The sequence below is a fragment of the Triturus cristatus genome, chromosome 12 (genome assembly GCF_964204655.1).
Source record: "Triturus cristatus chromosome 12, aTriCri1.1, whole genome shotgun sequence".
In the NCBI taxonomy this organism is placed as follows: domain Eukaryota; kingdom Metazoa; phylum Chordata; class Amphibia; order Caudata; family Salamandridae; genus Triturus; species Triturus cristatus.
Window position 1 is genome coordinate 90,123,552 of NC_140595.1, and position 128,080 is coordinate 90,251,631.

A 128,080-nucleotide genomic window follows, 5' to 3' on the forward strand; every position below is an offset into this window, starting at 1 on the left:
TAAGCACTATCACCTCCAGTCACCTGAAGTAAACTTTATTTAAAAAGTGTTATGCAGATTTTCTAACACTTTGCGCTGGGTTTGCATCATGGGACAGTGATGTAAACCAGGTGCCGAGTGTTATGGTAGGATTCACTTTCCAACACAAATCAAAGTTGCCTAAAGTAACACAAGTTAGCGCTATCCACTAATTTAATTAGAGTGTGGTACCATGGGTGGTACATTGGTATTCACTTGCAACCACTCCTGGATTTTGACACAAATTCGCATCTACTAGGAGGAGGTGTAACTTTGACGCACATCCCTGCCTAGTAGATAGGCAGAGATTTGCACCAAAAAGTGACACCTTCTTGAGGAAAGTGTAAAAGAACAGAAGCTTTATAAGTCTCCAAATTTTTCCAAGTAAGCATGTGCACTGTATGGCATACATTCAAAGTATTATAGTTTTTGAATAAAGCCTTGGTTGACAGAACGCCCACAGACTTCCACTATGGTGCAAGAGAGTGCATTGGCGCATGGCACTGTGTGGTGAACCAGAACTGCACCATATCTTGATACAGCTTTGTTTTTCTCTCACTCTTTGGCACAAGACAGTGCAGCAGTGATGGGGAGTTTCCGGTGGAAGTGACGGTGCGAGCTGCGGCGGGCCGCAACGACTGGAGGCAGGACTTAGGCAGACAGGTGGGAAGACTACCGCAACCCCAGGACATGTCAGCGGGCAGAGAGGTGGCCAAGGCAAGAGAGTTGCGGGACAGGCAGACGAGGCTAGTGCCACGACTCCTCCCGTCCACGCAGAAGCAGCAGGCATTAGGCCAGTGTGGCTTGCAGGAACAGCGAGGGCTGCTCCCGTCACGCGACCCCCTGTGCCCTTGCCTCACTTCACATCCTCCCGACTTTCTGCTGCCCAGGGGGAGCCACCCATCCACCCCTTTCACCTACCGCCAGGAAAAGAAAAACAAGCATTGGCATAGCCAATAGGTCTCGCCTTTGGGACCTTATAAGTGTTTAACCATGCAACAGTTGCATAACTAAATACTTATAAGGTACCAAAAGCGAGACCTAATGGCTATGCTGTGCGGCCGCGAAAGTGAAAGTAAATCGCGGTAAAGCACGGCACGCGCGCCCGCGCACATGCACTGTAGCTCTAGGCTGGCCTGGTAGCACTTTTTGGAGCCCTCTCAATAAGTCTCGCCAGACCAGCGCATGCGCTGGGTCAGGCGAGACCTAAAAAGAGGGTTCAGTGCAGAGCAGAATGGACTGGCAGCATTTTTCATGCATAACCTTCAGCCTCTCCAAGTTATCTGGGCAGCTGAGCGCAACTGGAGAGCAGTGGGATCAGCCCGGTGGTGTAGCGAGCGCCTGGGGTGCAGCTCGGGTGTACAGTGCAGCAAGACCTGCGGCCTGAAGACCGTCAAAGCCGCAAGCCTGAGAGGCACCGCAATCGTGTGCAGGTGGTAGCAGAAAGGTGGTGAGGCAGAGGCAGCCGGCACAACACTGATGTGGCCTGCTTCCAGCTACTAGTGGATAGCTCCTTCCGCTGACCTCAGTTCAATTGCTGCCCCCATTCACCCACCCCCCCCCACATAGTTACCAGACCCAGCACACTGCTGCACAGGACAGAGGCAGGAGGGACCTGGAGGGAGAAGAGAGAACACAAGGTACAGGAAGTCACGGGAGTCAAGGAGGTCACTCAGGGGGATTATCAAGAAGATGTAGCGCCCTATGATAGTCCATCACAACCATCATAAAATAGACAGGGGTAGAAATGGCACAGACAGTCGCACATCAGAAGAACAAGGAAGTGTAAAGATGGGCAGCGTGTTGGCAAATTCCAAATATGAAAAATAATTAGTTTAGGTGAATATCAGGTTAGCAGAAACACCCCCACTACCTTGGGTGTTGATGGAAGGTCCTCCGGAAAGATTGCTGTGCTAAACTTTAGACAGATGTACCCCAGCACTCAACAATATTACTAAAAAATTGATTTTTTAATTTGAAACACAAGATCTATGTATTCTATTGATCGCTCAAATCACAGGATATGACAATATTTGTATTTGTACTGGGGTTCTCTCAAATTTAATAATCCGTGTGACATTTAGTCAATACATACTGTACATGTATTCATACATGAGTTTTTCAAAAACATTTCATGTCTATACAGTTATTTTTTCAAAGTCCAGTTCTTGTTGTTGGAAGAACAGAATAGCACGGTGAAATAGAGACATGACAGCCGACTTGTTTCGTTACATTCGTAACTTCGTCAAGGCTGCAATAATGATACAACGGCCCATCCATGGATATGTCCACATCTCACTAATGCTACGGCTTTTTTTGTACTCCGATTTTCTTCACTTGGGTCTTCGCCTTTAATTTTTTAATAAAACGGTACTGGGTTGATTCATATGTATTTACTAAATGCCCCTTAAATCAATTATTCATGAATGCTATTACTGCAATGGTGTTAAGTAACTGCGCTGTACCAAAGCATAGTAAATCTCCCCATCAATTTTGTGGTAGTGGACAGATTAAAGAAGAACAATGCCTTAATGGCATAATCAATGAATTGTTAATGGACCCACATATTGATAGTCATTAATAGCATCTTGTTTTGATTATTAATGGAGGGGGGACATTTTTAGCCACCCCACCCCCTTGTTCAAAGGTACCAAAAAGTTCTCACAGCTCTCCCACCTTACCCAAGGATGGAGGAAACTGTACCGTCCGCCTTAGGTAAGGGTATAGGTGAGACTTATCAGCCTCTGTTATGCCCAAGGGCAATTCTTTTTTGCCCGCCCCACTTTCCCAAGGGCAGGAGTTATTTGATGCTCCCCTGAGCCTTGCTAAAATGAGGTGGATAATTGGGAGCAGTGGTAGCTCCTCTGCTATGGCAGAGGTGTGTCGCCCCACTGCTTCTAAGCAGCGCGTAAAGCATAAATGATAATAACTTGGCGTTATCATTTTTGGCTTTGTGATGCTGGGTGGGCATGCTCAGCACTTTGAACAGGGCAGGGGAGGACTCGTTTGCCCACTCCTGAGTGCGCAATGACCGTTTGGTCAGCCCTCTTGGGCGCACTTTCCCCATTCTCCATGCAGGCTACATTACGGCCTGCATGGCGAAAATGCCTCTGCCCCCATTCCCTGGTTGAGCGTCGACCCAGGACGCTGAAAACCAATCACAATGCCGCCCTGCAGCATTGGGATTGGTCAGTGGAGGCTGCTGTGCTTCCCATTTCTCGAGTTCCACAAGGAGAGTAGGAAAGCAGGACCGGGCAGCAAGGTAAGTTTGTGAAAAATTTATTTTTTTACCATACCATTGCACTTCAAAACGCATAATTTCTTTATTATGCGACTGCACTGAACATGGATTTTGCAATTTCTAAAAGTGCAAACCCAACTAAAAACGTGAACCGAAGTTGAGCAATTTGCTCAGTAAGAATGTCGCCATGTTCCAGAATTTCCTACTCTAAAACAGAAATACAGCTATAAATATATTTCAGTAAGGTGCATAAAGATGGGGGGGCGTGGTTTGGCCGTGCTGCGGAATGGCCGCTTGCTGAGCGCGCTCCGCCGGCCGGTACAAAATCCTGCATTATATCCTGCTACGTGAGGGGAGACCTGTGGACCCTGGTGTCAGCGGCGAGGAGTGGGACACCCACGGACCCCCGGCGGGTGGCCTGAGACTCGGCGACTGCCCCTAGGCGGTGAGGCGAGAGCGGAGGTGCGGACACGGGAGCTGGCTGCTGAGGCTGGGACGCGGATTGCTGGGAGCCGCGAAAATCTACACCGCGGCTTTGGCCTAGCGCGGAGTGGTGGCGCGATCTCGGCGGCGGTGCTCTGCTAAATACTGGAGCTGGTGATTGGCGGTGAGAGCAGACTGCGGAAGCCGGCTGGTGCCCTGCGAAGCTGCGCTGGGGCAGCTGGCTGACTGCAGCGGACGGAGATTACGAGGGCACCGCCATTTTGAGCTGCATACGAGCGCCACTGCCCTGTAGCTGAGGACACCAACGTGTGAGTGGGCCTAATGGGGAAGCGTCAGCGGCTGCTTGAGTAGGATCCCTGCGGGGCGCTAGCAGTGGACTGATCGGCACCCGGGCCTGGAGCCCTGTCGCATTGAAAGCAGCTTTGCGGAGCTCTGCCTGTCTAGAGGGTGAATTTGTGGCTGCTGATCGGCCGTGACTGCTTGGGGCCCGGAGGCGCAGCTGAGGGGAAGCGGTCGGGAGACTCATGAGCAGTGGCACGTTTGAGGTGGCACAGGTAGGATCCGTTTGAACCGGTCGGTCGGTTGCTGGGGCGCGGCTGCCCTGTGGAGGTGTGTGCGGTGGTGGGCCCCGGGCTCCCGCTTTGGGACTGGACTGAAGGCAGGCACCGGCCCTATAGCAGCTGCTGGACCTGTACGCCTGCCACTGGTGCTTGCCCCCTTGCATGTGGGGTGGTAGAGTGCGCCCACTTGTCATCCTCTGTGCCCGCAGGAAACCCGACGTGGAGCCGAGTGGGCCGCGGCTTCAACCGGAATCGGCAGAGCCCACCATAGACTGTGCGACGACGGATTCTGGTGCGGTCTTTCACTGAAGACACGTTGGTGGTGGCATTCACTCTGTGGTTTACTTGCCCGCTGTGACGACGTTTGCTGCTCTGCTGCTACGAACTCCGTGCTCACTTCAAAATGGGCAAACCAGACGCAAAGCAGCCCAAGATACAGTTTGATAATAAACGCACCACGAGAACTGCAGAGCCGGACCGAGAGGCACAGGGGGTGGCCCAGCAAGGAGCACATGCGGCGACTCAGGGGGAAGATATGCGATCCATCATGCTCGAGATGAGATCCAGCCTACGCAACAGACACAAAACTAGACACGCTGACATCGCAGCTTGACTCAGTCAAGTCTCAGGTGTCGACGCACGAGACCCACATTGATGCACTGGATAGCCGTCAGACGGATTTCCACGAGTTCCAGGTGGAAACCAAAGAACAACTGCTTCACAAGGACAAGTTATTAGAGGTTATCAGGGCAAAGAATGACGATTTAGAGGCGAGGTCACGGCGCAATAACCTCCGCATTACTGGGATTCCTGAGACGACCGCCATTTCTAAGATGGAAACGTACGTCACTGACCTACTCCATGAGTTTTGACCCGGCACTATGCTCTGTTTGTGGTGGAACGGGCACATCGCTCGCTCGGACAGAGGCCTCCGGTTGGCGCTCCGCCAAGGCCGATCATAGCAAAACTTCTTAACTATCAAGATCGGGATCTAATTCTTAGATTGGCCAGAGACCAGGGGCAGATACAACAAGGTGGTAATATCTCGTTTTATCCTGACTTTACCCCAGCGGTGCAAGCAGCTAGGCGAGAATTCCTTCCGGCGAAGCGCACACTACTGCAGGCGCAGGTTCCATACTCCTTGCTATACCCAGCCAAGCTGAAAGTATCCTATGATGGAACTGTCCACTTTTTCACCGACTCGAAAGCTGCTTTGAAATTTGCCAAGCACGTAGGGGGGGGGGGGGGGGGGGGAAGAAGCATAAAGGAACTAGAGGAGATGGTCAAGCTTCAAGTGACCGCCTTAGCGACAATGACTAATGTGGGTGCTGTTCGACCGATCAGGTTTTCACCCTGGGAGGGGGTCAACTTGACATTGTGTTATGTGGGCTGGTGGGTTGTCGCACGCTATGTCGCTTTAAGATATGTTGATATTTGTTCTTTGGTGCAATAAGCCGGGGCACAAGGCCTCTCCCGAAGTACTACTGGCCGCCTTGTGCAAACGAGGTAGTGCGCCGGTTCCGCTGCGCCCCCATAGGAGACTTCCCTGTTATGACATGACCAAGTTTTGGGTATGTTGGTTGGGGGGCGGGGGGGGCCGGGGGGAGTAGGGAGGAAGTATTTGGTTTTTTTTCCAGCCTATATGTCGTTCCTTTGTTGGCTCATGCATTTGTTTACTAGATTTGTGCCCGTCAGCACTATGTGCCTTGAGATAGAGACTGTGCGGAAAGTATGCCCTCACTAATGTGCTAAATTGTATTACTTGGAACATTCGGGGCCTAAATGACGGACGGAAGGCGAGACTGGTGAATGCATATTTGTCCAGGCATAACAGATATGTTTGTTGCAGGAGACCCACTTGCATGACGTGCGCTCCACGCACCTGCGCCACAAGCGGTGGGGTGGTGTCTACTCATCAGTATACTCTAATTTTGCGCGAGGTGTGGCTGTGCTTATTAAAAAAGGGCTGGATTGGCGGGAGGGTGAGGTTAGAACTGACCCTGAAGGACGTTATATTATTTTACCAGGTTCGTTATGTGGGATCTCTATAGTCATTGTGGCTGTTTATGGTCCGAATGTAGACTCCCCTGACTTCTTTGCGGATGTATGGATGAGAGAACGAGCCACGGCTTGCAGTACGATTTTGTGGGGTGGGGACTTTAATGCGGTGATGAGTGGGATAGGAAGGGAGCCTCGAGCTTTACATCCCGCAGCTAGCGCTGCTCTGCAAGCTATAGTATCTGAAGGGGAATTGGTGGATATCTGGCGCGTTAGGAACCCGGCGCTCAGGGAGGGCACTTGCGTATCAGCTCATCGTAGTGCCTGGTCCAGATTGGACTTCTGGTTGGTGTCCCGAGATGTGGCCTCCTGGTCACTAGATGTATTGCACATGCCGCGCACACCGTCAGACCATGCCCCATGCTTGCTGAAATTGCGGTTGCCTGTCTCTCTGCCACGAGCCTTCACCTGGCGCCTCCCCCCCCCATGCTTTGTTAGACGAAGCGTTTCGAGAAGAGATCAGATCGGATATCAAGGACTATTTTGAGTTAAACTCGGGATCTGTGCAGACGGTGGCCTCTCTCTGGGAAGCATTTAAGGTGGTGATCATGTATCGCGCGACAGGCGGGGCGGGGGTGCTGAAAGCGCTCAGGGGCACGCTGGCCTCCTTGGAGACCCAAATCAGAGCTTGAGGAGAAATTTTACCACACTGCGGACTCTGCGGCAGCTGGGCTCCTGAAAACCAAGCTAATTGAATTTTCAGAGGCAGCACAAAGGGAGGTCAGTTTCCTTGGGAAATATGCCGAGGCTAGGCGATATGGGGAGGGAGATAGGCCGGGACGCACACTGGCGGGTATGATTAGACCGAGGTCCACTACCTTTATTCATGAAATACACACTGCGCCGGACACAGTCATTAGAGGGCAGGAGGATATCTTAAAAGTGTTTTTGGAGTTTTATGCTGGGTTCTACACTGCCACCCAGGACACCTGCCCCGAGGGGAGGCAGTCCTTCATGGACTCGATTGCCCTCGTCTGGTTTCACAATGACCATAGGAAGTATATGGATCTCCCATTCCCAGTGGAGGATGTTGCTGCGGTGATAAAAAGTATGCCGCTTGACAAGGCCCCTGGGCCTGATGGCCTGACTACTTCATTCTACAAGGCATACGTTGAAGAACTGGCACCTAAGCTACTGGAGGTATATGAGGAAGCATTAGAGGTGGGGGTCTTACCTGAGTCAATGAGGGAGGCCATAATCACGTTCTTGAAACCTGGGAAGTCCGACACGGAGCTGCACTCTTATCGACCTTTGTCGCTCATAAATGTTGATGCCAAAATATTGGCTAAATTCCTCGCAAACCGCATCCAACCATTGATCCCCATGGTGGCGCTGCCGGATCAATCTGGGTTTATCCCAGGGAGGTCCACCTCACAACTTGCGTACAATTTTTTCCATCCTGCATTACCTGCACCCTGACGTGCGTGCTGCTGTGGTTTTCCTGGACGCAACCAAAGCTTTTGATACCCTTGAATGGCCGTATTTGTTTGCCATACTGGGGCGCATGGGTTTCAGCCCCCTCCTTATTAATTGGGTGCGGCTCCTGTATACCTCACCTAGAGCCCGAATTAGAGTGAATGGACTGCTATCTGATCCCTTCCCCATTTTGTGCGGCACACGGCAGGGTTGTCCTCTTTACCCGCTATTATTTGCAATCGCGATGGAGCCATTGGCGGCTCGTGTCTGGCAGCACCACACGGCGAGAGGCATAGGGCTCAGTTCTAGAAGCCTATTAATATCGCTATATGCCGATGACGTGACTCTATACCTGATCAATCCGGAGGTAAACCTTGACCCGATTGAGGGAGTTCATCCGTTTCGGGGGGCTATCCGGGATTTCTATTAACTGGGAAAAGTCAGTGATCTTTCCGTTAACAGACAACACGCCACAGGTGCGCTCTGAATACCCCTTAAAATGGGAGGCGGATGAGGTCAAATATTTGGGCATTTGGATAAGTAGCAACATGCAAGCCCTATGGAACTTAAATTACGGACGGGCAGTGACATGGTTGGAGGAGAAGGTTCAAATCTGGTCGAAACTCCCACTTTCGGTAGCGGGGAGGATAGCACTGGCCAAGATGGTCATTTTACCAAAATTTCTGTATCTCTTCGTGAATATCCCGATCCCCTTGACAGCCCGCTTCTTCAATGTTCTTAAATCGCATTTAGTTGCGCTGACCTGGACAGGCCGGCAGGTGAGGGTATCCTGGAACATGCTTACGCTTCCGTTACGACAGGGCGGACTGGGAGCTCCGGACATGCATCTTTATGCGTTATATGCTCAAGCCCAGTTCCTCCACTTCTGGGTACACCCCAGACCATTTCAACCCCATGTTGCGGTGGAGATGGACGCGGTTGCGCCGGTCCCCCTGCGAGTTGCACTCTACACAGGTTTGCGACTCCCACATGGTGACATAGATTCCGCGGGCATGGTACGATGGGCATGGGAGGAGTTGCGTAGGCGGGCGGGGATCCCGTTGCTATATGCCCCCTCCATTCCATTAGCACAGAACCCCATGCTACCGTGTCTTGACGATTGCAGTGGTGCACGCCTAGTGCGGACGTTGATGATCTATTTCCTGATGATGAGTTCAGGCCGCCACCGTCTGCGGAAGAGGGCCAGGCAGTGCCCTTTGCGGAGCTGTTGATCTACCATCAATTGCGCACAGCATGCCGGGCGGTGTCTAGGGATTTCCCGGCGCCCCCCCACAGCTCCAAGCTTTGGAAAACATATTGAAATTCCCCTCCCAGCGCAAACTGATCACTCGTTTATATACGCATATGCAGGACGCAGCCCCAGTGGTACAGTCCAAATCATTTCAGTATTGGAACGGAGATCTTCCCACCCCTGTTACCGAGGCGCAGTGGGATTTCTGCTGCAGACAGCTGTCTGAACTTTCCCGTAACTACAGACTCCGTTTGATCCACTTTAAATATTTAAAATCGATTTTATAGAACACCCATAAGTTTGCATCGCATGGGATTGAGAGAAGATGACAGTTGCTGGCGCTGTAGGCACTCCCCCGCTACCTTTTTGCACATGGCCTGGGATTGCCCGAGGCTTGGGGAAGATTGGTCGGGGGTGTTCACATCAATTGGTCAGATTGTTGGCGAGCCTGCGGACCCGTCGCCTCTGTTGGGTCTGTTGGGATATGTTAAAGACACCCTGCCCAAGCAGCGCAAATTACATGCCCTACTGTTACTTTACGCGAAGAGACAGGTGGCAGTACACTGGGGGAGGAGGAGGGCGCCATCACTTAAGGGGTGGATCGCAGATGTGACATATGGCAATGTGCAGCTGAGTACATTTTGGGAACTGATGCCACCTACCTCACGGCCCGAGACATCTGGGACCCTTTTCTGACGTGGTTGAGGGAACATAGTGAAGCAGCTGATGTGGCTCGGGGTGGGACCGTCGGTCCTAACCACTAGCTAGACCTGACTTGGGGCGGCGCACTGCTGGAAGGGACCACTACACTCCTGCAGCACAGACTGTGTACACTGTGGGGACCATAGGCCCTGGGAGAGATGGCAGCACTGCTACATGGTGCATCAGATGAACTGATCAGTTTGTTATGCAGATATAAGTCGAGAAGGCCGCACATGTGAGGAAGCGGGGCACTGCTGACGGCTCGGGGCATGTGCTTGACGGGGATGGGTTTGAAACTGCATTCCAATGTATACATTGTCATTGAGCTATTACTCATTATGTCGTATGTAAGGCTGGCCTGTTCAAATGTGTTGCACTTTTTGTATTTTGTAAAATCTCAATTAAAAAAAAAGGTGCATAAAGATTGTGCTAAGACACATTTTTGCTACATGAAAATGAGAGAACTGTCTTTCTTCAGTAACACTGGCATCATGAAGCAAGTTACTAACCTGCAACACTAATTGTGCAGCTGGACCACTGAGGAACATATGGCATGCATCTTACCAACATCTATTAACTTTACTTCGAATGCCACAGTGAGTAACTTAAATGTCTGTACTGTATACAAAGACATTAAGTTGAGTTGTGAAGGTCACCTTGAAGCTCACGCGCCAATCTTGGAGACTATTCTCTGGCATTATTTTATTCCCAGCAAATCAACCCCTTATGAACTGGTCCAGAATTTCGTTGGATGTTTTCATAAAATCTGAAAATAATCGAACTTAATTATTCCCCTGGAAAGCTCTGTAATGGAACCTACTTTTGAACAGACTCATGACTAGGCTTGGGCAAATTTTAAATTTTGCTGGCATAATGAGGTAATTTTGCGTTAAGGTAAATTCATGAAACTATGCATTAAGCCACTTTATAGAATTTTGTGTCCTTTGCAGTAAAATGGTACCGCAAATCGTGCCATTACTTACCGCGAACAATTGAACACGAGCGGCTGTTTGCGGTGGTTTGTTGCACAATTGTGTCAAAAAACAAATGCAAGGACGCATTTCGAGCTAAAATATAGCACAAAATGACAGATTTGCACTTTGCATACTCCCACGCCATTTTGCTAAAAAGTCACATAATTACAAGAAAGTAAGTTATGCGAATACCGCACAATCATGACCACAGACACCAGGACTCAAACCCTTAACCTTTGAACTTCGTGTTAGACCTCAACCATTAGGTCGCCAGTGACTATTGATATGGATAGAATCATAACTACAACATCCAATCCAAAGTACAAGTCACTGAAGTTTTTATAAGTGACTGTACATTGAATATTCTGTAATTCAGACAATGAAAACTAGTGATAGAGACAAATCAGGCCAAGAAGTGGCGCGCGGGTGGGGAGAGTGTTCCCCCCCCCCCCCCCGGTGCATGGTATATTGCAACAAAATAATTCTTGAGAATGCCAAAAAACTTTAGGCTTATGATTTAAAAATAATTTGGATACACCGTTACAATGAATGAACATCAAAAATTACCAAGTATTGATGGTGTTCAAGTATGGGTTTGCATTTTTCGCTAGATAAGTATTGTAATTACTGGTCTTGATAAAATCTGAAGGACTATTGAAACAAATTGTGGGTAAACCATCTTTTCACCAATGGTGAAGTCACAGCCATTACTCACCGACAAGGATCAACTAAGAGCCGTGTAAAGCTGCCTCCTACCTTCCCAGAAAGGCCATGTATGATTATTTGCTTTCCACATGAGCCCAGTGCCTCCATTGCACTCAACCCTCCCCAGGCTCTATGGTAGGAGAGGTTCAGACACGGTAGAGGGTAGTCCCCCGAGACCGCAGAGACTAAACATCTGACATTGACAGGAAGACTTTGATGATCACCTTACACCGTCTTGAAAAAGCCCACGGCCAATGGGCCACTAGGGCGAAACACGTATCGGCTTTTGGCTTTTCTCTTCATAATTTATTTGCCCTCTGTTAACAAAAATAGAAATTAAACCCAAAAAGTGATTATTTGAGAAATGTTTTGATGTTGATTATCCATTGACGTGGATCAAGTAAGAAGGCACTACCCTCTACCGTTTCTGAACCTTAACTTTATAATGGCTCTTGGGTGTAGCCATTTACGAGGACTGTGCCACATATAAAATTGGGCCCTAACAATTGTAGCGCCGAAAGTCCAGAATTTTCCACCCTAACAGCAACTCATACTCTATGGTAGGAGAGGACTATCCAATGTCAAAGGTGACCAACAGGTCCAGTAAAAGGATAACTGGCTTCAGCCCAGAGTATTCCTCCTAATGTCCAGAAGAGGAGGCTCTGTCCAGTGACAGACCCCGCCAGGTTACTTTCAAGCAGAACAGTAACTTTCTTTATGGTTCTGAGCTGCAGGAATGCAATGGCTTTCATTACTTCGCGCTTTAAGGCAAGTCACAAAAAGACAAATCGGGATCTCTACAGTCAGATAAATGGTCAACCTGAGGTCCAGGGGCATCCCTCTGGATAGGCAAGTGCAGTCGCTGTGGTCAGGATAGCCAAAGATCTTCACAATGCAGAGGTGGGAGGCCTGGGTAAAGGAGCAGGGCAACTCTGCTAGTAGATGGACAACTTGTGCAACTGTAATCCCGAAGGCGCAAATTATATAGAAAATAATTTTTAATTAAAAGCTGGGTAGGTCCTTCACCAACAATGTAGTCAATGGCATAGAGCATGCATACAACAAGACCACCGAGTAGCCCAAAGAAAACAGACATCGTCTGCTTCTTGCATCAAGCTTTAAGTTACAACACAAGTTTTCATAGGGGCAAATGTAATGGTATTAACTACCCCTCACCCCAAAAACAGAGAAAGATCCATTTTATATGGAATGTGTTTATTTTTCAAAGTGACACCAAGCTTAGGCGCATGTGGCAGAAGTGAAAAAAGTCTAAGTCAGGCATTACAGCATAAGGGCTTCCAGAGACCTCCTGGAACCGCCCATTGGCAAATGAAGTATCGGAGCATCAGGCATGCGTGCACTACAGGCGTGTTGCTGTAGGCCCAATTCCTAGGCAGGGGGTGACGCAAAGTAGGGGGGTCAGCAAATGCAGCTGTGAAAGGAATCCACGGTAAGCTCCAGCAACTCCTAGGGCACCTTTACCACTTGCATGATGTTGGTGAATCCAGCTCCCGGCCTCCAGCCAGTCACAATGATGACAATGTCCTCTGTGTGCAGGAATCCTCGCACCTTACCTGTGGAAGAGGAGAGTATTAGCGCTGCAAATAAAGGATGCTGGGCGCGGTTTAATTTGTGGCAGCTCCCATTCCCCGAACAGTCATGAATGGTCACAGGTCAACATGTCAGGAAATATGTTGCTACGTTCCAGTGAAATGACTCTTTAGCATCTCCCGTTACAGGAGGATGCCAACCCACTTAGAGCCACCCACCCCCGACCAATTTTAGGAGCCATTACTCACCGATCTCAATACCGAACTGAGTTCTGCGGTCCACATCATCAGCCCACACCTCCAGCTGGGGATCTCGGTAGAGGACAGGGAACACACCCCTACTCAGGTGTGCAATGCGGGCTACCTGGGCGTTGCGGGTAACAGCAATGATGGGCGCCCGTGGTCGGTAACGGGAAAGCAGCTGTGCTGATCTGTAGGTAGAGCAAATAGGGAATGTGTGGCTTTGGGTTGGATTAGCGTAAACAGGGGCACAACATGGCTTCTTTACTATAGGACCACCCCCTCTGCCTAGACGGGGCAGCGCTCACTCATCCAGCGACCAGTTTCAGAAATGCCCTCTAATGCATTTGGGAGCCACACATTCAATCTAATGTTTAAGGACACTGTTTAGCCTGAAACACCACTGCTCAATGAAACTACTTATCATAAGCGTTGCAACGTTTACACCAGTGGTACGACATTAACATAAACAAACACTGACCATCTTGGCTTGGCATCATGCCCTTGGCTGCCAGCACGGACTGAATCTTAGATCCAGATAAAGATTTATGATCAAGAGGTTTGGTGCAGTTTAGTGAAAAACCTGAATACATTTGAGATCAGCCAAATATTTAGCAGATGGATATCTTTTGGAAAAGTCTGCCAAGAAAGAAAAAAAAAAAAAAACAATAAAAAAAAAAAACAGGGGTTTTCACTGTCCACAAAGTGCACATAGTACAAACAATGGAGTAATTTGTAGAATGGGTAAGAGATTTTTTTTGTTAAAGGATGAACTCTCCTCAATATGGAAACAATGAAGCCATGTGGTTTGATGACATGCTTTGCCTTCTAACTGATTTGTGATCCCAATCTCATGCTTCTGGGAACAGATAAAGCCTAGAAAAATGGAGAAAAACTCAAGATTTGACGCCCCTTCTCTTTTTGCCTAAAGATGGGCTTACTGTAAAACAGTTATGTAGAAGAGGCAGAAGCAGACATTTAAATAGATGAGATTTGTCATTTGCCACATGCCAAGTATTAAACTATCTAGAGCCATGAAAGATAATCAAAGACAATGATTCAACCCTTCACTTTGATGGGGCCATGCAAATTAACAAAATAAGTCAAGTTCGGGTATGCCCAATACAGACCCTGAAGGGCCAAAGCCATTCCAGATTTTTTAGTTATCTGCAGAGATGCACTCAAGTACATGTGATCTCACTGTAAATAAGTTGCACCATTGGTGGTGAACCCAGGAGCTTGGTATATAGCTAGGCATATGGATCAACAGGGGGCAGCCCTGGACTGAAAGTTGGTTAAAACACAAGCGATTTTCCCCTCTCAGGCGGTTGTGGGTGGAGATTTGCGATGACAGGTACACATTCACAAATGTCTCCATTGCACCAAATGGTAGCAATTTTAACAAAACTAGTGAAGACCACTGCTTGAAATAATGTCAAAACAAAAATCACCTCCAACCGTCTGGTAATGTTTTGGGACGGCTTATGCTAAATTGACTGTTCTAGGACTCTGTAACAGCTCCAAGTCAAACTTCTTCCTAGAAAAAAAGTCTTGGCATCTAATGTGGCCAACTAAAATCTGAAATGTTATGACATTCAAACAACTATAATTCTGTTTCCGTGGAACTGTACCTATGTCTGGTCATCTTTTATTCAGTACACAGCGACCGGCAATATACAACCCTGCTGCCATCCAATTTTAAGGACTTTTTGATCTTTTTTCTAATCTTATATCATATTAACAGATCTGGTTGGACTATGGTGACTATCATGTGACCATCCACATGGTTTCTAGTCCTGTGCTTTTCACAGGAATCATTGCCCTCATGTGTGTTAGTCTAATTAGCTCAATGGAAGCAACCAAGGCAACACTCCGCACCCAGAATGCCTTGGGTTAGGAAATGAAAACTCCAAGAAACAGCGTAGGTGGCCACGCAGTGGTTAGGTGGTCACTCTAGTTCTGAGAAAGGAATATAACAGTTGAAACCGCTTTCCAAAATCCTTGTGGCGTCATGGTAGGAGAACTATGTACCAAAAAAATATATATCGGAACTACAGGAGGTGGCATAGTAAAAATTACTAAAATGGAATAAGCTTTGTGCCCTATTTAACTCCGACTTTATAAAGCAATGACTTTTAATTTATTGCAAATATGTTCCTCCATGAGAAAATCTGAGTGATAAATATTACCTTATAATGTGGATTAATCAAAGGTTTAACCAAGACTAATTCAATTAAATAATAAAAAGAGCACTAAAACTTGAAAATAGCCAGTTGCTCTCACTAGCTAGAGACCTGCAGTTTATATGCCATAACATGAAAAAGTACAAAACCGTATTTTATAGTGTAATACAGAGTAGGCAACAAAAATCACCAACGGACCAACCAGAGAAAAAACGCTCAAACTATCGATCATATATGTACAGAGTAGGAATAAAAGATTCAAGTTCTCAGGTGTTTGGTGAAAAAAAAAATTGATGTTCCAGAAGTGTAGATAGTTATAGTTAGGACTGTGTTTCCATAGGAAATCTCAAAATTCTATTTTGAATAACTTTGGCGCCGGTTGACGAATCTTTGCGAAAATTTCAAAACTAATGGGGCGCTCCGCTCAGCTCCTACCCTGAAAGTCTCGGGGGGATTCGTCAAGCGGGGGCCGAGAAAAAAAGGGGGGTCCCAAAACGAGTTTTCCCCATGCATTTTCCCATAGGACCTTTAGTCGAAGGTACAGCCCGAACGGCTGAACAGAATTGCTTGAAACTTGGCAGAGAGGTAGTCCTCAGGTCAGGGATGTGCCTTTTGCATATATGGAGTCAATCTGTTCAGTAGTTCCTGAGAAAACTGCAGTTAAAGCACATAAATATCTATAGCGCGCACCGTAATTCTGATTGGTGGTTACAGGTCAGTCAACGTTCGAAATCAGGAAGTGTCGGCCGCCATTTTGTTTGTTTTCAGTGCGAGAGTGAAAAAGGAAGGTGGCGAACGTGAAAAGGGGGCAGGGTAGGGAGTTCCTGAACCCCTAGCCTTTGTCAGGGGGTCCCTGAAGGACCCCGAAGGCAGAAAAAACATTTCAATTAAAAAAAAAAAAATAATAAACAAATAAAAAATAAAAATCGCAGGGTTGCGCGCACCGTGAAAAACCATAAAAAAACAAAAAGTTTTATACGTAGTTTATTGTAAAATATATATAAAAAAATATACATGACTTAGCATTTAAAAAAACCTACAAATTCACTGAAAAAACCATAGGTTTCACACACGTTATAGTTCGGAATTAGCATTTAAAAAACCTTGCAAATTCACTTAAAAAACCATAGGTTTCACACTTTTTTTTGTTGAAACATTTTTTATTGTTTTCCAACTCAACAAGGCAACAATCATCGCACCATCCCCACCCGTCCAGGAAGTACCACACATGTAGCAGCAACCCCGACTCTCCTGAAGACGGCTCAACCTTCCCACCCGGTCCCCTCTCCCCTCCCCCTGTCAGTGTGCCCCCGTCCCCTACCCCTCTTTCGACGTGCCCCCCCTCCCTAGACAATAAGATACAGGAGCCCAGCCTCTCCCTAAACAAACAGAACCTTCCAGCTTGCCCAGCCAAAGGTGCAGGCGGACAGAGCCCACCGCCTCGCCTCTTCTACTCCCCGCTCCCCACTACCTCCTGCCCGTCAGACCCGCTCTCCTCAGCCCCAGCCTCGGACATCAACCCCTGAAGTTCTACCACCAACGCTTCCCATGCCCGGGCCGTCGCCAGCGCCTTTTCGTCATCTCTCCGGAGGGCCAGTTGCACCCGGAGCGTGCCGTCAGCCCCCGCCCAACGCGCCAACGCTGATCTCCAGCGCAGGAAGTTAGGTCCCCCCCGGGATTTCCAGTGCAGAGTCAGTTCCCTCTTGGCCATTATCAACCCCAGATCATAAAATTTGCTAGTAACCTTCGTGCGGCGAGTGTGGGGGAACCAAAGCAACAAACAGGTCCCCATATCCGGGGCAATGGAGCGATCAGTTACCTGGTTCAAACAATCCACCACTGCTTCCCAGTAGTCGCCCAACTGCGTACAGGACCAAAACATGTGCCGAAAGTCCGCCCCGTCTACCCCGCACACAGAGTGCGCTCCCCCGAAATATCGCAGTATCTTGGCCGGCGTCAGGTATGCCCTGTGTAACGTAAAAAACTGGACTAACTGAAACCGGGCATTCCTCGTTCCCTTCCAGGCCCTCCGCACCAGCGTGGACCACGTGGACTCGGGGATCTCTTTTCCAAGGTCCGCTTCCCACTTTTCCCTCAGAGCGCCCAGGGGGAGGAGTCTCTCCGTCGACAGCCGGCGATAGAGGCAAGTGATGGCCTTAGTCGTCCCCGCCGCCATCACTACATATTGGCAACCCGCGGCAGTCGGCGGTTCCGAAAGCCCCATGTTCCAATGCCTCTGGAGGCTCGCCACCAGGGCCGCATGAAGCAGGAAGTCTCCCCGCGGGAGCCCATAAGAGTCCTGCAAGTCCTGGAAAGGCAACAGTACTCCTTCTCTAAATAAGTCCCCCACCATCTGTACCCCCAGTTCCTCCCAGACCGCTAACCCCGACCAATCTCCCCCATGCGGGAACGCCGTATACATCCCCAGGGGGATCTCCGGGGCATAGGGGTGGACTATGGCGGCCCTCCTCTGGCATCTGTTCCAGCATAACCGGAGGGTACGTTCCTCCAAGGTGAGCTGGGCGAGGTCTAATCTCTGGTGGAGGACTATAAAGGCCAGCACATGTCGCGGTATTAGTCTGCCCTGAGGGCCCTCCGGGCCCCTGTACTCCCTGGCCACCGCCTGTGTAAGCCATTGGAGCTGGGCCGCCAAGTAGTACCACTCAAAATCCGGTGCCGCCAAGCCCCCCTCTGCCCTTGGCCGCCGCAAGGTGGTCAGCGCCACTAGACGCCTTCCCGAGCCCCAAATGAAGCCCGTGGATAATACCCGCAGCCTCGCGAAAAACGACGCCGGGATCCATATAGGACGGGTGCGAAAATAGTAAAGAAGCCGTGGCAGCGCCACCATTTTCAGCAGCGCCACCCTCTCAGCACACGAGAGTGGGAGCGTACTCCAAAACCCCATGCTACCCCGTAGGCCACGAAGTGCCCTGCCAACATTCCCCTCCAGCAAATCAGTCTGGGTATGATAAATGTTAACCCCCAGATAACGGAGGCAGCTGCTTTCCCATCGGATATGTCCCAACGCCCGGGGGGGCCGTCCCCCCTGCGACAACGGGAACAAGCACGTCTTACCCCAGTTGACCTTAAGCCCAGACAGCCGACCAAACTCCTCCAAGAGGGTAACCGCTCCGTCCAGCGCACTCTCCGCATCCGCCAAGAACATCAGCAGATCATCTGCATATAGGGAGATATAGTGTGTATCCTCCCGCAGGGAAACTCCCACATAAGCACCCCCTCGTCGGGCATGAGCCGCCAGCGGTTCGACGGCCAGGGCAAACAGGGGGGAGAGGGAACACCCCTGCCTCGTCCCCCTCCGTACACGTTAGGAGGCCGATATGGTAGCCCCCCCCGTCTTCACTCGGGCCGTAGCATCGCTATAAAGCAACGTGGTCCAGCGTACGAAGTCCTCCCCCAAGCCGAACTCCCGCAGCACTCGGTATAAGTAAGGCCATTCCACACTATCGAAGGCCTTTTCTATGTCGACCGACAGCGTGCAGGCCTCCGGGAAAACTTCCTGGTCCATTTCCATCACTCGCACAGAAGTGGCCGTGCTGCGCCGAGGAATAAAGCCCGCCTGATCCGGGTGGATTAAGGCGGTCATATGACTCAAAAGGCGCGACGCCAGTATCTTACTCAATATTTTATAGTCCGTCAGCATAGAGAGCGGCCGATACACCGTATGCGCGTCGGCCTCCCCTCCAGGCTTTAATAAGGGTATCACAATCGCCTCCCGAGCAGAGGCGGGCAAGCACCCACGCTGCCAGGACCTGCAGCTGCGGCGCTAACAGATCCGGGAACGCCGCAAAGAACTAGACAGGCAACCCATCCGCCCCCGGGGTTTTCCGACGGGCCATGTGCCTAATCGCCGCACGAATCTCGCCCAGCGATATGGCACCCCCGAGATCTTTCCCAATCTCCGGGTCCAGTCGAGGAAGGCGGGCCTCCAGTAAGAAGCCCGCTAGGCCTTCAGGCTCCCCCTCCATAGTGCTATCGTACAGCCCAGCATAATATCTGGCAAACCGCTGATTTATCCCCATCTGGGAATAAAGCGGGGCACCCCCCGCTTCAACCAGGGAAAGTATCGGTTCCCCCCGGGCCGTCGGGTTCGCCAACCACGCCAGAAGGGATCCCACCTTATCCCGTTCCGCGTGCGCTCGCATTAAGTAGCTTTTATGGTCAAAACAGCGGAGCTTCTCCACCTGCACCGCCACACCCTCACGTGCCTCGGCAACAGCAGCCAACTCACCGTTTCCCGCCTGATGCGCCCGTTCAGCCGCCCGCAGCAGGGCCTCCGCCCCATCAACCTCCTTCAATAAAGTCTTCCGCACTCCGGCTGTGGACGATATACAAACCCCCCGAACAACCGCCTTAAACGCGTCCCATTCCGTCGCCCGGCTTGCCGTCGTACCCGAGTTCCGCTCAAAATATTGTTTTATGCAGTCACTAACCTCATCCCGGAAGACCGGGTCCTCCAGAAGCAGGGGGTTAAGACGCCACGTGGGAATAACTTGCCGCTGCCTGGACCACTGCAGCACCCCCATACAGGGGTTATGGTCCGAGAGAGTTTTAGCTAGATATTCGCTATGCCGCATCAGCGATTGGACGTCCGGGGAACACAGTATACCATCCAATCGGACATACAGCTCATGAGGGGCAGAATAGAAGGAGTAATCCCTGTCCAGCGGGTGAGGAGTACGCCAAGTGTCTACCAGACCCCAAGTAGCCTGCCAGCTACGTCGGCTATTGGCCACCCGACGCACCACCGACTGCGCCAGGGGCGGGTGGGACCTATCCAGCTCCACATCAGTCACTGAGTTAAAATCCCCCCCCCCACCACCACCGGCCCCGTCAGATACGCCGCCAACTGCCCCGACAGCTTGGAGCAGAACGCGGCCTGGTCCATATTAACCATAGGTTTCACACATGTTATAGTTAGGTGGATATTTTACTCGTAAAAAACCAATGAAATTCCCCCGTTCTAGTTAGTTCAGATAACTATAACTCGCGCGACCGCCACTCTATCACAAGGATGATGTCATGAGTGATGTAATATGTGACGTCATGAGCAGGATTCCGGGCGCGCGAGTTCTAGTTAGTTCAGATAACTAGAACGGGGGGGAATTTCATTGGTTTTTTTACGAGTGAAATATCCACCTAACTATAACATGTGTGAAACCTATGGCTTTTTTTAAGTGAATATATATATATATATATATATATATATATATATATATTCACTGAAAAAACCATAGGTTTCACACATGTTATAGTTAGCGGAAATTTTACTGATAAAAAACCAGTGAAATTCCCCCGTTATAGTTAGTGCAGGCAACTATAACTCACGCGACCGCAATCCTCTGCTGATGCTAATACTGTATTTAGACACTTATTTGCCCATGTCTTCTTCCATACATTTTTAGCTATACATATATTTCAAATATTTTTCTTTCATAAAGACACATATGTCATCAGCAGAAGATTGCGGTCGCGTGAGTTATAGTTGCCTGCACTAACTATAACGGGGGAATTTCACTGGTTTTTTATCAGTAAAATTTCCACTAACTATAACATGTGTGAAACCTATGGTTTTTTCAGTGAATTTGCAAGGTTTTTTAAATGCTAATTCCTAACTATAACGTGTGTGAAACCTATGGTTTTTTCAGTGAATTTGTACGGTTTTTTAAATGCTAAGTTACTTTACGCCATTCGTGGCGTGCGCGCCCACCTAACGCCACCAAAAGCACAGGGGGTGGGGTCAATGTGGATAGTGGTTTTTTATTTTGATTTTATATTTTTATTATAATTTAATGCAATTTTTTTTTATTTCATTTTTTGTAAGCCTTTAATAATTTATGTACTATATCCTGCATTATCGAACGGTTTTTTTTTATGCATTTTTTTCCGTGCGCGTACGGTAAGCTGACGCTACGCGCTTGTAAAATACGCGTACGGTAAGCTGACGCTACGCGCTCTGGACGTAATTAGTGCAGCGCGCCTACGTGATACGTGCGTTCCGTACGCGTATACCCGGAAGCAACGTCGCGGTTACGCAGGGGCGTGTAATGCGCATGCGCGATACGTGATACGTGCGTGCCGTGCGCGTACACCCGGAAGCAACGTCGCGGTTACGCAGGGGCGTGTAATGCGCATGCGCGAAAGTGACGTAAGCGCTGCGTAAGCGCACCGTAAGCGTCACGTGCGCACACGGTAGGCCATGTGACTTACAAAGAACACTTTTTATTGGTTGAAATTACTTTCACTTCCAGAAACTTCCCACACCACACCCATTCCCCTCTTTACTGCTTGAAAGAACACTTTTCATTGGTTGATACTACTTTCAGTTCCAGATTCTTCCCACACCACACCCATTCCCCTCATTTCTGCTTGTGATTCTCTAGGAGCAGGAGCTGGATTGACATTGGGATACAATGGCAGAACAGCAGAGCTCTTCTGAGAGTGAGGCCAGCAGCACCACCATGATCCAGAGAAGGAGGAAACAAAAGACTTCTTTTGTATGGGAGTATTTCACTTTTCCAGAGGGGGAGAAAAAGGTCAATGCTCCAAAGGTCACTTGCACACTTTGTGATCGTGTTTTATCAAGAGGAAATCCAAGTAGGAAATATTCCTTTGGAAATCACTCTATGATGAGACACCTTCAGGACAAACACCCAAGGACCTTTGCTCGACATACTGGAGAAAACTCTTCAGTAAGTCACCAGAGCCCAGCCTCAGATGCTCAGCCGAGTACATCATCGGCAGCTCAGCTGAGCCCTTCCTCTGTTGTTGGAGCATCACCTTCTTCTTTTCCTTTGGACATCAACCCTCGATTTGCGAGTGTTGAAATGAGGTGTACAAAATGTGGTGGGCTTATTGTTTTTGGGGAGGTCAGTCTTCCCCTTATTAACAATAAGATAGACCAGCATGTTTGTAGACGCTCATAATACTCCCATTCTTTCTTTCCTCCATCCCTGTATGAACCCAACGGCTCTTATAAGAGCCAACCTTACAATTTTTTTTATTTTTTTTTAAGCTTCCCTTTTTGCAAAATTTTTTTTTCCGTGCGCGCACGGTACGCGTAATTCCGCAGGTCGCCGTGCGCGTACGCTACGCGCATACAGCGATTTTTCGAAAAATAATTTTTTTTTATTTTTGCCCTTGAGGGTCCTTCTGGGACCCCCTGACCAAGGCTAGGGGGTCAGGAACTGTCGAGCCTGCCCCCTTTTCACATTATCCACCTTTTTTATTCACCCCCCTGACAGTTCGAGAGAGAAAATGGCGGCCGCCACTTCCTGGTTTCGACCGATTCGAATGTTTACTAAGATCTAACAGCCAATCAGAATCGCGCTCGCGCACGCCACCGTACGCGTACGGTAAGCTTACCGTAAGCGCACGGTAAGCTTCCACAGATATATATATTGATTTAAAGGCTATTTTCTCAGGATCTACTGAACAGATTTACACCAAGCCTACAAAAGGCACTTCCTTGACCTGAGGACTACCTCTCTGCCAAATTTCTAGTAATTCTGTTCAGCCGTTCGGGCTGTAGCTCGTTCTAAAGGTCCTATGGAAAAATGCATGGGAAAAACGCGTTTTGGGACCCCCCTTTTATCTCAGCCCCCGCTTGACGAATCCCCCCGAGACTTTCAGGGTAGGAGCGGAGCGGAGCGCCCCACCTATTTTGAAAAATTTGCGAGGATTCGTCGACCGGCGCCAAAGTTATTCAAAATAGAATGTTGAGGTTTTCCTATGGAAACGTGGTCCTAACTATAACTATAACTACCTACTGGCGACCGCCAGTAGGTAATATATATATATATATATATATATATATATATATAGTTTCGCTACTCAAACTGGTTATTCCATCACTTTCACGCTAGAGCATCTTCGGCTAGACTGCAACATTATAGTTCTCTCAAGGTAGTCGAAAGCACCCAACTGGTAAACAATTGTTTAACCATAAACTACTGCGGACCTTTAAACAATTTTAAAGTGTATTTGTAAATCTATTTTTACATGAGCGAGTGACAATTCAAAGGAACCGCATCTCCACAGAGAACTGGAGTACCCTTTCTCAATAAGCACACTCACTTCAGCATCATCATGGGTTCCCAGTCTCTTCTGAGAGAGTAAGCAGACTCAAGAGACACAAAACAAATAACACATTGTCAAAGGGAATAGGTCTGGGCAAGCATGCCACATTTCAAAATATTTTCAGCAAAACACACAGTATGCAAACAAATGACGAGAATATAAAAAAATAATGGCGTGGCTCAGCCACTTAGGCACATTGGCGAGAAGTAGCATCCTTTTTAGGTGGATGTGCACATATAACCTGGAAAATACAGTGATTCTGTGCAGAACAGCAAACTAATGAAGTGGCCTGACCCACTGCCTCAAGCTGTATGCTGCAAGAGGGTTAAAGCAAAAGGCGGGTGGCAAGCCAACAGACCAATGGATGAAAAGGGCTAAGTGAAAGTCCTACATGTATGTATGCAGGAATTTTTATTAGGAATGTTTGGAAAACACGAAGCATAAGATAAGGTATCACCAGGCCAGATCAAAAAATGTGGATGCCACCATTCTAATGTCAGGGTCATATGGTCAATGTGCTAAGCTACAAAATGGTGGAGGGCACAGTCTTTTCAGGGAACAGAGAGGAGACCTACTCCCCAAACATGCTATTTACTAACATGTCATCACTTACTTGCAAAGCATTTAAATACAGTAAACTATTTCTAAAAGAAAGATGAATACTATGGGGAGTAAGAAACCTTTATGGTTAACTTCACTGGGTCAATTTATATGGATTAGTGACCTCCGAACAACCCAAGTGGCCATGGACTAGGAAACAAAGGATGCCTGTGAACCTGGAATACTGCAGGGTCACCAGCCAATGAGACTTCGCTCATCCCAAAGGTCACTTCCAATTGGATACCTCACTGGCACATTCTGTGCAACACAAAGCTCCCCATTTACCTGCCAGAGGTGGTCAGCACAATGATGGCACCAGCACAACACTTGAAGGAAGCCTCCACGGCTCCAATGGCCGCAACTTCAGTTGGGTCCTGGGTGAGCGGGGTGACGCGGCGTAGCTCCTCAAACAGCTGCTGGTTATAAATGGCTGCCTCTGCCTCTCTGGCGATCTGTGAAGGAGGGAAAGATATGTTGAGGGAATGCAACATAATACAGAGGCCGTTCCGGGTCATCCCTGGATGCAAGCTGCAATAAGGAAACTGAATTCTATCAACTGGCTTTCCAGTGGGGTTAAGTCAAGAGACTGGTTAGTCCCCACCTCTGACATTTCAGGTTCTAAACATCCATACTGGTCTTTCAGTGGCAATATTCATTATCCCTACTCAAATGACATGCGCCTGCTGCATCACACGCAGGACCTGTTCGCATACGTTATTGTTCTATATTTAATGCATGTGACAGAGTGGTGGCGATTGCACAGCACTTGCCGTCACTCTGCTGCAAATAAAACAGGAATTAGTCACATCAGAGTGCTCCTATACCATCTACCAAGGCACAAAAGCTCAGCCATTCAGAATTGCCGCTTATTGCTGCCAAAACAGCCTGGTGCGAGGTACAATAAGATTTAACATCTTTCCACTGCTTCCTTTTAAAATAAATTAAAAAAGTGTAATGTCCCAAATTATATCTTACGAGCCCACAACTGGTGGTGATAAATGCTGCAGTAACCAAATACCAAGGCACTCTAGACTTTTATTAAGCTTTTGATGAGCAAGATAAGGCTCCCCAGTCATGACTGCACCTCATGCCTCTTTCTTCCACCACCCTGCAATTCCAATGTCATTTAGTTTACCTCCCTGCTTTCTTGCCGTCAGTCTACCATTTTTTTTCCTTCCTCATTTTCTCAATTTATCAGCTTTGGACCAAACATCTGGTGATGGAAAATGTGCCCCACGCTTGCAAAATTGCTGCTGCCTCCAAGTCTCTACAAGGACTTCAGAAATGGCCTTCAATGTCTGAAGTCCCTCCTCTTCAGCCAAGCAAACCGCGTCAATCCAGTTTAAATCCACGGCCTTCATTTGCTTTCACTGCTCCTACAAGGCTCTGAAGAGGCTGTGCTACCTGCATTCACATCAAGAATAATAAGATGGCACATTTGTAGCAGTGTTAACCCTCTACTCGATCTAGTTATCCCATTTCCATATGAACCTTCCTTCAACTTTGCTTACCCTGCTGCTTCATCCTGTTAAACCTGTTGCACATGACAGAATATCTTTGAAGTAACTGTAGGTAGCACCTACCGCGTGTTGCATGCGGACAGCCTCCACTGGATACAATCCCTTGGCGGTCTCTCCAGAGAGCATGATACAGTCGGCACCATCCAGAACCGCGTTGGCCACATCACTGCTCTCAGCACGTGTCGGGCGAGGTTTCTTGATCATACTTTCCAACATCTGAAAGAGAGTTTGAAATGTGTACTTAAGGGGCGATTGCAGATCAACCAACTTCTAGACTACTTCAGCCCAAGCAATAAACTTTCATGCTTTAATATTCCCCTCTGTATATATGTTTTACTCATCTGCATTTATTTTTTGTTCACTGGTACTTTGACATTCATTTGGTTTACTATGACAATATGAATTTGCAACTTCCACAATTACAGGCTGATCACGTGGTTCTGGTAAGGCCATCAATAAGACGTGGAACAATCGTTTGATAAAGTCTTGTATTGTTTGTTGTGAGCAACTCAGAGTTTATAAAGTATTAAGATTCAAAAGGTTTGGCAATGTTATTTTAAAAGTAGAGCGTGCTCAATCTAGGAATATACCTTTATTTCGTTTTGAGCAGAGTACTTTTACTCTATACAAGGGTGTGGGGGAATCAGTCCTTTTATTGGTAAGAGCATAGTGCATTTTATACAAACATTTCAACCCATCTTGCAATGTTGGGAGCATGAGGAGATTTGATTTTTAAGCTAATTTTATCCCTGTTTTTCTATGGTATTTGTTTGTAGTGCCAGTGATAATGCAGTTTTGGCAGCGCTTTGCCAACTAGATGGCTTGGTGCCAGATTCTGCCCTATTAGAGGGATTCTGCTTTGAGTGTGTTGTCCAATGGTGTTATCATTTGTGGTTGAAGTTGGTTTGATGGTGTCTGGTGTTCCTGTGGGTTATAGAAGGTTGCTGTTCAAACAAGGATTAACAAAGATGTATTGGGTGCCTGTGGCGAAGGTGGTCTATAATGTACAGAGTGTGTTGGTTTTGACCAGGTTTGAACTGCATAAAGCAGTGTCTATATACTTCATCCCACCAACTTAAGTAACGGACAGGTAGCAGGGGTTGCCTAAAACCCATTATTTCTCCAGTAAGTTATGGGTGCATGCTGACAGAGAACCACAAGCGGTTCCAAATATAGGATACCTGTAGAGTTCATGGACAGCATTTTTCAATCAGTATCTTCAATGGTAGTCAAGGATGAGCAAAATCGGTCATAAAATTCTGAGATTAGGAGCTATACAAATGACAAGCAACACAGTAAATCCACACTGGTAGGCAAATGTTTCAAATAGCTGGCTTTAGGAATATTTAACCATCAAGGACCTCAAAGTAAAAGAATCTCAATTTCTATGTCCACAAACATAAGACCAACCAGCATGCCCTACACACAAACCATCTACTTTCAGGCATGATCTATATACACAAAAACCTTCAGTCAACTTATTACATCAAGCTTCTAGCTCCTTGCCACAAGTGATTTTAATCAAGGACCAAAAACAAATTATTTAACCTTGAAGAGCAGATAAATTCAAACAAGAAGTGGTTAAGAAACAGATATGAAAACAGACATATCTACAAGCTATAAAAAAAATAGTGGAGAATGCTCAAAGACCTCCGCTTTAAAAATACAAGTTCTGGAAAATTATCCTTACAGTCTCAGCAGGAGTGGGTATTAGCCCGATACTGTTCAAATCAAAGTACACTAGCTTCACCAACTCTGCAGGAAGATCCCTTGATAGTTACTTTAAAAAAAAAACATAAGGAGAAGACGACAACTACCAAGATTAAGGAAATTTCTTATCCAAAGACGGAAGCCATGCTAGCTATTTTTGAGAATTGACAAAAAGTGGGACGAGGGCATCAGTCCACAAATTTCAGTCTGCAACAGAGTAACTACAACAGGCAAGCGTTGCATTCAAAATTTTACAAAAACGTTCATATGTTGGCTGTAATAACCTACATCCAGAAACGTCACACCCAATTTCTGTGGGCGAGATATCAGCAAACCAGTTCTAATCTTACATTCCCAAGGGTATATTCCTAAATAAACCTAGGATGAGTTGGAGTCCGTAGGCAGGTTCCACCTTCTGAACTAGGTCCATTGAAACATTGAACTCAGGAGAATCTTGCGGCACTAGAAAATAGTAATTGTACTTCCTGCACCCAAAAGCCACTACTGGATGAGTTCCGAGACCAAGGTCAGACAACCACATAACCTCAGCCTTTAGCCACAGAAGCAAAACTCTGTGGACCATTACAAGGAACCCGCCAAACTAGACTCCTTGGAACAAACCTGGGTGGCACAGATGACTGGCTTCCCAGCCCGATTGCATCGGCCAATCATCATCTTTTGAGCCAAGAAGACCTTTTCGGCTGGGATTTCAATGCCTAGATCGCCACGGGCCACCATGATACCATCACTGGCTTCCAGAATCTCATCAAACCTGAGGGAGACAGGAAAGAAAATAAGGTAATTTAAGGATAGAGAGGTCTAGAAAACTAAATCTACAAGAAGGATGCGTATTGAGAGAGTGCATTTAGATCTATGGAGGATTCACCTATAGCAAAGGCACACCCCTCCACACAGAGTTAAATAACTTCACAAATCAGTGTTGAGGTACCTGTAGAGGGGTATATGGACAGAGATTCAAGTAAAGAGGTATCAATGGAAACATTTTTTGACAGGTACACACTTCTCTTTATTAAGATCCAGCACGAGATACAGAGGGCATGTGGCATGAAGGAGAGCCTGATCTTTAAAGAAAATTTCATCTACAGAGGCTTTGAGAACTAGGAGTCAATGCAACTCATTACATAACAGTGTCTAATGATATCTATGAAGAGGGATACATTTACAAAACTGAGGGAATGTAACATTTACACTGCTTTAGGAGAAATAAACTTCAGCAGACAGATTAGAAAGTTACATAAATAAAGGTCATGGGGACATTTTTACAAACAAGGGTCTGGAGAGAGAAATAAGTAAATAGAACGGGAGACAACGTTTACATTGCAGATTTTACACTGCATGCAAACAACGCGGCCTTTACGACTGCGTTGTTACAACGCAGTGCCATTACTACGCAAGTCATTACAACGACTTGCGCTAGATGGCGCTCTAGGATAAGGAACAGTATGATTTACTATTCCAACACTTTCCCTAGCGTTGCACACACTGGAGTTGGAATAGTATACTATTCCAAAGTACAGCGCGGCATCTAGCGCAAGTCGTACTTGCGATGTAATGGCAGTGCATGGACTGCATCGCGGAGTAAAATCCGCAATGTAAAGAGACATATTCAAATAGAACAGATCTATAAAAAGAGACCTCTGTAGAGTGGAGAAGTCTAAAGCATTTTATGCGGAGACAATTACAGAAAAGCCTACGTGGAGAAGTACATGATTGGCAAGACATATGTGAAGAGAGATTTCTTTATAAAAAAATTAATTGATGGGATGGGTATAAAGTGGTCTACGGTGATTTAAGATTTATAGTGGCTTTATAGAGATGCTGTTTTAAGGCATCTGCAATGAAATAAGCCTCTATTGTGAAAAAGCAAGGTGTAAGGTGATAAAGAATTAAACACACAACTTTAGACTACTTTTAATGAAATACAATGATGCACAGCTCCATCAATTAGCAGCAAATACAGAACTTATAGTAGAAGGTAAAGAAAATTCCATGTTTGTGCTGCAAAATGTGCTAATCAATGCCGCAATATCAGGGGGGGGGGCTGCATAAAGCGCAATAGTAGAACTGAGCAGGTTAAGAAAAACCAGTATGAAAACAAAACCTAACAAGTCGCGACTCCACACCATCAGGAAACTGGTAGAGTATCACATCCAGGGTGAAGACGTAAAAAGTTTTTATTTGGTGGGGTTAAAGCCCGCCACCCTCTAATGTGCAGTGCGAGGGAAACTCCACTTTCTGGTGGTGGGATAGGGGAATGAGAGGGGGGGGGTGGGGGGGGGGAGAAGAGGACAGAAAGCCACCCTGGTAAGGAAAACAGACTAAGCACTTTGGGGGTGAAATCTGGCATAACTTTGGGAGGCATGTAAGATGAATGGCAGTAGTTCCATTGCAGGATATTACACAGGACATTTTTTGGTTAGTACAATTTGAAGTAACTTTACATTGGGAGTACCTTTAATGTACATCTTTAAAAGAGTGTCTATGAACACACACATTTTCTGTTTCCCTGAATCAAACCTCCACGCTAAGGAACAAGGCGAGGCGGCACAATAGATCGATTGAGCCACAGGTCAGCAATTAATTTTTTCGTCCATGAGGAAGTACTGTTTGCAAGAATGATGGCCGACGCATGTGGAAATTTCTTTCCTTACATACACCCAAGAAACATTTTTATACTCCTAAATATATTTATGTAATTTACTTCTACTTAAAATGAAATTTCCATTTAAATTAATTTTTGCAATTTTAATTCATGACTAGGTTTATTTCCTTAAAATACAATAGTGTGTGTGTGTATATATATAGGTCTGTTTCTCATGTGAAGGCAAACCCTCTCATTCCCAGTTTATAACAATCAATTTGTTTTCTTTGAGGGTCCTCCAACAGTGCCACTTAAAAAAAAAAAAAAAAAACTCACCTGTTGTGTTGAACCCGCCAACCTCCCTTTTTAGGTCTCGCAAGAGACATTTTATATGTGGGATTTTCAAGGTGCTACCCACTGTTTTGGCTGGCCTAAACCTTGAGTGCACGATCACATGCACGTGCACAGCTGCTTCCACTCCCCCCTCCCTTCTCTATAGCTTTGGCTCCTTTGAAGCACTTCAAAGGGTCCGCTCCCCCGCCCCAAGCGCTCGCGCCCACGCTCCGCCGGGCTTGTTGACATTGTTGTGCACTCGTGCTTTCAGTTTTCCCTTTCTCCTCCCACCCTGCAAGTCTCTGTCTTGCTGCCCCCGCCCGACACCCCTCCCCACCGTCACCGCTGGTTTAAAAGGTAGGCTCCTTTCAGAGTTTTATTTTATTTATTGACATTGTTGTGCTTGTACGTTTGAAACCCAAGTATGGAGTTTCCCCAATCCATCTTGCCAGAACGCATGCCTTCATTTCACCGACCACCTCCCGCCCGTCGCTCTATTTGTTATTCATATGTTCACAGTGTGATTTACGATTTTTTTAATTTACTTGAAATGTTTTGTTTGTGGCGCTGCCTTTCTGCCCTCTGTGCCACTCGTTTTCCATCTTTTTTTGTTCCTTTCTGCCCTCTGCTCCTCTCGTTTTTGTGCCCGTCTGCCCTCTGTTCCACTCTCGTTTTTGTGCCCTTCTGCCCTCTGTTCCACTCGTTTCCCTCTTTTTTGTTCCTTTCTGCCCTCTGCAACTCTCGTTTTTGTGCCCTTCTGCCCTCTGTCCCACTCTCGTTTTTGTGCCCTTCTGCCCTCTGTTCCACTCGTTTTTTTGGGCCTTTCTGCCCTCTGCTCTTCTCGTCTTTTGTGCCCTTCTGCCCTCTCTGCCACTCGTTTTTGTGCCTTTCTGCCCTCTGTGCCTCTCGTTTTCCACTCTTTTTTTGTGACTTTCTGTCCTCTGTTCCACTCGTTTCCCTCTTTTTTTGTGCCTTTCTGCCCCTCTCGTTGTTTGTGCCCTCTGTTCTACTCGTTTTTTTGTGCCCTTCTGCCCTCTGTTCCACTCGTTTCCCTCTTTTTTGTTCCTTTCTGCCCTCTGCAACTCTCGTTTTTGTGCCCTTCTGCCCTCTGTTCCACTCGTTTTTGTGCCCTTCTGCCCTCTGTTCCACTCGTTTTCCCTCTTTTTGTGCCTTTCTGTCCTCTGTTCCACTCGTTTCCCTCTTTTTTTTTGTGACTTTCTGCCCTCTGGTCCTCTCGTTGTTTGTGCCCTCTGTTCCACTCGTTTTTTTGTGCCCTTCTGCCCTCTGTGCCACTCGTTTTTTGTGCCTTTCTGCCGTCTGTTCCTTTCGTTTTTCTGTGCCCTTCTGCGCCACTCGTTTTTTTCCCTTTTGTGCCCCTTTTGCCCTCTGTCCCACTCGTTTCCCCACCGCTGTGCCCCCTGTGGACCCCTTCCAACACTACATATTCACCAAAGGATTGTGTGTGTGGGGCTCGGTGTGTGTGCGTGTGTGTGTGTGTGTGTGTGTGTGTGTGTGTGTGTGCGTGCGTGTGCATAGATGCAATAGGTCTCGCCTTTGCTAAAGCTATTGGCATTGTAAATGACTATGCCATTTATTTATCTGTTTTAAAAACCAACCCATAAATAAAAGAGTTTGTCGTTTACAATACCAATAGCTCCAATTTATGCAAAAGGCGAGACCATTGCATTGTAAATGCTTTTTTTGATAATTCAGTAACTTATCAATGGTTTGCAACACCAACTGGTGTTACAAATCAAGCCATTGATACATCGTGTTTCACAATTGCGAGGGAAGCCCCTTTGATGCCCATTGCTATCGGCAATTCAGAAAGAGTCAGTAAAACCATTTTACAGTCTGGAAATGCTTTAATGAATTGTTGGCATAAACTCTGCGATTCTGAAAAAAATGCAAAATGGCTTTGTACCTCAGACCCTTAGTTCTCTTCTAATGAGACTCTGAAAGACCGTTGAAATAAAGCCTCTCAGAAGCCTCTTTGATATCAAGCCGACACCCTTATAATATGTTCTGTCTATGCTAAACCCAGACCACACCCAGAAACTACTGGATTCATCATAACACACCTGGACTGAGGCTCTTCTTTCTAATCTAAAGCGGGGCGCAAATTGAACTCTTATTTAGATTCTGGCATGCAGTACAACATGAATGCAATAGATTGCAAAATCTCATCTTTCACCACAAAAATGGTTTGCATGTGCAGACGTCAGACACGGTCTACTTGAAGACTAGCTTTAGAAAAAAGCTGGTGTGCTGTACCATTCTCTCAGGGCAGCAGGGACATTAATCCACCCTGGGTAATACCTTAGTAGTGGGAATCCAAGCCAGCCTGCTGCTTCTAAAGTGTTAACAGAGGCAGATGCTCCTCTCGCCCACATGAAAGTACAACATGAGTACTCCTGCCAAATTCACAGCACTGTCTCCTTTTCAATTTTTAATAAATGGCAGTAGGTACAGATTGACATTAACAAAGATAAATACTGAATGGGCCTAATCTGTTTATTTACATAAACCCGAAATATCACAGGTACAAACCCACCACTCAAAGATTTTCTAGTTAACGACCGATGCACGTGATTGTCAAGAGTACTTATACATCAAGAAGTGCAAAAATGCTCTTAGTCAGAGGAGGAAAGAGAAAGCAGCATTCTGGTACTTTACGTTTCTAGCCTTATTTTACAAATGCCAACACCGAAGAGTCTTTATGTATCAAGGTCCAAAGGTGGTGAAAGCATTGTGCTTTGCCAACCAACAGGGAAAGGACAATCAGAATATCATTGATGCTAGAATGGTAAGCAGCATCTGTCAAAGTGATTGAAGAGCTGTAGCTGAAGAAAAGTAGGGTTTGACCCCCCTTATCATTTGGTTTCTGCACATTTTACACTCAGATTCCATGAGTAGATGGAAAGCTGCAGACAAATTTATCACCACCATCGGGACCGTGCCCAAATAACAGTGACCTGTAATAATGCCTACACATATACGCTATCATATGAATGTTCCAGGGAAGCTAAAAGCAGTAGCGGTTGCTTGGATATATTTAGGACAACCAGGGTATTTGAAACAGATGATGCAACCTGGGTCTGTTAAGATAGCACACCTTTTTTAACCACACCTTTAAACTACATCAGAAGGTAAAACAGGTCCACCAAGGCCACCTTGACAACTACAATTCCTGGTGGCATCTAAGCTATCTGTGAACCTGGAGACCCTGTGTACAAGTCTAAGCCACGATACAGCGTAGAGGAAGTTAAATCAAGAAGGAAAGGCAGATGTAAACCAGCATTTGCAATGCAATAGGTCTCGCATTATAAAAGTGTGAGCATCTGGCATTGCTAAGAATAATGCAACACTAGCTATTGGCTTTTTAAATGATAAATAAATGCCATTATGTGTTTGTTTTATAAAATAGATTTAAAAAGGCATTGTCATGAACAATGCCAATAGCTTAAACTTTTGCAAATGCGAGACCTATTGCATTGCAAATGCTTGTTTTTTTTTAGATCTCGCCTAGGCAGAGCATGCACTGTCTTTTCTAGACATACTGTATGTACTCTGTTGGCTTACAGCCTGCCCATTGCTTTTCATTGGTTTCCGCAAGTATCCATCCCAAAAGCTTTCTTCTGTGTGAGTAATGTGTCTTTTTGTTCCTCGATTATGGTCTTTTGCTCCCTTTCACAGCACAGGGGCCTATTACTTGTATCCATTCACTTGGCTGTAGGTTTGAGCACTTTTTTGGTTGGTTTCTGAAGTGGGTCAGGGAAGTACCGTTTTCTTTCTCTCATGTTACATAGCGAAAACTCGCATCGTATCGGAATGCTTTACACGAGCACGAGTTGCATTACAAACAGCCACGTTGACAGGCACGCAGAAACGAAGTGATTTACCCGGAATCACAGGATGTTGAGCCTTCTGCTGAGGCTCTAACCAGATTCCCCAGCTTAAAGGTCGGCCGCCTTAGCCCTTACACCAAATCCTCTTCCCTCGAGATAGAAGATGGTTGGCACTCCTTCAGAACGCACAATTAAAATGCATTCCCATTATGCGTTCCAAAATAGCACCAGCCATCTGTGAAGCTAGAATTACACATCTGCGCATCTAGCTCTACGCATGAGCAAGGATTCTGCCAGAGTTGGAGCCATTTTAGGATCAGGTACAACTTCACTTATTTTGCTTAAAGGATAACTCTGACCCAAAAATGGCTGTTTGTTGTAGTCACTTAGAGGGATTTTGGTGGGGGACATCGCACAACCCGCTTTCATGCCAGAAAATTGCTGCATTGCTTTCTTGTAACAGAGGGTAGACCATCAGACAATAAGGAAAGATGCTACAATGGGGTTCTGCGGTGAGCGGTGGTTGCCAGCACACTTACCCAGGAGAGGTAGGCAGGCTGGGATCACGGGTGCATGTTTTTAAAGTAAGGCTGTGCTCAAAGAGTGGCCGACACCTTCCAGAGTCCTTGCTGCACCCCACCTGCTGTGTCCTGCTGGTGGCATTTGTTGCTCTTAGTGGTTCTGAAGTGAGCAGGAGCTTTAGATTAAGTTGGTTGATCCCCGCACTGTTACTGCATCAGCAGCCTGGCCCCAATTTGCTGACAGCTACCACTTGCATTTCCAAACTGAAGCTGTGTACTAGCCAATATTGAGGCTAGATGGAGGAAAACTCAGCTTCTATGCACTTTTGTCCTACGTGAGTGTCAGCTGCGTCTATGGGGAAGGCGAGCACAGCACTGTACATACTGTAGGACACTGCACAGTGTGTATATTTGGAGGCCATGCTCTTCTTCGCCTCTCACCTCATGCCACACTTATCAGTCATTCTGTTTCTAGCCCTCCAGTCTATGCCTCTAGTGCACAGTTTCACACTTTCTATCCTTTTACTGTGACTTATCCGGAGATAAAGCTTCCTGCACCCAAGGTGTGTAGCACTGCTTGTTAAGCAGCAGAAGAGAACGCCTGCAGTGAATAAAATGTGGTCACGCTGCCTACTTTACCATCATGGAAATAAGCCTGTTCTTGCAGGTCATCTAAGGACATGCCAGTTGCCAACTATATTCAGAAGACCTATAACCTAGTCAGAAATAGTAATTAAGTGCACATGATAGCCAGCTCCAAAGCCGAACGTCAGTGGCCGATAAGCTAGCTTTTTAGGCTTCATTTTTAAATGCATTACATTAATGCTTCAGCTGGCTAACCTTGACAAAAAAAAAAAAACAACATTAGCAGAGCCAGTAGGTCTACCGTGGCAGACACAACTTCCAACATACAGCACTTAATCAGCAAAACATTATATACTATTCTATTAACACAAACACTCTATACTATACACAAGCACGGTAGACTAGAGAAAACAAAAATAAAACCTCCCAAAGGTGAGACCTATTGGCTTTGCCAATGCTCGTTTAAAATTATATATACACACACACACACATATACATACACATACGCCATATACACAAATGTTCACACTGCCTTATTCTCATGCGTTTATCTATATATACACACACACACTTACACATGCATATATTTATATTACAAATATTCATACATATACTGATGCACAAACGTATGCCTTACACAGAAGCGAACATATACAAGGTTTGAAATACTTGATAACCTCGACTGTACCAGATTAGATTAATTTTTCACATTCATGATTAAATGTAAAACGTTAATACAATTTTTATTAAAGGCCTGATTACATTAATTTTATTTTTAAATATAAAAAAAATATATATAACTAGTTCTTTTTTAATTATACCAATATAAATATGAATAGTTTAATTTAAATTATTCATTTATTAAATATATCGATATTAACTTGGTTCCAAGATATTATTGCTTGTGAAGTAAAGTACTCACAATGTAATGTAAAATTACCAGCGGTGTAATGACTCCAGATGTAATATCCAGGAAGTAATTTTTTCCATGGGGCGTGGCTAAGCACGCGATTAAGACAAACGTTCTCTGCTAGAGCTCCGCTGCTTATTACCCCCTTAATCCGTATAATAATTCGCCTCAATGCACTACTGGGGTAGGTAAACAGCTCTACCGAGCCCAGACTAGACCCGGGACGTCCAATTAACTTTGGGGCACAGAGGGACGGAGAAACGATCGTGCAGCGGCGGTGAGGCCTACAGCGGACTTGAATGGAGAGCAGCCACGGCTGCGATGCAACATCAAGGCCGCACCACACTCCGGAGACGGCGCCTCAGCCGGGACACCCTCCTCGTCTCCCCCTGCGCTGAGGGTACATCTCCAGCGATGGCCGGGTTCTGGAGACAGAGCGCAGGTATCAGCCAACAACCCAGGGGTTAAGCGCAGCGGGGATCCTCAACAGATGACACCCGGCCACGAAGGAAAGGCTGCACGAACCGGCCGATGAGGATACCTGCTGTGAGTAGATACCCTGGCAGCGTGGACGCAGCAGCATAGGTGGTGTCCCCGACCTCGATCAGCGCCTGTGGGGCCGCGCTGGCATTTTCAGGCAAGCGTGTTGTGGGATAGGGCACACACCTTCAGCCCTTATAACAAACCGGAGGGTGCCGGGCCACAACAGACTAAATATTGCATAAATCACATGCCCTTGGAGAAACGCCGCAGTAAGGGTGTAACATGCATTTTCACAGGCCCCGAGCCACAGGGCAGCACAATCGCTGTGGAGGTGGTGCAGTCACATGCACGAAGGACAGAGTGTGCGCATCCAGGACTACTCCCTACCCCGACACCCACCCAGACATGCGGCATAACGTCCAGCAATAGGACGCAGGATTAAAATACGGAAACGTCTAGCCATTACAACACTGGATTAGGCATGTGGTTGGTGCCACACGTCCCGTGTGCGCCATATGTTGCACAGAGGCCAGCCAAGGACAGGCACTGGAGGTCCACCTTAATGTACAGGGGTGACACCATGTTTTGCATCCATCTACTTGTAGAAGTTTTTGCCTGCAAACCACCCCCCCCCCCCCAATATCACTGACAAAATGTCATCTGAAATTATTGTTTGGATGACCGCTTGTTGCATTCTCGCCTTTCTGGCATTATATGTTTTGGTTTGGAGAAGTTCTCATATCAGTCATGCGCTGGGTCGACACAGCTTGCTGCCAGGCTCAGTAGACAGGCAGGCAGCCAACGCTCCCGCCCAAAGGTTGCACCCAGCGCACCACTATTACCTTTGGGCCTTACACTGGGCACACACAGTCCTATATCTGTACCATTGCACCAATCAAGATATGCACATGGAATGCAAGAGGCATACATAAACCCTCCCCTAGATACCTGATTTATTCGTATCTTAAGGAACACCAAATCCAAATAGCTTTTTTACAAGAGGCACACTTGGCAGGATCTGAGGTGAGGAACCTACAGAGAAGATGGAGGGGACAGATACATGCCACAAGCTACTCAGCATACGCCAGAGGCACATTAATTTGAGTTCGGCCGGGCACCCCATTTAACATAGAAGTCACTCACTGACACGCGGGGTCGATATGTCATAGTACGGGGTAGGTTTGATGGCAGACCAGTCATAATCTCATCAATATATGCACCCAATACCGAGCAGGCCTCATTCCTATAGGCCTTGTTGAGCAAATTATCGATTTGGCATGGTGTCCCGACGATTCTTGGTGGCGATTAGAATTGAGTTAAGACAACCTCGGACCGCTCCTTCCCTCCACTTCCAGGGGCGCCTACGGTCACAGCAATGAGGGCACTAAACAGCTGGACCACGCAATGGCATGTAGTGGACGTGTGGAGACAGGAATCCATTTGACAGGGTTTATTCAATTTTCTCAGGGGCGCATGGTCTATATGTTAGACTTGACCGCATGCTAGTCTCAGAGGACCTCCTAACAGTCATGTCGACCCCCAATACCCTGGGAGAACCTGCTCAGACAATAACCCACACACATTACAACCAATGTTCCCTCTAATTTTTTTCCTCTGTGTGCGGCAGTGTAAGGTCTCTGTGCACTGCAGCCCAGGCTATGTGCGCCGGGAATCAGACCACGCATGTGGGTGCAGCGCCAAATATCACTCCAAATTTTTGCTTAAAAAAAGTGAAAGGACGGTGCATTTCTACAGCTGTAGCACCACATGAAGGGTCTAAAGGCAGGTGTTCAATTTAGATACACACGCCATGACATGAATTGGTTACACAGGCAAGTACACTTCGGGTTTAGAAATGCATAGGACTCCCAACAGTGGTACCATAATAAGATTTTACTAACGATCCTCAACTCGAGCACTGGTCATAGGGTAGGAAAATGTTGGGAGCCTATACAAGATCACATATATACAATACACATGGATATGGCACTAGATGAATCTGGCTGTGGGCGGCTTGGAGAAACCTTTAAATACACAAAGTGCAAGCACTGGGTCAAGCCTCACAATGACCCCCAGAGCCTTATCTTATTTTCCGGCTCCTGAAACTACTGAGCTTAAACACGGAGTTGCATAAAACCGTGTTCCAATACTTCCCTGCGCATTGGCTTGCAATGCCAAAGGAGTGTGTAATAATTACAAGGAGACTGACCCAGCATCACCCAGCTTGTCACGGAGGTGCCTTACACAGTGTTTGGTTAAAGTTAGAACACTCTTTCAAGCAATAATACAGTAAATTACCTTTGACACAATTCTGTCCCGAGTCACTATCAGGAAAGTATATTTGCTGCGCTTGATCCCATTAAAATGGAAAAGGAAAGAGTCTATTGTGCTTTAATGTCGTTCTCTGCTCATATTAGTTGGTTTTGCTTAATTTTGATTCTTCTTGAATCTATACATTTGTGAGCGATAAAAGGTTCCCACCTTTTAATTGCTGCTAGTACCAGTGATCACTCATGTTCACCTTGTAGGCCTTTGTCTAATGTAACATTTCGTATACACTCATTTACACATGTGTGATTGTCTCTGTGCAATGTGTGTGTTCTGACATCTTAAACTGGTACGAGTCATGCTATAAAACGAAATTAATCTAATAGACAGTGGTTATTGAGAGTTGAGGAGCACTGTCAAGTGGTGGTAGTGTGGGAGTCTGTGGCAGAGGTGGTCATTGCGGAGGTTCCACAAAACACTGGTGTGCACTGCAATTAACAAGAATACTATCTCAAAGACCCACATTCAGCCACTCACTTTTAACAAAAGAAATGCAGGGTCAAACACGACATGTGATTCTGAAAGCACATGTGTATGACTCTGCATTCCTTTTGCTGATAGTGCGGGGCTGAATGTGGGCCTTTGAGATAGTATTCTTGTTAATTGCAGTGCACACCGGCGCTGCAATTAAGAATACTGTCTCAAAGGCCCACATTCAGCCCCGCAGCTGCCCACTATTAGCTAAAGAACTGCAGGGTCAAATACGACGTGTGCTTTCAGACGATTCTGAAAACACGTTGTGTATGACTGCATTCCTTTTGCTGATAAGCGGGGCTGAATGTGGGCCTTTGAGATAGCATTCTTGTTAATTGCAGTGCCCGTGTGCACTGCAATTAGCATGAAAACTATGTCAAAGGCCCACATTCAGCCCCGCAGATGCAAAATATTAGCAAAGGAATGTGGTAATCTAAAGCGCGACGTGTTTTTTCAGAATCAAAAATGTCGCGCTTTAGATTACCACATTCCTTTTCCTAATAGTGCACGCCAGCGGGGCAGTTTGTGGGTCTTTGTGAAAGTATTCATGTTAATTGCAGCGCATGACGGCGCTGCAATTAACAAGAATACTTTCACAAAGGCCCACAAACTGCCCAGCTGGCGTGCACTATCAAGATAAAAAATGCAACAAGTGTAGGTGTTTTAAAATTGGCGGAGCAAACTGGCTGTTGTGTGTGCGCGCCACAATTGGGATACTGCGCGCTCGGGGAGACTTTAGTGCGCGCGCACACACACACACACACACACACACACACACACGCACACACACACGTTCTAGGGAACGGTGATTACAACTAGACGGGGGCACCAGCACACCACCGATTCCAAGATGGCACCTTCAGCCAGACTTACTGGTGGACGTGCGATTCGGGGGAATCACTGGGGATGGCCGTGATGCAGTATTGAGGACAACACCGACTCTGTATCATTGCCATTAATAGAGTGGGATGCATTCAAAACAGCTGTTTGGGGACATGGCATAGGTACACAAGCTGGCACGCGCAAAGCATTAGTGGTGGACCTAACCACCCGGGAAAACAGATTGGCGTCTCATGAGAGACTAGCAGTCAGAGGTTCAGGTAGGAGGTTGGACGAAAGCAGAGCAGAACATGCCCAGTTGCTAGAGAGGCATTGCTGCCAGTTTTGACTGAAGAAATTCACAGACACCACCCCACCACAGATAACGCCCGAACAGAGACACAAACTTGATGATCCCATACTCCTGGACGAATTCCAGGCAGGCATACGCACCCTAGCCACCGGCAAAACCCCAGGCCCAGAGGGTCTGCCAGCGGAATTTTACAAGGCGTATGAAGACTTGGTGGCACTGCACCTTAAAAAGGTATACGACGCCGCATTAGCAGACTCCCTGTACTCAGCAACGCCAAACAAGGCGTTGCAGATCTCGCTCTCCCTACGCCCGGCAGGGATCCAGAATTGCTGGGGTAGTATAGACTGCTGGTGTTACTTAATACGGACTATAAGATCCTAGCATCGATAATCGCTGCGAGATTGGCCAAGTTGTTACGGACCTTGGTTCATGCAGACCAAAACGGTTTTGTCCCTACCCAGAGCACAGCACTAAAGATCTGCAGATTTTTCAGGGTGCAACACTATGCCACAGAAACCTGGACCCATTCAGGCTGTCTGGTCCTGGACCTGGAAAAGGCCTCTGACTCACTTGAATGCCCTACCTCTGAGGTGCTACGTGGTTATGGGTTGGGAGACACATTCCTCCACATGATTGGACTACTTTACATGCAGCCCACGGTCCAGGTACGAACGGGCCGTCTGATATCAGAGAGCATACAGGTCTATAGAGGCACCAGACAGGGCTGCCCCCGGTCCCCACTTTTTTTCCACTCGCAATGGAGCCGCTGGCGGCACAGCTTCGCAATGGGGATTGGGGTATCTGGCTGGGAGACGGTTTGCACGCGGTCTCCCTCTACGCAGATGTTCAATACCTTAGGGACCTACACAATATAGCCGCCTGTAGTGAAAGAGCCACTCTTGTGGTTTGGCACCCTATGATGACCTTCAACTACCACCATTTTACCTTTAGTGTGTTATACCCTAGCCTGGATATAGGAGACGGTCCTGCATAGGTCTGCTTTGCTTCGGTCTTATCTTGCCGTCTTATTATCTTGTGGTCTTTCAGTGGGAGCGGTCACAGATGAGAATAGTCTTGCCAAGAACAAAAGGTGTGGTATGTGCATTTGAAAGCATGAGGGGGGGGAAGAGAGGTGTGGGATGTACTCTTTAGTTTCGAAGTGCAGTGTTGTGGGCAGTAATGCACACATGTACATGGTGTTGTAGGTTGGTGTGAATTATGAGCTCTTACTATTGGCTTTGACATGGCCTCATGTCTGGCTTTGCCTTGCTGCTCGCACGTAGCTGCAAAGTGGGGAGGGCAGGTTTCTGCTCTTCACTCTTCACGGACCAGAGTGAACTGGATATTATCAGTAGAATGTGCAACTCTGCCTCGAAGTCAAAATACGGGAGCTTGGCCAGCCTCTGTCTTGGCCTTGACGCAGACTGGTACAGCCAGTTCGGTTCTCTCTCATGAGAAGGGGAGGTTTTCTAGAAGCTTCGTCACACGTTGAGTAATGGTATTAAAGCTGGAAGCCTTCGGGACCGGGTGGAAGATCACCACAGAATAGACGTATTACTGTGGAGGGGACAGAACACTAGTCCTGAATGAAACTCCTTCCTGGGCTTTTGACGGGCTGCCCAAAGCTTGAGTTGGCAAGGATGATGCACTTCAAATCGGTGAGGGGTTGCTAACCATTTTGTATATATTTTCTACTCTTTGCTATTTGTGTATATACTGCATTTTATTCTAAATTGTTTATTGTAGTTAATTGGCATTTGGGAGTCTGCAATTACTAATATTCGGCCTGCCTTTTTAAAATATTGTGTTAATTAACTTGTGTGTCAGTTTAAATGCACCAGAATTTGTCTTCTTGCCTCGCCTTTGGGAGTGCTGGGTTTTCGCCTCGCCTTTGGGAGTGCTGTGCAAAGTGTGCGATTTAAAGGTGCAGTGGTACATTTGCCTCTATAGGGGAGTGCAGGGTTTGGGTGTGGCTTATTGGTGAGAAGTCACATTCATTACACCACCACCACCATAGCGACACCCTACTGAAATTCGAGAAGATGTCTGGCCTCAAGGTACACTGGGCCAGGTCTTGCCTGTACCCCTTCAAAGGAAGAGATGCCCAATCCAAATTTGAGGATAAACAACTTTCCCCTCCACTGGCAGCCATCCTCTTAGATACCTGGGCATTTTTGTATACTGGGACCCCGTTGATATCTTGGAGGTAAACAGGACCATACCTCCCGCTTAATGTTCAGGGCAGAAATCGCCCTGACCAAGATGGTGATGCTGCCTAAGCTATTGTACTACGTCCCCAACCTCACCGTCTGATCAGTTTCCCGAAATATCTTAGCAGGAACATAGAGGCCTCATCTGGAACTCTGGCTGCCCCAGAATAGCATTATGGAAATGACATGCACATCGTTGGAGTGGGGGGGGGGGGGAGATGGAAGCTGTACCACTTCGCACAATTGCAATAGGTGACGAAATTGCTCACAGGACTAAATCGAAATGACACGGCCACACAGCTTCCACCATGGTCCCAATCTAAGGTCTATCATCTGTTTCACCCTAACGCCCATTTCCCTAGTCCACCACAGGCCGGTCTAGCTCTTGCCCATCACTGCTAGAAGACGTTTTTATCTTACTAGAAATATAGTCCCTTACGCTCCACTGCTCCCACTCCTGGGAACGGCCAGAAGCAGGACAGGCACCTCTGCCAGAGTGCTCACACACTGGCACGCTGCTGAGCTAGGATGTAACAATAGGTAGGGGAAGACAAGGATCGATTGTGATCCAGTAGGGCATTAATTACCATTCACAAGGGAAGGGAAGGGAATGGAAGGTCCGGCCACAGTCGTAGCCCCAGATATGAAGGCAACAAAAGGAGATGACTGGGCTGTTCCTTGAGGAAGGAAGGAGGAAAGGATCACTAGGGAAACAGGGTTAGTGCTCAATGGAGGACAACCCCCGAGTATCCAATTTGTTGGATATAATGGCCTCACACACCCTTGCGAGTGTCATGCTTCATCATCGGCAATGCTCCTCATTGGGCAGGAGGTGCAATGCCCGACGGGAGCCCCTCTTTGAGGTGAGCTTTATCGGAGATCTTTTGTCCAACTGCCTATGGGTGAAGTGGGGGCGAGGGGCCAGGACAGAGTAGATAGTGTGGGTGAGGATAAAATGTGGCCTAAGGTACCGGAAAGCAATTTTTATTCTGGTGGTCCTCTGCCACAAGTAAAATCAAAAATAGCCGGTGCTCATGGGGACTATGGTTTCCCGGAGTGAACCAGGGCTAGAGTGCAAATGGTGTGGTCAACATGTTTCTCGCTTCTAGTACATAGACTGCGATTCTTCAGGACCTAGTAAAAAACTACAATCTACAAAACATGACCTAATGCTTAGTATCAGTTTAAATACAGCACATAAGTTGTACTACCTGTATGACACTGCTCTTACCTAGAAAGGGAAGATAAAGGAGAGCATTACCACAGGTAAGTAACATGTGACCCTGTAGTGACCGTGAACACACTGAAGAAATGCCATACTAGTGCAGATAGTGACTAGTATGTGATTAAAAACAAGTTAAAAACTGGTAGCAGCAGTATCCATTTGAACAACTTCACATACCCATGGAATCGGTAATACTGTTACTCACCCAAGGGTTAGAGTTATAGGGTGTCAACAGTACCCGGTGGATCTGACATCAAGGGAGAAGCCATAAAGTTACAGGCTGGGAAGAAAAGGACAAGAGTGGGATGGTATTGAGATAAGTGGTAAACTCAAATGTTGGGCGCATGTGTATCCTGCTGCCTCGGTGCAGACGTTCTGTCTACGGGGTAGAACGCCAAATGATAAAATATCGGCTACGTAGTATGTATTTGAGGCGCTACACGGCACTATGTGGGAGTAATCTAAATTTCCTCTATCCAGCCAGTAATGACCAGTTGATAGATGGTGGATTGGGCTGGGTTTGTGGACATGTTAGGTAGCTAACAATGGGGAGACGCTCCCGATGGGGTTGCATTGTAAAAATATTGTCAAAATAGAGCTACACACACTGGGAGACCTGTATGCTGAATTCATCCTGATAACCTTTGATAGATTGTCCGAGGAATAGGATTTGCCAGCAGGCCAGTTCTTACGAATGTATACATGGAAACGCTAGTAGACTTCCAGGATGTTTGCAGAACTCTACCTCCTCTGTGTATAATATTGTTTATATAAAAAATGCAAATAGATTTTTTTTTAAAATAATTACGTAATATTTGCATGCTGCGAAAGACTGCTGCCAGGCTGGCATGGGAAAGACACTACATTGGGGTTGAACGAGAAGTGAGGAATTAGGAGAATCAGTCTGAGAGTGGGGGTGTAAAGTAAACACACTGGGAAGACAAGGGTAACTTGCATCAGGCAGGAGTGGGGGGGGGAAGGAACCATAGCACGATGGTGGGGAAAGACAATCTGATGGAGACCCCATAACAGAAGAGGAAGTAACGATGTCACATTTTAAAGTAATTGTCAATAGAGCGTTGAGAGAAGAGACCGCACAGGGAGAGAAAGAATACACCACAGTTGGTAAATACATAACACTGGATGGAGAAGGAGACATTCAAACTGGATTTGCAAAGATCAGACCTGAGGTCGGCTTACTTTTTCACTCCCTCATGGTTCTCAATCTTGCTAATGATCCTGATGTGCTTGCCCTGCTCACCAAGCACTTTCCTGATGGACAAGACATCCTGCGCTTTGCGAATGAAGGATGCAAAGACCATATCCACCCCCTGTTCGAGGCCAAAATGAAGATCTGTGATGTCCCGTTCAGACAGAGCTGGGAGGTCCACCTCAGCACCGGGCAGGTTCACCCCCTTCCTGCTGCACAGTACCCCGCCATTCTCCACCTCAGTCAAGCAGTAATTGGGGCCTAAAAGAATAGAAATACATATATGGAGAGGAATGAGGTACAAGAAAAAACAAACAAAAAAAACCACTTTATATAAGTAAATACAACCCAAAATGATAGTTGAGAGGGCTTTCCAATGTAACCTTCCAGCATCACAGTACCGAAAATAGAATGGACCTCAATCGCTATACAGAATAACTGTTGTACAAAGCAACTACCAAGAAACGCAAATACTTTGTGGTAAGCTACCGAGGTCACATAATTGGCTGTTGTATCCCATTAGCTATCTCTATGCTCTATACAAATAAGTAAATCTAATACTACAATATGTTGTGTCAAACACAGCTACATTGAAATTGTCTGCATGTACCACTGGCCAAAATGACCGCTCATCGAGTTGTAGGCTCATTCTCAAAAGAAGCCGTATTCTGCAGGGACAGGTTAAAAATCGTGGCAAGACTGACTTAGCCTACCATCTTTACGAGGCCAGTAAAAGGAGTACCATAATATTGGCCATTAGTAACAATGAAATGGTTTCTTACCTTTAGGAGAATTTTTGCAGCTTGAAGAATTTTCTGTATTCACATGCAGTGCATTATTTCGCCACCTAGTGGTTGGGTCAGGAATACAAATTTGTTTTGCAGTCCTTTTCACTGTTGTTGGACATGGAGGGATCTCCCATTTGGGCGTTTCCTGTGACGGATGTCCTCCCAGAAAGCTCACACTTTAAGTCACCTTCAGATTCTATTTTTTTTGGGTCTGTTTTCTGATCTCATCTTCAAGGTGGAAGTAGTGGATCGCTTGTGAATCCCGAAAATTCAAGCTGCAAAACTACTCCTACAGGTAATAAACCATTTTGGTTTGCAGTGTGAATCTTTACTGGATTCACATGCTGTGCATAGATTTGGGAGCAGTTTGGTCAATTTCGTAGAGGATGGGTTGAAGATGAGCTTAGATTTCAAAACAGATGTTAACACTGTCCCACTTGGGCTTCCTTGTTCATCTGAATGTCTATGCAGTGGTGCGTTGTGAACATGTGTATTGATAGCCACGCAGCTGCCATACAGATGTCCTGTAAGGGTGCGTTTGCTAGAAAGGTAGTGATAGCTCCTTTCCTCCTCGTCAGGTGTGCTTTTGGGCCAGAGTTTAGTTTTATCCTTGCACTCGTATGCCAAAATTGAACGGTTTGCGAGATCCATCTGGCAATAGTGCCTCTGGTTACTGGTTTTCCCACATGGTTGTCTGCGAAGGAAACAAATAGTTGCTTTGCTTTCCTGCTTGCCTCGGTCTCCTCAATATAGTACATTATCGCTGGTCTTGCGTTCAGCATTTGTAACACTTTCTTCGCTTGATTCTTTGGCTTTTGGAAAAAGCTTGGAATTTGTATGGTTTGATTTAAGTAGATCTGTTCATCACTTTTCTGTCCTTGTGGATCTGAAATATGGTTCTTGAATTATGAGTGAACGTATTTCACTCACTCTGCGAAGTGATGTTATAGCCACCAGAAATGTGGTCTTCAGTGTGAGCAGTTTTAATGTGGCGTTGTGTAAAGGCTTAAAGGGTGTCTTCATTAGTAGAGTTAGCACTACATTTAGATTCCATGTGGGTGCTAGTACTCTTCTTGGTGGGGAAATTCTTTGATCCCTTCAAAAAATGCTGTATTACTGGTGTGAAGAAACCTCTTCCTATATGATCCCTTGTGTAGGCCACGATTGCAGCTACATGTGCCTTCAAGGATGCATAAGTCAGCTTGCATTCCAGTAGGTGTGCAAGATATTTTAGCACAGTTGCGTCTTTAGTGTTTATCCGTAATAAGCACATTTTTTTACACCACAATAAAAATCTCTTCCATTTGGCTATGTAATACTTTCTTGCTTCTCTGAAAACAGCCATTATTTTCTGAGAGGCCCAGATGTCTGAATTCTAGTCTTCAGGAGCCAGACTCTGGTTCTGGGTGTAGAACCCTCCCCTCTTCCATTGACAGTAGGTCTTGTTGTCTTGACAATCTCAGACTGCTGTCCAGCGCCATTTCGATTAGCTCCGAACAGGTTTTCTTCACTCACTGAGGGGCAATTAGTATTAAGAGTTATTTTGCTCCTGCATTTTTTTTTAATCACTGTTTAAGAGTGGTATAGGTGTAAAAGCATATGCAAATATCCCCGATCTGTCGATCAACAGCATTACCCAAGGATTGGTGGTGTGGCTGTCTGGACATAAAGTTTTGGCATTTTGCGTTCTGTGGGTTTTGCAAATTGGACTACATTAGGAGTTCCCCAACTCCCAAATATCGGTTTGAGTACCGCCTGATTGAGTTCCCATTCGTGGGAGCATGATGCTGGTCTACTCAATGCTTACTTTCACATTGTCCTTCTCTGGTAGAAGAACTGTAAGATCCATTTGTCTCCGCACTGCCCACTTCCAGATTTCTTGGGCCAGCCTCCATAGGGCAAAGGATTGAGAGCAATTGCTCCCTGCTTATTGATGTAGAACATTGTAGTGGTAGGGTCTGTTTGGATCAAGATTGTTCTCAACAGTTCTTTCCGAAAAGCTTTTAAGGCTAGGAACACAGTCTTCATATTCAAGACATTGATATGCTGGACTTCATATTGTCCCTTCCAGGCCCCTCTGACCTTGAGCGAGCCCCTATGAGCTCCCCAGCCTATACGAGAGGCTGTGTTGTAATGGTAACTGCTGGAGTTGGTTGTGCAAATTTCCTTCCTTCGGTTATATGTTCTGCCATGCCATTTCCTCCTGAAGTTTGCTCGACAACGACTAGATCTTACCAGCTCCATGTTGCTTGTGACCATTGGTTTTGAAGCCCTTCCTGTATAGGTCTCATAAGTTGTCACATATGGAATCAAAGTAATGCACGAGGCCATCTACCCTAACATTTTCCCCAGAGGCCTCACTGTCAGAGGTTGACCCTTCTGGTAGTAGTGACAATATTCTCTTTTCGCTGGGATATACTTTCCCTAGCATCAAACTGATTTTTGCTCCTAGGAACAGTTTCTTGCTTCTGGAATTGGTGATTATTATTTGCATGTGGTGCGAATCTGCTCTAACCAGTTGCCCAGATAGGGATAATTATGTAGCCAGTCCTCAAGTGTGCTGCCACTGTTGCTAGACACTTTGTAAATACTCTTGGGGTGGATTTTGTCCCGAAGGCCAGCACTCTGAACCAACAGTCAGTCTTGTTCACCACAAATAGCAAGTATTTCTTGTGTTTTGGATTTATTGGTATGTGCAAGTATGCATCTTTTAAATCTATAGTTGCCATGTAATCCCTTTTTGCAACTGTGGTATGAACTCCTGCAGTGCGGTCATCTGAAATCTGTGTGTCTTTATTAACTGGTTTATGGACTCGAGATCTAGAATCTGGCATAGAGACTGGTCTACTTTTGGTATTAGGAAATATGTGGAGTAGTTTCATTTTCTGATCTCTTCTCTGGGCACCTTTTCTAGTGCCCTTTTCCCAGCAAGTCCTCTACCTCGGAGTAGACGTGATGTTTCCTCGTCCAAATGGACCCATTTTAGTCCCTTTACTTGTGGTATCTTGGCCACTTCTATGCAATATACAAGTTTTACAACGTTTAATATTCAGTTGTCTGACGCCATCTTCCTCCACTTCTAAAGGAAGTGCTTTTATTCTGCCTCCCACTAGTGTTGCGTGAGAGAGGCTGCCTGTGTAGGCCAATTCATTTAATAGGGTAGTGCCTCCCCCATCCGAATGGGTTAGTCCCTGAAAGGATGGGAGTCCTTGCTGCTGGTGTTGAGTGGATGTGGTTGATTGGCTACTACTTTGGAAGCCCTGATGAGCTGTGCTACTCTGAAAAAACACCCCTTCCCGTAGGCCTGTGTAATGATGTAGCACCTCCCTGTAGGTTCCCCTAAATTGCAACGCTCACATTGATTTTGCAGTTTCGTAGTCTTTTTTTTAGCTGTTGCAGCGTTTCATCCACGTTGCCTCTAAAAACCGGTTTCCCACTGAAAGGTGCATTTATAATGGTCACCTGCACCTACGGTTTGAATCCTGAGATTCGCAGCCAAGAGTGGCGTCTTAACGCCGTTTCTGCCATCATTTGACAACTTGCAGGGTCTGTTGAGTCGAACGCCGATTTTAGGAATGTGTGCGCAATATTTTTACCTTCCTCAGCTAGGCTTGCCGCCCATCCTATATTGCTCTGGTAGGTGTCTCATGTGCTCTGCCATCTCTTCCCAATGTTGGCATGGATACCTATTAATGAGGGCGTTGGAGTTTGCTATACACATTGAATGGCTGCGCTTCCCTTTAACTTTCTGCCCATCAGATCCATCTTTTTACTCTCCTTGTCTGGGGGTAGCCCCTACATAGATGGGATATTGGCCTTCTTCCTCGCCGTGGAAGTGATGATTGTCAGCCGGCAACATTACCTCAAAATATGCAGGGTCCTTTAAGAGTGCTTAGGTTTCTTCTCAGCCCTTGGATTTCACCACTCTGCATGCAGCAGGCTCCTTGAATGCCATCCTTTCCTGATCCAGTGCACTGGGTAGCACGGGGGGGGGGGGGGGGGGGGGGGGGGGCTGGTTCCTAACTTGTGATGGTATTAAAGTCTGAGGAAACACTGTCTACTCTTCCAGCTGAGCTCCATACTGGTCTGCAGCCTTTATGATTTGACTGTAAATCGCAATGTCCTCAAATGTAAACAGTCTATTCCTTCTTCAGGGGAATAGGTCTAGGTCATGCCACATTGAGTCTTGGCATATTTGAAGTCTTCTGACCCCTGACACACTGCAACGCGTTCTTGCTCTTTGTAGGATTCCTCCTCCTCTTCCCGAGGCTCTGGTGTCATGGGATGGTCCATTTCCTCAACCGCCTTCTCAACCGGTTCTTTTGGGCATTTTGAAATTTAAGAGAAGTGTCAAACTTCTTTTCTCTGGATTAACGCAGCCATCTCTCCTTCGAGATGCTGCTTTTTCCTCTTCATCTCTGCTGAGCGTTCTTCGGTGTCAAGCATACAAATTTTCTTTTCCAAGTCGAGGAATCTCTCGAGGTGTCAGAGCACTTTGGCTCCTCAGGAGATTTTTTTCAATGTCGAAATGTCAACTTAACATCTCTCAACAAAGTAGCCTTTTCGGGAGACTTGCTTCCTGCGGGGTCCCCGTCGAGGGCTCCGAGGGGTTCTTGGTCTCTGGGTTTGCCTTCGCTTGATTTTAACAGCAAGGCTGCTCTTTCTGCTTTTGACTTTGGCAACGAATGTTTCTTCGGAGTTACCTGGGGTCTCTTGTCTTTGGTCGAGAGGTTCCCCCCCCCCACCCTTCACGATGTTTTGTCGTTGCCGCTCAACAGACCCAGGTCTCTTAACGAGGATGGCTGTTTCCGCATGGCACAGTGCGCCTGTCTCGGCTTCTCTGTTACTATCAGCGTCAGAGTTAAAACCTGCACAGGCCTCACAGTCATCGTTTTGATGGGCAAGTGGCAGACTGGATGTTGATGTTGATGTTTCTGTGCAAACTTATGAGGACATTTCGGGCAGCATTGAAAAGGATTCTTCTCCATCACGCAGAACAGGGAGGCCCCTGTCTGGACATTCTTTAACTGTCAAGGAAAAACTTCCCTTCACAACAGAAATCTTCCCTGGTACCTCTGAGGATCTTCTGAATTTCTTTAACAAACTGCTTTCAAACTTTTTTTTTTTCACAACTTGGAGAGCCCTCAGCAAGGCATCCAGACCCAATGGTGGAAAAAAGAATCTGAAGATGGCGACCACGAGTGGGAGCTTTCGGGGGAAGGCGCTCAACGTTACAGGAAACGCCAAATGGGGGATCCATTGACACTAAACAAAAAACAAATCGAAAAAGGACTACGAAAAAATGAAAATTCCGAACCCAACCACTAGATCGCTGAATAATGCACAGCATGAGAATAGAGAAAAGATTCAAGATGCAAAACTATAATTTTCACTGGTTAGAAGTGTGCTACAAGCTATATAAAAATTACATTACTAATACAAGGTCTTTGCTGCGCTGAGAGATGAAACTTTTCTGGCTGTACATTATGGACCTTATGGGCTGAACCAACTGAACAGGAGCCAATGACTGATGACAATGAATATCGATCACAGGAGGCAAAGGATACGGATTACAGATGGCAAAGGATATTGATGTGAAGGAACCTCAAAGGTGGAAATCAATATCAATCACGGGTGGCAATCACATGTGGCAAATGAATGTTGGTCACTGGTGGCAATGGCCATTGGTCACTAGTGTTACTGGTGACAATGGGCATCAGTCACCAGTGTCACTGGGCATCATTTACCGGCGGCCATGGGCATCATTCACTGGGGGCCACAGGCATCATTCACCGGGGGCCACAGGCAATTAAAGGTGGCATCACTCACCGGTGGCAATGATTTTTACTCACAGGTGGCAATGGGCATCGATCAGTTAGCCAATGATTTTCACTGAACATTTATCATATGTGGCAATGATTATTAACCACAAATAAGAAGGAATATTGATCACGGTTTGCAATGAATGTCAGAGGCAGTAATGGAAATGAATCATATGTGGCAATGGATATCGATTACGTGACAATGGTTTTCAATCATCGATGTGATTGAATAACAATCATGGATGGTAAGGAATATTGATCACTCTACATACATTGTCACATTTGTGTTGGACTGTGGTAATATCCATGCTCCTTACCAGTCCTACATCTGTGGCCCATTATATTGTTATTCTTTGCCCTTCACCCACCAATTACCAATTTCCTTGACGAGCAGTGATATGAGTCCATCATCCACGAAGATCCTGCCACCAACCGTGACCACCTTACAGATGTTCTTGTAGTCCACCCAGATGACCTTGTCATTACACTTGTCTTTGAAGGCATCATCTGGAGTGACCTTAATACATGAGCCCTTGACCAGTTCCACCTCAGCGTTGTCACCCTGCACGGTAAAATGAAAATAGTGAGGTTGCAGGAGGGAACAAAGGAGACATTGGACAGAAGACACGCTTACTCAAGCATCCCCATATCATCTGGAAAGAAGAGGAATAGCCTATAGTGAACAGGGAGATAACGCTGATGCCAATGAAAGGTGACATGTTGGGCATTACATTTACTAACAAAGCTGGTGCTCGAATTTAGCATTGAGTGTTAGAAAACAAGCTATTCAATATTGTCCTGCCCAGCTTGGCAGGCTGAAAGGACAGTTCTCATCTTATCAAACAGAGAAGGAGAGAAAGTCATTCACTCGATTTCAAGCTCAACTGAAAAATGGACTGGTGAAAAATGGAATGAGTTACTCCTGTTAGATGAAGAGAAAAAAGGGGCTGTAAATAGTCCCAGATTCAACTTAAAAAAAAAAAAAAGAGAGAAGGCAAGGAACGGATCACAAATGCTTTAAGGATGTGGACAAGGAGGATCCCAAAACTATTTCTGTATCTGCATGCAAGGCATTCTTTATTGACATGGGACGATTTCATTATTTATTACCACCACTCACTGTTAAAAGAAACCTGTACTGCAATTATGGAAGAGACAGAATCAAATTAAGGTATTTCCATCACTGAGTCGATAGCATAATACATTGGTTCTTGAGCTAGGCCACATTACGAAGACACTTCAGTAAGAGGGAAAAATATATAGCAAGTAACATTCCAAAGTCCCAGAATCTTTGGGTACCGGATTACCTAAAAACGTAGTGTTTCATTTATAAGTTAGCACTGGGTCTCATGATAAGATGTATATTGCAATATAGAAAACAGTGCTAATTTTAAACCTTTAGGAAGCAGGAGAACTGAAAACTGGATCACCAGATGTGGATAATTTGCTGAACAAACAAAGCAAATATACATCAGGCTTGTCCAAAGTAAGTCCTGAAGGGCCCGATCCATTATAAATTTTAGTAACAACCACAGACTTTCATTGAGTAGCATGTAGCCTAATTAAATGCAAATTTGTCATGTGGAAATTTGGAAAATCTGGAATGAATCCAGCACATCAGGGCCTATGTTAGACACCCTTGATACACAGTAATATTCCTCTACATCACTTACCTACGTCTAACACACACACCCACACTCATTTTCTGCTGAGATTACTCACCCCAACAACCACTCCTGTGCGGATCTCTGGCCCCTTGGTGTCCAAAGCAATGGCAATCGGTCTGTAGAACATCGGGTTTGCGGCAAAGCTTTCCGTGGCTGTTCGCACATTCTTTATAGATTCTGCATGGTACTAAATAGACAAAACCTTGGTGAGGGACAGTCTTAAATGGGCAATGCCTTATGTTTAACCTACTCAAAAACTAATATGGACAGTGTTTGGATCTTTGTAAACCTGATATGCACAAATCGGGAGGTGGCAATGTGTCGTACCCGTCAACTCAAGACTAGATTGAAACTATTAATTTAACACGAGTCTCACTACTCACATCAAACATTATACATCTAGCAAACATTCTTGTGAACTATATACCAAATTGGCTTGCTCTCCTGATTTCTAAATTTGTAGGTCCCCTACAGTTTATCATAAACGTCAAGGAAATGTTGCAAAATCCCGATATGCAGAAAATGTGCATCTGTGGCATAATCAACAGATTTCAATCTAAATCTTGTGTGCTCAAACTTATCGAAGTTATACACAGATGGAAATGCAGCTCCAGACTCAATGTTTAGTCATCTTCCAACAGTTGATTGCTGCATCAATGCATTGAAGCGGGTAAAAGTTACAATTTCATAGAACCTTTTGGTACATAACATAATCAAAGGGAAATAATATGGTTAAAAAGTACATCTTACGAAGATCTGAACGTCCTCCACATAGGATGGTGAAAGTGGTAATGTTGGCATAAATTAAAAAATACATGCAGAACAAAATGAGAAAAAAAATTTATTCAAGGGGAAAATAAGCAAGAAAGACTGTAGAAAGCCTGAACATCCCGTTAAAGCAGAAGTTTAGGAATCCTGTTACGGACAATCCTTTACATATCTTGTTTCATTGAGGATAACTGACTCAATTAAAGTGTGGTTCACTTACTACATATAACCACACAGTAAAAGTGGAAGACCTACTCAAACAAACCAGCACTACACAAACTCAAAGAGAACAAGGCAAATGCTGTGTACATCATGTTGGACTAAATACTCTCTCAGCCAGGATAATTGTGTTGCCAATCTTCCTCCAGCTTGTCTGGCCAGGTAGTTGGTGTGCCTGGTTCCATCTTTTTTCCATGCTCCCCTTACATACCAATCTTTAAATCACACAGCTAAAGGCCTAAGGCAGGGCCACAATTAGATCAGACTTTTCACCCACGAGGCCGTGCTTCCAAAGGCTGCCCGCAACTTTCCTTTTTATTGTGTCTGTACTTCAAGCAAAGAAGGATGAAGTATCCAATGCAATTGTTTCATCCTTTGCACCCAGGGAAACATTCAAATTATGCGAGCTTCCTTTTTAGGTCTGGTTTAACAGCACACCCGTCTGCAAGACATATTGTTACTAGTTTCTCAAAATACAGAGGGAGCTTTGGCTGCACTAAGTGGAGCATCACCCATCTTACTTCAAGCTACTGGATGTTTGGTTTATTATTCCACCTTCCAGGAGGTCATTACACTGGAAAAAAAGGACTGTTTTACATCATGAAAAGCACAGACGTAATTTTCACATTCAATGCTTTATCTCTTGGAAGCAATCCTTTTTTGCACAGCATTGACAAAGCCAATAATGTGAAACCTCACTGGTGCTTGCAATGCATGTAAACAGCTGATGTTAATGTCTATTTTTACCAGCATTGGCACATAGCTAGACGTAGTGGCTTTGCCAACCCGGATTACTAACTGGTCTGCAAAAAATATGCCACTAAGTCCTAGATCCCGTTTAAGCAAAGGCTTCCATTTCTGAGAATTTCATGAGGAGCTCCAACAAGGTTGAGGGCTTAACTCCGATGAGAAGATGTCCACCCATTAGGAGACCTGCAAAAGCTCACCAGAGGCAAGCTCCTCTTAGATGTTCTCATTTTTCTCTACAATGAGCATCTTGCAATTACCAGCAAGTTGTTTCACCATCCTAACCTCTTAAGTCGCTTTTATAGTCTCTTGCACATCTTTTGATTTTTTTTTGGTCTCCCCAGCAATTCTCTCCATGGTTTACCCTCCAAGGGGTCCAACAAGGGTAGTTCCTTTCACAGCACATCTCACAGGCGCCAACTTAACTCAATTGACCGCCAAGTTACAGCTATTGTCCTATTCCATGGCCTCTATTGTCAAAACGTTTGGTGGAATTGAAATATTCTGCCAAAGTTTCCTCTTTAATATATCCTGCCCTGTAAAATTTCTGCCTCTGGGTTCACTCGGACCAGTGGCATAGCAAGAGTCATGGGACCCGGTGTAAGCCAGTAAAATGGCCACTTTGTTCTGTTTTGGTGTTGAAATGCATCCAGAGTGGGGGGTGGGGGGGGCTCATTTGGAGCCCAAAGCTTTTTGGACTTTGCCACTGTATTTCCTGCACCATTGACAGCTGCACTTCAGCTCTGGACGTGCACAATATATCATAGTTTGTGACCGAGACAGTCTTGCAGTGTCTGATGCATCATGGCACAGGAAGCTGGTTTTACCATCACTGTTGCTTGAGTTACAGGCTACGTCCATTTGAGGTGGCTCACAATCCCAATCTCCTGGCACAAGCAGAAGTTCAACTCCAAATATTTTTGGTCCAAAATACAAAATCCCAGCATAATCCTGTCATTTTATTTTCCCAATGCAAATGGTCACTTTTTCTGCAACTTTACAAGCGGTCATCTTGCTCAAGCCTTGCTATTTGTATGCAATATTTTAAGAGGGAGAAAAGTGGAGCATCAATACAAGGCAACGAGTGCCTCTCTTCCACTTGAATCATGTCCGAGAATGCCAAAGAGTAAGAGACAGTGGTTGACTAGTATTACCGCCTTTCAGATTTTGAAGCCTGAAAAAGGAGAGACACGTTATTGTGGATAAAATAAAATTCACAAAGAAACATGTTCGCCTCTTATGCAATCTACTAAAGTGGTTAGTTTTCTTTCCTGTTGCATATACACAGCAATATTTAGTGTGACATGCTTTGCATAAACATGCATGATAAAGTTTATTTCCGTAGGAAACACAGCCTATTGGTAGGGGACACAGCTGTTTTAGGACCTCTATTCACAGGGACAAGTTGTACTACTTTATTTCTAGGGCTCTTAAATTCATTCAACCACGTTCTGGATTAAAAAAAAAAAGTTCCCTGTCATTTGGTCAGTCAATCTTCAATGGCAGCTTTTACCCTTCCATCAAATGTGAACACCAGGTCTGTCTGTACCATGCTGGTGCAATATGTACATAGGACAAGGTGGTATATCAGAGACTCTGGTTATTTTGGGTAATCAAAACAAATTAAGGAAAAGCAATGAATATTCTGTATCAATTCACCCAGAGTTCATTCTACTTTGAGTCTCTGTCGCAGTCCTCAGGCATACTCTTATAGTTCTGTCTTTTCGCCTTTTGTGAATGAATTTATGGAGGTTTTTTCCCCACTCATCCGGTCTTGACTTTCATCTGCCTTTACTTTCCAATCTGGTACGGTCTACATTTTTGGGTCAGTAGGTCTGCTAGGCTTGTTGCGAGTCTCATACTATAAACACCAAAGTCCAGAGGTATCATGGAAGGTTGATGTAGCAGATCATAGCTGCACTGTCCTTTCATGTCAGCTTAAAGTGGCCTTGTGTGTGAGCTGTCTCAGGCAGGATCTCTACAAAGAAGTTATAGGCTGGAAATACACTTCCACTTCAGCCAGGACCAGCCCTGGAGTTTTTACTTCCCTTGGGAAAATAAAAAAAGCACTCCCGATCTTTGCTAACACACCCGTTGACACATTCAAATACACGTTATTTAACATTACACCCTTAACTAGGGCAATTAAAAGTAATACATTTGGCAATGCACTGGGAAGCTGCAGGCAATGGCTTCTTTTTTCTTCAGCTCAGAATTATGCCAGTTCTGGGCCAATGGAAAAACAGTTCAGGTTACTCTGAGAAGTACGGGTCAAACTGGGCGAGGTTTGGGTGATTTTGCCCCCCGCCCCCCCCCCTCCCTTACACCCCTCCCCCCCCCTCTTATCCCTCAGTCATCTTAACTCTGGATCTAGAGGTGTCAATATTAATCAACAGTCACCACTCGGTTGCAGTTACTGAGATTTAAAAGCATGTTTGTGTGTCAAGACATTTAAGCAAGAAGACACATTTTGCGGCAGAAGATAAATATGGAGATCTATAAGGAACTGTACGGAAACCAGATAAGGAAAGGTGCAATGACTCCAGGGCACCGAGCTGTGGATTAAATGTTTTAAAGTGGAGGTCAGTGCGTGCTAAATGCCAGCCAAGATAGCAGGAATTGGCACTGGTGGCTAGAAGACACTCGGAAGGTGCAATGCAAAACAGCAGGTGCTCAGAGAACAGAGTTTATGTTAGAGTATTTGGGGTAACACAAAGGCTAGTGGGTGCTAGGAAACAAGGATTGAGGTTGCTCTATTTGTATCTGGAGCAGAGCCTGGGGGCAGATCAGACAGACCAGAAAGCGCTACAGCAGGGAGAGCACAGAAGGCCCCTTGTGAAGGCCTTGGAGAACAGAGTGCTCGAGGGCACACGTCAATATTTTGAACGCGGTTAGAGGAAGATTGAGGGCAAAAAAATAAATAAACCTGGAATTAGGGGGCGTGGCCAATTGCCAGGCAAGATGGCCTTTCACTGAAGCAGCTCCAAGGCCTGTACTCCAAAATATCCCATCATCAGTCCTTTAATCTGCTCTGCCACCCTTCTGCAGCAGGGTGTGTGCACTGACAGTGGGAGGGGCAGCTCATGGAGGCAGTGCAGGCGGCGTGGAAACGGCAGAGGCCGTTTCTAGATAGGGGGCTACCTCCATGAGGCGATCCACAGCCAGAGTAGCACAGAGACGACACACGGGGAAGAGTAGCGGCAGGAGATACTGAACCCTGCCCCACTGAAACCCTGATCAAGGCTGTGGCTCGCCCGAAGAGAAATGCTATAGAGCTGGTAAGGTCTGGGCAGGAGGCGCATTGATGACTGCTCCCGGAGCAGGCAGACCGCCCTAGTGTATGAAGACATAAAGGCCCGGACTGCAGAAGAAACCAATAGTAGGTCGCTCCCAGAGCAACCCCCAACCCGTTAACAGAGAGGGGTATGGCAGACCATCCTGAGAGGATGGTGCAACAGAACTGGGGGGCAGCACCAGAGACCCTGCCAGGCCTCAGTGCAGAGGCACTAAAGGCAGGTAGCACAAAAGTGTCAGCGATGACTCCTGGAACCTCAGCCCTGTGTCACGTTGGCCTCAGCAGGCAGCGGCGACTACCACCCTTGCACTTTGGGACAAACTAGTGTTGCAGGAATGCAATGACAGGGGTGTAACGAGCTCACAACAAACGAAATCCGACATATATGCCATACCTACAGCGGCAACTCGTGGGGGGGGGGGGGGGGGGGAGAGAAAGGCCCAGGAGCCCATTAGAGGCTCCTCCAAAGATGGTGACTAACTCCCCCTACAGGACATTATGGAGGCGATCCAGGGGTTCAGTGGCTTGCTGGGGCAAAAACAATCTATCACTATGGTAGTCACGCGGAGCGAGAGAGAGCGAGAGAGCGAGCGTGGACTCCATCGCGGATACCCAGACCCTCAAGGACCAAGTGACCCGACTCCAAGCAGAGGCGGCGGAAGCCAAGCTGGAAGACAAAAGCCTTTCCAGGAGAAAGGACACAAGGCTTGTGGGGGTCCTGGAGAGAGCAGAAGGCCCAAGCGCCGACCTCTTCCTGTAGGACTTCCTCGTGAACATGTTAAAGCCAAAGGGCCTCTCGAAGATCTTTGATAGAACATGCCCAGGGGGCCCCTGTGTCACAACTGGGTGCCGCAACATGAACCATCATTGCCCTCATTCAGCCATAAGCATCGAGAGAGGATACTGAAGGCTGCCAACCAAAGTCCGCCCCTTCGATACGAGAATGCCATCAACATCATCTTTCCACACTTAGAGTACAGAAAATGTAAATGTGCTAGTACTTATATAGCGCACAGCTACCCCGGTTCGGGGTTTCCCGACGCTGTACTCATACTGCTAGGGAACCCTTCCTGGCTTTTTCCCTGTGAAATGTCCACTCCTGGGCATCCCCAGGGTGAAGCCAGGCATCCCAGCGCTGTTGGGGCCGTTGTGGATATTAAGCAAGCTATTGCCCAGAGTTGCAGCATGGGACCCATGATTAGAATAGGCACTGAGGCGAGAATATCCGGTCCGCGGAATTTATAGCCAGAGACCCTGCCGCGACGGGTATCGAACCCTGGTCCCGGACCAGTGCTCTGCATCGAGGTCTGCCGCTCTAACCATTGAGCCACACTTATCCACTAATACAAAATACAGCACAGTTTAATAAAACAGGTTTGTGACAGCGACACCTCAAAGACTCCACAATGTTTCCAGTAAAATGGAAGTCTGCTGACTTGGCACTTCGGGAACCAGACAAGGCAAAGAGCTGGCTTGAGGGTTGGCAACAGCGTCACCCTATACCACTAATTTGCGCAACCAGAGGAACCTCAAAGGGACCATGGAGAGGTGCAGGCAACAGACACTTGCATTGGATAACCTGCAGGATTTCTAGCCTGAGGGAGCCCAAGGGATGGAACCGAGGTCCCCCAATGACACCCTGGAAAATCAGCTTTCAGACAGGACGCATGCTGGAGATCAGAGAGGAGGTGGTGTTGAAAAAGGAGAGCAGGCATTGGCCATGGGCTACTCTGGCACACATGGTAAACGGCCACTTGATGGGTAACAGTGTACAGCAAGCATGAGGGGAAACAGGACACAGGGCTCGAACATTTGAACTCCCCAAATGATCCTTTTGGTATACATTAACATTGGAATGACAGGCGCTCTGAAATGATGGGTGGGGATGGGCAGGAACCATGCAGGAAGGGGAGACTTTGTTGAGGAAGTTACTTGCATCATATGGTTCTCTCTTGTTCATGTAAAAGCACAGTCGACTTACACTGGGGAGCGGTGCCTTCTGAACCCACGCGGGCCAGCAGCCTGTTCTGGGACATTCAGTGTACTGCTGATAGGGCCCTATGGCCGAAAGAATGATGTTTCACCATGGCTGGCGGGAGCTCTTAGAAAATACTCATGGAATATTAATGGCATGGCGATATGATAGAGGGGAGTGGTCCTTCAGTATTTTAAGCAACATGCCCCGACATTGTTCTGCTACAGGAAACACACATGATGGGCAACACATACAGAGCTATAGATAGATAGATAGGGGGTATAAAATAATGATTGCTCACACAGGCTCTACATCGGGCTCCGGGGGGGGGGGGGTCACAAAGTTGCTTCCTCTAATGGCCCAGGGGACATGGTCCGAACCACACGGCAAATATGTGGCCCTATCGGAAATTTGGGAAGGCCCGACATTGACCGTTTGCTCCCTATACCGGCCACCAAGATTTGAATGCCTCCACGTTGCCAGACCTGGGTTCCCTGCCCCTACCATTGCCAGATGGAACTTTAATGTTGGGCAGTTACTTCAACATGGTGGCCAGCGAGGTCTGGGACCTCTCGACACAAAACGATGGGAAGGGTGCCAAGTCAGCTTCTCTACTTGCTGGCTGCAATCGGAATTGTGGCTCTGTGGAGAACACCCACAACCCGCAGGAATGGCAAAATACTTACAACTCTGTGCACATAGTGGCCTCTCCCGCATGGACTACCTCTTCACACAGCACCAGCAGGCACACCAATACTCTGAAGTCCAATACCTGGCCAGAGAGATCTTGAATCACTCAAAGGTGTGAGCAGTATTTAAACTAGAAACCCGGTACACAAGGGACAGTATGTTGGATAAACCTTTGGTACCTATAACAGCGCAGAGTGCAGGAGGGCCTCACTGAATGCACAATTCACTACTTTAAAGAAAATTTTACCACAGTGGACTCGGCCCTCCATATAAGAGGCATACAAAACAGTTTGTCCAGCCTGGCACTCTGCCTTAGATCTGTGATCAAGCGGGATAAGAGGGCCAGGCTGGACAAACTGGAGTAGGACATACAACTGGAATGGACAAGGTGCGTGCCATACTTTGTACCGCTTTGTTCGCCATAAGTTGGCAGGGTATGCTCAGACGTGAGTCCCTTGCTCACTTTGCCACTGGATTCAAGCAAGCATGGCTGAAGACGGCTGAAATGCCAGAAACCGGTCCTAGGAAGCTGGTTTCCGGTCCAGGGAAGGCATGGCTTGGCAGTTCGGGCTGGACTGTTCCCATGAGGCACAGAGTCAGACTGATTTGCATATGGCCATGTCTGAACTGGGGAGGCAGAGTGGGCTAAAGAACCGTGATGGATCAAACCCAGATCTGTTGACTGGGTGTGAGTGTTTGATTGGTTCTGATGCGCCGTCCATCACCACCCCCTTTTGTATACTTTGGCTCTGAAGCAACAAGAATACAAAACAAACTGGCCACTGAGGTCTCCCGGGTGGTACACAGAGCAACTGCTCACTGCCTGTATGAAGATGGGAATAAAGCTGGTAAACTCGTGGCCCGTTTAGACAAGGCGGACCAGTCTCGAAAGTGGGTATTCGACTTCAAAACAGAAACTGGGAGCTAGTTAGAGGGGGAAGGAGCTCAGAGCGGAGGTGTTTGCGGCCTATTACGCGCAGATATACTCCCCAGCTAGGACCAAGATGATTGAGGACGTGATTGACCTCCCCGAAGATAAGCTTCTCATGCCTAGCACAAGAGGATCTAAAATGTCTAGAAGCGGACAGAGGTGGGGGGGAGATGGTGGCAGTGAAAGAGGTGCAGCCGGGGAAAGCCTCAGGCACCAACAGTGTGCCGGTTGAGCTTTACAAAATTCTGGCAACAAAATGTGCACCACATCTATTAGCCATGCTCAAAGAAAACAAAAATCAGGGTTGTCTACTGCAAGACCAAATGTACGTCAGCATAGTAGCGAAACAGGGAAGCCCCCAGAGGACCACGCCTCATATAGGCCCATATCACGGTTGAGGTCAAAATACTGGCCAAAGTGTTGGCAATGTCGCTCAGAAGAGTGTTCCACTCGGATCATTCAGGCTTTATGCCTAACTGAAGCACAAGACTCAATCTCTGATGCTTAGTGCTGGGACAGAGGGACACCTTCAGTGAAAGTGTTCTGGTAATGTCACTGGATGCCAAAATAGCATTCGATTCGCTGGAGTAGAACCACATATCTGCAGTGTTGGACAAACAGGAATTCATCTCACAAATTATGCAATGGGTCAGCCTGCTTTACAAAGGCCCGCTATCCAGAGTTAGAGTGAACAGAGACTACACCTCAATATTCAAACTCCAATGGGTCACCAGGCAGGGTTGCCTCCTGTCCCCAATGATCTTTGCTCTGGTGTTGGAGCCTCTGGCAGCGTGGATACGTCAAGACCCACTGGCAGAGGGGCAAGAGCCTGTGACGATAAAACATCGCTGTAGTCACTGACCCAGAACCAATAGTGGCCAGACTAATGCAAGTACACATTTTGGTCAATATTCAGGATACACTCTAAATTGACACAAGCCCCTAATTAACCCACTGCGGGGTGGAATTCCGTGACTGCAGCCAGACAGTTGCGCAGAATGGAGCCCTCTACCTAGGAATATACATAACACGTGATGTGGGGTGGTGTTTTTTTTTTGTTTTTTTTTTTATACGAGCTGCATTTAGCCCTGCTGCTCGAAAGATTAAAAAGGGGATGCGAGGCACTGGCGAGCACTGCCACTTTCCCCGTTGGGTAGAGCTGCTCTATTTAAATGATGATGTTGCTGCGCTTCTTATACGTGCTACAAACCACTCCCCACGAGGTCCCCAAAGAGTAGTTGAAGGCACTCGAAGCAGAAGTCAGACTATTACTATAGGATGGAGGCCCAGCGCAGATTGCCCTGCCCAAACCAACGGTATGATGGAGGCATTGTATGATGGAGGCATTGTCCTCACAGATATTTAAAAGGTATTATTTGGCGGCACAATTAGTTACAGTTAATGACTGGGCCTGTCTGCTGCTGACCAAACCAGCAATCCATATAGACAGACATGTACCGAGGGTATGGGGATACTCGGAGGCCCTATATGGGGAGAGGAAATAGCTGACCTACCAAACGCTTCCAAAGTAGTGGTCAAACTCTAAATAGAGGTGCCAACACATCTGGAATGGAAAAAACAGAATTACGCAATCCACCCCACTCTGGGACACAGATGCTGGGGATCCAGAGGAGGCTGACCGGCTTTACAAAGTGGGATTTAATTGGTATCTCCAAAGTATGAGACGTGTGGGTTCATGGTGATGTACTCACCTTGCCAGACTTAATGAGAGAGTGCCTGTTGGTGGCTTCTGAGACTTACTGCCATATGCAACTGAATGAGTTGCGGGATGTACTATCGAAGGGCATGGATTAGCGGAATCCTCCTATCTGGAGAACAGACTATAGGGGTACCCCCAAGCCCAAGAAAACCGGGTCCCCGATGTATAAAAATATTGTAAACCACTCCCCTGATCCCTACAACAACTGATGAACAGTGGGAGAGGAATGTGGGCGACCTCAAAGATGGCGAGTGGGAAGAGTGCCTTGGTGGCAATAAAATCCGGCTTCAGACTGGTACAAGTGCAGTTCCTCCACTGCACCAACTACTCATGAACAACCCTGTTTAAGATGGGCAGAGTTGCCACAGATCTGTGCTTACGGGGTTGCAGGGAGACTAGATCCTTCCTACATATCGTTTGGGACTGCCCTGAAGTACAAATATTCCTGAATGTAAGATGATGTATACGACAGCGGAAGTTGTAACTGATGTTGATTTTATTTTGAAAATTCAAATAAACATGTGGGGGGGGAAATCGTGAGTCTTCAACCTGAATCTGGTCTGTTAGCCCTACTGCAGGTCAAGGTGCACACCCAGGTGTTAAAGTATAGGAGCAAGCTTAGAGTGAAAATTGGAAATCACAGGGCACAGAGAGGCAAGGTGCAGACGGGGTAACCCACCATGCCACGTCAGATTAGACCTAGCCATATGCAAATCAGCCATGGCCCTGCCCTAATACAAACAGTCCAGCTCGAACTCCCAGGCTACGTCCTCCCGGATCCAAAACACATGCATTCTAAGACCGATTACACGCTGATTGAGGCTCAGTCGACTTGATTCCAGTGGCATAGCGAGCAAGAACCCCACCTCTGCCGCATCTGGGCAGATCCCTGGCCACTTAGGGCATTGCATGCAACACAAAAAGTGATGGAAGAAATGCTTATAATTTGTGTAACCACTGGCAATCGCTTTGGGTAGCAAAATCAAATGATGGGTTTGAATGCTACCCCGAGAAATTGCCAATAGTTACTCCCATCCCTTTCTGTGTGTTCAGTTTGCTAAAAGCCACATGTTTGAAGCCTGAACGGTTTACTAAGCATGACTGCTCTCGTCCTCTACGACTTCCTGGATTCCAAACAAGACGTGGGCAGATCTACCCCACGTGAAGTTTAAATAACCTATTCATTCCGTCAATTTTTTTTGTTCCTTCTCGGTTCCTTACATAGAGAAAAAAGCAATATTGTTTCCTTGCTCTTCTGCAAATACTTACTGTCCAATCTCTCTAGTACTAATTCTTGTTTTACATCTCACTCACCCAACTTTAGGCAGCCGGCCAGGATTTACTGTTTAGGCAATGTTGTTTAAGGGTCAGGTGTAAACGCAAGGCCCATTTTTTTCATATCAAATTACTACCCCACAGCTCAAAAGGAGGATTTGTTGAGCGTGTCAAATTAATCCAGCAAGCACACATCCTTCTGTGCCTGTATATGGACCCTTACTGCATTGTCTTACCTCATGGGAACCATGGGAGAAATTTAGGCGTGCAATATTCATTCCAGCCTTTATCATCTCACAGAGCATTTCAACAGATCGTGATGCAGGACCTGCGAACAAAGAAAAAGGCATGATGTGAGATTCCTATGACTTGTGTGTTTTTGCTTGGGTTCACGCGACACAGGATGAAGACTCAGGACAGAACTTGGCCACAGGCTGTTGCAGAGAAGCATGGATTGCACTTCAGGTCTCGAAATGTGGCATGAGTTGTAGTAGATCCGACACGGTCTCAGACAGTGTGTCACATATCTACGTAGGGCACAACATGAAAAAAAAATGGAATAAAAACCATCACAAATAGTACAACAGGCTACACTGCCCCACATAAGGAGCTAAAAGACCACAGGTGGTGCTACGGGACAACGTCCAACCTTGAACACCCCATTACCGGGTGCTTAAGCTTCCACCCCGATCTCTAGGCACAGAACGTCACAAATCTCATTTTTTCTTACGGACACTAAACTTTACACATCTCACTCCCCAGGGGGCAGATGGTCTCATAAAGGGAAACATTATATTAATACATTGACGTGATATAGGACACAATAGCTGGAACGGCCAATGGCACATAAGAGCAGTAATAAGGAAAGGTAAAGCAAATGGGCACAATTTTGACATAAGAGGGCATGACAAGACAATGTGGTTCCAAAACCACTCAACTCCGTGGCCATACACTTTATAACTCAACTGCATGGGCTTCATCTATATGGTGAATAAGGACAGACAACACAAATTAGGCTGCAGACATAAAAGGAGTCACACAGGAATACTACCATTGTATGGATTTTACTTCGTGGGACTTTCAATTGCAAGTAAATACATTGAGACCTTTAAATTGCACATATTTCGATACTTTATATTGCAGTGTTTTACTTGGTAGAGAAATTCATGGTCTTGCTTGACAGTGCAGCGGTCGCCAGACAATTATGTGACTATCACTAGAGAGGGGCTTTGGCACTGCCAACATGCTGGGTGCCAGGACTACATGTTTTGATAGGGCAGAAGAGGGTGGTTCCACAAAAAAGTGACTGCCCACAACACAGTTGTGATCATTTTATTTATCCAGATGCCTAAGCTTTAACTTTCAGAAGCACACACACGACATTTGAATGTTATTAAAGGGTCTTAAATAGCAAGATAATTTACGCAGCACTAGGGTTCAAAAAAACACCCTGTCCTCAGCCTCACTCCTGGTTCTCAAACGAGTGTCTTAAAGCAAAGGGCATACGCAGGCTGTCAAACAGGAAGCCCACGATAACATCCGTGCTGCCCGCATAAACTATGACTGCATAACCACCAGTACCAAACAGAGCTGGGTATACTCCAACTGGTTAACCCTGGCTGAGGCTTTCAACATAAATGACTCCGTTATTTTGACATTTTTGCACATGGCTGCCCCAAATCGATTAGCCCTACAGAACTAACAATTCAACCACAGCAGGGGGTTGACCATTTTTCCTCAATTTATGCTCGACCAGTTAGAAAGCTGGATGTTCCAGTGGTTGAAAAATTAGTCCCAGAAAAGGTTAATGCAACCATTCCACTCTGCTTTACTCTTCAAGAAACTCATCCAGTGATTATGGCCATTGCCCCCCAGGAAGGCCTCGGGTCCAGATATAATCCCTGGCAATCTGTTTCGCTCTGACCCCTTGTCTGGGGACCCTATATAAATGCACTTTTGAATGAGATACTGGCAGGTGGGTGTGTTCTATATTCCTGGAAAATTGCAGAGCTCTTCTACATTTATAAAAAAACTGCGACAGAGGAACCCCAAATAGCTATCCGCTCATTAGCCTTACAGACGATTCGCAGAAGGTTTTCTGTCACCAGATCTTGGTTAGACTTCAGGACTGGATGGGCAAAGACTATGTTGTAACCATAATAGGTAGGGTACTGCTCTAAGATCAGAATAGATCAAATTATCTGTCTTGATCTTATTGTGGCTAAATAGCTCACATCATCCAGAGATCATTTATATCTGGCTTTGTGGACCTCAGGACAGCCTTTGATTGGTCCAGCGGCAGGGTCTCTGGTCCACTTTAGCTGCCACAGACAGGGATCATACCCTATTGGACATACTCCTCAGACTACATAATACCACCAAAATACCAAGACAGTAGAGGAGGGGTCAGTGGTAATCTAACCAATCACATTCCAGTCCTGTGTGGGGAAGGGCATGTACTTGCACCAACACTCTTCTCTTTGTACATCAATGTCCTACACCTGCACTGCTCTTTGCAGATGACAACCTTCTCCTCCTCCTCCCCCACACCCCATCACGGCTCTTAAACCTCCCACAAAAATTCTCGGGACACGGGTTGTTTGGAGGAGAATACCACAAAAACTAAAGTTATGACATTCCACCCACATACATTTTGTAGAAGCATGTTTCAATGAATGGGGAGCCCTTGAAGATAGTAGGGAACTTCGATTATTTCGGGGTCAGAACTGACAAGACTAGAACTTGGAAATCACTCATACAGAAGAGTGAAATGGTGAGGTTACACTCGGCCTCAGCAGTCTAAGAGACTTAAAGCATCTCCACACAAAGCTGTTGCTTTGTGGAGCGGAACTATGGGGGAAGGATCTCAAATATCAATGGCTTGATTAAAAAGCAAAATAATTTCTTGAGGTCCCTATTCAGCCTCCCACAGAGCATCCCCAAATTACTACTATTCTTCGAAACAGGCCCCAAAAGAGCGGGAGATTTGGTAATGTTAAAAACCCTCCTGTATGGAGTTAGATTGTGGTCCACCCCAGAGCTCGATTATAGGCAGACTCTGGTAGAAGGATTGAGCCAGCGCAACTCGCCATCACTCCCCTGGCTCAAGTTTGTTAAATTCCATCTCAACGACCCGGGTCTGGGCGAGTACTGGAACAAACCCTCAATTGGGACCGACGCTAAGGATATAGTCAAAGACCAATTCAGGAACAGAAATGCAATAGGTTATTATAGTAAAGCCAAATTACCATGCAAAACTGCCTCCACTAGAGAAATGTATCATGACCACATTCAACCTCCTTTAGCCAGCACCCTCTTTATAAGATTCAGGTTGGGAACACTACTTGTTAATAAATGTATACATAGTTGGAAATCCCACCAACTCACTGCAGCTGCCTGTGAGTTCTGTAGTCAAGAAACCAAGAATATCGAACGCAAGGTATTCTTTTGCCGCCCCAAGTAGGATAGGCCCTGGAGATGGTTAGCTTAAACCCCTATGCACTTTGAATGGAGTAAGACACTATTGGGAGGCCTACCACATTTTGTGGTCTGACAAGCCAGGCCCCATTTGTGGTTTTTTTTTTTTTTTTTTTTTTTTTTTTTTTAAATCAGTCGATATCTGTATATTATAGGACTACTACTTCGGACAAAAGCAGGATTGTCGTTCTAATTCCCAGTCCCAATATCGTAGGTACCATGCTCAGGTTTCACACCTCACCTTATTATTAGGTAATTGTGGGGTGTCATGTTTGGACAATTGTGTTACTGACGTTATAAAACCTTTCCTGCGCCTAGATTCTGGTTCTTACTTTTTCCCTTTTATCTTTATTCGACTGGAAATCCTGCTGCATTGTGTGTATTGTTGTTCTGTGGTATTGCTTTTGTTCCATCATGAACAGTGACTCGAGAGAAGTCAGGTGTTTTGATGCTTGTGGTTTTATTTTCCTCGACTAGAACAAGTATTCATTCTTTAAATCATATTGTGCACCTTATAACTTTTACAGGTTAGCCGTTATATCAAGTTACCATGACCTTGTAACTAGTTTTGACCTTCCAGATGGCATCCCAGATCTGATTTTAGCCCACATCTAAGTATATTTTTCTATCACAATTTTAAATAAAACTTCATTTTAATAGTACTATGGATTCTTCCTAGGTGCCTTAATGATTTTTAAATATTTATTTTTTGTACTTATGGCTCAAGAACCAAAATAAAGTATGTAATTGAATGAATTGAACTCTGTAATTGAGGTTTTTCTCTGGGAGAAGCACAGATGGGAGGAGGTCGGTATTTAACCTACATGGATTTTTAGGTCTGGCTTGACAGTGCAACTATCACCTGACATTTTAACTTACACCAATATTATTTTACACTTCTTTGCTTCCACACAAATACATATCCATTCTCATGCTCTTTACTTGTGATGCTTCACATTAGCAGACGCCATTTCTCTACATCCAGACCTACTAGCATTGCCAATGCTGGTTTCAATTGATCAGTCATTATATACGTGTAGACAATTATAATATACATGTTTAAGTAAGCTTATATATAAAAATGTGTGCACAAATATTTGCACATATAGAATGAGTGAGTAAAGCAGAGTTTTAAATCAATGTTTGTTAATTTGTAAATAAGATACAATTACATAAATATTTTAATCTAAAAATATTACGTTAAAAATGTATGTGATTTATTTGGTAAATTATACAGTAGGTTATTAAAATTGTGATAAGTTAATACGCATTGAGTAATTGAAAAAAGGATACTATTTACAAAAGGTATAGGATTAAAAAAAATACATATTTTTAATACTTTAAATGTACGTTTGTGTGGTAAGAGATTCCAGGGTTCAGGGACAGGTGGTGCATAGGTCGTGCATGGATCTTTAGGGTTCAAGGATGCGTAGTGCACAGGGGGTGGTAATGTTTTTTGGGTTCAGGGGTGGGGAGTGAATAGGGGTCTAAAGGATTTTTTACGGGTCCAGTGGGGAGTGAACTATAGGGACAGTAAAGTGTTTTTAGGGTTCAGAGATGTATATGGATATTAACCCCTTGAGTGCCCCGCCCTTTCCACGCCCTGTGCCGGGCGTTTCATTAGCGGGCGGGGCTCATGACGAGAGACTCGTCATGGGCACAGCGCAACCGCGGCCCATGACGAGACCATCTCGTCATGGGCACTCAAGGGGTTAAGCTGTTTGAAGGCCAGTAGTGTACAGAGGAAGTATGGTTTTTAGCGTTCATAGGTGGTTAGTGTACGAGAGAAGTCAGGAGATGTGGGGGTCACAGAATGGCAAGCGTACAGGGAAAAGAAGATATTTGGGATTCAGGGATGTGTAGGGTATACAAGAGTAGTAAGGGGTGTTTATGGGTGGGTAGAGTTGCGGGGCAAAAAGATTTTTAGGGTTAAGGAGTAGGTATCGTACAAGGGTAGTTATGGTTTTTAGGTATTAGTCATAGGACTTTCAATATGTTAAAAATATAAATATAATTAAATTAACAAAAACAGAAAGTATTTAAAGGCAATAGGTTTTATTAATCAGAAAATAAATGTAAAGTTTCATTATACAATTAAATCTAGAATAATTTTTTTAAGTAGAAAATTATATATATATATATATATATATATATATATATATATATACACTAAAGTGTTCTACACGGTGGTGAGGAGCCACGATTGCGGGACTTAAACATGGGCAGTTGCTGTGATGTTCCCCCTCCTGAGGACCCACTCTGGGGAATGAAATTGTTGTGCACGGAGCCTGTTTTAATAATTACACAGCATCCATTGTGGAAAGGTTAAAGGACTTCAAGACCCATAAAGCATACCTGCAAGGAAATCCCAAGAGGGTGGGGTCAAGTGTCTACATAGTCCCCTCAGCTGCAGTGACTTTTTGCATACGGCCAGTGATCAAGGGCTTATGAGCCCGAAACTTGTTTGGCAGTGTTACCGATGGAGGGTGTACTTCGCTGTTACTGCTACCCACAATAAATAAAGGACATTTCCTCACCTGTGATGGCGTCTCTTTAGCAGGGCAACCTGGAGTTTGTTTGTATTAATAGCGGCGCGCCTATTATTGTACTGTTTCGTGCAAGTTATTCAATGTTTATGTACTTTTGAACAAAAAAATGTAATAAAGATTTGCGATATAATTTAAAATAAATTTTTAAAAAACAGTGCGGCTGTACCAATGGTGCAGATGATGCTGGTGTTCCGGGCCGTGGTCGGTTCCGAGTCGATGTCCAGGAGGCAGAGGTGCTCCAGGAAGGTGTCCGCCATTGACGCATTCAGCTGCTGCTTCTGGAAGAAGGCCGTGCCGAGGTCATGGGTCAGCTGCGCCATGATGTCAGAGTAGCGCCTGTTGACTACTGCTGCCAAAAGGAAGAATTAAAAGGCGCTTGAATGTAAAAGCATAGAAAGTAATGACAGAAAAACAGCACCACCCAGACTCACATACCCCCAGGCCCTCCCGCAGGTACTAGCATCTTCCACAGGGTGACTCCAGTCGGCCCGGCACACCAAAAGACAAGGGGCCCACATTTGTGTATTGCCTTTCCACAAAACACTGCTTCAGCGAAGTTTTAGGAAAATAAAGGGGGTGGGGCATGTTTTATTAACTTCACTTAAGATTCTTTTTTAAAATGCACAGATTAGCTCACACTGCTGAGCCACACCTGAATGCAGGTGGACCACATCTGCTCAGGCCCCCTGCCCCCGCTCAATCAGCATACATTAATGGCCGGCCCCGCGAGAAAAATGGAGCCATACCTCTGCCCATCTGCCTCTAGAAAGGCCACTCAGGCACCCACTAGGCCGCATCCTAACAGCACAGACAGCCCCCAGGCTGCCCAAAAAACACATCCCGCAGCTAGAACTCGGCTACCGGCCCTTCGACCATTTCCCGAGTGCCCGCGTTACCAATCCGACCCTGTCCAGTACACCTCGGGAGCTGCCAAGCACCCCAAGCTCCTTTCAGAGCACCAGCAACTCCCAGAAACCACCGCTAACACGAGTCACCCAGGGCTCCCTAAAACTCCATCTCCAGGGGCCTGCCTTCCATTGGTGTAGCAGGTGCAATGGCGCCGGGACCCACTGAATCCTGGTTATTGCTAGATCTCACAGTTCAAAAAGAGGGCGGGGGAGGAGGGGTTTCCTTCTTTGCACTAGGGTACATGACACTGGCTAGGCCAATGCCCATCTCCACAGGTAACCAAAGCTCACACCATGCTCCTCCAGACACCCTTACACACCCTTTGACCCCCCCCCCCCTTCCCAATATATTCTCATTTCCTTTCTTTGGGGTGGGAGGGGGCTATCTCCACTTCTGGAGGTGGTTAATAATCAACACGAGGTCCCTGCGAGAAACCTCACAGCTCCGGGGTCTCGCTGGCAGCCCCAGGTGACCCCTGCCCTCTCTGGGTTTACAACTACACAGCAGACCACGCAGAGCTCTAGTCCTGCGCAGGTACACCCCACCCACCCAGCCCAGCTACTATGGTTATTAAAAAGAAACCCGGTCTCCTATTTAGAGGAAAGGACGGTTCCTGTGCAGTGAGAGGGTGCCTCGGAGCCCGTGTACGGTCGTCGAAGAATTAAGGTTTATTCCTGCGAGGGAGAGAGGGGGCCGCATTCTGGGTCGCGAAAAGTATCTAACACCGGCTATTTGTCCCCGGCATCAGTTAGTTAGGAACGAGGGTCCGTTCATTCCCACCTTACCGTCCATGGCGTTATCTTCAGGGGGGCGGGAGCCGACTAAAGACCCTTCCACACCTGCCGCGCCGCTCCCCTGACTCACGGTCTCTCCTCGCCTTAGGGACGCGGCTCGCGACGCGCCCACGCGCGCACTGCCTGGCCTGGTTAATGAGTGACCAATCCCCGCCTGACCCCGGCCGGCGCGCGCCGCAGGTCAGTGCACCACACAGCTGGTCCGCTCAAGGGTGGATCATAGGGCCCACTGCTCAAAGAGTGTTTTATCCCACATAATGCTTTAGGGCGTGCTTATCACATGAACATGCCCATCCTTAATACATAAAAAAATTGTTAAATAAAAAGGCGGGAATTGATGCACAAACAGGCAAATCCTTTTGCTTAAAGATAGCTTCCTTGCTTGCCATCCTACCTTTATTTGACAAAGGGACAAGAACAGAGGGAGCCTGCAGCAGAACCTGCTGTAATTTCTAGAAAAACAAAGTTCCAAAGCGCACTTCATCAGGTCTGGCTTTTTATTAGTCCAATGCACACCCGCACAGACATGCCCAAACGTGCCTTTGTGCATGCCTGCGTTTGCGCACGTTAAATTAAAACCAGACCCACTGACGTTGCCAATGCTTGTTTGGTGTGCAGATGCAGCGACACCCTTGGCAAACATCTGCTTCAAATGTAGAAGGGCACACTATAAAGGATTATCTTGCCGGGTACCGAGGCAGAAGAGACAGGCAGGAAAACATGCTGAACCTTGGAGAGTTATTGTGGCCTAACAGCTACGTTCCAGCCATAGCCACCATCAAGCTGGCCACACATTGCAAATTGAAGGCATGATCAGGGCCACTGGAATTGTGCGACGATTTTCGCATAACTATAAGTTTGCCGCATAATCTGCAGGAAAAATAAAATGTTTCTAGCTCAAGCACTTCAAACGTTACTAAAATGCACCAACACACGTTGCCATGCAGTGGAAGGATCTTTGCACAGGTTGACGGATCACTTTTCTGTAGCTTATTGCCGTTTGAGTGTTCAACTAGTACCGAGTTGCAACTAATGCCTAGGCAGCCTAAAGTTAAAAAATAAAAATAATAATGAAGTAATACTATCCAAAAATGTGTGGCATAATACCGTAGAATTTGCCTTTTCTTGCTGCATAATTTACTCAACCCTATTTGGTCGTCTCCTGCAGCATAATTCCAGTTGCCCTGGACAGGATATGTCCTTACACCTCCTCGGGTCAGCCCTTCAACATTGGTATTTGCAGTTGAGCGATAGTGGAAAAGAACGGAAATTATTAAAAGTGAGCCCTTTTTAGTTCTGTCCTACAGTCTAGGTGTCTAGTCAGCCTCATGTTTCCCCCAAAACGCAAAATAAACACATATAGAGGTATAAAAACAGGCCCTATGGCGTACGTGCCAATGACATTTTATTTCCACTCACCACAAAATACAGGATGTTGCAGTGGGCCAGCCCACTTCAGCCACTGCCTCCCTTCATTGCGAGTGATGACATTTTTTGCCAGTGCACATCCGCTCAAAAAATGATTCACTTCCAGAGCTAGCGGGCCAGTGTCGGATTTGATTCGATTAAGAAAAAAAAAAAAAAGAAAATTGTGCAATGGGTCTTTTTTTGGGTTTTGGGAAAATATATACAATAGCTTGGGACATTGGCATTTGTACTTCATTACTTTCGCCCATGACGAGATAGTCTCGTCATGGAGCACGGTTGCGCTGTGCCCATGACGAGACTATCTCGTCATGAACCCCACCCACTAGTGCAACGCCCGGCACAGGAGGGGGAAAGGGCGTGGCACTGAAGGGGTTAATACCTACAGGCCTGGTTTGTAATTGCATTTTTTCTGCTGCCTTCGATCTCAAGAGTTGCATGACTAGGGCTAAAAGTACAGAATGCCGAGTCAGGCACAGCAATTGTGACCTAGACTGGAAACCAAAATCAGCCATAGCAAAATATATTTGAGCCAGCAGCCGCACATTACAGAGGTGCCTACTAGGATGGGTTCAAAAGTGTGGTTTTGCATGCATTATGTTGCACGCTGTAGTAACCTATATTCTGTCTGTAGCAGAGGTAACTAAAGGTATGCAGAATCAAGCTTAATATTTCAGAGTAACCAGACAGTGCAAGCTAAACCCTACAGGCTTACTCAGAAACCCCATAGGCGAGAGAACTAATCTCCAGAGAGCACCAGTAGACCCCATAGAGAAAGCATGTGTTATCATGCGGGATAAAATTCTGGAACTCAATTTAATCCCAAAGATATTTTGATTAGTTCCAGCAATATTAAAGACTTGGGGCCAGATGAACGAACAGTTGCTTGGAAATTGTTAGTGGTATGCATCATTTCTATTTTTATGGACTTCTAGAACGGTTCTTCAAAGTCGCAAATAGAGTCAGTGGCAATCCAACATATTTCATAAAAATTAATGAGGTAGGTCGCTAACTGAGACTTACTATGAATAGAGGCTATAACAGGGATGGCGGCCTACTGGGGTCAGAAGACCACTGTGCCCGTTCGTGTGCTTAAAGAATTCTTTCCCCCCCCAAGTGCAGACCCTTTTCCTTAAAGGGAACATGGCAGAGTTTAAAAGAAAGGTGTTCTTTTTTCCCAAAAGTATGTTAAAGAGTTGGCAGTGGCCCCTGGATTCAGCATATTGAAGGGACTCCTACAACTCGCTCCTTCCAGATACCAAAGCAGTATCATTCACAGTGCCATTTCAGGAGTCAGAAAATCATTTCCAAATCCTACCACGGGATTAGTAGCTCTGAAAAGTAATTTTTAGTCATGCAAACACTGAACAGGAGCGTTTGCAACCGTAGAAATGCTTCATGCATGTGGGCTGTGGTTGGTCCCCGGTCCTCTATGAATCATGGCTGCCAACCATAGACAAACTAGTAACTTGTCATGCCAAAGAAAGCTCCAAGAAAAACCAATACCTGGTAAAGCATTTGTATGACAAGGAGTGTTTCATGGATGGACTAAGGGCTGCAAGGCATTCACTAATGCATGTCCCATGTAATCACAGTCTTCATTCTGGAAGCCCATTGCACAAGGAAATAACCACAGTTATTAATGGAAAGGGTGCAGGAGGCAGAACGCATTGTGATTAAGTCAAATATCCGGAATTGTGGGTTGAAGTCCCTATGCAGATGGTGTCGTTGAAGAAAAAGGAAGTAACCAACAGTGCGGTTGCAGTTTTATTATTGCAACATATTGTAAAAGTCACTGTGCTATGGTGAATCGTTGCCCACAATGTCACCTTGACTGAGGGAAGATCACCACGAGAAGATACAGAACCGACCAGAGCAGCAACAATGTTTATCGCTGAGAGAAAAAAAACCAAACCAAAAAAAAAAAAAAAAACACACCACACACAACCACCAAACAGAATGCCAGCTCTGTGTCAGAGTACTACAACTGAATTACACCCTAGGAAAACCACAGCTAGATCACCACAGAGTAACCACAACCAAAATACCCATGGGAATAACATAACTCACAGTAGGGTTCCTCACAGACTTACTTCAACAGAAGGGGAAAACGCATACTAGGCCACCCATGGAGTACTGCAACTGAAATAGTCACTGGGAAAACTAGCTAGTTCACACGGTCACCCGCCCAGTACAGCAATGGAAATACTCAGGGGGCAAGCTAGTGACCTATACACGAGCACCAGATTACATTACACAAGGTCTGATTTTCTCATTATTATTATTTTTTTTTATTTTATTTTTTTTAAGTCACTGGGCTGTGTTTTGCCCAGAACAACAATATGTTCCACCGATGCCACAATTAGAACCCTGTTCCTCACTTCCAAGTTTGGCAACTCTGGCTGTTAGGCCACATTTTCTCCCACCAGGAAAACCTAGCTGGTTCTCCCTAGGCTCATTCGCACAGTACTGCAACATTCACAGAGTGGAAACCATAGCCAGGGCCACTATAATTGTGCCGCAGCAGAGGGCCAAATTATGAGGCTGGGTTCACTGAATTATGCAACAAGAAAAGACAAATTGTGTGGCATAATGCGGCACATTTTGCAATATTACTTCATTATTTCATCATTTTTAAACTTAGTAACACTGAGCATTGGTTGCACCTCATTAGTACCAGTTTAGTACTCAAATATAGCAATAATCAACAAAGTTGACCAGTCCAGCTTTGCAAAGGGCCTTCCACTGCGCGGTAACACATGTTGCAGCATTTAGCAACATTTGAACTAGAATTTATTTGTTAAAATCTGCAGATTATGTGGCACAAAATGGATTATGTGGCAAATGTGGCTAATATACAATTATGCGGAAATCGCGGTGGCCCCACAATCACATAATTGCAGTGGCCCCGACCATAGCCAACGCCATAAGGCCACTCAGAGTACTCCAACCGAAGTAATCACAGGGAAGACAATGGCTAATTCACAATACAGGGTCACGAGGAGTACTCCAACTGAAATACTGGGAAATCACGGTGGACTCCTACCCAGGCTCACCCACGAAGTACTGCAACGGAAACCCTCTGGGAAAAGCATGACCAGTTTCTATGTCTGGGAACCGCGGCTACCGACCGTACGTAGAGGGTCACTCAATGTGCAATGCAACTGAAATACTCACGAGTAACTATGGCTAACTTACACACATGGTCACTCATAGGATACTGCAACTGAAATATTCAAGGAACCATGGGTAGTTTATACACAAGGTCACTCACAGGATTCTCCAACTGAAATACTCACAGGTAACCATGGCGAGCTTATACACAGTGTCACTCACCAGATACTGCAACTTAAATGCTCAATGGTAACTATGGCGAGCTTGTACACAGGGTCACTCACCGAATACTGCAACTGAAATGCTCACTAGGAACCAGGATTAGTTTATACACAGGGCCACTCACTGGATACTGCAACTGAAAATCTCACAGGTACCTATGGCAAGCTTATACACGGGGACCCTCATAGGAAACTGAAATACTCACAGGGAACGCTGAATAGCTTATACACAGGGTCACTCAAGGGGCCCTGCATCTGAAATACTCATTGGTAGCTGGCCAACGACAGGGTCACTCACAGGACACTGCAACTGAAATGGTCACAGGGAGCCATGGATCGCTTATACAGAGTCAATTACAGGGTACTGCAACCGAAATGCTCTGGGAAAACTACACCTAGCGTACACATTGGATCAATCACAGAATAAAGTGAAATACTCTCCGGGAACCCTAGCCATCTTACAGGCTCGATCAGACTACTGCAAGTGAAAAACTCTGAGAACCTTGGCTTAATTTGTCTACTGGATTACTCAGACAGTGCTGCAGTTGAAAGACTCCCTGGGAAAAACCACGGACAGCTCATGTACAGGGTCATTGGCAGAGTGCAACAACTGGAGTATTGTCCGGGAAAAGTAATGCTAACTCATGCACAGGATCATTCACAGTGTACGGAGGGAAATACTGCAGATAACCACAGCTCTCTCACGACTACCAAATCAGAGTCTCTGTAGCCGAAATACCCTGTGGAAAAACTCTAGCAAACTCTTGTAAAGGCAAAAGTTCAGAAACAGGGCCCTCAGTGAGCCAAAAATACTCTTAGAAAACCACAGCTACCTGACCCACGGGGGACAAAAAGTATTTAAATAAAATACTCAGAGGGAAACCACAAAGTCGAGCACTGGGGCACCCACTGGAACCAGACTTCTGATACATGATCACAATAGAACCAATGAACTCTGTCACTCACAGAAGCAAAACTCTGAAACAACGCATCTTACTGGAGTCCAAGCTTGCTAACAAGGTTATGCAGAAACACAGTCACTTGGTGTCTAGGCAGTCAACCCCAAAGGCTGCCTGACAATGAATTTTAAGATTCAAGTCCAGTCCCCAGTAGGTGGCACAAAATTGGGGGCGGAGGGGGAACCACGATCAACCTTAGAATTCACAGCATTACACACAAAAGTGTCACCCTAGATACCATTTATACCACTGCAAATACAGAACACACTTGAGATGCATTTTGTGACATCGATGGCCCATTACCCAACTGGAACAAATAGAAAACATCCCAGAGGGCGTTTACATTCAGTATTTGAATTGAGTCGTGAAAGCAGAGGGGTTATTTCAAAAGGAATAAAGTGCTATCACATCATGGTCTCCAGATAAGACTGCTGCAGAGATTAATACATCTGTAGCAGAGATAACTGTACAGTGTTCAGGCCAAAGGTTCCCATCCAAATCACACAGCTCAGACAATGATTCACCCACCAAGGCAGGGCTGTCTAACGTAGGTCCAGGAGGGCCGCGTATAGATCACACTTTCCGACTAACCACTTGGTGACAGATCTTTTTGAATTCACTGTTGTGAAAATTCCATTCTGCTCATCACTTTTTTGTTTTCTTAAATTAGATGTCATAAGTACCACGGGTATGCCCAGACAGGGATCTTCTGCTCACTGTCACATTACTCAAGATATAGCGCATTAACTAGACCCAGCTACATGAATATTGGCCTGGGGCGGCTTGTGTTCATGCTCACAGTGGGCGTGGCGATTTGAACATTCCCAAGGATTATCTACACATTACTGGTTCCTGCCTGGCGTGGCACAGTGGCAAAAACAAGTATGCACTGAGATGCAGTCCCAGGTAATTACCAGTGCCGAAGATTAATCTATGAATTCCACACATGACATTTTTGTTTTCCTCATTTTGGAACTTTGGCATGGATCCGGTGGTCCTGGAGATATCCCTGCTAAATAAACTTGAATAATATCAAGCACCTGGGTTCAAAGCTTTGCAGAAATAAATCACTTTTTCATCCACCTGAGATCCATAGAATAAGGATCACAGGGTAGTAGTAATTGTGTGAGCAACAAGCAGGGGAGTAGCTTCGGGGGGGGGGGGGGTGGGGGGGGGTTGGGATGTGACCCCCCCCCCCCCAAATAAATGCATGATAGTTGGGTCAGGCCCCCCCTAAACCCTTTGTCAATTCAGCTATGTCAGAGCTGTTTTTTCATTGTAGGCCAAGAGTAAGAGACAAAACAATGATCTCTGCTGTAAAACAGACGGATATAGACTTGGTGGCTCAGTTTCAAAATGTGAAACCAGATACCCTGGAATACTGGCTTCCCTGCTTGTCCAATTGTGCTATCCTAGACAAACATTACATTGCCTCCTTTCATGTTATCACATATGAGATTACTTTAAAATACTTGCGTTCAGGGTGTGCGCTGTACATGCACCTATTGATTTAGCAGACAATAACGTTGCTCCAGCTACAATTAGAATCTAGGCCGCATTTAGCGTTTACACGACTACTTTAGGTTTTACATGAAGGGCCAGGGAGCTATTCACTGCATTTTGTAGTAAATTTAGTAGTACTACAATAGCAGTATGAACATACCATGAAATGCATTCACAAGCTGCACTTCTAAAGTATTATTGCAGCAGTACTTGAGAAGCACTACAAAACGCAGTTTGTGAATAGCCCCCAGGACCTTCAATTTGTGCAGACGAGCAAGTCACACTTTTGGAATAAATTTACACTCACATTTTGTGAATAGCGAAAAATGTACTAAAACTTACTCAAAAGTGTAAATGATTCAAAAGTGCAAGTTACCTTTGTATACCAGGGCCATATAGTGACCAGTTTAACACAAAAAATAGTAAAAATATGCACCCACAGAAGTACTCCTTAAAAAGGTACTAATGTACTCAATTTTACAATTTACAAACATTGGCAGCAGTGACTTGGAAAGGTGAGACAGTCTCAGGTTTCCAGGTATACTACTGTCAATCACACACCTAGCAGCTGGTGGTATGAACGCTTGCAAATAGTCTAACCGGTAGCAATCCTTCTTGGAGCATTCCAAGCCACTGCAGACAGATTCACACCTAATGCAAATCAGTACGACCCCTCTTCCACATGAAAGCAGTCCATCCTGAATCTTGGCTTTCACCCCTCCATCCCAGTGCTTTTTTAGTTGGGAAAGTTAAGATTCACACCCCCAGATTATCACTAACTAAGCTACGCTCCTAGCAACAAGAGACAATTCATTAATACATTCGTTTTTATAGAATACAAAAATAAAAGATACAAGATCATAACATGGCTAATTTAGTAGCATTGACAATAGCAAAACTCCGCCATGGATGGTCCCATGCCCAGCTTCAAAAGGAGGATGGTCATGGGTGGTGCTAGCTACCCCACAGTAAAAAATAAAAAATATCCTAACTACAGAAACGTTAACCAGAAAGAAACTCCTTCATGGAGAGCCATCATGCCTTATGGTGAAAACCAGAGAACCCTAGTGGGCCACACAGCTGATCCACCTGCTTTTGACCAAAGACCATAACCATTGGACATGGAATGTGAGGACCATGTACAAGACAGGCAAGAGAGCCCAAGTGGTAGAGGAGATGAAAAAAAAATACACCGGGTACTAAGAAGTCATGGCAGTGGTTGCTGCTCTAATCTAAAAGTGGCGGGGCAACATAATAAATTTAATTTTATCTGCAGATGTGGCTGCCACCTCGGTGCTCCTCTCCCGATGCTGGTGCACCTTGCACAGGCTCTCAGGGGCCAATCCAGACGCTGTCTCGTGCCGGTAATACTATTTACAAGCATGAGAGCAGAGTCGTGATTGGCCTGAGCACACTGACTTGATGTTCGCTCAGGGAGCCTGTACCTGTTCTCCACCCGGTTGTGCAACACAGCTCAGTTTGGAGAAATAGCAGTGCGTATGTCAGTTTTACCGTCCTCAGACAGCTGGCAAAATCAACATGCGCACTTACAGTGCCCACCACTCCTCCTCCCTTCTGCTGATGTGACGCGCCATCAGGATGCCCCCTCCAGACCAAGCTGGTAATTATATTTATATACCGCTTAATGGCTCAGTAAAAAAAAAAAAGTACATTTTGTTTCCAATGGGGTAACGCTCCTCTGCCTTTACAGAGGAGCCACCCCCGAGTAATGGGCAACCATGGCCTTGGCGACACAAATGTGAATGGTGAAAAGTTTCCATATCTCTGTGCCCTGGAATGTCTGGTGATAGGCTACAGTGTATGCTTACACAAAATAATACACAAGGCAGCGTGGGTGGCACCATCACACAGAATCAGATTGACTAGGTCTGCATTGCTAAGAAGTTCCTCAGGGCCCTGCAGGACGTGAGAGTGATGAGAGGAGCTGACGTGGTGTCAGACAATCACCTTGGTGTGGCCAGGCTAAAGCTGAAAAAAGCTTAGATGGAACCAACAAACCAAAGACAGATGTAAAGCCACGCTCCTCAAAGATGCACAGAAACGGAGTGAATACTTAGTCACCCTCAATAACAAGTCCTGCAAGAAATAGAGGATGAGAGACCCAGTAGAAAGTCAGTGGGAGAAGAAGATCAAAGAAACAGTGACATCAACCTGCCAGGAGGTCCTGGGTCTCAAGAAACACCAGCACAAAGAATGGATCTCCAACAAGACTCCCCACAAGATCCGAGAAAGGAAATTAAAGCTTTAGTCAACACTAGCCCAACAGGAGCAGAAAAGGCGAAAACTCTTGGCGAGTACACCAAAACCAACAAGGAAGTAAAGAGAAGCTTAAGAGCAGGCAAGGGAAGATTCATCGATGATCTTGCCATAGAGGTCCAGGAAGCAGCAAGGTATGGAAAGATGAAGGAACTTTACGACATAACAAGGAAACTCTCTGGCAGACACAGCAATCCATAAAGACCTGTTAAAAACAAAGCTGGGAAGACAATAATGGGTATCGATGGATAACAACGGAGAGAGGTGGAGCACTTTGAAGAACTGTTTAACCAGCTTGTGTTGCAGTCTCCACCACACATACAGCCAGCTGACAAGACCTGCAAAATAGACTACAGCAGACTAACAAAGAAAGAAATACAGCAAGCCATCCAATATCTAAGAAATAGGAAGGTGGCCGGACCAGACAAGATTCCTGCAGAGGCACCGATACACACTGAAACAGTAGACATGTTTTAACCCGTATTTGGAAGGATCTGGGAAAAGGAAGAGGTGCCATCATACTGGAATGAGGGAAATCTCAAGGTCATCAATGAAGGTGACCCGAGTAACTGCATAAACTACAGAAGGAAACTTCTATCAACTCTAAACAATGTTCCACAGAGTCATCCCAAACATAATGAAGGAACAAGTCAATGCTCAGTTGCGAGACCAGCAAGCTGGCTTCCGCAACGATAGATCCTGTACAGACCAGATTGCAACACTGAGCATCATCATTAAGTAGTCGATGGAAAGGACCCCCCCCCCCCCGCCCTGTTAAATTTATGGACTATGAAAAGGAATTGGACATCATGGACAGAAAGACCCTTTTGAAACTCCTCCGCCACTACAGTGTGACAGATAAACTCGTAATAATCAACAGAAACTCTTAAGAGGGTATGACCTGCAAGATAGTATATGGAGGACGACTCATGGAAGCCTTCCAAGTGAGGACCGAAGTCCACTATAAGTGTTTGTTCTCACCTTTTCTATTCCTGCTGCCATAGACTGGATTATGAAGCCATCCAAAGCAAAAAGAAGAAATGGGATCCAGTGGACACCTTGGACGCAGCTCAGCAACTTGGCCTCAACATCTACTTGGGAAAAACCAAGATCCTTAAGGCCAACATGTCAAGCACAACTGCAGTCACTCTAACATGTGATGCACTGGAAGAGGTGGACGCCTTCACCTACCTGGGCAGTGTCATAGACAAGCATGGTGACACTATAAGTAACAAGGGGGACCCGATATAGGTAGCTTAGGACCTCGGGTAATTATGTATTTTACAAGAACAATGGTCCCTAGCTTAAACGTAATTAATGTGACTGTCTCAACATAGACTTCAATAAGACCTATGTGCATTCCTCCTGTGTGCAGCCGGACAAAGGAACATTTACTTTTGAATTTCACAAAATTTGAAACAAGATAATGAAGCACAAAAGCAATGAAACAAGGGCACAATCCTGTACCAAGTTTTCAACAAGGGAAAAGTAGAATAAAGTGGCAGGCAAAAACTTTGGGAGCAAACATGGAGGCTTACAATACAATAACGGACTTAAGTAAGCTCAGACCAACAGAAACGACCATACATTTTCACAGTGGATACAATGTGGTACTGTTATGGAAAGTCGACGTTTCGATCCCTAGCTCCTAGCCTCGTACGCTACCACTTCATGGAAGGCGTATAATTCATATCAGGCAACTTTTGTAATCTTTAAATCCTGAGGATGACCCCACTGTATTAGGAGCTAGGGATCGAAACGTCGACTTTCCTTAACAGTACCACATTGTATCCACTGTGAAAATGTATTGTGGTTTCTGTTGTTCTGAGCTTACCCAAGTCCATTATTGTATTGTAAGCCTCCATGTTTGCTCCCAAAGTTTTTGCCTGCCACTTCTTTCTACTTTTATTCTACTTGTTTTCCCTTGTTGAAAACTTGGTACAGGATTGTGCCCTTGTTTCATTGCTTTCGTGCTTCATTATCTTGTTTCAAATTTTGTGAAATTCAAAAAGAAATGTTCCTTTGTCCGGCTGGACACAGGAGGAATGCACATAGGTCTTATTGAAGTCTATGTTGAAACAGTCACATTAAGTACGTTTTAAGCTAGGGACCATTGTTCTTGTAAAATAGACAAGCATGGTGGCACAGACACCGATGTCAAGGCAACAATGGGCAAAGCAAGAGCTGCCTTCATTCAGCTAAGGAAGATATGGAGCTCCAAGGACCTAACGCTGCAAAGCAAGAGAAGGCATTTTAACACCAGTGGAAAATTGGTCACTCTGTATGGAGCAGAAACTTGGAGAAGTCCGGACCTTCATCAACACTAGACTGAGGAAAATTCTCCAAACCTGCTTGCTAAACACCATCAGCAACTACGACCTATGGCTGCAGACTTCTCAACTCCCTGCCCATGAAGAAATCATGAAAAGACGCTGGAGCTGAATAGGTCACACCCTCCGCTAGCCCAAGTTAATCACCACCAGGCAAGCCCTGACCTGGAAATCTCAAGGGAAAAAGAGAAAGTCCAAAAAACAACAAAAAAAAAACCAAAAAAAAACACACAAAAAAAAAAAAAAAACATGGGGCATGGTCTCGAGGTAGACTGCAAGGAGATGGGCTACACCTGGAGTCCAACTGAAAGAAACACATGACAGATTGCTGGAGAGTCCTTGCTGGTGGTCTATACTCCAGGAGGGGTAGTAGGCACAAGTAAAGTGACAATATCGAAGATAAATCAGTTTGAAAACTGGACATAAAACAGTACTTAATTTTTTTTTTAAATCTCAAGTTACCTGCACCAGCTATGAAGATAGCAACCACTTATTACGATCGGGTCACATCTGCAGATATATAAAAGCTGGTCTGACCGCCTAAAGTTAGTTTTCTTAATTCAGAGTAAGATATTGCTTTCGCACCCATTTATAAAAACTACAAAACATGATAAAGTGCAGTGTCTTAAGGAGGAGTGAAATCACAAGGTCAATGACCAAGAGACGAAACGTGATCAAACTTTGGGAACACATTCTACGACAAGTCAATAAAAAGTGGGGTCTGCTATTTACCGCAAAAGGCAGGTAAGATTCCATCAAGGGTACAGTTTTTGAAGAATAAACATTTTTTTTTTTTTTAAATAGACTATTCAATTCCACTTCTTTTCCAAGGACTAATCTACACATTAACAGCGTCAGCCTCGTGAAATGCCATTGGTTTGGCAATTTAATCTAGTAAAAAAAAAAAAAACGTCCAGACAACCGATTTCCACAAAAGTGGACCTTCTGTAGTAGTTGAGGTAGGGAATTTTCAATACTGAGTTCAGACTGGGACAGTCTTGAATAATAAGCCGTTAAGTCCAGTCTCCAGCTTAAGCCCGATAAACAGCCTAATATATATACTAGATCTAAGAGCCACAATAAGGCACTGAAAGGAGAGAGCTAAAGTAACTGAGCTCGACAGTGCTCAAGTAGGGAGATTTAGGATAGCTTGAGATAAGGTCCCTACGATGCAGTAGCCACACGAGTAGTTTAATATATTTTGATCATGGCTTCGACATTCTTATTACTTAGCCTTGAAACAAACATCAAGGACTGCTGAGATGGATCTACAAATAATGGTCTTCTGCCAACATAAACCAGTCCAGATATTGGAAGAATAAAACTACCCCTAAAAGAGAAATGGCTTGAATCTGTCAGATAAGACTCTCCTCGATTTTAAACACTCTAGACTCAGTCTATTTAGGACCTGTAATCACGTGTGATTGTGTCAAATCACTACTTAACTCCAAATTATTCATAAATGCAATATGTGGATATAGCAATTGTTTGAGGTCATTGGTCGAGCTAGAAACTAAGACAGCATCATCACCATTAAGTAATGCTGGAATAGGGCTAAGGCCAGCTACTGTGGCATGTGCTTCATGTCCAAAACCAATGTGTTTTCCAATTGATTTATATACAAGCAAAAAAAAAAAAAAAAAAAAACACAAAAAAGCTAAAAACCACAAAGAAGCTAAAAACTTGATGGCCCTCACTTAAAAAAGCTGAAAAATAGAGTGCCTTCTCCCACCGGCCCTTAAGGGACCCTGGCTGTAAGATTCGAGTTAAGGTCACACACAAAAAAATAACAATGCTAAGATCTATCTGTAGTGAAGTCATAACGGACCAAAGTTTGCTGTGATGCACACAATCAAAAGTCAAACTAAAGTCCATAAAAGTAAAACCACGCTGATGGCAGTTAGCACAGCTTGTCTACATAGAGGACTTCTTCCAACACGGTCTCTTTGACCAGTGACATTTCGCGCTCTGCTACTTGTAGTTTTAATTTTGCGTTATTAAAATTGAACTACAAGTACCAAAACGCAACAAACACCCCGCGGCTGGTAGAGGCTCTGTGACCGAAGCCAGCAAGTAATAGCACGTGTTATCTGTCTGTCAGGTGGTGTACACAGCTTTTCGACAGGGCGGTCATTTGTGTAACACGTGGTGCAGACACACGCAAATTGGTTTAATCTGAAGCATACGCCAGTAACTGCATTCAAAACGATACAAGCACTGAAGCCGTTGCAAGCACCCAGCCCCAGAGGCTAGGACGTTGAAAAAGCCACAAAAATCTTTCACAATATGGCAAACTCAAAGAGCGGGACCGCCCTCCCGCGTCAAAATGTCACAGACTCCTGGCTACAAGGGTACTGCATGCAAACAAAGCGGTTGTTCTACGACACCATAGTAACCAAAAGTGACAATCCCCTACTGCTGCATGGATGTGCTGCAAATAGCGCCTAAAACCCTAACACACAAAAACGCCTCAACCGTACTGAATTAAAAGTGCAGTCTGATGCGAGCCAAGTACCTCCTTGTTACTTTTTTACCAGTCCGAGATTTTTCGCAAATAGCAAGATACAATCAGGGGCGAGAGGTTTGACTTTTAACATTGCAGGTGATGGCTCAAAAAGTAGCTGCAAAGCTCTGGCGTCTAAAAGAGAACCGGGTTGCCTAAGAAAGGGACCATATGGAATCCACGCACACGTGCGTCTATGATGCGCAAAGAAGACTCCCATCCTCATGTAGCGCTAATAAAAAATATAAAAGGTTCAAAGCACTGACTACTCATGTAGTGGGTGGGGCCTGGCACGCTGTTACACGAATAGGCCCAGATGCGAATGCATGGCCAGGATGTGGCCCCAGGTCTGAAAGGCGTGCCTCAATAAATAAGAACTAGCCGTGCAACTTTAATGTGCATAAAAGAAACTCAACGGTGGCCTAAATTGAAAGTTTATATACAGGAAACAGACTGGCACGCACATCCTCCCAAAACTAATTTCCCCCTCTTCCTGTCTCATCAGGAGGTGGTCGATGCTCCCCGGGTACCCAAATCTAATCCACGAGCCACCTACCACACCTCCGAACACTCACCTCCTCAGGCGATGGTCGGTGAGGAGAAGAGAAGTGGAGCTGCACCCAGCCCAGGAAGTACAGTTCCTCGGGTCCCGCCCTCTCCGCTTCCTCGCGGGGGGCGTGGTCGCCTTGGGGCGCGCGCCCCGCCCCTCCCGGTGATTCATCGCTCTGGCGATGCGCGTGCTGCTGAGAGCCAAGGACCGAACGTGAAAGGCAGAAGGTCTCTAGTGAGGTGATGCGAAAACACACCCCGGAGCCACATGGTCAATTTGAAGTCTGTGTAAGCAAACTTTTCATGAAAGGCCTGTTTCTCGACCTGTTTATTTTTACAGAGGGGCTGAAGTTGTCTGATATAAATGCGCGGCCCGCCCGGATTTGTTTTAAGATTTTCGGCTTGGAGGTGCATACTTGCAGTCGATTGGGAACACCTAAGAAGGAGGTTTAGAGAAGAAAAAAAAACGAAGGAATTTAAGTTCACAAAAAAACATACATTCACACTAAGAAAGTTTTAAGCACGAGGATGTGGCGTTCCGGCCAGAGCTTCCGACTTTGCAGCTGGGTAATCAGGTTAGAGTCTTGGCGTCGGCTCAACATCCCGTGATTCTGGGCAAATCACTTAATCTCCCTGTGCCCCAAAAAAATATATATGAACTGGTGCTCGTTTAAAGCGCTCCGTTACCCTCGGGTAGAGTCCACGCTATATAAAACTTGACAAAAGTAAAATGACTTTAAAAAAATAGCCTGTGTCCTATCTAAATTGGGATTGTTGGCAAGTATAAGCCTGACCTTGATTTACTAGTTAGTTAATTAACTTCTGAATGTTCTAAAGAGGAAGGTATACCTGTATGTGAGTTTTGTTCTCTAAAATTATAATAAAGACGTAAAAAAAACTTCTGAATGCAGGACAATGAACAGCATATTGAAAAAACAAAAGAACACAGGATTGGGTGAGGCAAGCCGAGCCCCCTTTAGCCTGAGTGAGAGTTAACTGGGCCTGGGGTTAGATGTGATAATTATTGGATCTGATAAAAATCCAATACTGAGGTGTTCAGAATTTATCGGTGTGATCATTATCCCCTATTTCAATTTTTGCCCTTCAAATGGCCTATAGCATACAGATTTAGGTGCTTACAGCACCACACCCCACATGTCCTAGTATTTATAGAGCATTTTCACCCATTAATTTCTGGCTGATATTTAACAGTGGGGCAGATTTAATGGCAGCTGGTATTTACTGATACAATTATAATTGCGACCCAGGCCTAGAATGTGTTTGCGGAAACTGGTCATTTCGAGGGAATTGTAGCTTAACGGGGCACTTATCAGGCCACTAGAGCTGGAACATCTCTGCTAAGGGAAGTTCTCTACATTAAAAATGGCCTATCTAGGAGACAGACACCTTCACCAAAATGACCTGTGTATGGAAGTGACTGACGAAAAGGTGTAGGCAGGAAAATGTGTGCTAAGAGGCATGCTGATAGAAATATTTGTAATGAATTTGGAAAACGTGGCACGTCTTCTTTGTGGTATAGAAAAACTGTTGGGTGGAGACTAGTAGACAGGCTAGTGTGGTATCTCTGCAAAAGGGCACACATGTTGAACTGCTGATCGGAAGGGCCTATACAGTGAAGTGTTCTGTAAAATTGCATATTCATGTATTCATTTTTTGGAAGTTTTGGTTAGCATGGACCAGGCCCTAACGTTCTAAACGAATGTGAAAAAAGTAACCTCACAAACAGCCAAACCAATCAATCGTATGGGGCACAGACAGTAGCGGCTGCTACTGGGCAGTCATAGTAAGGCAGGGGGGTTAAAGAAAAAGGATTTAAAAAAAGAAAAATCCACTTACATGCCTGCTTCCGCCTCTCCTTGGCCCGACGCAGGAAACAGGGAGCACACAAGTTCCCAGATTACCCTAGCCAATCATGATGCTGCTCTCATCAGCATGACAGCAGCGTCATGATTGGTCTGAGCGCCAGCGCTGTGATTGGTCTGAGCGCCTTGGTTCAGCACTCAGACAGGGAGTGGAAGGCTGTGCATGTTTTCCACCCAGCTGGGTAATACAACTGGTTGGAGAACATGCTAAGTGTGCATGACTGTTTGGTCGGCCCAAGATGGCCAACCAAATTGTCATGCACATGTAGAAAGTGCTCACCGCGCCTCTCCCTGCTCTGTTGGCAGTCCTGCCCCTCAACGTACCTACAGAGACAGTATGAAAAAACATGATAATAACATGGTGTTATTATCATTTTATTTTTCTTGTGGGGCAGCGCTCTGGTGCCTTAGCGGAGGAGCCGCCACTGGGCACACTACAGTATTGTTCTGCCACCTATATCACACACAAAAACAGACCACCATCCCCGCCACTGAGGGAAGTAACGCAGTAAGCCAGTACAGTGTGTCAATCAATCAACAAAATGGCAAATGAACAATCACAGCAGAATCACACGAAAAAGAACCCTCACAAACCTGGAATGCAGAATGCCAGCCAGAAAAAGAAAATAGGCATGCCTACTCTCCTAAGTGGCACAGCATTAAAGTTCTCAGCACCACACTCCCAGAATCCAGAGGAAACAGGTCAGGCAATATCACATCTAGCAACAAAGTAAAACTGGCCAAGTCCCTTCACCAAAAAAACAGACCAAGAATTCACAAACCTTGCAACAAAGTAAAAAATGACTAGAGCAGCTCAAGCCATGTTGCAAAGACAAACGAGCCAAGGCTCTACCCAACTTGCAACCAATTAAATAACCACTGTGTAATGTTGTGTAGACCTTGCAATCTGAGATTTTCTGTGATTGTAAGATATGAACACCATGACCGTATTTACCATGGTATGCCAACACTAGATGGAATTCACAACTTATTAAAAAAAAACTTCAGGAAACTTACAGCTAGTAAAATACACACAAAAACTCTGTCAACGAGAAATGTTTCAGAAACATAAGTGGAAGATTGGACCCTACTAGGGAAAGGCCAACAATCTCAGTCTGGATGTGAGCTGTGACCTAGCTCCCCCTCTGTCCAAACATCAGAATCAATACATAAGAAGTTCACACTCCGTTGAAAAATGGTGCAATTTATTTTATGTCTATAGAAAAACATGTTTCAGCTCAACCTGAGACGTTGGTGAGCAAGTATTTAAAAAATATTTTTTTTACAAGATCCTGGCAGAAAAGTAAGCCTGACAGACCTTCGTCTACTCCTAGGGTCTGTCAAGAGAGAGTAATCAGCAGCAAAATCCACCTTGCCTACGAAGGTAATCTGTGAGATTTCTAGTAGTAAAATAGATGTCTGGAGGCTTAACACAGTACAATAACAATCCACCCGTAAAGGCTTATTGGTTTTAATACATGAGTTTTGTGAGAAGTTGGCCTGGTATATGCTGCCCACTAATTAAAGTGGACACCCTGTACCAACCCTTATGGTGATATAAGAGGTCAAAGATAACCTTAGAAAGCTATCCAAGTGGTAGCTGTGGAGAGCAGCCTTCAGGCTTAGTCTTGAAGGAGTGTTAAGCAGCTTTTTTCACCAGAATGCAATCTTATAGTATTGATTAAAGCAAATAAACAAAGTATGGAGAGGCAAACCAAAAAGAAAGAGTAGTAAACGACAATTGTGATTCAACAGATTAAGATCAGGAGTCTTCCATATCTCTGTTGCTTCTTTTTATTTCCAAATTATTGAGGTAAAACACCAACTCGTGCAGCCAACGCGTTTCACCCTAAATAGGGCTTCATCAGGGCTGCAAAGATTGACATAAAAACATCTTACAATAAGACAAAACACAAACAAAACACAGTCTCAGACATAACATTTTACACAAATGATGTATCCCAGAAGACTGTTATGCTGGGTTTATACATATTGCTAAAATCTTTGCACCAAACAGTGCTTACATTGCTATTAGCTTGCAATTTATCCTGAAAGTTAATCAAATTTAGTTTCATGTATCATCATAGTGAAACAAGAAGAAACACCGAAAACACGTGTGAAACGAGGAGCAATACAGAATAGAGTTCATACCATAGAGAGAAAGAAGAAAATACCAAGATGAGTAAAGAAAAAGGGTAAAAAGAACAGACATGTTTGCCACCCATAAGGTGAGAAACAAAACGCCAACTCTTGAAAACATAGTCAATCCCGATATCACCAACACTATTATGACAAGAGAAGACAAAGATTTGCAATTTTCCAAAATGGAAAAGGAGATCAACTGGTTCATTACCAGTTTTTGCGTATATTGAGTAAAAACGCATCAACTTCTAAGCAACGTTATAACTAGCTGCAAGGGAAATATGAATATAATGAGTACCCATCAGGCACAGTTCCAGCTCAGTGCTACTCAAAGACTAGCATCCCAACGTACCTCCAATTGTAGGCATGTAGCCTTTCCAAAAGTGATGTAATACGAATAGAAGCAACCGTACGTAATCAAAGTGGAATTTCACTTTGATAGGTGAAACTGGGGCTGAAAAACAAGTACGCACAGATGTCATATGGTTGTTTTATTTTAGAACCAACAATAGGTATCAAAATATACTTTCTCAGAATGAGATGCTTTAGTTAAATACTTTGCAATAGGCAAATGACTGTTGCAGGTAATAGTTACAGTTTGTTGCAATAGGCAACACAATTTCAAACACAATAATACATTGAGCTCAATGGGAATTTTAAGTTATGTGCAATTGATTACTTTCAGGATTACTTTTCTAACTCCAGGACTGGATCCTAGATTCAGTCCTGGGACAGTTCTTGGAAACAAGTGAGTAAATTCGTTTTAGTTACTGTTGTGATTTTAAAGCAATATTTTGCTATTTTACAAGTTGACACTTAGAAACTTTTTCTAATCAAATTACCAATGTTACCCTATGGAAGGAAATCCACTTAGCAGGTAAGTGGGGTTATGGTTACTTTTTCTAGGTCAGTGTTGGATCCTAGATCCAGCACTAGTGTACCCCCTGTAAGCAGTTGAGAAACTGCGTTTAAGTTACACAGGCGATTTTTAAGGAATATTTATAAGTTTGCAAAACCAACAGAAGAAATTTCACAGAAAAACAGTTAATGGTTTCCTATGGAAGAAAGTTCAAGTTACGGGTAAAGTATGTTCTCGTTACTTTTGTAATCCAGTGCTGGACTCCTAGTACTGGTAAGTAATTACGTTTTCACAGTTGGTACGATTTTTAAAGAATATTTGTAGTTTGCAAAAATCGACACTTAGAAGAAATTTCACATAAAACAGTCAATGGTTTCCTATGGGAGAAAATTGAGTTAGTGGTAAGTACGGTCGTAAGTACTTTTCAGGGTCAGTGCTGGGCACCAAGATCCAGCACTGGGTTCTCTCCCAATAGCAGGTGAGTATTTCTGTTTTCGTTACTCGGTTGATTTTAGGTGAATATTTTAAAGTTTAGAAACTCCACACTTAGAAGAAATTTCAAGATAAACCAGTCAATGTTACCCTATGGAAGAAAAGTGAGTTATCGGCTTCTGGGTAAGTACTCGACTGGCAGAGTTAAGGTTCTGGGCATAGACTCAGGGTTCTCCCAGGGTCAGGTAAGTACAGTTGTTACACCCTCAGCGGCACTGGGGCAGCTGGGTGCAGAGTGAGTTAGGCCCAATGGAAGGCAGGGGGCCCTTGGTTGGTGGCTGCTGACTAGCAGGCCACGCGCCTGTGGGAGCTGGGCTCCTGGTCACTTGCTCAGGGCAAATGGGGAAGTAGGTAGGAGTAGAAGTTGCACTGCCAGGGCCACTCGGGCGGCTGGGTGCAGGGTGCTTTTGATCCTTCGGGCGCTCAATGAATTGCTATGGAAAAGCTCAAGGACGAACAAAGGCTGCAAGCTCGGGGACGAAGATTCTTCAGGTGCCACCACCACTTCGAGAGGTAAGTTGGGTAGTTGGAGGATAGGTAGGTACCCAGGAGTCGGGCACAGGGAGCCGCAGGGTGCCGGGTGCAGGGGTGCCTTTTGTTGTCGGGAAATCTTACCCTCTGTTGATCGCGGTTCGGGGGGTCCCTAGTTCTGAGGCTGCAGGCGTCGTCAGGAGCGTCGAGGGGGGTCCTTGGGTGCCAGATTCAGGGTCACAGTCGCCGGGGGGACGTCCTCGGGGTCTTTGTCCACTCCGGCACAGGCCAGGCTTGGCGGGTGCAGAGTGTGCAGGGTTCGCGGTTCCGGGCTGATGCCAGGGGTTAGATACTTGCTTTGAGCAGAGCCACTGCTCGTGGGAGTCCCAGGTGCTCAGAGTCACAAGGTAGCCAGGTCCTCCGGGGTTTGTGAGGTTGCTGGCCACAGGAGGTGCCGGGATTTAGCAGGAGCAGGTTCGAGGGTCGACAGGCCGGTAGGGCTGGGACCAAAGCAGTTGGTGTCTTCCTCTTCTTAGCAGCTGCATGGCAGGCCTTCTTTCTTCTTGATCTTCTTTGCTGTTTTAGAATCTGGAATCTGAGGAAGGAAGGTTCAGGGTGCCCCTAAATACTAAATTTAGGGGCTTTACAGGTAGGTAAAGGGCAGGAACCACTGGGTCCCTGTCCTGGGGTGGGTACATCCCCTATCCTGCCACTCTCCTGTGGGAGTGGGACAGTGGCCTAGTCCTGATTGGGTAGGGCTCCCCATCTTCAAGATGACTAGGGCCCGGAGATGTGCTTCACCTCGCCTCCCCCACCTGAGGGGTGGGGTTGGCAGGGCTGGCACATCCCCTGTCCTTACTTGGAGTTTCCGGCCAGTCTTCCCGCCAGAGTGGGGTTCAGAACCGGTGGGGGCCAGTTACTGGGTACAGCAAGTGGCCTGGAGAAGCTCACAAAGGCGGCATGCCTTTGAAGCTTCCCCCTGCCCATCCTGGGTGAGGAGACCTAACACCTCACCCAGGATGTGCATTGTTGCAGGCCCAGGAGAGCGGGAGCTCTCCACCCAGGGGTCCAGCAACATGTCTGCTGTGCGGCAGCCTCTCAGACAAGACGTGGATTGTAGGTTAGGTTTCAGAGGGCATCTCTAAGATGCCCTCTGTAGTGCATTGTACATTAAATCTCACACTGGCATCAGTGCGGGTTTAAAGTGCTGAGAAGTTTGATACCAAACTTCTCAGTCTTCAGTGTTGCCATCATGGTGCTGTGGAGTTCGTGTTGGACGATCTCCCAGCCCCATATACTCTTAAATCGCAGCACTGCACTTACAGTGCCCAGGAATTGACCTGGGTACTGTAGGGGCACAGGGCTCATGCACCTGTACCCACACCACTGGCATAGGGCACCCAGCTAGAGGGGTGGCTGATGTATGCCAGGGCAGTGTGTGTTGTGGGCATGGCACAGAGGTGTCAAGAATTCCTGTCATACAAGGGAAACACGCCCTTATGTAAACAGGAGAGCTGTTACATAACTCAAGGGAAACACGCCCTTATGTAAACAGGAGAGCTGTTACATAACTCAAGGAAACACGCCCTTATGTAAACAGGAGAGCTGTTACATAACTCAAGGAAAACACTCCCTATAAAGGGAGGAACCGGGAGGTACAACGCTGTCGGATATTGTGTTCACACCGACGTACCTGCTTCGTGAAGAGCAGTGTTCCGGAGTGGTGCTCCAGTAAGGCAAGAACGGAGGTAGGTCGAGTCGTTACTCCCTGGGCCATGTCTTGCCCCATCGTCACCTGTGAAGGACCCGGAAGCTCTACCGGTCAACCATTGAGCTTCGCTTTTTGACTCGGCTGAGTCCAAGCGCAGTGGCGCTTTTGCTGGTTGGAGTCGTAACTCCCAGCCCGACCAGAGACACAGGGACTGCCAGCTGTAACGCACACCAGGAGGTGTTTGCCGCGTTACAGACTCGGAAGTCCACAGGATCGATCGAGCGGCTGCTCTCGGTTCAGTCTTCTTGCTTGTGATTGGGGTATCGGTGACGCATCACCAGGAGGTGACTCCGCGTCCCGGTGCAGTCTGAGGAAGAGGTTGAGCGGCTGCTCCCTTCAGGTAGAGACCCCGGCTGGGTGTTTCCCTGACTCCTCGATTCTCCCCAACACTCTTCGTGCCCCTCACAGCCTACCGATTGGCATTGTCGGCCATTTCATTTCTGCCCTCTGTTGGCATACGCCGGGACCGGCGTATATGCAGAGGACGGTTAGGACCATCCGTGCTGTGGGCTGGTAACGTACTTAGCCTGGAGGATTCCAGTGACTATAACTTTTGTTTATTCTTTGTATTATATTTGCCTTCATTAAAACAACTAACCCTTCACTAGTGGTTGCGTCCTCATTGTCGTGTCTGTTAAACGATCCTGAGACGTTCAGGGCGTTACAGCGTGGGATGCCGCGATTACCACAAAAGTAAATAAATAAAAATAAAACAGGCAGCCATTGCCTTTCTTTTCTATTTATTTATTGTTGTAGCAATCGTGGTACGCTGCGCTTTAGCTTTAAATGTGTGAAGCTAAAGCGCGGCGTGCTGTGAATGGTAATAAAGTAAATAAATGTAAAAAAACATGGCGAGCAGCCGCCTTTACATCCATTGTCGGATTTCACTTTCAATATGGCGTCCGCCCGCCTTGATTTTCTATTTATTTACTCTTCTGCCATTAGCAGCATATGGATATTGACCTTACTTTTTTTTTTAAACGGATTTACTTTATTACCATTCGTGGCAGGCCTCCCTTTAGGTTCACATATTGAAAGATAAAGTGCGGCATGCCAAGATTGCTGGAAAAGTACATATTTAGAAGAACAAACGTCTGTCCACCTCCTTTCTTTTCTAATTATTTACTTGTGTAGCAATCGTGGCACGCCGCGCTTTAGCTTTAAACGTGTGAAGCATACTGCAAATGGTAATAAAGTAAATACATTTTTTAAAGGCCTGCATCCGCCTGTACATCATTGTTGGCTTTCCCTTTGAACAGGTTGGCTGCCCACCTTTACTTTCTATTTATCTACGTTTCTACCAGTTAAGGCAAGGCGCGCATTAGCTTTCAACATATAAAGTTAAAGTGCTGCATACCACAAAGGCTACAAAAGCTTAAATACCAAGCAGTTGCAATGCAATAAGGCTCGCATTTATGTGAGTTTGAGCTATTGACATTTATTTTTGTTTTCGTTTTAAAAACATAAATAAAAGGCATTGTCATTTACAATGCCATTAGCTTAAACCCGGGTAACTGCGAGACCTATTACATTGCAAATGCTTGTATTCTTTGTTTTCACGGGCAGCTAGCATTTCTTATCGCCCGCATCCGTTTGCAAATTAAACATCCAAATGTCTGTCTCCCAACTAACTGATCCTATTCAGGGGCGGGGGGGCTCCCCTTTGTTTGCACAACATGCGCACACCAACTCCTGTTGTATGGATGGTGTGTGGTCAATTTAGGAGGCAGTCGGGAGAAAACTGCTTCATTCAGGGATTACTCCCCGGCAGGAGCAAATCAGATAATAGGAGTTTCCACAACGTCCCAATAGAATCCCAGTGAAACCTCCAATGAATGCGCGGGCAAATATTAAGAGGCTCAGAGACCATTATACGGGATTTCGTTTAGCACCAAATGGCTCCATCGGTGAGCATTTTATTGTTATATATTGTAAATTGGCAATAAATAGCCAAATTAGGCGAGCAGGCTTAATGGCAAATTGTTCCCTGCATAAGGCGGTATTTTAATCTTTATGATTTTACTTTGAGACACAGAGCCCCAAAAACACATCAAAGTATGGGTCTATTCTTCTAACTGCGATTTTAGCATCTATCTTGGCATAATCTATTAAGTACACACCACAGCTTTATTGCAAAATACAAATGTAAATTACAAGATAAAAAGTGCAGTTGGAATAAATTAAATGTGATTTCGGTTTAGGTTGGTTGGCTAATAAATCTAATTTGAGACAAGTACATTACAATACGATTCTTCCACAGATGGGGAATTGCTGGGATTTACAATGGGGTGGGAAGGTCGGGGTGGGGGAGGAGGGAACCAGAGCACAAATAGTTTCGTATATTTAATAAGAGTATAGAAGTTTTTTTTAGCTGATGCTTTTGCGGACATACAACTGAAATATCTTGTCAGATAGTTCCAACTTAACAGTTCTCTCTTTTTTTTTTTATCATTGCACCCTTCCCGAGTGCCTACATTACAGCCAGGGAGATGCAAATCGTAATGTATGCAGCCCAAATGGAATGTCCCTTTCTCGTCGCGCATTTCCATATGTAATGGTGATGTTTCCATCTACTTTTACAGCCAATTATGAAGGAACAAAAGCTATTCAGTTGGTTCACACATTTCCAACAAAATGCATTAAAATGGTTCTGTCAGCATGTTCCATTGAGCTCTGCATTCGGTGCAAAAAATACTTTTCAAGCCGATCACATTTATCAAAACATAAAGCCACTTTAAAACCCGGCTCTGCTTGGTCAGCTGTGCTTATACAAATAATGGCAGATTCAGAACTAAATAACCGGCTGGGGAAATCACACAGCGCCCTGATCAATGGGAAGCGCCACCCTGGCCGGCGCTGCTGCTCATGCAAATATTTATGAGCGAGGCGGAGATGTTAACCCCAAAATATAAAAGTATTTTTTGTGTTACCGTGAAAACCTTTCACGATCACTTGTGCGGGATTGGGGCAGAGATTGTCACTGCAACAGTTTATTTATTTATTTTAAAGTTATTTAATAGCGCTACAAATCTTTTATCAGTTACTGCAGAGCGCTTGACACCTTGATGAATGACCTTAAAGTTAGATCGATTTCCCCCACCCCCCCAAAAAAATTGCATGTCAACTTTAGATGCTGCATGCAAAGCGTTAAAGAAAAAAATTAAAACATTTGATTTGGAGAGTAGGTCCGTGCCATGTTGTGCATGCCACTCCCAGAGCCCGCGGCATGCTGTGACTGTGATGGGCCTCGACTGTACCAGGACTCAGGTATTTCACATGAGGGTCTACACTCGTTCATTATAATTTGATGGAAACATTTCCCACCTCACCTGTGACAGGTCAGAAAACATTTGTTCCAGACCAAAAAGTGTTCAACTCGCAATGTTACCTCGAGGTGAGGGGCTAAGCCAGGTTTGAATAGAAGAAGGGACAAGTACGGGAATGCACTTTAAAAAAGTAAACAAGCAAAAAAGTAGCATCGGCAGGCCTTACAACAAAGGAGGCGAAACAAAGCAAAAAAAAAGCATCGGCAACGCCAATAAGTCTAAAAAACAAGACCTATCTTGGCTTTGTCAATGTTTTTGTTCAGTAATGCTAGCATCGCAACTGAACAAGCATCAATCTCTTAGTTTTATGGGGCACATGGCCCCATAAAGATAAGAAAGTGCTTTGCGACAGCAGCAAAGCAGGCGACCCAGTCCGGATCGGAGGCGAAAGGGCGTCAACCAAAAACCCTCGTTTCCAATGGCAGGCCACCGTTTAGCATAAACGGTGACGCCAGCCTATGGAAATGAGGGGCGGGGCTTCAACCCCCTTCTTAAATCCCTCTCTCACAAAATCTCTCGCCGAGGCGAGCAGCGCTTTGCGCTGCAACGCCACGCAAGACCTAAAAATGCTCACACTCGATTATGATCCCTGTTATAAACAGGTAAATTAAAAGTGAGTATACGTTTCTATTTGTTATTATTGGAAATACATTTTCTGTTAACTAGCGTTTTACAAATGCACCGTTGTTGGTTAATTAGCTTTATTCCACAAACAATAATAAACAAGAATAGTGCATTTTTAAAACTCAAACTAACAAAAATAGCACTTCCAATGAAGAAAAAAAAGAAAACGTATGCTCAGCAGCAATCTTTATCTTTATAATTCAAGTAAGGGTGCAGTACCTATTATGGCTAATATAGGTTCCTTTAAAACTCTACAGGGAGTCCTAGTAACAGGCTCTGGTACTGCACCCTTTCCTTAATTCGTAAAATTTCTTTTAATATTACTTATTCTACTGCTGGGATATTTTTAAACAAAACAAATTAGCATTTGCAGCGCCAATAGCTCAAAATTTCACTGAAGCGAGACCTATTGCATTGCAAATGCTTGTTAGTTTATTATAGTTTGCAGAAGTGTCACCCAGACCAACTGTGACATGGCCTGAAGCAAAAGATAGTTTGAGTCGAATTTGTGTACATGCTTCTTCCTTGGTTGTTTTTTTAATATATAGTTGTATAGTTTTAGAAAAATAGCAAAAAAGAATTTACCAAATCAGTAAAAATTCAGGCTGCTGGACAGCAAAAAAGAACCATGTGAACTAACATGTTCCTGTTAATGCACCTACAGGGTAAAATATTAACATCACTTCGATGCCAATTGTGGGGTAAATTCAGATCGCCGGAGTTAATGTTGCAGGAGGTCCTGTTAACTATCTGGTTGAAAAATGAACAAGGATTACAGGTTAAATCCAGAGGATTCCTTTAGAAATTAGGAATTACTGTGGTATGCAGTAACAGTAATTCTGGGTCCGATTCCCCCAGAATTCCTCCTTGGAGCAGTCCAAATCTCTGGGTGAAACGTGGTGTTTCTGCTGACCTTGCAATTCTGGGTGGTCTTGGAGCATCTTGTCCATCACAAAACACATTTTAGAAGACATGCATCAGTTTGTACCTCTGCATCATTCCACTTCACATATCCTCAGAGTGCCTTAGTTCTCCTCCACTCCCAGGTTGTAGTCTATCATGGAATTTAGGGTCAGATTGTTCCGGGTTGGCAGAGATCACTAAACATGCCTAGGGTCACCATGTGTGGAGTCAGGATCATTTCCCTTTCGAAAACTGCAGGTGTATGAGAGTGAGTACTTCATTTGTTGTGTGTTTACCAATGGTGGACACCGTAACACATTTCTTGGTGCTGTAGCTCATATATAATCGTCAGACTATGAGCCAGAGAGAGTAAGGCAAAGAAGCGAAAAAGGATGAGGAAGCGAAAGATATGACAAATGTGACAATGAGATAAACCAGTAATCCAAAAAAAGAACCTGTAAGAGTAAGATAAAGGTACAGCATGTGTATGGGGGTGGAGAAGAGTCTTGAGGTGGAATCAAATGTAGGCAGCTGTGGTATTCAGTAATCTTGCATTTGGCAGTGGGTTCCTAAGAAAAACTTTGGGATATGGCATTTATGTGTTTTTATAAATTAAGTACTGGTTCAATGGGTTCAAGTGAACTCAACCAAAACTCAAAGTACTAAAATTTGTTAAACCAATATTGTTGAACATTGAGCTATAATTGTGCAGTGCCAAGAAAAATGCTGGTTGGTGCTCACGCATAACGGAGAAAGTCTTGTTCTCTCTTCTCTTGTGATACTAGCCTCACGCACTCACTAAGGGCTAGTTATAGTATCTTCTGGGTAATATATTCAGTTTTATTAGGCATAGATTTGCTTGGATGGCCTTTTCTTGGAGATCAGTATGGTTCTCGCTCTAATGTTCATCACTTTGTTTTCACAAATCGTCCTCGCTTTCCTCGTTAAGCCTAGCATGGGTGTGTGGGTCATTATTCATGTGGGATAAGCATTGTCTAAGACTCCTTATTGCACCTACAGTCAACTCCTTAGTCAGTACCACAGTTTATGAATGCAAACAAATGTGTCAGGTCCTCCAGTTTATTATCAGTGCTCAAAAAATCCACTCGACCGCTCGCATTTGCGAGCTAAAATTAATGAGGGCAAGCTGTTTTTAGGTCCTACTCGCCCTTTCTGGCGAGTAAGAGGACAAACTAACTTTTGTCCTCTGTCTCTGAAAATGGAGCAAATGTGACACGATAACAAGATTTAAAGGCATTTTTATTGATCACAAAGTGAATGAGCATTAAAGATGCCTTTAAATCTTGTTATCTTGTCACATTTGCTCCGCTTTCAAAGACGGAGGTCAAGTAGGTTGCAGTTGGGTTGAGGAGATTTTTCAAGGTACTAGACCTGCAGGACTAGTACCATTTTTGGGATTTTTCGAGCCCTGATTTTTATACTCTTGGTTCATGGTGGACCAGTAGGTATGCATAGAATTTTCTTGGATGCATGTCAAATTTCATCTTGGCTTCATCTAGTGTTTTGTATACTGTTTGTTCCAATCCTAATGATTGCTTTTAAAGATTGAATGCTTTAGTCTTTGGTTTGTTTTGTGGATTGTGTCAGACTATCCATACAAAAACATCGCCCCACAAAATAACATTGTAGTAGGAATATCTTTCCCAATACCATGCAGGGAACTGTGCATAAAAAAGGGTAGATTTACCAATCGTAACTCTACATCCGTGTACCTTGAAGATACATATATTTAGAAGGTACATGCATGCAGAGCTTAGTATACTAAATCTATACTTACTTATATTTTTTTAACTTCATGATATTTTGGTAGTGGATACGCTTACCAAAACATTTGTGTAGGATAATACTTAAAATATGGTATTTGAGTAGAATATTACTTAGTGTAGTAGCGGTGTGCACAGGATTGTCAAACCGCTTTGACCACCTTCAACACTGAGTGGTCAGAGACCACTGTATATCTATGTATATAGTATTTGTATAACACAAATCTAGCTGAAAGGCAGCAGAGGTCTGTACATGATCAAAGGCAAGGACTTTGTAGGATCTGAAGGTTTGGCCTTCTTTTATGTTGACCTCCAAATATTGGTAGGATACGAAGATGGAACTAGGGATGGCATAGTGGTTAATCTAGTCCAGGAGTGTGGGTGGTGTGCATTGGATTGTTGGGGATCTTGAGAAGACAACATCGTGGATATGGCTATTGGTATGTGTTGGTTGTGTGACATGCTGTACCACTTTGAGTGTATTGATGAGGGTGAAGAGGTGTCTCTTGTTTATCTGAGCTTGTGTTGTCTGGGAAGTTAAAGTAACCCAACAAGGTGGCATGTCGGATCGACATGGTGGAGAGGAGATCTGAGAATTCATTAATGAATCCTTGTTCTGCCCTGAAGGCCTGTAGATGAGATGAAAGGTGGTGGTCTGAGTTGCAGAGAGGGGAAATGGCATGTCAGCAGCTCCATGGATTTGACTGTTACTGCTGAAGTTTGTGTTTAGTCCTCGTATATAATTCGTATTATAAATACCAATGACTCTGCTGCTCCAGTTTCTGACCATATTTCTGTTGAAAGAGGCCAACTCACGAACCATCTTTTGAGATGTAACATCTTTGTAAATGTAAACTGGTTATACTGAAGACACCATCTTAGTTATTTTGTTATTTGTACTTAGATTTTTCTCAACATATTCGTTATCTTTGATTCTATTTAAATTTTGTTGTTTTTTATAAATGTAGACAAAATTAGCATTCATATATTCCTATATATTGTTCCTGATTCTTTATATATGATTATATGATTCTGTCTTCACAAAGTCATCAATTAAAGTCAAAGGAATATACATCCTTCACGTTTCTGCTTCACTAAAGCATTTTGTTTTAATTCATAGTTATGATCCACAGTGTTCAATAAAAATTCTCAATTTGCTTGCTGACTCCCTGCGGTTGTCCCTGAACGATGAAAAACTATATCAGACCATCCGAGTGTTGATTATGTCTACGAGCAGCCACACACAGAATTGAACTTGGTTATCTGTGTGTGCGATGGCAGAGATGAGCTCGAAAACAAAAATGGAAAGTAGCCTTAGGGCTAGAGCGGTTGATTTCGAAGCTGAGGAACAGGGTTCGAGTCTCGGCAACAATGCTCAATATCCTGCGATTCTGGGCAAATCACTTAATCTCCCTGTGCCCAACAAAAATGAATGTGTCCGTCTGTAATGCAACTGGTGCTATATAGAGCGCTCTGATACCTGATATCTTCGGTCTAGTTCGCACTTAAAAATAAAAAAAAATAAAAAGCGCCCAGAGTATTATCCGTGGCTTGTATTGATTCAAGGATTTTAGTTATTATATTTCGGGCTGACTTCCAAAAACAGTCCTAGTATACTATGCAACTCTGCTGAAAGTAGCACATTCTTCATGCCCTTTGTGTTTGTTAAACTATGGCGTAGATCCTACCTTGACAGCATTTGTCGACCCTGCTGACTTCCTGTGTTTTGGTCCTGCCTTTCCTTGTCTTGAGCCACACATGGCAGATGTAATAAACGTTATTGCTGTTTTTAGAGTTATCTATATTACAAATCACATAATTAAAAACAAGTGCTCCAAAATGCAAGTTACATACATTTCACAAAGTTCACAAATAAAACAATCAACTCCTTGAAATACAACACAAAAATGTGACATGAAGCTCGCGAAGGGTTGTAGTAGGCTCTATGCAAATGGAAACACAACTAAATTAGGTACAAGTGTCACAAATGGTTAGAAAAAAATTGAAACCTCAGTTTCCCTGAGATGTTAACGCATGGCCATCTTGTGATAGGATCATTAGTGCGTCCTGTGGTGCTTGTAATCATGAGCATATTTGGAAGCTGGTGGCATCAGCGGCATCCATGTCATGGCCACCACCGTCTCATGGAGGGCGGAGAGGAGATCTGTGCTGAGGCAAGATCCTGGTCTTTCTATCAACAGCTTTTGACCCAAGCACTGGGATTCACTTCCCACTGTCCTCTGAGCAAGCCTGTCATCATCCCATTTGTTCAAAATAACCCAAATAATTATTTATTTTGGTGCTTGAGGGCAGAGTCAGTGTTTGATCATCAAGTTCCATAAATAGACTAGACGCACACATGCAGAGTGTAATATACTGTTGATTACCACTGTTGAGTGTGGGAATGGGCCGTGACTCAGGATAGGCGAAGCCTCTGGGTGGGTCATCTTATCCCTCAACAATGGTAAAAAAAATGCTGATTCCACTCTGCACATCTGTGTATATAGAAGTAGTAGATTTATTGTTCAGTTAATAAAAACCTTAACAATTTTGACATAATAAAACATAATACAACAAATTTCATATTTAAAAAGAGATCGATGAATTTATCACAAAAACAATAATTGTGTAAAGATATTTAGAGCAGTATACAATAATTATTATTTAGAGAGTATAAAAACGCAGTCTTCATTCTTGAGATGGACCATAACATTTGTGGCTGAAATTAAACGTTTCCAGTCCAGGGAGGACCTGGCTTGGCAGTTCGGGCTGGACTATTCCCATGAGACACAGGGTCAAGACTGATTTGCATATGGCTGGGTTCAAACTGGAACAGCATGGTGAGCAAAAAAAAAAAACGATGGATTTAGGCCCAGATCTCTGTACTGGGGTGAATGTATGACATTGTTCAGCATTTTGTCCATCAACTGTTGTTTTTGCATTTGTCACCCCGAGTGGGAAGGGTACGCCCAGACGTAGGTCCCGTGCTCTCCATGCCACTGGAATCAAGCAATCCTGGCTGAAGAGGGGTGAAACCCCAAAACCGGTCCTAGGATGCTTGTTTCCAGTCCAGGGAGGACCTGGCTTGGCAGTTCGGGCTGGACTGTTCCCATGAGGCACAGGGTCAAGACTGATTTGCATATGGTTGGGTTCAAACTGGAGCAGCATGGTGAGCAAAAGAAAAATCAATGGATTTAGGCCCAGATCTCTGTACTGGGGTGTGTATGACATTGTTCTGCATTCTGTCCATCAACTGTTGTTTTTGCATCTGGGGAGAACATGGGCCGGACGGAGAAATCCCAATCTAAACTGCACTTTGAGCCTCGCAAGACCCCCAGACAACAGGACATAGAGAGAAAAGCCTAGGAGTCTGGATCGGAGATGGTGTATACTGCAGTGGACTCTGATTAAAAACAGATATTGACAGCAATGCAGCTCAGTTTAACGAAAATTGACGGGAGGATCGATGCCCTCTCCTTCAGGATGGATAGAATGTCTGAGAGACTAGATAAGCACTCGGAGAGACTGGGCACTGTAGAGAAGAGAGTGTCGGACGCCGAGAACACTAAATACTACTCTGTGCTCTACCACAAAGCTAGATAAACTTCTGCATTCTGTTCAAGCCAAAGCTGAAGACTTGGAAGCACGTTTGATTGACTGCTGGTGACACTCTTGGGCAAGAAAACTTTTTCCAACATGTTCATCATCAAACGCGCACATCGCTCTCTTGCTCCCCGACCTGCCCCGGGTGCCCCTTCGCACCCCATTATTGAGCGTGTACTTAATTATAGAGACAGAGATGCAGCATTGAGAAAAGCCAGGGAATTACGGACTCTGAGGTATGAGGGTTCAGAGATATCCATTTAACCAGATTTCACGCAACAAGTCCAAGAAGCACAACGCCAGCTTGTTGCGGTAAAACGAAAACTGCGTGGCCTTCATTTGGAATATAACATGATTTATCCAGCTAAACTGAGAGTGCTTGCCGAGGGGAAACACGATATCTTTAATGAACCCAAGCAGGCCCTACACTTATTGAAAAAAAGAGAGCATGAGTAAAGCAAAAGCTGCTCCTCAAAAACTCAAACCATGCTAGATGACGACTTCCTGTATCCTGAGGAACAATGAACTATATCTAATAACTGTGCCTGGGTGGGAGCCCTGGACCATTGGGTGTCGCTATCGCGGCTGCCGTTTTGGATCTGGCGCCATTGCTGCAGTAGGGGTCTTGTCTACTGCCGGGTGGGCAGCCCGGTGGGGATGGGGACTACTGGAAAACCTTCTGTAACCATGATGAGAGTGGCAATAGGGAGACAGGCTCAAGGCACCTAGCTCTAATTGGAACACAGGCAATATCTGCCCCACTGTGTAATCCACTTGTAGCACTTGGGTTCATGTATGTTATTGTTTGTAGGCATTGTTTTAATGTCGCAAGTTCGGGGTGGGGGAGGCAGTGGGATCGACTGTGCTCTGTTGGGTTAGGCATAGTGTGGGTGTCCAGGTTCAAGATTACTCGAGCACCGAGGGTAAGTTCTAGCGAACCATCACTTGTAGAGCCCAACACCACTGAGAGGGACGTTAAAGCTAACAATGTTATACACTTTGCACTTACACCCCATACATGACGACTAGGACGATTAGCTCTGGACATGGAATGTCCGTGGCTTGAATGATCACCGAAAACTCCGTAGGGTTGTAGCCTCCCTGAAGAGACCCCAGGTAGACATAGACATGATACAGGAAACACATCTAGCCCCTCACAATAGGATGCTTTCCACAAAGAGACTGCAGGGCCAATTTCGAGCAGCAGGCTTCACATCACATGCAAGAGGCGTGTTCACATGGACCAACCCCAAATTAGGTTTAACTCTACATGATGAGGAGATTGACCCCAATGACAGATTTGTGATAGTCAGATGCCGGGCGTAGGGATTTGGGGCTCGACTCGTGAACATATACAGTCCGAATTACAATGACCGGCAATTTATTCAGGAAATGGCAACCCGTTTGCTCAAGACAGATGACCTACCACAGATATGGGGTGGGGATTTCAATTGTATACTAGACCCCAAAAAAGATAGACCTAGGGGCCCACAAAGGAGGCCTACTGCGGCCGCTACCGCTATCACAGATCTGATGGTACAAATTGGCCTGGCAGACGTTTGGAGACCGTTCCCTTGTGCATCACCGGGGTACACACATACACACACTACTCTGCCCCTCACAACACTCACACAAGAATTGACTACTGGTTGGTCTCTATAAGCCTACTCCCCCAGGTCTCGAATTGTGAGCCACTTCCTAGAACCTATTCAGACCACTCCCTGGTACAATTGGAATTGACAATCCTTACAGAACGGCACTCACCATTTACATGGAGGTTCCCCCCAAATTCCTTCCTCGACCATGCATTTCGCTCGGCAATGGCTACAGCCATTGAGACTTTCTTTGGGGAGAACAGTAGATCAGTTTCCACCTTCTCAACCGTCTGGGAAACCTTTAAGGTGTTCATCAGGGGGAGACCATATCAAGGCACGCAGGGGTAATAAGGGCTATACAGAACAGACTGGCGAGACTCTAGGCAGAAATTGCAATCCTGGAGCAGGAGCACCAGCTCACCGGTGATGTTAGAAAGTTAGATATCATCAAAAAAACACTTGAAGAATATCAGGACACGGCAGAAAGTGAAGTTAAACATTTAGGCTAGTATGCAACTAACTAACTATGGGGAAGGCGAGCGTCCTGGGGACTTCCTAGCTAAGCTGCAGCACCCCCCAGGGAAGCTAGCACCATAGTTGAGATTCTGGGTGAGGATGGTAGAATGATCTACGACTCATCAGGCATTGCTGACAGATTCCGTAGATACTATGCAGAGCACGCATTTCCCCTGCTGGCACCACTACAGAAGACTATCTAGCACACATACAGATGGCTTGGTTAACTGATACCCACAGAGAGCATCTCATGGCACCTTTAGATCCCAGAGAAGTTAAGGTTTCTCTGACATCGATGAGAAGCGGCTCCGCTCCGGGGTCAGATGGGCTGACAGTCGCGTTTTACAAAGTATTCCAGGACCTGCTCTTTCCGTATCTCGTTACCCTCTTTGAGGAGACGGCCGAGAGTAAAGTGATGCCCCCCTCTATGCGTGAGGCTATAATTGTAACCCTCTTTAAGCCCGTTAACCTCCCAGTGAGTGCTCATCATACAGGCCTTTGTCCGTACTCAATGTAGATACGAAACTATTCGACAAAATATTCACTAACTGAATTTCACCTCCGATCCCGGAACTGGTGCGAGTCGAAAATGCGGGATTCCTCCCTGGGCGCAACTTAACAACTAACCGTAGAACAATCTTTGCAGCAATTCAGCACATTGATCCAAAAGTTAAAGCCGCAGCAGTTTTTCTGGATGCGTAAAAAGAGTTCAACTCCGTCGAATGGTCCTTCATGGAGGCAGTACTTAGACGGGTGGGCGTCGGAGAGGTTTTTCTTCAGCTGATGAAAGTGCTAAATGAGGCCCCAGTAGCCAGAGTCAGGCTTGAGAACAAGGTGACGTTACCAATCCTTATTTCCAGGGGCACTCAGCAGGGGTGTCCCCTCTCGCCACTATTATATGCTCTGGCCTCCGATCCACTGCTGTGTGCTATCAGGGAATATCATGGCCATAGAGGGGTGCGCTTCCCAGGATACGCAGATGATATGCTTCTATATGTTAGAGACCCAGCTACCCACCTTACCCCGGTCTTGAATGAAACATTAATTGGACCAAATCCCTGATTTTCCCGCTCACCTCATCCACTCAGCCACCGAATATGCAATATCCCCTGAAATGGACTACGAAGTCGGTCCACTACTTAGGGATTCAGGTACATACGGATTCAGAAGTACTTGATAGACTTGGACATGATGTAGCCAGGTGGATAAGGTTGCCACTCTCATTGCTGGGGAAAATCTCCCTGATGAAGATGGTCGTTCTTCCTAGACTATTATTCTTGTTCCAAAACATTCCCATGGTTCTCCCAATGCACATATTCACCAAGATGAGCTCCCTCCTGATTAAATCAGCCTGGGCTGGCAAACAGCTTCATGTGAAATGGGAGACTCTCACCTTACCATACTCCATGGGCGGCCTTAACGCCCCAGACCTAGACCTGTATTACAGAGCAGCACAGTGCTCAAATGCTTTCGCCTAGTTACACAGTCCTGAGTCCCTTCCACACATACATATACAGAAAATAGCGGCCGATACAGATTCATTTCCGCAGGCACTGTTTAGAATCCCAGCTAGAAGACATAGTATACTAGACTCCCTTAACTCCACCACACACGCATGGCGCAATCTGCTTGATAGGCAGGCGGTTTCATATTTGTATTCACCGCTACCTTCCCTGGAATGGTGCACTTGGCTTCCAACAGGTATAGACAGCGAGGTACCCAAAGCCTTGCGCAGGGTGAATATCAGTGAAGTTGTGGACCTCTACAAGGAAGGAGAATTTCGCAAATAGGAGCATATATTAGCTGACGGCCATAACCCTACACCCTTGGTGCAATTCCAGCACCTCAGAATACAGCACGCTCTGAAGGCAATGTTGGACGATCCCCTCCAGGAACCACCCGAAATACTAGCTCTCTCCCTCGTTATCAAATCCCCATCCCCGGTAAAAATTAGTCTCTAGAATATACAACATTACACTAGAAAACAGACAATTGCAGCATTTGAAATCCAGGCAAGATTGGCAAAGAGACCTGGGACGTGTTATTGGGGACAAAGAATGGCAATACTGCTGCGAAATGGCTAAACAAGTATCACTGAATGGGAGGCATCGCCTTATTCACTTCAAGTACATTAACAGAACATACTACACCCCAGAACGTTTGTTTTAGGTACGGATTGCGAGAAACTGCCTCATGCCACCAGTGCATGGGACCCGTGGCGGACTTCATGCACGTGGCCTGGAGCTGCCCAGGTATACTAGAGTATTGGGGGTAAATATTTCAGGTGATAAACTAAATTACGGACCTCACGCTTGTTTTAGACCCGTTTCGAGCTCTCTTGGGTTATAACAAAGCGATTGATAAAGATGTTAGGCAATTAGTGGCGATGGGACTACTGTTGGCTAAGAGGCGTGTTGCATGAGGTGGGGCAGGGTCCTGATTCCTACAATCGAGGAATGGACAAGAGATATGACTTACTGTAATACCCAATCTGACGCATACAGCGAACTCCTTTCGCTACAGTCTAGGCCAAAGGCACACTGGAGTGTATTTCAGCAGTACTTGGTGAGTAAGGAAGCAGGTGAACCTGAAGGCACTGGTGTCAGCGAAGAACCTATGAATCATAATGGGAGTAGGGATGAGCCGGCAACCCTGGTTTGAGCTCGAGAAGTCCGGGGAATCGCCCTACTATACTAGGTGTAACCCACTGGAGATACAGATAGCATTATGTATGGTTACGTCTCTCTCGAAGTGTTCTCATTAGAGATAATAAGATGCTCCTTGTGATCAGGCCTGTAATGCTTTCTTGAATTAACAATGTATCGCTGTGTCTGTGTTGTGTTAATTAAAATCAATAAAAGAAAAAAAAATACGCCATCCAAGCGCTGGTTCAATGTGCAATGGACAGCAAGGTAAATACTAACTCTATTCTTGGTTTCAGACGTTTTTAAAATGGTTGTTGCTAGCAAATAAAGTGCATGGTGCATTGTAAGAGGATGATGAATAGCTTTGTTTGCATGGTTAATTAAAGCCATTGCAATGAGATATCAAGTTTCAAGAATGTGTATTTACCTAAAAAGAGAGTGAAAAGAGGGATAGGGTACAGGGAGACATAAGTCAGAGGTATAAAAGTAAACAACTTGCCACACTAAAGAAGAGAAGGCAGAAGTATACATGATCAATCTCTAGAAAACAGGACTGGTGTTTTGCTGGTGGCCATTGTGCTACAGCTCATGGTGCCGGGTCCGGATCGTTCCGAAGTGAATGCGTAAAAAAGATGTGCGGCTCGCTGAATGGGTTTGAATTGGATGGGGCTTGCCATCTAATTGCTTGCTGTTGCCAGAGCAGCGACACTATGGGTATCTCTAGGTTGCAGTAAGGGAAGTTACTAACTGCTTGGTCTTAGAATTATTTCCCCTGCCTCCTCCATACATCGTACAAAGCGACACGGCAGCTAAACGTCTCCACCGCCAAAGCATGCCTCCGCTGCTTGCCTACAGGATCTTATCCCCTTGATTTTGAAAATGGGCTTCAGTAGCAATCGGCGTTCAAATTGCAGTTTCCCGCAGATGCACAATAGGAGTAAGACATTCTCTTCCGCTTTCCCACATAAGCGGCAGGTGGTCAGTGCCAATGATCGTTTCCAGGGAGGAAGGTACAGGAAAGTTGGTAGAATGCCCATTCAAAAGTGAAGATATTTTTCCTTCGTTCTCCTGGTGAATCCAGCGCCTAAATAAAGTTGTGGGGAGTTTATGCCATGGTAGGTTTTCATGTGCATTTGTTTTAACAAAAGTTATTTAACCAAACTCCGGATGGAAGGGGTTACATTTGTGCAGCATGGTAAAATCACATTGAAGAGACTTTGTTACTATAAGTAGTGTTGATACCCATGTAAAGTAATTGTTTAATAGAGGCTACTGCGCAAGGAACCCGTGCAAATACAAACATGAATGTGCAAACTGTGGAGGGAAGCATGCACTGCTCCAGTATTTTGGGGAACATTTTTCATCATCCATTGCATTGGATACAGTTGAGATGGAAGCCATATTACCACATCACACAGGAAGTACTTTCAGCAGTATTGTACTTACGTTCAAGCGCTATCTGATTACGTTTATGAAAGCGGAGTTGGTGGAAGCACTCATGGGTTGTAGTGTATGTTTTTTGGACGGGCTGGTGGCAAGGCGAATTTGGCACGGGCAGTAAGTATAATGCAGTGGAAAAAGCTAGGGGCAAAAGTAACCGGGGAATGCTTTGTTTTTGCCAACTTCAGGGGACAGGTGTGATTGAACAAAGAGACATCAGGACAGAGGTTTTTCCATTGTTTCGCCAGGATGGGGTGCATTCATCATTAATTGGTAATGAGTTCTACTTGTTAAAGATCAGAGCACAGTTAGCCAAAAAACTATCAGTCAGGAGATGGTAGTACAAAACATTGCTGTTGGAGCGGCAGCAGTAAGGGAGCACATTTCGGATGTTGGGTGATAGCTCCCACTTGGGGATTCAGGGGTGATGAAAAAAGATTATGGAATGTGATTCATATAATACTTTCAAAGAAAGAAAAGAGTTGTCAGGAAAATGCCTTTTCAGGGTTTTCCTGGTTAGTGGCTCATGCCATTGGCTGCAGAGGTTGAGACCTTGCTGGGGGGACGTTGGTAGAAGGAGTAAATGAGAGTGGCATTGGGATCAGGCGTGAAAGGATGGTGAATGGAATGAAAGGGTGAACCAGTTAAATGCTGGGAGTAGCCATTGGGGTTTTTTGCAGGTTGGGGGGGAGATTTAAGGGTGGAAGGGGACAGGTTAGTTCATTGTATTAGTGAAGTAGGGTCTGTTTCAATGTTTTATAATGTTATTAAAGTTTTAGCTGCAAACCTGTCCTAATAAAGCGTCTTTTTGCTCTAAACTCTGGCCTGTTTATTCTGAGGCATCTCCTCTGAGACAGTTCCTGGGGCTGGTCTTTAACTAGAGGTCCAATCCTGGGATGATTCGGGCAAGTGGAGCGGACCAGGACAGAGGGAAGGCTGATTGGTCAAATCATGGGTGGAGGCATGTCTTAGTTTTAGTTAAGTTTCAAATGTGTAATACACCACAGAATTAACGGCGCTGTGGTCCTGTAGGAAGCTAACGTTAGGTTTTTCTGAGCACGCTCCTTCCCCATTTTTTTCTGGCTCAGCTTTCCTGGTAGCCAATTCATGTTTGGCTTTATTGGTTATGCAGGTAGATGCAAGCCTTTAGTTGTCGCTTACGGACAGATGGCAGAAAGGCAGTTCACGCACCAGGCCGGAAGGGTTGGAGGCTTGCAGTGGGGCCGTTGATAAGAGTGCAGGAGAGTGGCATTGGGATCAGGTGTAAAAGATGGTAAATGGAATGAGAGGGGAGCAAATGCTGGGAGCTTGCGTTTGGGGTTTATGCAGGTTGGGGGGAGATTTAAGGATGTATGGGGACACATTAATTAATTGTATTTGTGAGGTGGAGTCTGCTTCAATGTTTTGTAATGTTAAAGTTTAGCTGCATACCTGTCCAAATAAAGCACCCTTTTGCTCTCAATCTCGACTGTATTCCCTGCCATCTCTCCCGTCGTGCTTTTCTCATGTCAATTTTGCTATACTGTGTCGATAAACTTGAATTTGACCTTTGCACTTTAGTAATAAATCTGTGAACGCGGGTGTAGGAAAGTAGGATCTGCTTCTTATGGTTACCCCCACTTTTTGCTTGATGTTGCACTGTTTTTGACTAGTCTGACTGGGATCCTGCTAATCAGGACCCCGCTCTATCTGCTTTCTCCTTTAAATTGTTACACATGTACTTTAGTACACTCCAGAGTGGATACTGGGGTACCCTTATCAGTCCATAGTATATGGTACCCATGTACCCGGGGCATAGGTTCCCCAGAGGCCTCCCATGGGCTGAAGCGTGTATTATGCCACCCATGAGAGGCCATGCAAAATGGAACTACAGGTCTGCTACTGCAACCTGTGTAAGCTGGTACTTGCACGACTTACTTTAGATATAGGTCCACTATATTTATCGGTCACTACACTTTAAACTTATAAGTTTACCCCTATTGCAAGCCTTATCAATCCTGGAGGCAGGGTGCTGGGTTTTTAGTGAGAGGGTGCCCCTGCATGAGCAGAGCCTCTCTGCAGCCTTCGGAGACCATTCTCCCGGGCTGTCTGTGACTCAGCTGGACATATAGGTAGAGGTGCATTATAACCTTGCGGTAAACGCTATCTTGAAAACGGCTGCATAGAAACATATCTTGTTTGGTATCAAACACTTTGGAATCATACCTCCACACCGGTAACCGGAGTGGGAGGTATAATTCCACCCTTCTGAAGTGAGCTTCGTGGGGTCTATCCGGTGCCAGCCTTCTCGACCCGGTCAGCACAAAATGGATGCTGCTGACCAGAGACACATTTCTGCCCTCCTGCTGCTGAGCCAAGCTCGAGCAGAGGAAGGCAGCTCAATAGGCATCCTGTCACAGGGAGGTGTGACCACCTCCCAGACAGGATTTAGTGTATTGGGGCTGGGTGGGTGCACTCTGAGAGTGCCTGAAAGTCTGCACTGGAGGCACATTTGGTGTCCCTGTGCATAGTCCAGCTCAAACCAGTTCTGGGAGCCGTTGGCTCCTGCTCTGGCGTGAAACTGTACAAAGGACATGGGTGTAACCACCCCTCTGTCCTGAACCTCCCCTAGGAGGGCCCCCTGAATCTGTCCAACTCTCTCTCCTGGGTACAAAAGGGCTTACCCGGCAGTAAGACTTTAGATTTTACGTGGACAAGATTCTACAAGAAGAAACCACTGACCTTCGACCGTCTGGACACTCTGGACTTCGACTAGGCCCAACTTCGTCTCCCTCTCCGTCCAAAGTTTTGTCTGTGCCCTTGCTCCATGCAGGACCTGTGGTGCACTAAGGACAACTGAAGAATCTCCCTTTGAGTGAAGGAGTCGCTCCTCTGCATTTGCAGGCACCTTAACGCAACTGATCAGTCTGCTGCTCCTGAACTCCTGCGGACTCCAAAGATTTCAGCAACACAGGAGGTGAGTTTTCGAAGGTCCCTGAGGTTAATCTGCTCTCTCAGCAAGTTTGAGGCCAGTATCTCTCGTGGGGGCTACATAACCTGAACCCCTGTGCACTGCGTCCATTTGCACTTGCATATGCCTGTTGGCGATTCCTGAGCTTGTGCATTGAACTCCGTGTAGTCCTGAGCAGTATTTGCACCAAAGAACTCCGGCCTCCTCGCACCGAGTGCTCTGTGGCCTTGTACTTTGCAATCTTGCTCGAGGTCCCGTTGCGACTCCTGGTCATTCGGCCTGTGGGTCCTCCTGAGGGTCATCTTGATTTCTGTTGGCCTTTCCTGGTTGCTCCTGACGTGCCCTGATTCTCCATTGCTTGGTGAGACACCTGGACCTTGCTGGTCCACACCGTAACCTGCTTGACCTTCCCGTGTGGGTTGCTTTTGCCAACGCTTTTTGGTGCTTCAGCCGGTCACCGACCCCTCAGCACTCGACATTCTTCATGGGACAGCTCACCTCTGGCTCCTGGTCGTCGTATCCTCGTCCTCGTTGCTGCAAAGTCCAGCATCTCTTCTTCGCACGTGAAGCACCCGACATCGGTGGGCATTCGTCTACCGAGCCCCTGGTCACTCTGAAGTGACCCAGACTCTGTCCCCTCTGCTTTTAGGTTCCTTCCTTCCAGAGTCCAGGCTTGGATTCCACCTGACCCTTTTTACCTTCACGGCAGCAGTACTTCTTCACAGCCCTAAATTGAGAACGACGGCGGTTTCCGACACCACTCCAGTCCTATGCACCAGGCTCCTCTGGGATAGGTAACTCGGGTACTACGGTATCCCTGGCTGGGATGGCTCTCCAACCTCTTAAATTCCAAAGGGTTTGCGCGAAGTCCTCCTAGAAGGGTCCTTAAACTTTAAAACTGTAACCGCAACTTCCCCATCGAATTGTACGTAGCCCGCTGTCGTGTTAGCACACTGCACCCGTCCTCCGTGGGGTCCCTATCTACTCACCTTGGGTGGTTCCCTGGGGTCCCAGCGATTCTACGTGCTCCAGACCTTATCTTGACCGAGTCGTGATTGCTATACCACTATTATAGTATATGGTTGGTCTCTCCCTCGAGCCCACTGTGTATTGTGCTACTTACAACTGTTCTATTGATCTCGTATTGTGTGCTTTGTGTTCTATCCTTGGGTAGAAGATACCAGAGAGTGGTATATTAATAAATACATATTTTTATATAACTACGGTGTGGTTCTCCCTTCATTTAGTCAATATAGGAGGTGATATTCTGGTAAACCAATTTGCTTTACATTCCTTCAAGATTAAGCCTGAAGGCGCTCTCCACAGCTACCACTAGGATAGCTTTCTAAAGGTTATATTTTGACCTCGTACATCATAAGGGTCGTTTGGACTGGTGCAAGGGGCCCACTTTAATTAGTGGACAGCATATACCAGGCCACCTTCTCACATTGGTGTGCAGCAGTTGAGATTCAAGCCTGCATTGTTTTACCAGATAAATCTCTTTGTATTGATTAACTGAAAACAACTAAAGTATTAAGGCACATATAATACCTAAAGATTAGAATAAGTAAGTTCTACTGAACTTGGTGTTGGGTAAGTTAAGGGTCTAGCACACCCTTTCTCCAACCTGAGAGAGTTTAGTTCCCACTAGAGTAGGTAGGTGCATACACCACACCACACTAGTTATGTCTTCTAAACAGGAAGCCAGTGGCTCTCTGCCTTCTACGTACAATGGTCTTACATTTCAGGAATTGAAAGCCATGTGTGTTTCTAGGAAGCTGAAGACCGGGAGGAATGCCAACACCCAACGTCTCATTTAGGTGTTACTCTTAGATGACCTTAGGAAGTCCCCAGGGTCAGATGAGGTAGAAAGAGTGGGTGGGACAGGGAATGAAGACAGGTCAGGAGGTGACACTTTTTTTTTTTTTTTTTTGATACTCAAATTTATTGATATTTAAAGGAAACCACATAATTACATTGGCAGCAAAATCAGGCACATTATCTCGATGAATGACCACAGTAAAGATGATGACAGAGACCTGTGTATCAGGCTTCAGAATAAATGTCCGTGCCAGGTTATCACAATACATATGAACACACCCCAATCAAGTCATTAAATTGAACCATTTACCCCAAATCTTTTCGAATAGTTCAGGGCAACCCCGGGCCTCGAAGAGGGGTTCCTCTTGAGTCCCACACCAGTCCACCCCCCATCTCCACCTCTGTACAGTAGGGGGCTTGGCCCGAGACCAGAGTGCCGCAATGTCACGTTTCGCCACCGCCACTGCAGTCCCAAGAAAATGTTTGTCGGCCCGAGAGCCATCCAGGCCACCAAACACACCCAAAATTAGACGTAGCGGATCGTGGGGAACAACCCACCCCAGGGTCTGTGTAAGTTCCAATTCCACACCCGCCCAGAATGACGCAATGACGGGGCATTGCCAGACCATGTGGTAAAAATCAGCTGGAGCGTGATTGCATCGTGTGCAAGTCGGGGAGGGCCTCAGTCGGGCTCTATACAAACGCGCAGGGGTTAATTTGGGGAGGGAGTTGGGAGACGTAACATGTGCATGGAGGGCATGCCGAAGCTGCAGGTATTTGTAAAACTGGGAGGCGTGGAGGGAGTAGCGCTGCTGCAAATCTGCAAAGACCTTGATGTGGTCCCTAACCCAGACATCCCCGAGAAGCAAGATCCCGATGCGGTCCCATTGACGAAAGTCCCGGAGAGTTGAAGTCTCACGCAGCCAAGTACCGTGCCACAGGGGTGTTTGTCGGATAAGCTTCCCATCCCATTTCATGTGGCGCAGGGCAGTGCGCCAAGCCAGTAGGACTGTCCTAGTGATGAGGGCCCCATACAAGTAAGCTTGAGGTGACACATTTTATGACCTAGACTCAAACCCTGGCCAGGAGGATCAAAATGATTCTAACCTGGACAACTTAGATCTTCAGGAAGAGGGAGGAGAAGGCCCCAGTGGCCTTCTCTTTACTCCTCCTGGAAGAGTGCAGAGTTTACCAAAGAGATCTAGATCTCACTCTGCAGAATCTGACCATTCAGGACATTCTATAGGAACCTCCATATCTCATAAGGGAGACACCTCGCATGAAAGACAGTGCTAATTTCTAGTGCTTGAGAAAGTCAAGCTTAGGCTCAGGCAAGAGCAATTGGCCTAAGATAAGGAATCCCTAGAACTCCAAAAGGCTAGAAAGAAATTGGGACTAGAGTCCCATGGTGGCAGCAACAGTGTCCCTAGGGTTAAGGAGTATACTTATGACCATAGGAACCTGAGCAAGATAGTCCTTCCCTACCATGGTGGGGATGACATCCACAAATGGATAACTGCTTTAGAGAGGGCCTGTAAAGTACAGAGGGTCCCTCAAGAGCAGTGGGCAGATATTTTGTGCCTCTACTTTGCTGACAAAGGTAGATATAAGCTCCTCACTGTTAGAGAAGAGGATGCTGACAACTATTCATTCCTGAAGAGTGCTCTCATTGATGGGTTTGGCTTAACCACTGAGCAATACAGGATTAAGTTCAGAGACACCCAGAAGACACAGACTCAGGACTGGGTAGACTTTGTAGATTGTGCTACTAAGGCTCTGGAAGGCTGGTTACTTGGCAGCAAAGTGAATGATTTCAAGGGATTGTGCAGTTTGATTATGAGGGAGCAGATCCTTAATAATTGCCAAAATCAGTTGTTGCGTCAGTACCTGGTTGACTCTGATCTGACTTCTCCCCAAGAATTGGGAAAGAAGGCGGATAGGTGGGTCAGAACCAGGGTGAAGCAGAAAAACCAGACCACAGGCGGTGACCAGAAGAAGCAAGATGCTAAACCTTCAGATAAGGGTGGGAAAAGGGTAAAAACCAGAAGTCTTCATCAGGGCCCCAAAAACCTGCATCTGTGGGGGACTCACAGTCTAATAAAGGTAAAGTCAGAAAGAAACCTTGGTGCTTCCTGTGTAAGGAGAAGACCCATTGGACAAAATATGCCAGTTGTCCAAGGGCCAAGGATCCTCCTACCACCACCACTGCCCCTAAGGCAACTGTTCCCCCTAGTTCAGCTCAAAGTGGTGGTACGGGGAACAACGGTATAGTAGGGTTAACCCTAGGTTCTGAGATGGGTTCTGGTCTAGTCAGAACTCCAGCTCAGGCTGTTCTTGTCTGTGATGGAGGCATAGATATTGCCTCCTTATTTGTGAGCTCCAGTAATCCGGACAAATACAGACAACAGCCTTTGATCAATGGTAAGGAGGCCATGGCATATAGGGACATAGGAGCAAGTGTCACAATGGTGACAAAAGATCTTGCGGAACCTAAACAGATCATACTTGGTGAAATGTACCAAGTGGCCAATGCTAGCAATGTCAGGCCAGACCATTCCTTGGCAGTTGTTCTTTTCAGCTGGGGAGGGGTATCTGGCTCTAAGAAGGTTGTGGTTAGCTTAGACCTCCCTGTGGAATGCTTATTGGGCAATGATTTGGAAACTTCAGCCTGGGCTGAAGTGTAACTCAGGACACATGCAGCAATGTTGGGCATATCTGCAGATGTGTTTGCTGTGACTCGGTCACAGGCCAAAATGTCTTCAACTGAACAGGCCCTGGATCCTAGAAAATGGACCAGGTGCCTTCCAAGAGGAGGAGCAGTAGAGGTAAGGCAGTGTCTTCTCCCCAGATTGAGAGTGAGGATGAGGCTCCTGAGGAAGATGGTCCCAGTTCCTGTGAAGGAACTTGAACCTGACCAGGTTGAGTTCTTGGGGACAGGGGGCCCTTCCAGGGCAGATCTGAGTCAGGAGCAGCACATCTTCCCCTCTCTTGAACCCCTCAGGCAGCAAGCTGCTGCTGAGGCTGCTGAGAGTGCCAGTGGGTCCCACAGAATCTACTGGGATGAAGGACCCCCTTTACTCAGAGGGTAGAGACCCCAAGCCTGGTGCCACCAGGAGGTTGGTCATACCTCTGACGTCCTAGGCCAAAGTAAGACTTTAGACAGGCGTGTCCCTCACTTTCACTAGCCTCACATGTCCGAGGACACAAAGGAGTTTTGTCACTCCTGTGCCACTTGTCCCGCCAGTGGTAAGGCAGGTGGTACCACAAAGGCCCCCCTGATACCACTACCTGTGGTGGTGGTTCCCTTTGAGAGGGTTGGGATTGACATAATTGGTCCCATGGATACTCCAACTGCATCTGGGCACAGATATATTCTAGTGGTGGTGGACCATGCTACTAGGTACCCGAAAGCAATACCCCTTAGAACCACCACAGCTGCTGTGGTAGCCAGGGCCCTCCTGGGAATGTTTTCCAGAGTGGGTTTCCCTAAGGACGTCTTAACTGACAGAGGTGCAAACTTCATGTCTAGTTACATTACTGCTATGAGGAAGGAGTGTGGAGTAAATTACAAATTTACCACCCCCTATCACCCACAATACAATGGGTTAGTTGTAAGATTCAACAAAACCCTGAAGTGCTTGATCATGGGCCTCCCAGAAAAGCTTAGGCAAAAATTGGATGCCTTGTTGCCCTGCCTTCTCTTTGCCTACAGTTAGGTTCCTCGGAAGGGGGTTGGCTACAGACCTTTTGAACTTCTGTTTGGACATCCAGTTAGGGGTCCCTTGTGTTTAGTGAAGGAGGGATAGGAGTTACCGCTCAAACCACCTAAACAAGACATAGTGGACTATGTACTTGGTCTCCGCTCCACGATGGCTGAGTATATGAAAAAGGCAAGTAAAAACCTTGAGGCTAGCCAAGAATTACAGACATCTTGGCATGACCAAAAGGCTGTACTGACTGTATATCAGCCAGGACAGAAGGTATGGGTGTTAGAGCCTGTGGCCCCAGCAGCTCTCCAGGACAAGTGGAGTGGGCCCCATACCATTCTTGAGCAAAAGGTAGAGGTCACTTACTTGGTGGACCTTGGAACTCCCAGGAGCCCCCACAGGGTGCTCTATGTGAACAGGCTCAAACCACATGTTGACAGGGCAGACATGGGCTTGCTCATGGCTACTGATGAAGGACAGGAGGAAGAGAGTGACCCACTCCCTGACCTCCTCTCATAGAACCCTGATGATTGCTCAGTTGATGGTGTAGCCTTGGCAGGCAGCCTCACTGAACATCAACAGACTGATAGTAGGAAGGTCCTTAATCAGTGCAGACATATGTTTTCCCTGACTCCTAGTCAGAAATGAAATGAAATGAAATGAAAACAGATTTATAAAGCGCAACTCAGCCCAATGGGCATCAAGGCGCCTAACCAAAAGCTAGATAAGTACAATAAGCTTGCTTACTGGTAGGCCTTGATAAAACACCATGTTTTAAGCGCTTTTTTAAACTGGGCTAGTGACGGTTGGGCCTTGATTTCTGCGGGAAGAGTATTCCATAAACGGGGAGCCAAGTTGGAGAAAGCTCTACCACCCCATCTGACTTTCTTTACCCGAGGAACTACCAAAAGATTCTTCTCAGAGGAACGCAAGCTCCTACTCGGAGTATAGAGGGTTAGCAAAGAACCTAGTGCATTAGAGGATCCGGAGAATAGGGCTCCAAACAATAAACACAAGAGTTTAAAAGAAATCCTCTGCTGGATAGGCAGCCAGTGCAAACTTTTTCTGGCTAACGTAGCCGAGGACCGAAAGGGTGCAGCGATAGCAAATCTTGCTGCGGCATTCTGTACCACCTGGAGGCGAGAGATGAGACCCTTGTTGATCTCAGCATACAAAGCGTTACAGTAGTCCAATCTTGAACCCACTAGAGCAACTACCGTCTGCTTACGAGCCTGAGGGGAGAGATAATGAACAATTCTCCTCAGAATCTTGATAACTCCCCAACAAGTTGCCACCGTTCTATTAACCTGTAGAGTCATATTCAGTGAGGTGTCAAATATAACGCCGAGATTCCTAGCCGAACAAGATGGCATAGGGCAAGTTCCCAAAGATGGGGGCCACCATTCATTTGACCAGATATCCTGATTATTACCAAAAATCAGCACCTCTGTTTCGCCATTCAACTTCAGGGAATTTTGAGTCATCCATTCTGCGACTGCTTGCATGCAGTTCCTGAAGTTGAGAGCGGAGGTGCAGGCCGAATGAGTTAAGGACACCATAATTTGGGTATCATCGGCGTATGACACCACCTCCATCCCCTGAGATTTCACAAGCCTAGCAAGTGGGGCCACATAGATGTTAAACAGGGTCGGACTCCAGGCCGACCCCTATGGGACCCCACATTGCAGGGATTTAGCAGGGGAGAGGAACTCTCCAAGCTTGACCCTCTGCTCTCTTAGCTCTAAAAAGAGGACAGAAGGCTCAGGGCCGGGCCCGCTACTCCTAACTCCCTCAAACGAGATGTTAAAGTTGAGGGAGACAGGATATCAAAAGCTGCCGTAAGATCCAGTAGGACCAGAAGTGTGGTCTGACCTTGATCCACCTTCAGTCGGATGTTATTCACCACCATAGTCAGTGCCGACTCAGTGCTATGGAATTTTCTGAAACCATGTTGGGAATTGTCCAGATAGCCAGAGGAGTCCAAAAAGGCCGACAGGTGCAAGTTCAGGTGGGATTCGAGCATTTTAGCTGGAGCAGGCAGCAAAGATATCGGACTGAAGTTTTTCAGTATTTCTGGGTCCAGGGTGGGTTTCTTAAGCAAGGGCCTCACTGTCGCCTTTTTCCAGATAACTGGAAAGGTCCCCTGTGCCATGGCATCGTTCATAACCTCCCAACAAAGGAGGTAGTAACGTGTCCTGACATGATTTCAACACTTTCAGGGGACAAGGGTCCAGAGGAGAGGCTGATTTTGTTTTTTCCAACAAAAGCACAAGCTCCTCGAGGGACAGCGGGGGAAAATGAGTATGGGTCTTAGACAGATCTCTATTCCACGACCCCATTTTTTTCCAAGGCCGAGGAAGGATGGATTCCCAGAGTGCTCCTCTGTGATTCCAGGGCATGGTAGATGTCCTCGATTTTATTGTGGAAGAACTCCGAGATTTTATTACAAATCTCTTGTGACCCTACCACCGGATCAGGTACTTGAAGGGAGCAGAGGGAATCCACGATCTTAAAAAGTTCCTTAGATGACGAAAGGGATGAAGTAAGATTAGAGAAAAACTCCTGCTTTTCCTTTATCACCCTGGCCTTATAATCTCGCAGCAGATGTTTATATGCCTCTCTTTCCCTGGGGTTCCAGAATTTCCGCCATTTCCATTCCTGTCTCCTAACGCCCTGCCTCAAAAGCCTCAATGGCTCCGAGAACCACGGAGCAGAAGGTTTACGCCTTGCTGCATACCGAAGGGAGGTGGGGGCTAACACATCAACCGCTCTGGAGATGGAATTAGCGAGCTCTTGTGCAGCCTCACCAGCTTCCTTGGTAGAGGAGTGTGAGATAGCCGCTATGAAAGGAATAAGGGATTTGTTAGTAATATTCTTGTAGCACCTTTTAGGAACTCTATTGGTAAAGCTCAGTTTAGACGCCCCTACGAGGGGAACTGCTAGTTCCAAGGGCACAGCCAGATGGTCGGACCAAATCAGCCGTAAGGGGACCGACAGATAGCCTCGGGTCGTTGGAGAACACCCCATCTAAAATATGTACCGCTCGATGAGTAGGACTGCTTACCAGTTGACTAAAGCCACACGCGTCCAGCGAGTCAACCAGGGAAAGTGTATCATTGGAACCCAAATCATCCAAGTGAAAATTTAGATCTCCAAGAATGGTCAAATGAGACTTACCAAAGTAAGGTTCCAAAATTCTAAGCAGCTCACAACTAAAATTAGATCTCAGTCCAGGTGGTCTGTAAATAAGAACACCTGTGAAAGATACCGACGGGGAGCAAGCAATACAGAAGTACAGGGCCTCAAAAGAGTCTGAAGACTCAGACAGGGCTTTAATACTGCAGGTAAGGGAAGTTTCATAGAGAATAGCCAGCCCACCTCCCCTACATCTTGTTCTGTCGAGTCTCTGCAAAGCATAGCCATCAGGGATAGCCAATCGTAAATCGTGGCCAGCAGAGTCCGACGCCCAGGTTTCAGTAACAAACACCCAAGAAGGTTTCTTCGCGGTCACAAACTCATGAAAAGCCACATTGTTTTTAATAAGAGACCTAGCATTGACTAGGAAGCCCATTCTAAGTTGAATATCCTTCCCTTGAATAATAGGAGCATGAGTCCCCCCATTATTAAAACGCGAGGGAAATAAAATGCCATTACAGGTATGGCAAACTGTAGAACGTGAGAGGCCCTCAGGCGAGAACCTATGATGACATTCTAAAGGGGAAGGCTTTAGAGCAATCAGCTCCTGCAAAGAATATGAGTTAAATACCTGAGTTACCGACAACATATCCTCCGAGCCCAGCCCGTCCCGCAGCGCGACCTCAGCGCGGACGGGCACAGACGGGCTGAACTCAGGCGTAACTCCGGCGGAAATCCGGCGATCCCGCTGCGCGAGTCCGCTGCTCATCAGCATGACCCCCTTAAATAGTCCGTCTAGCGTCCTTGTGACGACTATACTGTCAAATCTCAGAATTGGCGCCGCCAGGCGTCCCGGAGTACACCCAATATGGCCGCCACACTTTCGAACTAGCCAGGTAAAAGGGGCCCGCCCAACAGCGGTGACAACCAGTTTTATAGTGCAGGTAAGAGGGCGATTTAAAAACAGGGGAAATGCAAAATTAAATGCAACCAAGATGTATAACAGGATATTTTAAAATACCAAAAGCAAGCGATGTAACAGGCAGTGAATTGCACAGCGCGCTCTAAACGCTTTCAACTTGGTGTACCCATGAAGTGGACACAGGTGAAAGTCTGCCTGTTAAAAATAAGGTTTACAGGCAACCTGATCATGTCAGGGACTGCATCAGGACTGAGGTCCAAAAGATGCTGGAATTGGGAGTAATTAAACCCTCCGATAGCCCTTGGACTAGTCCAGTGGTCCTGGTACCTAAACATCATACCCAGGGTGGTAAGAGAGAAATGAGGTTCTGTGTGGACTACAGGAGGCTAATGCAGTCACTAGGACTGATGCTCATCCCATTCCTAGGGCAGATGATCTCATTGATACTTTGGCCTCCGCCAAGAACTTAAGTACATTTGACCTCGCTGCTGGTTAATGGCAAATCAGGCTAGCTGAGGATGCCAAACCAAAAATAGCATTCTCAACCCCTAGTGGGCATTATCAATGTATTGTGGTGCCCTTTGGCTTGAAGAATGCACCTGTCACATTTCAAAGGTTCTTGAATAAAGTTCTCATAGGCCTGGAAGCCTACAGTGCAGCTTTTCTAGATGATATTGCTGTCTTTAGTTCCACCTGGGAGGATCACCTGGTCAACCTGAGAAATGTTCTGGAGGCCCTGCAGAAAGCAGGCCTCACTATCGAGGCCACTAAGTGCCAGATAGGACAGAGTAAGGTTGTGCACCTGGGCCACCTTGTGGGTGGGGGCCAAGTTCAACAATTGCAGAGCAAAATCCAGACCATCTTGGACTGGGTTGCTCCAACTACCCAGACTCGGGTCAGAGCTTTTTTGGGCCTGACTTGGTATTACAGAAGGTTTGTCAAGGGCTATTGGTCTATAGGGACCCCCTTTAATGATCTGACCTCTAAAAGAATGCCCAAGAAAGTTCAGTGGACAGTTAGCTGTCAGAAGGCATTTGATGACCTGAAGCAGGCCATGTGCACTGCTCCCATTCTGCAAAGTCCTGACTATTCCAAACAATTCATTGTTCAAACTGATGCATCTGAGTTGGGGGTAGGGGCTCTGGTATTACAACTGAATGAAGAAGGTCAGGATCAGCCAGTAGCTTTTATAAGCAGAAGGCTGACCCCCAGAGAGAAACGTTGGTCAGCTATTGAGAGGGAAGCCTTTGCTGTGGTTTGGGCTCTGAAGAAACTGAGGCCATATTTGTTTGGCCCTCACTTCATTGTTCAGACTGACCATAAGCCCCTCTTATGGCTAAAACAAATGAAGGGTGAAAACTCCAAACTTTTGAGGTGGTCCATTTCCCTACACGGGATGGCGTATACAGTGGAACATAGACCGGGAGTAACCATGCTAATGCAGATGGACTCTCCAGATATTTCCACTTAGAAAATCAAGAGTCAACTGGTCAAGGTTAGTCTCATGTCCTTTCGGTGGGGGGAGGGGGGTTGTGTAGGAAAGTAGGATCAGCTTCTTATGGTTACCCCCACTTTTTGCTTGATGTTGCACTGTTTTTGACTAGTCTGACTGGGATCCTGCTAATCAGGACCCCAGTCTATCTGCTTTCTCCTTTAAATTGTTACACTGCTACAAATTATTTTAAAAAACACCAACATTTCTGCTGATACGCTGTGAGTTCTTAGTAAACAGTTTTTTTAAGGAAAGTTAACTGGAAGTTCATTGAAAGTGTTGCTCTTTTAATAATTACACACGTCGCACAGGAAGTACTTGCAGCTGTATTCTACTTACGTTCATGCGTTATTATGGTGTCCTGACTCCAGTTAACGTTTACATGTCAGGATAGTCCGTTTAAGTGTTGCTGTGTGGTGGTATGTTTTTTTAAAAAATCTTGATGCTGTTCACCTTCATTTTAAGTGAGAAACACATTTAGATTGAGGCTTGTTCCCAGAGCCAGTATATGTCAGTCCCAGGATTAAAAACAGGAGCAGGGACTGCAGTTGATACATTACTGTGACACATTACTGTTTCAAATATTGTGCATTATTTTATTATCATGGGGTGAAATTAGTGCATTTCTTTCAATTAATCTATAAACCATGCACAGTCCTTTATTAAGCTGTGCTCATCCTTTACAGGTCATTTCAGGAGCAAAACACTGCACGCTCTTTTCAGGAGGAAGTGAACCTGCGAGCCTTACGTTCTATTGGAATTCCAACAGTGACACAGATCTCTTGATCCCCATTTCAGAGTTTTATTTTACTTTCGAATGCACGTAGTCCTTAATCTATATTGAGAAACTGGATCAAAAGTATTAGAATGCAACAAAAAAACTGCCTGGATGACCTACTCTTAGAAAATCCGGAATTTTGCAACCTCTGTACTCCTACAACTCTGAGGGATGGGGGGGGGGATCAAATAAGCTCTAGGTTGTGTTTTGCGTCACAATCTTGTCTTCACTGGTAAAATATATCCTGTTGAGAAGGGTAGAAGGGCCTTGGGCTCTGGCGGACTACTCTAGAGAAAAAAAAATGTGGGGTACTTGTGATCACGGAGTTGTAACCACACAGGATTGTTGCATACAGGTCATTGTGTAGCTTGTGTGTGAATTCTCCTGGAGGTGGAGAATTGCCTGTGGCATGTCTATGACCATGCTGAGAAATTCAGCACAGTGACAAGGCCCTGCTGGGCAAGGTCTAGTAGGGGTGCCATGGACCTTAATGCAAACAAGGGAAATACCCCCGACCCCCCCCCCCCCCCTTGTTATGAAAAACTGCTTTAACCTCCTCTATAGGTCCTTTGATCATGTAAATATATAGAAATATGAATGGTTTAATGATCTCCTTGGTCATCAGCAAGCTGACCACGGCTATATGGGGTTACTTACTCATGATTTGAGTTTATGAATGTTTGATATTTTAGTAATTTGACAGAAGTTACATGAGAGGAATGAGTTTTAATGTGGATATGCAATTTGGGTATGATGCCACGTGTGACGGGCCTGCCTATTGCCACGGCACCAGCTCACTAGGCTTACAAAGAAGTAAGTGCCTAAGACTGAGTGACTGTATATTTTCTGAGTTGCACTTGCTATACTATAAAGTTTGCTTTTCAGGCTAGTGTGTGATAATGAATGATCAGATCAATGAGACCATCTTCTGAGCAGCTGCAGTGCCTGCCTGCCCTCTATTATTGAGAACTGCAGTCAAGCAGTCTGTCTCTGGTTAGTGCCCTTCCATTTCTAGTGTTTTGGAGCAGTTTTAAGATCTTCTTAAGAGTTTCTCGTTGCACTAATGGGTGTAATTTCTGATATTTATATGATTCCCTCGTCTTCATTGCTTGACTATGCATGCGAGGAAGTGTCACTCATAGTCGTTGAAATGTCACTAATAATTACACTGAAATTATGAAAATGGCACACATAGCAATCTTAAACCTTGGCAGCTATGCCTCTCTTTCAAATGCATTTCTATAAATCATGGAAAACTGAAATGACTATTTGTCTTTCAAATGGTCCCTAATTTCATTTATGGAAATCTAACTTGTCATGTGAAGAAACATATATATGAATGGTGAAAGGATACTGTTTATACACATTGGTGCCATTACTGTCAAACACAGTTCCTTTTCATATTCGAAAAAGTATTTTTAACTATGCATTTATAAAACACAGAAAAACTAAACCCTGTATTATGCTCATTTACGGCAACATGTCGCTCCCCGTTAAACAGTGTGAACTCCACCTCTTCTATTCCTGCTTCTTAACGTCAGTGGCAACCTTGCTTTTGTTCTGCACTTAACTCGGTGTTAGCG

At 45.7% G+C, this 128,080-nt stretch overlaps 1 protein-coding gene across 6 annotated transcripts; it reads right to left on the reverse strand.

Annotated features, from left to right (window-relative positions):
- Positions 1–12,568: 12,568 nt before the first annotated feature.
- On the reverse strand, positions 12,569–87,800 carry PKLR (pyruvate kinase L/R). Of its 6 annotated transcripts, none has more exons than XM_085639093.1 (11): positions 87,665–87,800; positions 71,221–71,403; positions 65,265–65,356; positions 53,464–53,595; positions 52,117–52,303; positions 45,122–45,392; positions 27,892–28,042; positions 25,624–25,776; positions 24,326–24,492; positions 13,170–13,351; positions 12,569–12,944 (listed from the first exon to the last, which is right to left on the reverse strand). In XM_085639093.1, the coding sequence occupies exons 2-11, from the start codon at positions 71,372–71,374 to the stop codon at positions 12,838–12,840; spliced, it is 1,596 nt and encodes a 531-aa protein (XP_085495219.1). In that variant the 5' UTR covers positions 71,375–71,403; positions 87,665–87,800; the 3' UTR covers positions 12,569–12,837. The 6 variants fall into 6 exon arrangements, with proteins under 6 accessions (XP_085495219.1, XP_085495218.1, XP_085495220.1 ...); XM_085639092.1 differs by having other exon boundaries at positions 71,221–71,400; positions 87,665–87,790; XM_085639094.1 differs by lacking the exon at positions 87,665–87,800 and adding an exon at positions 74,177–74,288 and having other exon boundaries at positions 71,221–71,400.
- Positions 87,801–128,080: the final 40,280 nt, after the last annotated feature.

Coding starts and splice junctions, on each gene's coding strand:
- PKLR (XM_085639090.1), bottom strand. Junction 52,304..53,463: donor GCACAGGAGTGGTTGTTGGG/GTGAGTAATCTC, acceptor TTTACCGTGCAG/GGTGACAACGCTGAGGTGGA. Junction 45,393..52,116: donor ACTGCTCGTCAAGGAAATTG/GTAATTGGTGGG, acceptor CTATTCTTTTAG/GCCCCAATTACTGCTTGACT.